Here is a 144,179-nt window from a genome sequence, read left to right on the forward strand (position 1 = left end):
CTACGCATGAGTGGGGGGGGGGGGGAATAGGAGGACCGTGTCCCCTTTCAAGCCGACCAAAAATTAAGAAACTATAAAAAATCAAAATATCGAAAGCAAATACCTTAATGTGATATTTTTACCAATTTCTGTTAATTTAAATGATTTTGAAAGGTGATAATTCAAAATTTCTCGGGAAGACAATTTTGTACCCATCAAGCCTTTTGTGACCCCTTCAAAGGTCGATCCTGCGTACGCCTCTGATTAATAGATGGTGCCTCTTTCATTTTGCCCTGGAGCTATGATGCTCTTGAGAAGGCAGTAATGACAAACCTTTTTTTAAAAAAATATTTAGAATTTTCTTCCGTAGCCTCACTATCAGTAAAGGTTCCGTGAGCAACTCTACGTTGGAAACCCCTGGCCTAGAGAGTGAGACCACTAGGTCAGCGGGTGACCAAAAGAGTGGCCCAGATAGTCAGTGAGCATGGGAGTGGCCTACAGCGTGTGTATTATGTGAATGACCAAGAGAGTGTGAGCATGGGACTGACAAAAAAAGTAACCTGAAGACACGGGCGTATTTATAGGACGGGGCGAATCGGTGGAGAGAGAATGAGTGTTCAAGAAAATTAGATTATAAGTATTATTATTCGGCTAGAAAAGCTACTAAATTCGTGTATCCCACACAAGCGGCAAAACCACTTCTTGGAAAACAAAACTGCACACCTACTCCGTGTGAGAGATTCCCTTCTTGTTTCTGGGCCCAGGCCCTACATGTTTCCAAAGTTTTCAACATTTTCGTTATCAAGGTGTGACTCGTAAGAATGACAGCGCATGGTGTCGTGATTTTTAGTTCGAAAATTTCAAAAATTTATGTTTATAAACAAAAGCTTAAGCTTGCGACCTGCTCCGCGGGTTCACCGCACCCATCGCTCAAGTCGCCCATGGTCAGGGCTTTAGAACATGAGTCCACCTTTTAATTTACAAATTTTCGGGATTTTCTACGCAAAATTTAATAAATGCGCGCCTGTTCATGTGCAGAAAATGACCGCGGTGAGGAAAAATATGGTCAAATGTATGTCGAAGTAAATTAATTGAATTCAATTAAAGAAACAATAACGATCGTTTTTTCATGATTTTCTTTATTAATTTTACAAATAATAATAATAATACTAGTAATAAAATACATTCATCCACAAAAAAATACAAACAATCGCCCTAGAAGATATGGTTTTGCTTGGAAAGACGCAACTTCATAATCCTCCTCTCATAAAAAGAGCACATATACACACACACACACACTTTCTTTTATTTCGCAGCTCCTTTTAAAAACATATATGACAACTGTTTCAATTTTCACTGCATTTCCATACAATAATACTATTATTATTTCAACGCTTTTCTTCATATATTTATTTATTTTTGGTTGTATTCACATTAGATCAATTCCATTTTCAAATGAGTAATTGTCAATAATAACAACATTTACCAATAGGTGAGCAGCTGAGTATTAAAATTTCCCGTATTATAATTGTCTTTGTTAAAATTTAGTCATCAGTTGATTTTATAATTTCGGGTTCTATGACACATTCTCGTGAAAATATATACAGAAAGAAATTCTTGGACACTTTTTTTAACCCATTGAAAGTTGTATAAAGTGAAGGCGTTTAGGTTAAAAAGGTTTATGGCGACTTCTCGTATCGCCAAAGATAGATGACTCCCTCGCGTGAGGAAATTGCCAGCATAGAGAACAAAGGGAAAGTTTAAAAAAAGGTGTTTTGGAGATTTTTCTTTGTCGCCAAAAATCGGATAAAACTTATAATTAATAAGACATATATGCAGTATACATAATATATGTCCTCACAAACGTTCCTCGTCAATTTATTAAAATTTTTCAACCAGTTCTGAGTACTTTAATGAAGATGAAATTATAGAGTGCACAGGGGTTTTAAAATTTTTAGCGGCTTCTCTGAGCTACGCAGTCCATGAGGGCAATGAGCCGAAATTGCCAGATGGTGATGTGGCCTCCTCTTCCTAACACAGAACATGGCCCGCGGTTCTGTCTCAACGAAGAGAGATGTAAGCAGGTATTTCTAGGTAATGTGGCCTGGGTATCTATTGGTTTGACGGCTTGCCTGAACTTCTAAAATCTTCAGTGCTTAGCTTACAAAATCTGCTGTGAATAACCAGTACCTCCTAGAGATAAAAGGCCTCCGCACGGGTTACCAACTTCATCTGTAACGTCATTAAGACTACCTAGCACGTTTGCCACATTTTGCATCACAGTATTCTATTTCGTTTCTTCGTAAAATTTTGGCGTAAAATCCTCCTGGTTGGCTCACAAATACCGCATGGTGATTAGATGTGAGGACATAGAATCAACAATTCTGAGCACGATCACAACAATTCTTTTCCGCACAACGATGATACTGGCACGAGCAGGAAATTTTTTCTCCCGAATATTCTGAGGGAAAATGGACTACTTGCTGACGTCACGAGCAGCGTGTGGAGGCCTTCTATCTCTAGGAGGTGATGGCCTAATACGAGTTTCTAAAACTTGTAATATCCTAATTCTTATCAAGGTAAGTCCTAAATAATCCCATCACAAAATTATGTTAAATGTTAGGTTAGGAAGTTCTCTCTCTCTCACTCCCACCTTGCCAGGGACGTCTCAACACCATCATGGGGGTGGCCTCGGGCAAAATGGCGTCCTCTAGAGTCCCTTACTGGCACTTGAAGTGTCAAGCACCAATTAATGAGCGAAAATCATTATACCCCACTGGCGTGCCTCACACTTTGGAAACCCCTGTGATAGTGAATGAAATGAAAACAACATTATAATTATCCTATCACAAGACATATCTATTGCAATGCAAAACATGCGTCAAAAAAAATCCTGCCCAGCGGGATTCTTTCTTATGAATTTCATCTTTTTTTTGGCATCTCACATGAAAGTAAGTATGTATGGCCACTTATGAAATAAAATTTGAAAAATGTCTAAACGCTCGGCTCCCTGTTTCACACCATGCATATACCAACATGGAAGTTTCACGAGAGTAAAAATATGACAATGTTCTGAGATATTTCGGAATTTTTCATTAAGGGATTGTTCTCGTGGAATTTTAACATGAAAAAGCATGTCACGTGAAGTGTTTTCCAGTGATTTTATGATATTGATACAAGATTGCCGACACCAACAAAACACAAATTATCGTCATCATCATCAATTCAACAAGTTCTACCATTATCTTTCTCAAGCGCTAAGAGAGAATAAGTGAACATTTGTAGGTGCTCTTAAAAGTTAGGTCGACGCTACTCATGCTAAGTCAAGCTTGTACTCGCGTGGCTGGTCTAGCTCTAGAGTATTGTGGACGGGGTGACAAGTCACGAGACAAGCGATGCCCGTGGCTTGTGGAGCTCCTCATCCTGTTGTTAGTGCATTAACGAGATTCATGTCGAGCCGCCTGAATCATGTGGACGGCGAAGCTTCTAGCTCTCTCTTTCTCTATCTCCCTATCTGTGAGGCAACTGATTTCGAAGATTACTTGAGCTTAGAAAATCTGCAGCTTCTTTCCCGAGTTTCCAAAATATGCAGCTGCTTCCTTGAGCTCTGCAGCGACTTGAAAAATCTGCTATGCATAACCTGAGCTTCCGAAACCTACACAACCCTAATTCCTATCAAGGTAGAGCGTAAAATAATCTTAACAATTCTTTTAAAAAGTATGAAAGTTCTCCCGTCTCGCCAAGAACGTCTCAGCAGCATCTTGAATCAACTCGGGAAAAAAGACATTCTCAATATTTCATGGGACCTACCAATATTTTCTGTCTTTCGAAAGGGACCGCCTGCTATCTATAGATGCTTGGTTTTCATCATTCTCTAGAGCCAAAGCCTGAAGAGCAACTGGGTTGGCGAGGATGTAGATCAAACGACCACAAGCCAGGAAAATCTTTTGATGAGCATGAGTAGCGTGGAACTACTTTGACATAGCACATGCTTGAAACACTGGAGATTTGGTAAAATTCACGTTAAAAACCGGGTATGGGTGGTGATGAGCCGATCGAAACGGGGTTTTACAGATCATTCCTTAATTTACATGCGACTGTGACACTTTTTGAATATCTTCACCAGCACATATTGAATTGATCATTTGAATAACTTATTATATCACTGTAATGTACAGGGAACTCATAATAAGACATAACACGTCGAATATAATTCAACACTAATATAATAATATAGGTTTAAGTGTATAGGAAAACGTTCTATATGAAAACACCAATTGCATGTTATAACGCGATTGAACATGAATAAAGTCACACTTTCTCTCATGCGCGAGTGTTTTTTTTTTTTTTTGGATCTTGCATCACTAAATGAGTGACTAGTCCATGTGTATTGAGTCCATTAAAAAGGAATGTAGGAATCGTTAATAGATGAGAGAAAAGTGCTCGTCATCACTAATGTCGACTTGGACAAGTCCTGATAAAAAAAAATTGTGGTCATCCCGTGACCCGTGTGGCATTTAATAAACGCAGACAATAATATAGTGCAAAACGGATTAACATGAGCAGTTCATCACAAGGGCAGTTGGAATTCTCTGACGTAACCACTGTTCAACCTGGACATATACCGGTTCAGAGGGCTGTCAGGGTCCGGGCCCTCGTTCGCCCTATGATTAGGAGGGGACCACTTGTTCCGGGAGTGGTAACCGAATGGTGACGTCCTTCGGGTTTTGCCGGACTCCCATTTCTCGGGATAGGCCCGGCTGTCGTGATAGTTATGCATCCGGGAATTGCCGGATGCCCTGAACCCGTTGTCGTCAACGAACCCGGGATTCACGTGGTCTTCGCGATCCCGCGTTCTCGGGGAGTCGCGCGGGTGACCGACGGATGTCAAACAGCTGTTGCTGCCGTAATTGTGGTTCTCGTTGTTGAGGTTGTCACCGTGCGTGACGGGTTCGTTGCCCCTGTAGCTGCCATCACTGCTTTCGCCACTGGTGCCGATCCCCTGGTCAATGTCGGCGTTGTCCTGCGTCCACGTGGCTGTGGACTTGTATTTGACGGGTTCTTCGGTTATTATCGGGAAGTGGGAATCGGGTAGGGTCCGATAATTCGGCGAGAATGCCTTTCCATCGCGGTCCTTGCGGATATCGTTGTCGGCTGAGGTGATGTAGTAGGGCGGGGACTTGTCCTCTTTCTCGTCCTCCTTCTCGTCGTCATCGTCGTTCTTCTTGCTCGTGCAAAACGAGTCCGTCAGGGACAGGAGGATCGGCAGCAGCAGCAGGCCGTGGATGGCACCGAACAGAATCACGAGGAACACCGTCTTGAAGAACACGCTGAATATATACGAGGGGGCGAAGTTCAGCACCACGATGCCGATCAAGGTCGAGACGCTCCCCTGGAATATCGGCAGTCCCAGGGAATGGAGCGCGTCTCTCATCCTCTCGTTGGGATCCTTGTGGTGAGAGGATATGTACGCGTACGTGATGTGGGCCGAGTAATCTACAGAGAATCCGATGCAGAGGATCAGGTTAATCATGGAGATCGCGTCGAGGTTCACGTTCCACCAGCTCATGTACCCGACGACGCCGATCTCTATGGAGAATATGGAGAAGGCCACCCACAGGGCACAGGCGGGTATCGGGATGAATATGAAGCTTATGAGCATCATGACCGCCGTGGCTACACCCACAGCTTGAATGGACGTCTCCCTGACCAATAGGAACTGATCGAAGAACACGAAAAGCTGGTTGAAGACCACGACTGGCAGGGTCGAGTTCTTGGCGATTGCCCTGAGCTCTATCAGCATGTTCTTCTCGTCGTTGGCGTCCATGATGTCCTCGGTCTGTAGCACGAACCTGGAAGCCGTTATCTCGGTGTAATCCTCGTTGAACTTAATGTCCTGCGTGAAGTAATTCTGCGATAACCTGAAGAAGACCTGCGTGATACCCTTGTAGAAGTCGGCTTTGTTAGACATATTAAATCCGTGCAGGAAGACTTGTGTCCTAGAATCTTTCAAGAATCGATGGTATATCCTGAGCCAAGATTCCGTGAACCTGTTCCCGGCCATCAGCCGGTTGCTCTCCAGGCGAGTCAGTATGTTTTCGATTTCATCCTGTACTTTAGGATCCGAATAATCAAGGGTCTGGTTGATGACGACCTGAATCCTGTAAGGGTATTTCCTGAAGTACTTGTCTTCCAGGTCGTAGTAGTCGAGTGAGTAGGAGTCATACCGCGCCATCTTGAATCTTTCGAGGCCTTCCTTGACGATTGTGCAACCCCAGAGGCCGAAAACAAGATATACTATGAACAGGGCTATCGTGACAGCCTTCACGGACTTGTAACTCAGGAATTTTCCTAGTCTGTCTCTGAAGAAGACCATCAAGGCATTCTCCTCATTGTCCTTTGGATTGTCGGGGTCGAGGGGGTTGATTCCACCTGTGCACAGAGATCTGAATAGCAGTCCACGGTTTGCTGCAAAATAAAACATATAATAATCATTAGCAGTCAGCATTTACAAAATAATTCGGTGTCCATATTCCGTCAACGTCCGAAATCTGGCTATTCGAGAATTGGCCAAACTTTGGATATTGGCCATATTCTTTGGAAATCCAAAAAAAAATGAGTAAATAGTAGAATATAATCTGGTAACAGTTTTCAGTTATATTACTTGTGCTATGCCATCTGTTGTCTTATTCGAGAAGGAAGGCAGTTCCCCTCCTCATCGATAGATGACGACAGTAATTAGGCTAACTACATTTTCTAGAGAAACAAACGGAAATTGGAATACTACGGAATGATTAAAAAAAAAAAAAAATTCAAGTTCCCGTACTCTGAGTAGTTTCCCTCAAAAACTACTTATCCGAATACAGCCAAATATCTGAGCTATCTTAATGAGACCATGGGAAAGAGATTTATGAAATAAAAATAATAGTTCAATTTTCGACCACCAGGTGAAAAAGTGGCACTTTTCATTGCATTTTACATTTTCCCACGGTCCATATAGCGTGTATATACCAAGTTTCAATGGAATACGTATACCAGAACGGGTGCTATATAGATCTGAGTGGTTTCAGTATACTGACACTACTCAAACCAATATAATATGTCACCCGTCAGTATACTGACACTACTCCGACCAGTGCCGTCTTATCGCAAAGCCCCGCCGGGGCCTCAAGAGAAGAGGAGTCTCGTAAAAACGAGATGTAGTTGAATTTTTCGTGAATTTGAGATAGAGTAAGTGATCCAGTGGGAGACTGAGTGATCCAGTGAGTGACAGAATGAGTGACCTAGTATGTAAGTGCGTGTGACAGTGTGAGCGACCTAGTTAGGGAGTGAGCACCCTGGTGAGTTAGTGATAAGAATGAACCACCTAGTCGAGGAGTAACAAAGTGAGCTACCTAGTGAGTTGATGATAGAATGAGTGACCTAGTGACAAAGTGAGTAACCTAGTGAGTAAGTAAGTGACCTAGGGAATAAATGGGGGACCTAGAGATCGATTGAGGGATCTACCTACTGAGAGAGTGATCGAGTGCCATATTGAGCGACATTGTGAGTGAGTGACACAGCGAGCTACCTAATGATAGACCGAGTCATTTGGTGAGTGAGTTAGCAAGCTCTAGTGACTGTGATATGATGGTTTCGCTTATTCATTCACTCACTCACTGGTTCACTTGCTTAATCGAACATTCATTATAGTCGAATCCCGTTTTAACAAATACCGTTGTAGGGAAAATCTCGTTTTAACGAACACTATTCTGATCCCTCAGTTAAGTTTACGTAGGAATAATGGAAAAACCTGGAATTCCTTTATAACTAACTTATTCCTCATTATTTATAATTTCGTTATAACGAAATGATTTCTCCGGTCTCTAGCAGTTCGTTATATTGGGATTCGACTGTATTAACTCGTTCATTCCCTCACGTCTGCGAGTTTTGCATTCGGTGAATTGAACGTCAGTGAATTTTCTGGACACGAGTCCCGTCAACGTAATTCAAAATTGTATCCGTTAAAAAGCAGTACAGCAGAATCCGTTACAGCAAGTAGCAGCAACGAGAAGAACGCCATAGGTCGGCTCGTATTTTGCATGCATATGAGTTGTGTTGGAGAGAAAATGTTACTGACGTCACAAGGCTAGAGAGGCCTTCTATCTCTCTAGGAGGTGCTGGTAAAACCCCATCTCTTTACTCATCACTATTTATATACATAAGAGGCCTGGTGAAACCTTCTGCAATCAACAGATGGCGTAGAAATTTCCAATTTTTCAGATTTAACCAGCTCCAATTTCAATCAAAAGTTCCACTGACTTTCTTTCACACACAATGGAACATTTCAAAAATTTAAATAGTTTCCTTTTGTGTGTCGATCTAGAAACATAATATTCAAATATTCCTTGTATTACCTGTTGGGCTATTAACCCACTTTTGTAAAGCGGTCCATTCCCAGAGAGAAGAGATAAAGGGTTTTTTTTGCCTCTACCGTAAATTTTGCAAAATGTTCCCTTTTTGATAATAAGCTCTTCAAATATAGTAAATTTCCAATTATCCAAAAGATGATGCCAAAGGTTAGTGAAAACTTGTCAATAAGGCCTATAATTCAAATCACTTGAAAATCCCCAATGAGAGAAAAAAAAAATGGCGTGAAATGAAGCAAACTAAGATGTACATATTTAAAAAAAAAAAGTCCAGACATGACAAATATTTGGACATGAGTTATTCATATTGATAGTTATAATTATCATAACAATAGTTTATATATTTTGCGGAAAAAAATTTGATCCCTGCTTATATAGAAACAATTAAAAATTCCAGTACTGTAGGCTTCCTTGCACTATCTTCAATCGGGACACTTGTGCTGCCATCTCTCATTTTATTCAATAACTATGACTGTTATGTTTTTGCCGATAGATGGCGACAGCTGATTTTTAATCTCAACGGGTGCATGGGGCTTGAATGACCATATAACTGAGCTGACCGTTTTTAATCAGGAATTCCCCCCTCCCCTAAGTTTCTTCTGAGGTGACCAAACTAATATCACAGTGAACTTGTAGGTGTTAATCTATATACATCTGCCATTTTCTCACATGGGTAGGGGGACCCTTTTTCTGTCCCAGATTTCTGCATGTGCTGGAAGGACATTTTTCCAGAGCTTCCTAATTTCAGGGCCCCCGAATTTGAGAATATGTGTTTTATAACAAAAAAAGTTTCATTGACTTCAATTGGTAAGGAGCTTTTATCTCTTGCTTTGCCCAGGGCTTCCTTCACGTAAAATCGGGTCCTGGGGAAGATCCCTTTTCCACATCCCCAGAGGTGGATTTATGGTTTTTCCCCGTCAATGGGGCATAAAAATTTTTCCGCTCTTCTCCCATTCCAGTCTAATTTTATTGCATTCCTGCTCCATAACCCTCTTGGCCCAAGCCCTTGCAAATACACTTCTGTTTCTAGGCCACTCACATTATGCTCACACACTGTTTTGGTCAATTACATGCTTGCGCATGTACTAGGTCACTCTTTTGGTCCCTCGCTCTCTAAGTCACTCTCTCTCTGAGAGAGTGACTTAGAGATGACCTCACTTGCTTGCACACTTTCTTGGTCACTCTTCCGCTAAGAAACATGTAAAAAAAAAAGGCACACCGACCTGGTCCCTTGATTTCTAGGTCACTCCTACGTTCAGAAACTCTTACTTTAGCTCAGGGGCTCTCAAACTTTTTCCAACCGTGACACCCCTTTCCCAAATCAACGCTTTTTCGCGGCTCCCCAGAGCAGTGTAAAAATGAATCTCTTCAAAAAAAAACCTCGGCGGCGATCTAGGGCGTGAGGTGCACAGTTTGAGAAGCCCTACTTAGGTAACTTACTGGCCCAGCCAGTCGCTCTCTAGGTCACTCTTTTGGTCGCTAGTGATGCCCCTCGCTTTCTGGGTTACTCTTTTGGTCATTCGAATGTTCACACACTCTAAGGTCACGCATTGACCTGGCCCTCTTGATCTCCAGGTCACACTTTTGGTCACTCACTGAGAGGTTCTTTGCTCTATTGGTCACTCTTTTGATCCTCTACATGCTTGCGAACCCTATTGTTCACTCGTTTGGTCATCCGCTGACATAGAGACCCGTTGACTAGGCAGAGGCATATTTATGATTTTACCGTTTGTGGGTTATAAAAATTTTTACCGCGCGCGCGCGCGCTTGTCCCATATAATAATTTTCTCAAATTTACCGCCGCCTTGGGCTATGGCCCGCTAAGCTACCTTCCCTCCATGTAAATCTTCCCTGCTCTAGCTATGGCCTTGTAACTAAGTAGTATTGCAATTACGAAGTCACGTAAATTAATTTTTTTTTAAATTTCAGTGAAGATGGTGTTAGATCAAGTTAGATTCGTTAAAACAACGGGAAAAACGGGACACTTTTACAGAAGTAATAAGTCAGTGCATAAAAAAAAATGAGACGTGATATAAAGGTCATATGGAACCCGTATGTATTATTCGTATTTTATGGGACTCTCCTGTATTTTTGGTAGTCCTGAAATTTTTAAATGTCCCGTTTTTTGCTTTTTTTAGTGGTAACAGTCAAGCTCACCAACAATTGGCGATTTCGTCAACCTTTAGAAACTTATTTTGGTGATGATTAGTGACGTCCCGTTTCATCTATCTCCGTTTCCCGTATTGACTATCTCAGTGTCCAATAATAACCATCTTAGTGTCGAATAATGACCATCTTAGTGTCCCATATCGACTCATAACTCAGTATTCCGTATTGAATATCTCAGTGTCCCGCATTGACCATCTCAGTTTCCCGTATTGACCATCTAGCTAAGGCTAATCTGTATTATAATAACTAACATAATCACTGTATAACATATGACAATAACACTGTAACTAATAATCACTAACTATCTCAGTGTCCCGTATTGACCATCTCAGTTTCCCGTATTGACCATCTCAGTTTCCCGTATTGACCATCTAGCTAAGGCTAATCTGTATTATAATAACTAACATAATCACTGTATAACATATGACAATAACACTGTAACTAATAATCACTGACTATCTCAGTGTCCCGTATTGACCATCTCAGTTTCCCGTATTGACCATCTCAGTTTCCCGTATTGACCATCTAGCTAAGGCTAATCTGTATTATAATAACTAACATAATCACTGTATAACATATGACAATAACACTGTAACTAATAATCACTGACTATCTCAGTGTCCCGTATTGACTATCTCATGTCCCGTATTGACTATCTCATGTCCCGTATTGACTATCTCATGTCCCGTATTGACTATCTCATGTCCCGTATAGACTATCTTAGTGTCTCATATTTCTGTCGACAAAATATGGTCACGTAAAATATACAGAATTCAAATTTTCATTTCTACGAAGAGAAACGCCATTAATTACTCACTCGCCAGAGACTTTGGCATGGTGGGTACGCACAGGAAACCGTGCAGATTCCTCTCCTCGCCGTACCCGCTGAGAGCCATGCAACCACCGAAGAAAGTGATGTGGTAGATGTACGTGAACAGCACGGACATGGCGGTGTACACGCAGAAGATGCGTACGGACGGGAACGGGGTGATGACGCCGATCCAGAAAGATATGAAATTCGTCAGGGACGTGATCGTGATCGACACCCCGGCGTCCGCGTACGCCGTGGCCATTCGTTCTGGTACACTCTGGCGACGATCCGTTTTCCTCCAGGCTGCCAACAGCACGAAAGTGTCGTCCATGCCGATTCCTGGAAACAGAAAATTACGCTTGTACTTATACAATATTGAGAAAAATAATGAATTATTGAAATACAGTAATTTCACTACTTATTACCTCGACACGATTGTCAACTCATTACTTTATTTTCCCTTTTTTTCTAGGGTAAACGACTCCCACGGGGACCTGAAATTACTACTCGGCATTTTACCGAAATAATGAGTTTTAGGGGTAAAAGAACCTTTAACGCACATAAGTGGGGAAAAAATCAATGTTCTGAGAATGAAAGTCACGCCGGAACCTTTTCCCGTGACCTCAAAAAATCAGAGCTGGTCCCTAGGGGTGACCAAACAGTCCTTGACATCAAAGTCTTGAATGCTTTAGTCGGGGCCACACAGGTTTATATTGCCCTTATTAATCGATTCCAGACTCAAAAAAGTATATAAAATTTACGAAAATAATAGTCTCATTAAATTTTCAGGTGATCACAGCATGTACAAAAGAATTTACCGGGTTTCTGGTAATTTTGATTGTGTCGCCACCTATTGAATATCGATGATATTCGATACTGTGAGATGTTGTCTCAGTTCCCCCAATATTTATATTGTGTTGTTTGTATTCAGGGGTGAGTTAGCCTTTTATACTTCTGTCTCTCTTGAGGTTTTCTTTTCCTCTTTATACATATTCTGATAAGATCGGAACAAAGAAAGAGGGCGCTGCTGTCGAATTTCGTTCCAAAATTGGTAATTTAGATCAAAAACCTTATCTATGGATACATGTTGCTCAAGGGTAAGACTGCTTATCTAGTACAGCTGTTTTAGGGCTGGTGTCAATACTTCAAAGAGGTGTGCGGTCTATAGATTCCCCCTTACTCCACTCCAGAAAAGGGAGGAGGAGAACGGAGCTCTTGTCTCTCTTTCTTGGAGCTTTCAAATTGACCTTAAATACATTTTTAACTTTTATAAACTGTAAATTTATTAAAAAATTCAGTATAAGGAATAAGAACCTCGTTAAAAGTCCTGGCCTAGAGGGTGTGAGTAATGTGCCACACTTTACACCCCACTGTCTTTCTTAACCTTACTACGCCCATGGCCTACTTCCCCCCCCCCACCCAAGGAAACAAAAACTCCTGCTAAGGGGGCCCCATTTGGAAACAAAATATTTCTTGTGCCACTCCCACCTTAACTAGGGTTCCTGTCTTAACTAAGGTCTTAACATCAGGAGTGAGATCCTTTCTACTGATTAGGTTGATTTCTGAGTAAATTCCTGGCGTAAACTTTTTTTTATAAACAATCTATTGGGCAAGAAACCAACCAACCAACTTCTTTCTTTAAGAGGTTCTAATGAATTTTAAAAAGTAGTTATTTTTTCCTCGCCATATTTTCACTTGAATGTTTCACGTCTGTGTTTACCGTTCTAAAGATCTCTCTGCCCTCTTAATAATCAACTGTCATGCAGGGACCGTAACTAGGCTGGGGCAACCGGGACACTGCCCCGGGGGACCCGAGCTGAATTGGGGCCTCACAAATAATGTACAGGTATTATGCACAATTTTTTTTCGTTTTTAAGGGCCCTCTTCAAGAAAATGTCTGTCCCGGGGCCCCCCGCGAAGGCACGCTACGGCCCTGCTGCCATAGTTTCATCCGTGGCCCAAACCGCAAGGGGAAGCCATATTACCTCCGGCCGCAAGGGGAAGCCATATTACCCTCGGATGAGTACCGTTACTCCAGAACATAGTTTTCCAAACTTTTTGTTGCACGCACATATCGCCCTTCTACAGAATTTTTTTTCTCCCATCGTCCCCGACTAATAGGATCCCATGCTATCCTTGTACCTTATATCGCCCCCTCCCCGGACCCTTCCATCGCCCACCAGGGGACGATATTGTTCAGTTTGGTAAACACTGCTTTAGAACAATGTTTCTAAACTTTTTTCAGCCCATGGTTCCCTTTGGACAATATTTTCTTCTCGTGCCCCCCCCCCCCCCCGTGTGATTCTTAGTCCTCTACCCTCATGCAAGACCAAGACCCTTTCTACTTATCGAATTGAATTTAATCAAAACTGAATTTATAATGATATAATTATGAGCAAAAAAATTTTATAAATATAATCGATCTCTGGAATCCTGAGCCAGGCACGGATCCAGAAGGTGGGTGGTCATGTCTCTTAAGAACCAAATAAAATGGGAGAAATTGGTCGGCGTAAAATATTATGGGACGATTCATACAACGAACCTATATAATCAACCTTACCAACACATCAAGCGTCACACCGGGCACCTATCCTTGGCTAGAGTTCAGTGCGTTTCTTTTTTACGGGGGGGGGGGGGGTATGAGCACACCGTCATAGGTCCCGCGGTAAAGTAAAGTTTTGAGCGCTCTCATACTTAGTTTAAAGTAAAAGCTTACATATTTACATACAAAAATCACAGCACCGAATCTCATCATGTAGGCCCAGGCTCCCTATGGATATGTGGCCAAGGGCCATGCCCACATAGTCTCACTCGATAACGTGGCCCTGGTTCTATGGACAGCTCTGCTGGGTTCTGAAAGTAGTAAAATTTTTTCTCTGCAGGAATACTTGAAAGCTCTAATTCTTTACAGCTCTTTGTGGCCTCCCTTCAACACTTCTGGTAGCTCCCTTTTCATCGGATTTTTTACCCGTGACCCCCCCCCCCCCGCTTTAGAATATTTCTGGACTGTAAGGGACGGCCTCTGGATGATGGCTTAACTGATTATACGGCTTAACGATGCTACGTCCGAATAAGTTTTACGCAGGAAAACGTCGAACAAGCGCGCATTTTTCAGAATTTACTGGAAGTTTTTACTAGAAAATTGTTGCATCGTAGGTGGTCAACTTTCACATGTTTTTCACTGTATACAGTGTATAAATTTTATAACTCCTTTTTTTATACAGACGGTGTGTTATGCTAATGAGTAGAGAAGTCGTCCATCAGGTTTGGTAAGATTTCTAACATAATTCCGTAGAAAAATTCCAAAAATAAAACCTGAGGTTTCAAGAGCTCTTGAGAGCATCGATTAATGGGGGAAAATAGGTTACGTAATCGATTTTAATTATTGTTCAGCTAAACTCCTCCTTAATGAAGATGTAAAATAAGTGGGTGGATGTCTCAAAGGATCGATAAATCCGTTCACGACGCGTTCGTTTCATTAAAACGAATTCATCACTGCCATTTGAATTAGGTCAATCGTCATTTTGGGGGTCTTGGGAACAGAAATTTTTGGAAATCATCCAAATCCTTATCTGAATATCACGATGCAAAACTATGCATTTCGTAAACGAGTAATAACATCATTCTTCATCATGTGGATCATTATTTCAGAGTATGATGTAATTCGTGTTAAAGTATTGGAATTTTTTTTTGGCAGGGAGGGTGTATTTTTTGGTAGAATTGAAATTTTTGTTAGATCTGGATTTAAATTTCGAGCCATTTTATATGATTTGGCCTGAAGCAGGCTTTAAAAATCAATTTGGTGGACCTGAATTCTTGGTGTGTGTAGCACCTAGTGTTGATATTTATTATAGCGATATGCTTTTCTACCTTTTGAATTTGGAATTTCAAATCCCGAGAAATCGAAAAATTCTACGGATTCCACAATCTAGGTCATATCTTGTGCTGTATCTAGATCATATATTAAGCGTACCTTGGGTATCGTTTGCGCATGGATAGGTAAGACAATCGTCCCAGAGCACCCATATATTATAGGTCTCTAACGTTAAACAACCTCTTAAACAACTAACATCGTTAAACAACTGACCGAATCTTCTGTTACCAAATTCCCCACAAAACATTAACTTCTGCTTTGCCCTGGGACCCCCCTCCCCCTGAACTTCAAGAATCGAGCCCCGTGCTATATGGATTAGAGATTTGGAAAAAAAGTTAACACAAGTCCAAACGTTCAATTATACGACTTTGATGTTACGTAAGTTAAACATTAATCTATATTTGTGTGTGACCGATAGATCATTTAAAATGTTTTTCATCCCAGTTTCAATGATTTTATTCAATGGAAAGCAGATCCTCAACTAGACACTTGATCCACCAGAGCACCGAAAGGCAAATGATATGCATTTTGGTGCTCCCCGAAACGTTAAATGAGTGGTTAAAGCATCGGTTCTCAAACTTGTCTGCCACGGTTCCCTTGCCCTAGTAAAAATATGTTTCTATCTCATATCGCATTACATTTCTTTCTATTTTGCATCACATTCTCTGCATCATGATACTGTGTACCGCTGTTTCTCGTGTGCCGCCCCTCCTATACGTAAGCATTATTCCCCACTATTTTCCTACATATTCTATCTCATATCATATTGAGGGAGGTTTTGGCTGATGAGGGAACTCGTCCCGCTGGGTCAACGGCTAGAACATTTTAACGCCCCTGGGGATATTGTGCTAAAATCACTTCAGTGACAGAGCTTGGTTCTGTTTGATTTATAAACTTCACAACTGCACTAACATGCCTTCGCATGTGTTGACTGCATATGTCCCCATCACATGAAGTTAACATGTGTCCGCTGCTCTCTCTGTCCTCAGAACAGTTTAACAAAGAACCGCTCGAAGACCAAACATGGACATTTATACCACCAGCTTGCCGCGAAGCTCCTAGGATTCGGGAGCACACTTGGAACCACTGGGTGAAAGGGTGAATTCGCAATTTCCTTCCCTTTGGTCCAGACAAAGGGATCCGCCTGCACCCCTAGTTGCGGTCCTGGTAAATGCAACCATTAATTGGTGATCATCGATGGATATAAATCGACACATTAAGTCACATCTTGCAAGACGTCAATTAACTCCAATGAGAATTCAATGCTTTTGGCTCACCCAACGCTAGTGGTTACTTTCATTTATGTACTAAGATTTCCAGAAAATAGGTATATTGATTATATTTACCACTTCACTGTATAACATAGCATTCCCTTTGTACAGGGGATGGGGAGGAGTAAAACCGCAAACATGTTTTAAGATAAGACAATTTTATTTAGTCGAAAAACAGACACAAAACATTAAGGGGATTAAACAAGCTTATGAATCCAGTTTCATATCTCAAGTTTTTCAACACGCGTTTCATATCACAAGTTGCAACGACCTTTCTCTGGATTTCTACCCATCTGTACATTATGTAGCATGTGTATGTGTCCGATGCCACCATTGGTTGCAATTTTTCACTTGCTCCAACTTGAGAGCGAGAGTATAGCTAATAAATAAATGGTGAGAGCTTGAAGAAAAGAAAGCACGAGGAACGTGCTCTGAAATCTTAAGAAAAGTGAAGCGTTGTTGTTTTGGGGTGGAGGGTAGAATTGGCAATGGATGAAGAAACCTTGAATGGGAGTAATAATAAGAAACATTGCATTGTGTGTCGTGTTTTTATCTCGATAGAACAAACTCCTACAGCGTGCTTTGGTAAAACGTGCTCAAGACTGGTGCGGAGGTTGGTGCGTGTTTACGAGTATGCAATCAAATATGGATCGCGTGACGGAAAGGACCTTTTATAAGAACGAAAGTCTTCACGTGATGTTGGCTAGAAGACAATCGGGATTGTTATTATCCTCTGCTTTAATGCTACGATTCTTCACCCCCACGTCCTTGTATGTACATATTCGTATCACCATGTATTTTAATGAAAGAGTTCAGAAAATTCATTGCCACGCTCGTCATCACCGACCTATGAATTCGATTTTAACTAGCGCTTCCAGTGGTTATTTTATCTGTATGGAGTCAGGGGATCTACGGATCAGAGACGATCCAGGCGTTAATGAAGAGGTCTATCGCAAACCGTGAGAGCGTAGATATGGAAAATAATGATCCTGTCCCGTAAAGTACGGGGGCGCGTACGATCATCTTTAACTCCCCTAGTTCTTTTATGAAACATTGCCCTGGATATCTGAACGGTTTTGAACCTCTTTAGACCAGTGTTTCTTAAGCAGGGGGGGGGGGGGGGACAGGGTTCTCAGCATTAAACCAACTTCTGATTCTTAATAAGGATCTGCTTCTTACTCTGCTCGATTCTTAGCAGACAATTTTTTCTTCCATGCGAGATATGACGCAAAAATTCTTTCTTTAATAGAAGTTTTTTTTTATGATTCATATTTTAAAAAATGAAAGAATATTTAACTAATGCATTTTTATTGTCAAATAAGAGATTCATCCAACTTTTAAGTTACCGAAAAGATATTCGAAGGTTGCGTGGGAAAGTGGAAAACAGTGTTTGACTCTATGTACAGCACATATATGTTGGTAATAGTGATAAAATATCGGATCATCTCGATAAATTTTTATAAATTTTGCTACATTTATCACATTTACCAGTGATTATGCATAATTCTCAAATTTTCAATCCATGAATGTCGTGATCGCGATGGGCCGTAAATACTTTTTCTATTATGGGAACTTGTAGGTTTGACAATTCATCTTATTTTAAAAATTGACAGAAAATTGAACTTTTCCCACAAAATATGTGAGGGAAAACTCTAATCAGCCGAAATATAGTTGTGCGCAAATACAATATAAATACAGTCCAATCCCGTTTCAACGAATACCGTTATAGCGAAATTCTCGTTTTAACAAACATTTTTTTAATCCTCCAGATAAGTTTACTTAGGAACAATGCATTAACATGGAATTCCTTTATAACGATATTTCGTTGTAACGAAATGATTTCTCCGGTCTCTTGGAGTTCGTTATAGCGGGATTCGAATGTATATAAAAATCATTATCAACAAACCCGCTGCTGCGTTTGTTTTTTTCGACACACTTCCAATGTATGTGAAAAAAAGACAACATTATACGGAAGCGATGTCAATTTTTACTATTTTACTTGTGTATATTATCTGAACACATTATTTTTTTATTTGACCACGAAGCAGCTATGCGATGCATGTACAGTACCATGTGCATTTTGCCACGAAAACTTATTTAAGTAAACATGCAGCATATTATAAAAATTATTGTTAGTCTTGTAATGTTAGCTTTACTTTCATAAATAATGGTTACAAACATAATTATTACTTACAACACAACGATGACTCATTTATCGTATCAACCGTGTTTGACGATTATGCATAACCAGCAAATGTGATAGATTCGCGGTATGTGAGCAAAATTTATCAAACTTACCGAAATGACCGATAAATATTCATGATAATACCTCTATACCACTTTCACCGTTACATATATAGCATGGCCCCGCTTTTCCATCCTCGTGAAAAAAAGTGGAAAAATCTTAGATTCGAATCTTATCGGATACTTGTGTATGTACATGTTTTGGTTTTTTATTGCAACATGGCTCAAAAAGCATTATGCATTTATCATTGCTGCGCAACCCTAATCACATTTCATTATAATCTCCTTTCTTAATTCTTCTTAAATTCATTTTCTTCTCCATGTTGTCATCAACACGTTGTTGTTAATTTTTAGCTGGTCAGTACCGAAAGTCTCCAAAGGGGAAATTTTTCGGCCTGTCCAGCGTCACGTGACCTTAAGAATTACCTTCAACAATCGCATTGCGGTTGCATTCGAACTTCGATTCTTAATGCGCTTCTTACGAATCGATTCTTACGTATGGATATATGATTGGTTATTAAGAATCAGAAGGTGGTATACCCCCGTGGGGCCACATGGCTCCCTTGAAGTTATGAGATATTCTGGGGGGGGGGGTCCTATGGGTGAAAATCAAGTTGAAGGGGGGGGGGAGCCATGACAGGCTACTAAGGGGGCCTACAGAGCTGTGCCAAAAAAAATTAGTTGTGAAGCTTTCAAGTGGAATATGGTGGGAGATGGGTGGGAGATCTGATATCAGGTTTTTCAAAAATAAATATGTAAATTGGTAGGCAGGGCCATCTTAAAGCATGGGCCCATTCAAGCATGGCCCATGGTCCGATGTTTGTAGTTCCTACACGATGAGATCTGGTACTATGATTTTTGGAGTAAGTAAATATGTAAGTTGTTACCTCTATGTAGCAAAGTACGAGCCTAAAATACAGTTTTCGCAGAGTCTCCATGGTGTTGAGATGGCCCTCCATAGATCTTCTATTCCCAGAAACATAATAAATAGAAAGGGCCTCGCTCCTGAATTAGGGTGGCTGGCCCTGAATAAGGGGGGGGGGGTTAATTATAAAAAAAGGGTGCCACACGGGTGGAAAAAAAAGTTAAAAACCAGTTTTTTTAGACCAGTTCCCAAAACTTTTTGTTCCATCGCTCCCTTCTTCAGAAATATATTTCCTATAATCGTCCCCCCCCCCACTCAAACAAACCCCATAGGATCCTATGGTACATTCGTGGCTTCTATTGCCTTCAGAGAGTGATATTTGCCACTTTGGGAGTGCTTCACGAAGACCGGAATTTCAACACACGTAAGACAATCAAGACCAAATATGACCAATTAGGAAGGGGGAAGGCTCTTTGTGAATCTATCATTAACTCGTGTCGTACGTGAAGTCTTACTACTGTACTCTACTCTTTTTTGTACTCTGATGTATAAGTGATGTATTTTTTATTATCTTGACGAGAACATACTCCCATAAATCATTTTCAAAGTTGTATGTGAAGAAAAATGCTTCAATTTTTCCAGTCTTCCGATACGAGAAACGTCCAGCCAATTGCTGCTAATATACAAAGTGTGATTAAAAGTTGAACTGCCCCCCCCCCCCCATAGAAAGAAAAAGGGTCGAGTTACGAAGGCATACCGCTTATGCGAAAGTTCCTCTTCGACAGGGGTTTTTAACCTACGGGTCGCGGGGCTTCAAGATATCCACCTGCAGTCAGGGGTTCTTGAGCTACGTTTCACGATCCAAATTTGATTCGTAGGGGGTTCCTGGGGGGGGGGGAGCGTAAACATTCACTGGCAACCAGGGATTCTTGAGCTATGCATCTCGGCCTAAACTTGACTCGCAGGAGCTTCCTAGTTTTCCATCTTCCTAAAGATGAAACTCCATTAACGGTTCTGCTATAAATGCATTTATTGGGTCACCGGTTTCACTAATTTCGAAAAACAAACAGTCCCGTGGGTCACGAAGCTGATTTTGTTGTTGATTTTGGGTCGCGGCTGAAAAAGGTTGAGAACCTCTGCTCTACGGCATAGTGAGTTTTGCCGCATAAATTCACGGGGATGTAAACCGACATCTTTCTTCTTACTTTCTTGATGGATTGTAAATCAGAGAAGCTTGCTTACGCTTCCAAAAGTCTCACGCAAAACCGGAAATATTCTTATTTATGTTGCGAAAAATAAAAATAAATGTCTTATTTGGACATTTTCATTTTGGAGAATCTCTCGCAACTCCCCTGGTTCATTGACGCGACCCGCCCACATGGGGTCGTGACCAACACTTTTGACACCACTGCATTAAGCAACTCTGACAATTGAACTGAATGTGCGTGTCATCTTTGAGATCGAGTAAGACAAAATAAATAAATAATAATAGAAATAAATAAATAAATTGATTCAAAACACGTACAAGCACATTCCAACATATACTAATTAAATTCATTACAATTTCCGCAGAGGAATATGGACGAGGTGCATGTGTGGTTTAGTGGCTCAAAGGTCCATAAATTCAAGGTTTAGAGGGCATTTGTCACCCCACACTAAACCTTCAATCACACAATGGCCGAAATAATAGAATCAATATATTCAGTCCTAAGGAAGGCACCTCGAAGGCCATCTTTCACAGGAAGGTTGAAACTCGTTTAAGACAGTTCGAGTTTCAGTTCGGATATCGCATTTTTCACATGTACAATAACATTTCCTTCATTGTCTTGGCTTCATTCGACAAAGACAGTGTTGACGTAAACAATTCGTCAAATATGGCAATTTTATCTGATCTCATCGCTTTGAAATTCATAAATCCAATTACTTATGATGTGAATGGAACTGTCAAAATCGGGAATAAAATTAATTAGATATTCGTATCGTGTTGTTTATTCATTCGTTCAAACGACGACGTATATCCCGAGTTACATCTTTCAGAAAGAAAAAAAACCAGCCGAAGCGTATTTAGTCAATGACCACGAAACAAACAGCCTTCAGCATAGGCAGCGGGCCGCCTAGCATTTCTTCTTCTTTGTCCGTAGAATGACTCAGTTTGCGTTTCTACAAGCTATTAATTCCTACAGTCTTCAGCTGTCAGATACATTACTGGCCTTGGCAGATACTAGTTCAATGATAAGCAAAGAAAAACACCTCAGTGTTCGTACTCACAATGCCAGGCCAGAACAATGCCCACTTTGATTGTATAATAATAAGGCCGATAAGCCGTAACTCTCGGTAGTTAATGAGCTGACATCATAGGCTTTGGCCTGACTGGCTTTCGGATCGATCTGCTTTCGTCCAGTTATTGAAGGACATCACACCTAAGAGAAAAGCTGTGTGTGTGTGTTTTTTTTAAAATCTTATTCATTCAGTAGGCTCTTTTGTTGTCTTGGTTCATAGCCTTGGTGTGAGTTTGAACTGGAAATACCGTGCTGTGAAACACTTAACATTGTAGCAAGTTATCGGTCGTGTGAAATAACACTGAAAAGGGATGTAATCTCTTTCATGTCTATGTCCGAGGTTTCTTAACACTCTTTCAGTTTTTGTTTTATATTAAAGGTGCGTGGCCGAGATCGATAAGACATCTGCCTGATGTACCCAAGGACGTTTTGAGGTTTCATTTTTGCTTCAAATCCGCTCAGCCCACGGATGGATATTTCCTCTCATAGAGTATTACATCAACTTGTGAAAGAGAGATGGTGCCACAATGACCAACCACAAAAGACTAAAGCTACCATAGAAAGTCTCCACACTAAAAACTAGAACGTTGTTGTTGGTGTGCATAAAAATTGACCCTGGTAAGACAAAAATGATAAAAATGCGTATTTGTAAGATATAGTTAGGAATTCGAAAGGATTTCTAGCAATTTTCAGCACCACCGATCTTTCGGTTATGATTTCGTAGTTACGAAGCAAAGAAATATGAAATTAATACATCAGCCAATTAAACGAGAAATCATTGGAAAAGTTTTCAAGATGCCACCTCCCAATTTGATCATTTTTGTCGCACCACGGCCATTTTCTGCACACGAGGGCTAATTTCAGACCGGGACCTACAATTTATTGCCGATTCCGAATGGCAGGCTTGTTTTTATACTCAGCGAGAGGTTGGTGCGCTAACCACTCGATGGGGGACTCCCTGCGGTAGCAATTTTTTCTGCGGTCACGTCGCCGTTTCTGTTGTACCCTTGCGTCAGGAAAGTTTTCTGACAAGGACGAACCGGGTATCGAACTCGCGATACCTCTAATCATCCTTTGGTACTTTAGGCGAGAATCTTATCGACTTGGGCTACCACGCCCCAATATAAACTAAGTGGAAGCACTGTTTGATATTATTGGAACGATTTCCAATGATACCAAACACCGATCCATCTATCCCAGCGTTTCAATAACATTTCAGGGTCAATAACATGACTACAAAGCTTGGTCTCTTCCTCAACAAACACTTTTTGAGTCTACTAATATCGACAGTATACAAAGTGCCCCATAACTTCGTAGATAATTTCATAAAAGTTGAAGTAATTGGTAAATTTAAATCCGATTTACGTAAAAGCTATTCTCACGAGGGGGATTTTTTTTGGTGCAGAAGAAAATTTTGTTCAAATTTTTGTCGATAGAGGGTGCTGTAAGAAAGTAAATCACAAAATTCTGGAGCTGAACTTTTCTCCAATCTCTTCTGCGTCTGAAACATTCGTAAAGCTTCAGTGCAACGGGCCCGCAGCGATAAAATTATTCAATCATTACTTTTTTTTCACTCACAGTTCGAAAAATTGATGGCAGATGGCGGCACTGAAATAAGCATTAAACAGAAACAAACTACGTTAGGTTCACAACACGGAAACGCACATTCCAACATGTATCAATTCGCTAGAAGTTCCAGAGGAATATGGACGAGGTGCGTTTGTGGTTTTGTAGTAGTAGTCGTCGTCGGCGATTCGGGGTTGAGGTAAAACAGCTTCGCCAACACCATGTGAATTATCCACCCAGGGCCGGATTAACCATTAAGCAAAATAAGCACGAGCTTAGGGCATCAGGAGAAAAGGGGCAGCACAAAAAAATGATAAAACAGTACATTGTTTTTAAATGAACAATTTTTTTCCGCCATCATCAACCATCAAATAGAAAATCCTAAAATTTTAAGCACACTTGACTTCACAATAGAAGGTTTTATCTAAAAGTTGACCAGGGCTAAAACTAAAAGATAACAGGGGGAGGGTCTGTTCCCGCCGGTTCTGGACCAGGAAGGGCGTCAAGTTTACTCTTTCCTTTAAAAATTATGGGAAGGAGGGAGCCAGAATGAATACAGACCCCCCTCCCCCAAGCGATGAAGTAAATTATCGTTTCTACTCACGGCCCTGAGGGTGACACAAAAGCAGAGAAACTAAGTTAATTGCGAACAAGAATTCGCGTTTGCTGCTCAATTTTTGGACTGAGATTTCGCTATATTTCCATAATGTAAGCCCAGAGCCATACAACAGCATGGTAGACCCCCGGGTAAATTAAATTTTTCTCAGCCCCTTTCCCCCCCCCCTATCTATACATACCTGCCTCCCAATTTGCATACTTACTCTCTCCAAAATTTTAACCAGATCAAATTGTTATGAGGCCTTCCCGGCACTGAAGGCTCGTGAGTCGTGGCATCGTAGGCTTCAGACAAAAATTTATAATTCTTCTGAACCCCCCTCCTAAAAATGTCCGTTTGCCAATTTGCATAGCTTACTTATAGAGCCCGACTTTGATTAGATGGTGGACGCACCCTGGGCAAAAGAGACATTGTGGAGGGAGGGAGGTTCTTTCGACTGGGCGAAGAGGTTTGGGTTCGTCAGAAAATGTAACACATGTTGTTTATAAACACATAAAAAAAGGGAGATAATATATGCACTATTTCAAAAATGGGAAATGTAATGTGAAATTCTCCATATGAAATATCTTACAATGAATGTTTTTTTCGCACTCTCATATGAGCAAATCATTGATAATGTCATCAAAATTATCTCAGCTTCATTGCACAATAAAGCAAAAAGAGATGACAGTTTTTCTTGTAAAAGACTTGATCGAACAGATGAATTCATCCTTTTTCAAGGATGAATTTTGAGAAACTGTTCTAGAGAAAAATCCTTTTTAAGAAAAACGATTTTTCTCTAGAACAGTTTGATATATTAGTGATGTTGTCAATAATGATTCAATGCTGCCTCGAAATTTCGAAACATCCCTTCTAAACTTCTATCGTTATTTAACATTTGGGGCATTGTGTAAAAAACCTGAACCAAGGATGAAGATTGTTGCAGTTCGTCTGAATAAAGTTCTTGTAAGATCAGATGCATCAAGTTTCGCATTTCTCAAATATCACAGAATCTCCATGAAGATTTGAGGATTTCACGTTGATCACATATGCAAACTTTCTTTTGTCATCATTTCATTTACGTTCAAAAAGATGCGAAATTGGGGAATCGAACAAAAGACTGTGAGACATTGAAAAGAATTTTTGTCGTGAAGTTAATATTGCAATAGGTGCATTATATACGTGCCGTGTAAAGTCTATTATTGATTGGTAAAAAATTGAAATTCATATTTAATAGGATTTGCTAATAATGGACACTTTGGAAATAGTATGATGTGATTTAGGGGAAAATTCTTTGATTTTCTTTGCCAAATAGAATTCATATAAATTTGAGTAAAATGTATACTATTACAAATTAGGGGACCCCCTACAACATGGGAGCCCCTGGGCAAATGTCCATGTTTCCCATGTGCAAATCCGGCCCTGCCGGAGATTTAATTGTCATGAAAAAAAAAAAGATTTAATTGTCATGAAAAAAAAAAGATTTAATTGTCATGAAAAAAAAAGATTTAATTGTCACGAAGGGCTATAGGTTAAGGTTAGGAGTAAATTGGACGAAAGGGGGCACAAAAATCATTTGAATACTTAGGGCCTTCATATGGGTTAATCCGGCCCTGTATCCACCAATGTCAACATCACGATGAAAACCCTGTTTAAGCAACATTAACAAGAAAAATTCAGAAATGATCTGTTAATCGTACAAGATGGTCTCTCTGGGCGGTCAGCGGTCATGTCTGTCTGTCTGTTAATCGTACAACCTGCGTTTTACAGGATTTTGATTTGCATATTTTCAGTTACATGGAGTTCGTGCAGCGCCATTTATAGACAAAAATTTGAACTAAATTTCTTTCCAATATCAAAAAAAATTTTTTTTCGAGAGAGAACATCTTTTTTTTTTTCGCTAAACGCATTCAAATAGCCACACAGCGGTAAATCTAACGCATTCAAATAACCACACAGCGGTAAATCTAACGCATTCACCCCTTAAAGCGGCATTTAAGAGGTGTCTCGCCTTTTTAAAAGCCTCTTTCTTTAGCACAGACAAGCCTAGATGTCCATTTATTAATGTCTAGTATTTAGTTGTCTATTTCGCAATGGTACACTTTCCCTATACCCCTCTTAGTTCACGAAGCTGAAAATCTTCCGCGACAGTTGAAATCACTAAATTTGATTCAACTTTGTCGTGGAAATTGGTTAATAGACGTTTCGCCCGAGTGGTGCAGTGGTAAGATGCTCGTCTTCCACCATGAAGGTTACCGTCAGGGTCCACGGGTTTGATTCCGAGGAGAAACATAGAAAACTAGTTCTTTTCACCTACCGAGCCTCGGGTGACCCACCCATAGCTGGCGCGTTAATTTCCGACCCAACTCCATCGATTGGAAATTGCCGTACGGCAATATGACCGCAGTTGGTGTGTGTGTGGGGTCAAGCAGGTTCGGAACCAATGACCATTCCGTATTACACTGGACAGAAACCCTTTTTTCACAACCATAATCTTTTTATGTATAGTATATATATACACATTATTATTAATTATTTTCGAGATATATATGCTTTTACATCGGGTTGCTGTATTTTGGTTATAGAAATTGACATCCTTTTGCAGCCTCCTCGTTGGGAAATTTGCCTGTTATGGCCTTTGTGTTTGTACTTGTATTATTTTTTTAAAAGATGTACTTCAGCCCCAAGGCCGATGAGGAAACATAACCAAACCATTGACCTGCCAACTTCTATAAGATGGACGAGTCAAGAGTCTGCGTCGATTCCAAATCCCGTTCGCACATTTGAATCCACTCAGAACTATTAAACAGAAGCAATACATTATAGAATTCAAGGTTCAATCGTGTTCTTGGCTAATTCTCTAGACATAATTTCCGATGCGTAGAAATCATTTTCCCATATTTCTCATTTCTAAAATCCCATGATCATGATTGATTGAGATAGAAATCTGTCTCCAATTCATGCCATTCATATTCATCCTTGGAATTTCATACCGACGGCACTGAGCACCGCATCCACGAGAACTTGAACTCGCGTAAACAAGTAAAGACGTAGAAAATGACTTGTTAATATAAAAGAAATCAATATACAATATATTATTTCTTTACACATTAACGCCATTCTTGAATACAAATCCTTCGCGAGATTCTTTTGACAAAAAGAGCGACTGACCCTTAACACGGCCCTCATATTAGTATAAAAGCTCAGGAAGCGTTAGTGTTTGAGGTCGTTATTACTTTACCCCCAGGGACCTCGAAGCAGGCCAAGGGCGACCACCGGTGTCGGTCTACGTTTCCACCGCCATTGAAGGCGGAAGGGGCCCCTTTTCTTTCTTTTTTTCCTCCCTACCTTTTATGGGCCTCCGGTATAATATTGCGAGGGTCGATTGAAGATGAAGTCGTCAATTTCGAGGGAGGAAAATATCATCCTTCCGGTGAAAATGATGATGATTCTGATGAACTGTCGTCACCTACGTGATGTCTCGCATCTATCCTCAAAAACCAAGGGGAAAAATAATATTATTGAAGGTCGTACAGACATGAAGAGGAAAGCGAAGCTGTTGCAATGTGACTTGTTAAGTCTACGGGGTTTTCCTCACGTAACCAACGCACCTGATTTCGTGGGAAACGTTTTCTGACGATATGAGAGAGGAATTCGTTGATGGACGTTGGATATAATGTTTCATACATTAGAATATACTTTGGATATGGACAAAATTAACATGCACGACCTGTCCCTTTGTGCGAAGGTTACGTTCATAATCGATGGTGTCTCAAAGTTCCTAAGACTCTGGTCTCCTAAATCATGTAAACTTATTACTCCCAATCTTTCATCATTTCACGTTGTTAATGGGGATTCGATTCAGTGTTTTACGGCTGATAACATTTCTTTACAATCAATATATTAAACGCATTTGCAATGCATAAACGAATGTATCGCATTACTTGTGACGTTGGTAACATCCTCCCCCCCCCCCCCCGGGAAGTTCTCTGGGACAAGATTATTGGTATAGGACCCAAACCAGAACTTCTGGTATAGCTCCCCTCCTATATAATATTTAGAGTATATAGAAATTTTTGAAACTCAGGGAAAGAGCATGTAAAAAGTTTAGAAGCTCGAGGAGAGCATGTAGAAATTTTGCAAACTCAGAAAAAATGGCATGTAAACATTTTGGAAGTTCAGGGAGAACATGTAGTAATTTTGGAAGCTTAAGGGATAACACGTAGAAATTTTGGAAGCTCCCGAGAGTAGAGGCGTGCGTACGCAAGGGAAAGGGCATAGTAGGTTCTTCCCCCCATACAAGCCAACCAAAAAAAAAAATGAAATTTAGAGAAAACTTGTAGAAATATGGAAGCTCGTAGCTTGAGAAAAGCATGTAGAAATTTCGGAAGCTTAGAGAGAGCACGTAGAAATTCTGGAAAAGGGAGTTCGGGAACAGCGTGCAGAAATTTTGGAAGTTCAGAGACAGCATGTAGAAATTTCGTAGGCTCAGTCACGTAGAGATTTTTAAAGCTCAGGGAGAACATGTAAAAATTTTGGAAAATTAGCGACAGCCACTATACCGGGAAAGGTTTGACAGCAACTTTAGTTATAGATAGTTTTTTTGTGCATAGTGAAGACAAAGAAATGAGGACAAAAATACAATCTATTACTGTTGAGCGGCCATGACCTCTTAAAAAGGGTTTTTTCCTCTGTCTGGCCAGGACTGAATATTTTAAAATCGATGAAAAATACTATATTATAGCACCACCGTGACGTCATGGAACATCGCAGTACCAGGAGGGCCGTAGAAACAAAAACATATTGATTATTGGTCTCGGGCGACCAACGTCCACGCAAGCTGAGTTTTCCTAGAAATATTCGAGACACGATATCAAAAATGGGCACTGCAAATAATGAAACATTCTCCTCTCGGGAAACGCAAATTCCTTGAAAAATTCAGTTTAGTGATCAATCGATTTTTACGTCATCATAGTAATCGAAATTGTTCGGGGAAAACACAATGTTAAATGAATAGATAACGTAGTTTGAAAAAAATTGATAATTCACTTATCCGGGACAAAACGGTAAATAATTATAATTATTATTATTAATCATCATATGACATGCAATTTCTCTCTATATGAAACGCGCTTTTTCTTTCAGAAGCTTTTCGGTCATCGTGTACTGCATTATATAATAAATAAATAAATGAACATTTATGTAATTAGATACTCTATGGGGTTTTCAGTCTTGACTAGCAATCATAATGATAATATTGCGTAATATTACTTTTTTTTTTTTTTATTGCGAAGGGAAAAAATATGATAATAATTAGCTAATTTACTCAAGGTCGGGCACAATGTGCCTTTGTGTGTGTGTGTGTGTGTTTCTTTCTAGTTTCTTTGACGAGCTGTCATCATTATCAGGAAAACCTGTTCCATCTCTGGGTAAAAAGAAAATCTCATCTAGAATATTTCAGCAGGAAAAAAAAAACAAAGTTATATTTTTTTAGAACTTCAAAAGCATTTAATTGTTCTTTTCCTTCGATTTCAAATAATCAAGAACTAATAGCGGATATTTTTATTTACTTATTTCACATTGTGTTTCCTTTAAGTACTTTGCTCTTAACGATAACAACCTTGACGCAATACAGTTTTGAAAACTGTAGTTGAAAGGTGAAACTCGTATTTTTTGGCCGGGATAACTTACGGCCTGAAATCGGCCTGTTGACACTGGCAAAAAGTTTCTGGAGATCCCTATAACATCTATATCAATCCCCTAAGACAGATATTTTCAAACCCCCTCCCCCTTCCCACGCGGGGACCCTTATCCTAATCAACGCTTATCCGCGTCTTCCCAGCGCAGTTTAACAAATAATCTCTTCAAAAAACCTTTGTCGGGCACTGTTTGAGAACCCCCTGCCCTAAGATATCGATATTCCGATTCCTTTGTTCTTAGGGTTCCGAACCTAGAAGAGAAGACATGGTCCAGGATCTGGCCTGTCCCAGGTAGAGGGCTCACCAGAGCCACCACGCCTAGAAGAGTAGACGTGGTCCGGGAACTTGCACCCAGCCACGGTAAACAACAAAGGGCTCACTAGAGCTACAAAGCCATAGACATAAATTTTGTATACTGGGAAAATTTTTGTAATTGTAACTTTTTAAATCTGCGTCTACTTTTTTCTCCCTAAATGTGCTTTATATTCATGTATTATTTATATGCATAATAAAGCACCCGACACCGTCCAGCCCCCTCATCCGGGGCAATAACTAAAATTAACAATGGTCGATAGAGCCTGGGTGGTACACTGTATTAAACGAAATGAAATGATCGTTAGGGTTGGCACTGCTAGCCATAATTATAAATGACCATAATTATCACAAAAAATACGCCAACTTTGCGATGGCCCTCAATCATGCGTTTTATTTGTTCAGGGATTACCCCTGTCACTTCCGAAATAGCTGGTCAAAGCCCGAAATTCGGACATTCGCCGGGTCAACTGATCAGCCAGTTCGCGAACTGGCCGATTTTGGGCTTCGGCTGTAACATATATACTTTATAATAGTACAAATATGATATATCCGTATTTTTTCCTCCATATCTAGAATGTCTAAAAATATCTAATAAGATGCATAAAAGTTGGTAACTACGAAAAATGTGAAAATAACTGAAGTATCTAAAATTTGAAAATAACTGAAGTATCTAAAATTTGAAAGTATCTAAAGTGTGTAAAATGCGAAAATACCTAAACTATCTAAAAGGTAAAAAAAGATACCCAAATATATTGTATAACTTGAAATGTAAAACATCTAAAATATAAAAATAAAGTACTTAGATATACCATTTTAGGTATTTAGATACTTTTACATTTTAAATAACAAATTATTTAGCGTGTAAAAGTTGCAAACATACGAAAGTACAAAAAATACCATAAATATTTAAAAACGTTAAAGTATCAAAAAAAATCTAAATTTACTAAAAATGATAAGGTATCAAAAACTTTACGCTGTCAAAAATATCTGAAGTATTCAGAAATTTAAGTGGGGAAATACCTAAAATACGTAAAAGTATCTAAAAATACGAATGTAAATATTTGTGAAAATATTTTGAAATTTTGTGTGCATAAAGTATTTAAAAGTATTTAGGTTTTTCCTTGGGGTTCTGAAAATGGGACTCCCGTGAAAAAAAACAAGTTATCTTTAGAGGCCACTGAATAAAATAATTGAATAAATGTATTAATTTGATATTAATTAATGATATAAAAGTTTTAATATTATTCTCTACCAAATTGTTGAAAAAATTTCAAATTTAATTACCGAAATTAAAAACCATATCAAAATTATTAAAATCCTCAAAAATATAACAAATTTACTTTTCTTTCGAATTTTAAATCCACCCCATGTTCAAAAATTTCTTCAAAACAGGGCCGTAACAAGGCTGGAACAACCGGGGCCCCGAGCACAGAAAATATATACTTATTTTGTATAATTATTTTCAGGGGGGCCCCTAGAAAATGTCTGCCTCGGGGCAGCGAGAAAGTATGTACGCTACGGCCCTCCTTCAAAACATTTTTCTTTAATGATATCAGTACGTTTTATAAACGCATCTAATTTTTATAATTCAATTACCAAATGATAGACTTATTAATTTATTTTAAAGGATAACAATTATCAATTGTGTTTAATTCATCATTTTACTTTATCATTATTTCACTTTATTTCTTATCATTTTGAAGACTTTCATTGCATTCGTTTAACACAGTTTCCTAACCTTTTTTGTCCCATCGCCTCTTCCTTCAGAAATTTTTTCTCCCATCGCCCCCAACGCAATCTAACCCATAGGATCCTATTTTATACCCGTAGTCTCTACCGCCCCCCTGGAACATTCCATCGCCCCCAGAAGGCGTTAACGCTCACGTTTGGAATCACTGGTTTAATATGTTAATGTTATTTAATGAGTTCATAAATAATTTTCATGCCTTCTCTGCGGTCCAATTTCACACGTATTTTTCAAAGAGTTACGCGTGAAAAAAAACTAGATGTGTGCCGATAATTAGCCGTAATTACATTTTTTTGTAATTAATCCATGCGCATTTCACAGCATGGAAAAAGAAAATGTTGCATGTCATAATGATGTTGGAGAATGTCGCAACGAATTTGCCGAAACCACAGACTGCATGTCTCGAATATCGTACGATGTGAAACAGATGACGACATGATGGCTATAATTACCCAAGTTGTATAACTAGTGACCTAAACACCTCCTTGTCTTTCTTTCTTTCTACTTTTTGTCTTTTTTCCATTCGGAAAGACGAGAAAAAAAAGAATTATGCAAATTACGTGGTAGCATTGGTCGCTTTCACTGGTGCTCACATTTGAAAGATGACGAAGAGCGTTAACACTACCCAGCGGTCATTTTGAGCGCTCTTGAAAATATTGTTTTTCATCCAAATTTTAAGTACACCATGAATGCATTTTTTAGGAAATAAAATTATTTATTATTTTCTCCTAAAAATAAAGTATAGAATTGCCAGTGCTTCGTTACATTTCAGGAGTAAGCAAACATACAGGGTGTTTCAAAAAAGACGGGCTAATTTCCAAAAAGCGGTAGAATGCATTCAAGTAATCTATGTCTTTGCATGTTTGTGAAGTGGATAGACGAGAATAATGTATTGTCGGATAATCAGCATGGGTTCAGGAAGGGGAAGTCATGTGTAACTAACCTCCTTTGCTTCTATGATTACGTGACTAAGGCTTTGGGTAAGAGCAAAAATGTCGACGTTGTTTACCTTGATTTCCAGAAGGCATTCGATCGGGTCCAACATGGCAAACTCTTGAAGCGTTTACACGAGATTGGAATAGGGGGCAACTTGCTGAATTGGATAGAATCGTGGTTAAGAGATAGGTCGCAACGAGTTATGGTGAACGGGGAATTCTCTGGTTGGACAGACGTCACAAGTGGAGTTCCTCAGGGAAGTGTCCTTGGCCCCATACTTTTTTCACTTTTTATCGATAAACTCGATCAGGGTATCGATGGAATTACTAGCAAATTCGCAGATGATGTGAAGCTAATGGGGGTAATCGGAAATGAAAGTGATAGGGAGTTGCTCCAGACCAACTTAAACAAGATTGCAGCATGGGCAAATGAATGGAGCATGACGTTTAGCGTAGATAAGTGCATGGTCGCTCATTTTGGTTCGAACAACCCACGGTTCTCTTACGAGTTGAATGGTGTCACTATCCCGGATGCAACTAGAGTCACCGATTTGGGAATTCTCATTGACGAGCGACTTAGGTTTTCTGAACATTGTTCAGCGGTTGTAAAAAAAGCGAATAGAATGCTTGGTCTCAATTTCAAAAAGGTCTGTTCGCGTTCTCCTAAAGTCATTCTTCCGCTTTTTCGAGGCTTAGTTCGTCCTGGACTGGAGTATGCTGTAAGGTTTTGGAGACCATACCTACAGAGGGACATAGACTTGGTTGAAGGGGTGCAGAGAAGAGCTACGCGTGTCCTTATTGGCACACAGGGCTTGAGTTATGAAGAGAGACTTCATTTTTTGAATATGTTTACATTGGATGAACGCAGGTGTCGAGGAGATATGATCGAAGTGTTCAAAATTTTCAATGGGATGGATAGGATGGACCATGAACTTTTAGTACACCGCCAATCGACTACTTTTACAAGGGGACACCAGTATCGATTGGTGAGGGACAATACAAGGTTATGGTGTCGCAGGGAATTTTTCTCTAATAGGGTTGTTAATAAGGTTGGAATAGCTTACCTCCGGAGGTAGTAAATTGTAACACAATTGACACGTTCAAAAAGAAATACGATAAACATGTTGGGGTAAATCGAAAAGCTATCCATACTTACAATAAGACAACCATAAGTATTCTTTATGGGCGTTGTATAATATTTTATCATGTGTATATATTGTTTATAATTTTTGTTAATTGCATTTTTAATTGGGTTGCTGTATTTTTTAAACATATGACATCCATAGTTTTATGGACATCTTTTTCTCAGCCACCTCGTTGGGCATTTTGCCTGTTGTGGCGTTGTATTTGTATGTATACAACACAACTATTTTGGTGTAATTATACAATTCTATGGTAAAATTTTTTGCCTGTTGCAACAACTTGAAAACAAAAGCAACAGAATTGTGACGACAACACCTCACGTTCTTTCTGCTAGTACTAAATTCAGTATCTCAGTTTCAATCGTAAAATCCCTCAACTGCTACAGCTGGGATGGGGGCGGGATGAAACCCTAAGGATTCGGGTCACTTGATTCCCCCCCCCCCCCAACAAGAATTTTTCGTGAAACATGTCCTCAATAATTCATGAACATACCAAGCAATGTACGTACCCTTGCCCCAGCCCGCTTGTTTTATCGAAGTCTGGCATCCCTAGTAACCCTTTATTGCTTTGCATTATCGGAACTCTTGAGTTGGAGGAGGTGCCACTTGATTGTCGTGAAAAACTTGAATTCCGAAATTTTTTAATCAATGTAAATTCGAAAATATATGAGCATAATATTTTTCACGGGATCGGGGTACAGGGGCTCCCGTTCCCTAAAAAAACATATACAGCAGTATCACGAATTCTTGCAAACAGCGGTCAGAAAGACCGCTCCGGTAGTTCTATTCACATGGCGGCAGTCTACTTCTCCGTTTAAGCTAGAAACAACGAATAGCGATGTTCACATTTAGACTCCAGTAACGTATTTAAAATTGTGTATCCCATATGATTGTGTCTGTACTGCGTTTGAAATTTTGGATTGTCAAGAATGAGGGATCATGGGATTTTTTTGCTATTGGGGTTGATGAGGGTTTGTTGCTGTCAGAGCTCATGTGGTTCGTAGCTTTTCGCTCGTATGGGACTTGAAACTGCTGGAACTCATGTGAATATTTTTGCTGTCAGAATTTACTGTTTTTGAGCTGGAATTTTTTTTTTTGCTTTCAAGACTCGTGTTTTTTTTTTCTGTTGGAGTTCATGTGGTTTGTAGCTTTCGGCGCTCGTCTGACCTGAAACTAAGGGAACTCATGCGGTTGTATGCTGTCGGGCTCAGGCGTTTCGTTGCTGTCAGAGAGCTCCGGTATTTTACCGGAAGGTCAGGGATCATGTTGTTTGTTGCTGCTTTTGTGGTAATTTACTGTCGGAATTCATGTGATTTGTTGCTTTCAAATCTCATATGATTTATGATCACATTGGTTATTTTATATTGGTCAAATGCCCGTGATGATTTTTTGCCTTTAACTGTCGAAGTTCATGTGGTTTGTTGTTTTCAGAGCTCATATAATTTTATACTGTCAGACTTTGCGTAGTTTGCTGCTATCAGGACTCGTGGTGCTTTGCTGTCAGAACTTATGTGATTTGGAACTTTCGGGCTCACGTAGTTTGGTGCTGTCGGAGCTTATAAGGTCTGATGCTGTCAGATTTCATGTGGTTTCTTGTTGTCAGTTCTCGTGTTGTTTGTTGTCATTAATGCACGTGTGATTTATCGCTGTCGGATCTTATGTGATTTGTTACTTTCGGGATTCATGTGAATTTGTGTTTGTTTTTTTGGCTTTTTGAGACTCATGTTATCTGACGCTGCCAGGGCTCTTGTGATATGTTTGATGCAAAATTCGTATGATTCATTGGGTTTTGTGTAGCATACTAGTTACTAATTTTTGAAGCAGAAAATTCTCTTTAAATACACCTATACGTATTATATTTAATATTAAAGTAGATAGAGGATGAATTCTTTCTGCATCACCTTAAAGACGTAGAAAGAAAGAGAGAAAGAGTGAGAGAGAGAGAGAGAGGAGAGATGTCATCTGACCATTTTCTACATGAATTATCTTTTTAAGACCAAGGTTAATGAAATTCATGAGAAAGAAATGTTTGTGTTTGAAGGAAGTTCTTTTTTTCAAGGGCGAGAATCGCGAGAGTTTGTTTTTATAGGAAAATCTCGTGACAATCTCGTCGTTTTTGAGATATACACAAAACGGATATTCAGATTCAAGCCTGAGGAAAACGGTTCCCTGATATTTTTCTCGAATAATTTCACTTTTATAAGAAGGGTTGCGTGATCATTAAACCCGTGATTTTTCTCTAAAGTAGTGCGTGTTCCGGTCTGAAACCCCAGGTAATTTCGCATTATGATAGTTTTATGTGGAAAATCGTTACCTAAAGAAAAGTCTCAAATTTTTTTTACGATTGCGGTAACCTTGAGAAAGAGATTGGAATTCCAAATATTTTTCGTGGCACACACACACCCCTGATGGATCGCCATCGATCTCTTGAGCCCGGTAGCGGCTCAACCCGGCCTCAATCTGTCGAGAAACATTTTTTTCAATCGTAATTTCTTTCCTAAAATCCCTCGTGGTACACCATTTGTGAATATACTGTATGTGTAACTACCTTAGTGACAAACATTTTTCTGTAAAATGAGAAATTTCGTGTGCGGAGAATTCATCTCCAGTAATTCACCGAAGGGGGAAATCGACCGCTGGGAAAATTTACCGCCACGCAAATTCACCGCCAAGCAATTCATCAACAACGTGACATACTGAGTGCGTGAATAAGCAACTGAGTGAACCAGTGAGCAAGTGAGTTATTGATTAAGTGAGTTAATGAGTGAGCAAGTGAGTGAGCGAGTCACTCACTCAATTTCTTACTGAGTATGTGACCATATGAAGAGATCGAGTGAGTGTATGTGACCATATGAAGAGATCGAGTGAGAGTATGTGACCATATGAAGAGATCGAGTGAGTGTGATAACTCATACGGTCTCTAACTTGACCACGACAACGGTCACTCATTTGGTCACCAACTTGATTTTCAATGCGATCACTCACACAGACAAGCACTTGATCACTAATACAATGACTCACTTGATCATTCATATTGTCATTCATTTAGCCATACAGTGACTCACTTGATCATTCATATTGTCATTCACTTAGCCATACAGTGACTCACTTGATCATTATGTCATTAACTCAGACATATAATCATTAACTCAGACATATAATCATTAACTCAGATATATTTTCATTAACTCAGACATATTTTCATTAGCTCAGACATATAATCATTAACTCAGATATATTGTCATTAGCTCAGCCATAGTCACTCACTCTTACTCATACGGTCAATCACTTAGTCACACACTTATTCATATGATCATTCACACAATAACTTGGTCACTCGCACAGCCAGTCACTTATTTGGTCACTCACATACTCAGTCACTTACTTGGCCACTTACACAGTCAAGGGCAGGCGAAATTTCCGGATCCCCATACCCATACACTTACACGTGAAAGTAGTCAATAAAAATGAAATGAACGCCCCGCCATTACGAGACAGATCTCTGACACGTGACGCCTCGTACATCCGCGTTAATCACGTGATCGAATCGAGCACATGGCGAAGATATTATTATAACTAGCAAAATATACTACTTTCCCCCCCCCCCGCTATAAAGGTATGTGTGTGAAGCGCGACAGTTAATCGGCGACCTAGATGCTCGAAAGAGTGCTTCAAGCCAAATCTCACTTTCTACGATAACTTGAAATGTGCAAAGAAAACACAACTAGTGCCTTAACAATGATATCGGGGCCGGGATAAGGTAAAGAAGTAAGAAACTCAAGATGGCGGACAAATTTAACGGTTGGTTGGCTACATGTCGTTAGGGAGGGGCGAGAAGTGCACGCACTAAATTCATTTTCGTTGGTATGTAATAATGCAGTGTAAATCCGGGGATTTATTCGTCATTATTTGACGTAATATTTTGCGGCTCAAATCAATCGAGGTGAGATTTTTCAAGTACGGACTGACCATAAACCATTTTTTTCTGACTGTCAGTATAGTCATGTATATGTTATGGTAAATGTGATAAATCGATTGTAATGCATAATAACCAGTTATTACTCGCAATCGCCAATCGTCCGACAAGTTTGATAAATTTATCATTTTACCATGATTATAAATAATACCCGCATTATAAATAATGCGTCGTTGGTAAATTTGATAAGTGCTAAAAAAATATACGTAATGGTAATTTGACAGAATGGTACGTAATAATCGGAGCGCAATCATAAAATTTGTTAATTATGAGATCGTTACATCGCGGTCCGACTGTAGAATTGGTCATATAGGGGCCTAATTCTATCGGGGGTCTGCTTGTAGAATTCGTTAAACAGAAGTTTGTGATATAGCGGTCTAACTGTATACGTACAAAAACTTGCAAAAATTCGTTAAATCAAAAAAAATTTGTGAAATGAGAATTCGTAATATCGAGGTTCAATTCCAGAATTCGTATGAATAAAAGTTAATTATAAGAGCTATTTCGGGGTGTTCGGAAAAATTCGTTAAATCAAAGTCCATTATATCCGGTTCAGACTCTGGCTCACAAGCTTCTAATTAGTCATCTAAATCAGTTCCTCCCAAAGTGGGCAATAATCGCCCCGTGATGGTCCGGTAGGCGACAGAAGCTACGGGTATAACATAGGATCTTATAGGTTCGCTTGAGTTGGGGGCGAGGAGAGAGAAAACATTTTCCGAAGAAGAGGACGATGGAACAAAACGTTTTGGAAACTATGATCCAAAAAACGTGAATCTCATCACGGCAATGGTACCGACTCACCATATTTATGAATACGAAATGGTGATTATGCGTAATAACCGGCCAAATGCGATGAATTTAGTATGATTTGTCATGTTTACCAACGGCACTTGGTAAATTTAATAAATACCAAAAAAAAGATCACTTTTACCAGCGATTACACGTAATGGCCAAGTAATCCATGCACGCTGGTAAAAGTGATCTTTTTTTTTTGGTATTTATTAAATTTACCAACTGCACTTGGGTATTATGCATAATCACCAATTAAAGTGATAAATTTAAATAAATTTATTAAACTTACAAAAATGGTCGGTGATTATGCATTATAACCGGATTTATCACATTTACTGCGTAACATTATATCTGCAATCATTCGAGTTTTTTTTTGCTCGCCCCTTCCAAAGATTTCCCCATGATGATGCATCATTAATACACTGCTAGTGATCTCAGCGGTAATGAGATTCATCATCTGCCAATGAAAAGGTTTCATTCGATAGCAAAGCAAACTCTACACAAAGAAGTGCCTGTTGTTGTACGAGGAAAACTTTTGAAACAACGAAGCTCTTTAGAACTGGCTAACCTTGGAATTCCATGGGCTTTCATTTCAATGATAATCAGAATTTATAAGCAAGTTCGACAGCCTTCCTTTCCTGTTTTAATGCTTTCGAGCAGCATCCACTAGCAGGCGTTGTTTTCTCTTGCAATTATCGCAGACAGTAATCGATATGACTCAAAAAAAGAATTTCAACTTATTTACTGCTGATGGTACACACACAAGCAAGATTATCCTTATCCGCTCTAGTAATTATTGTCTAGTCTATGGAATTTGTAATCCTTTAGCCTTGGATAAGATTAGCCGATTATTGTATAATAATGTCCCGTCGGGAAGGTTACCTTATTCGTACAGTAAGTACTTTACGGTAGAAGTCATCATCGACGCATGCAGGGACAAGGCCGGGGACTAGATCATTTAACGGCCTGGTGTGAGAACACTTTTACGGCCCTCTTCAATGTTACGAGAGATGTGATAGGACTACTACTAAATCAGACATTCACCTCGTCCATATTCCTCTGCGGAATTTCTAACGAGTTTGTACGTGTTGGAATGTCCGTGTTGTGCACCTGACGTGAAGTTTGTTTCTGTGTAATGCTTCTTGGGTGTATAAGAGTGCTTCCATCTGCCATCAATTTTTATAACTATGAGTGAAGTGTAATGATTGAATAATGGTATTGTAGTAGGCCTGCTGCTCTCTGTGGCGAGACTTTCTGGACGAAAAACTGTCGGGCAACAATGGTTTTTTGCCTCAACAATCACTTTCGGAACGTTTACTTTGATTACCGTGATTCCCTAGCAATGCGTTTCAGAAGTGTATATGCCTTTACAATGGTTTGTCACTTCTTTAATGCTGCCAGTATTATGCATAAAATAGTTTATTCCTTCATAATGGTTTTTGCCACATTTTCAATACTCCCAATAATGAGGCTTTTTGAATAGACGTCAGAATCATCATCAGCATCACTTTGAGGGCCAGGCAAAGGATGATCCCTTTAGAAATCAGTGTTCAAATTGCCAATTTTACTGTAGAAATGCGGAAATTTAGTGGGGGTTTCGCTTTAGATACATACGAAGCCCAGAAAATTAAATATAAAGCCGGACATACTTTTGAGTTGGATATCCATGCAATAATATTGATTTCAACTTTTTAGTTACATCTTCTCAAGCTCCAAAATGAAAATGTGTCCGTATTGTCTTTTAATATCCAACTGCATAAATTCATATACAGTAGTTTAGGATGTTTTAAAATTAATTATGGGTCCGTAAAGTACATCGAAGAAATTCCACAGCTTTAAGTAAGCAATTTTTGAAAAAGAAATAGGCAGATGGATAACTTGAAGTTCCGGGGGGGGGGGGGGGGGTAATCGAAATACCTTGCGATCCTTTAAAAAAAGGAAAAAATACTCATTTCTACGTTTCTTTGAATCTAGATTTGTTTCTTTCATGAGTCGTGCCGGAATTTCTCATATTGGTTAACTCTGACACGGTTTGTCTGTCCCTCAAAGAAAGAGTGTAAAATTTTAAACGTGTCAAATTTTCTAAATGACTTACCAAGCATGAGGAAAGGTGCCGCAAGATTCAATCCTATGAATTCCAATCCACAGTACACAGTAAGTCCAAAAGCTGCCGCGACAGCCACTGCCGAAGAGAAACATCCGAACACTCCGAGCCAGGGTTTGCTCCTGACCCAATCCATCATCATACAAGTGGACACGGAAAACGCCAACATGATCACGACTGTGATGCTGAAAAGAGGCAGGACGGATATGGTGACCCTTTCCAGCTCGGCACCGAGAGTCAGCGAGGTATAGTAGGCGACATTGATGTACTTGAACTCCACGTCCTCCATCATTTTCAGGAAGGCCTCCTCCCACTTGTTGGCCCTCTCTTTAGTCCTCCTGTTAATATCCAGGAAATACAACAAACTCACAGCCCTCGCTGACTCGATCATACCCAATTCGTTCGTCTTCACACCACCCAGGAAAGCTGCACTGAAGAAGACCTTGAAGGTGACCTCATTGATCATCAATGGGTACTCTATGGAGAATTTACCATTCTCCATGTCGTCGAGCCGGTCCTCGAACTCGAGGATGTCGTTCACGAAGCACTTCCGGTTCTTCTTCGCGCACATGTTCTTGTAAGTCCACGACCTGTGGTCCCACCACACGGATATGTTCTTGACCATCTTGTCGATTAGCCTCAGGTCCGAGAACACATCCTTGTCAAATATACTCCTCCCATCTTTGGCTTCGATCATAAGCCTCGCGAAAGGCGTCAGCCGGGTCATCCTGCCGACATCGAAGTCCGACGACAGGTTCATCGGGAATAAGGTCTCTATGGTCCATCTCTCGTCTTTCGCTGGCCCGTCTATGGGACTGAATAGGTATTCGGGATCGTCGGTATATTTTATCCTCTGCATCCCCGTTGCGAGGAGTCCTGAAATCAGGATCGGGATGATGATGAAGTATCCTGGCTTCCGGCCGACTTTGTACCCCAGACTGCGGAACGTGTAAGAGACTAGACGGTCCACGCAGTCGCATTTCATGTTAGGCTTGTGTGGTTTTTCTGAAAGAAACAAAAAGCAAATGAATTCATGCTCGACATTCCATCAGGAACACTATTTTAATTACCTTAGAAAGACCATTATATATGTCACGGTAAATGTGACAAGTCCATTTACCGTTATCATTTCGGTAAATTTGTTAAATTTCCCTAAATTTATCACATTTATGAAATTATCTTTTATATAGCAGTTGTATATATGTTACGGTAGGCTAAATGTGATAAATCTGATTATTATGATAATATCATCCTAACAGAACGGTAATCCAGTCCATATTCCAAGGAATTTCTAACTGAAAGGTCACCACCGAATTATGAGATCATCTTTCCCCACTGGGCCCCAATATCGGCCACACAGGCAAACAAAGGAATGGACCCCTGCCCGCCAAACACAAACCCCCCAGTGCGACCACGAACACTCCCGAGAGCCCACCAACCAGAGGGTCACATATTCGGCTAGAGCAGCGGTTCTCAACCGGTGCTCCGTGTGCGCCTCCAAGGGGCTCCTCGGCGACTCAAGGAAAATAAAATGAATCAGTAAATTTGAGATATAAGTAAATAAGAGAGCCCTACAAGGTTCTGCCATAAAAATTATGTACAAAAAGGGCTCCTGGAGTCAAACAGGGCTCCGCCATAGAAATTATATAAGGAAAAGGGCTCCGCGAGTTAACAAATAGAGGCAGCACTCGGCTGTGGGAGCCTAATAGCGCCACTTCACAGGTCCCGAAAAGATGGTATTGTAACATGCCAATTAGAGAAAAGATAGCGATTATAGAAAAGATAACAGAGAAACATAACTACACATCAATTCGTTATCTAAGCATAGTTAACATTGGAAAACATTACAATCATGTCAATAAAATGTCGGGGGAAAAAAACATCCAGGTTGTCCTTGCTATGGGTAGTAAGTCGTATTATGATAATAACCAATTATTATGAATAATCGTCAAAAATTTTGGTAAGTTTTCCCTAAATTTAGTTTGATCATTTTCCCTAAATTTACCAATTTAATCGGTGATTATAAATAATACCCAAGCGTCGTTGATGAACATGATAAATCGTATTAAATTCATCGCATGTGCTAGTTATTATGCATAGTCGCCATTTCGTATTGGTGAAATATGTTAGATGGGTCCCATTGCCGTTATAAGATGTATTACTTAGATAACCGTACTTATGAGCCAGTGTCAACCGGATTTAATGAATTTTTTCTGAATATCCCCGAAATAACTCCTATAATTGAGACCTATTTGACGAATTCTGAAATCGGACCTCCATATAACAAACAAACTCTCATTTAACAAATTTCAATATCGCACCCGAAAAACTCCTATTTAACAAACTTTTACGATCTTACCCCAATATAACGAACTTTAATTTAACAAATTCTTCGATTTAACAAATTTTTACAAGTTTTTGTGGGTGTGGAATTCGACCCCGATATAACAAACTAATATTTATTGAATTCTACAACCGCACCCCGATATAATCAACTCCCATTTAACAACCCTAACTATAACCAACAACGTTCGGGGGTATTTATTTTCAATAATAACCCCAGAAAAGGCATGAAATGCACTTACACTGGAGAAGTAATAATAAATAATAAAATAATTATGCATAATCGCCGGTAAAAGTGATAAGTTTTTTTTATTATTTACTAGCGACGCTTGAGTATTATGCATAATTATCGCCAAAAAAATTATCAAACTTTCCTAGATGATTGTGCGCTTGGGGATTATGCTTAATAACAGTTTTATCACATGTACCGTAGCATAATATAACAGCAAAATATGAACGACTTATGAAAATACTTGGATTTTTTTCTTATATTCACGGTTACATGATTTCACGTGATTATTTACGTCACCGCCCGTGATTTGTATTCATAAACGGTACACGGAGTCGTCGACACGAGAGTCGCTTGTCAAATATCTTATTATTGTTATCTTGTAACAGGTTTCAGTTCTAAATTCACGTCATTTCTAAAATTTCTCGCTCTCGCCTTTCATTCGTCATGGTCTCTTGGTCGTGATTATCCCCAGTGGAGACGGAACGACATCATTCTTGAGAAGAAAACACAAAACGGGACTCACGCGAGCACCAAAAACCGTTCAAGGAATGGCTGCTTTCCTGTCGGACTTGTGCAGTTTCCACTTTCACTTCAACGATTCATCCATCACCTTATATGGATTCTCTTCCTTTGTCATAATTGAAATCTGACTAGACCCGTGATTCCCAACGTGGGGTAACTATGATTTTTAAAGAAGGTTGAACACGTCATTTCGGAAGAAAGTATGGATTTATGTTTATCCATTTTTTCACGAAAGACCTGTTTGAAGTGATTCCAAAACAAGCCTTGTTTTGTTTATATAGGACACTAAAGGCCGAAACATACAGCGCTGACGTGACGTGATTTCACGTCATGTCAGAGTATTACGTAAGCAAAGTTTTAGCCATTTTTGACCCCCCCCCATTAGCAAAAGTCAGCAAAAATCTGACCCCCTCCCCCCTTGTCAGCAAAATTTCGTCATCAGCCCTGCCCCTCTGAATCCTAAGGGGCCATTCAAGTATTACGTCAGCAGATTTTTGGCCATTTTTGACCCCCCCCCCTTTAGCAAAATTTCGTCAGCAGCTTAGAATATTTCATATCTTCAAAAGGGGGTGGTTGATGACGTAAGCATTATCCAAACCCCCCCCCCTCCCCCCTTGTCATCAAAAGTCAGCAAATCGGAACCCCCCCCCCCCATCGATGCTGACGTAATACTTGAATGGCCCCAGAGACGCAAATTCGGGGAATTCTGTGACGTGGGGATTCCACGTTAAATAATTTCTATTTCACAGTATTTCCACGATTTTTTTCGTACAAAAATCTAAGGTCTATCACATACACAGGGTGAACTGTGAATAATCTGCCAAACGAAAATAGGTGATAGACGAATCCAAGTGGAACATAAAACACAGTAGCAACCCTGTCCTATCTCTAACCATTTCCGAGATATGGTGGATAATTGATTATTGAAGAAGAAACCTATCAAGCAAACTAAGCACATATTTGGAAAGAGCAGAAAAACCTTATAAGAGAGAGGTGTTAACATTTTCATCAGAGTATCTAGATTCAGTGGCGATCTACAAGCATTGAAAGATTGGTTATGAACCAAAATCTGAGGTCCATCTTATATATGTGTCTAATTACAGTGTTTTATAGACGATATCTAAAATTACATTAACAGATTTGAGTGTAACTTATAAGCATACCATACAATCGTTTAACTTTTTTGTTCATAACCTGCACCACCACCCACCATGTACTGTGAAAATAATGAAACCTTCCATTCATATAATTTTTCACAATCGCGTTTCGAATACCGCATGAATTTTACATAAAAATGACTTTTTCACAGAAAATGACATTTGATTGTCCAAAATTTATTATTGTTTTCATTATTTTGGGACACTTTCTATCAAAAATATTATAAAACTTCACTCCAGTTCCATCTTAAAGAATAGTGCCTTCGAACGTAGTTGGATGCTCCTTAAGGAGGCGCAATTTGATTTTTTAAAGGATCCGTCCCCATTTATGAAAATATTTATGTTTGTTGAAAAAGTAATTTAGTAATTTCTCAGAATTAATGAAAAATCCGTATTCAGTGGGAAAATAATTTGAGAATTAATAAAAAAATTGAGATTTGATGAGGAATTAATTTCAGAAGCAATGAAAATCCATATCCAATGAAAAAAAAAAAGATCTCAGACTAAGTAAAATTCTCCAAAAATGTAGGGCTCTTTATTTGCCTCTTTGGGTAAAAATTCAAGTGGAATTTGTTGAAAATAACGGGATATTTTTTTACGAAAAGAAATACAGGTCATATGGTCATCCTATATATCAAACACATACGATTTTTTTTTTGGGGGGGGGGAATTAAATTTTAATTCATTGCGATTTATTTTAGCCCTCCATTAGCAGCTATTGGCAATTTTTCAGTAATTTCAGAGATAATTTGGTTTACTTTATATAACGTTGACAAATTTTTTGGATTACACTGGCAACTTTTTACCTCTGACAGTTTTTTTTTTTTGGCAATAATTTATGGGTGTATGGATCCCGATTTTCCAGAATTTTTATGAAGGAAATGTGGTCAGCTTTACTTTTTCCATCGGAACATTTTGCGCGGACCGCAGGTTGTGACCCCAACTCACAACATTTCGAGGATTACATACGGTGCTTTGAAAAATTGTCTCTTATAATGTCCTCTGCCATCGAACACTATTGAATGCTTCAGGGAGCAATGAGCTTACCCTTTAAGCGGCAAGGACTAAATAAAAGTCTCTTATTTTAGCATTGACAAGCCATGTGATATATTTTGTAAAGTTCATTTCTCAATAGAAAACTTTCCCCTATACCCTTAGTTTGCACCTGCTGAAAATCGGAAGAAAGCATACTTAATTTAAAAAGATGGCATTTTTAGGGGGGGTTTAGTCATTTCTAATTGCCGCTCAAAGGGTTAAGAAACATTCGCGTAACTCTCACAACTCACGGAGCTCTTCTACACGTTGCGGCATTCTGTGAGCGAGTTCGTCGTGACGTGAAGTTTTTTACTGCAATTTACTAAACCTAATTTTCAAAATGAACTTATGAAAAGTACCCCGGATAACTGAGACTTGGATAATCAAGGTCCCAATGAATCAGTTATTAAGAGTGTATAATTTTGTGTTCAGTCTTTACAAAAACACCAGCATTACATCCCCTAAAATGCATATATTTTACATTCATAATGCTCTCGCTATTAGACGCACTAGCTAGAGGAAATTCCACAAAAAACGTGGTGTGGCACGCACACCGGTTTCAAATAACTGCAGTAAAGTATTATAGCAAATGCTATTATAGTTATTTGCTCTCCTCCTCTATGAAACTGTAGCAGCGTTTCTCAAACCGTGGTCCGCGGAGACGGGAGGATAGGCTAACACAGACGTACTTTCAGATTTGATTATAATTAAAATGAAATATATAAGATGAAAATTGTTCAATTGGAATTGAAACAAATTAGTAATTTTCGCATAGGTTCATATAAAATGGACCTAATACTGGACCTACTACTTGGACCTACTTACTTTAAATGTATAATTTATGCGTTTCTAGCTAGTGTTACGTGGAACCCGAGCGTTCCGCATTATCAAAAGCTATAAATTTGTTAAACGGTGCTGCAATAAAGATGTCTACTTTTTTTATTGCAGAAATATTCCCGTTTGTTTGGGTTGAGTGGAAATTCTCATAGTCAACCAAGGGTTCCGCAAGAAATAAAATTTTCAAAACTTCTACTGTGATTTAATGGTCCTTTACATCAACTGACCAAGACTAACGTCTATGTATATGCTGGGTAATCAGCTAAAGCTTATGTAACTTTTCGTAGGTAAGTGACCCCCACAACACGCCTATAATCAAATTTATTCAGTGCCGCGCGACACCCTCACAAACTAGGTCATTCAGGCCCACACGAGATTTCATACCATTAGACACATAATTTCCTTCGATTAATTATCATGGCCATATTTAGTTTAGTGCTAATTAACCTTGTAAATGTTCAACTTAATTGGCCAATCCAAGTTAGAAAAGAGTATGATAATTTTTTTTCGTAAAATGATCACAAATTTAGATTAGGTATCGCATAAGTAGTTTTATTTAAAGCAAACCCACACACACCTAAGTTCACATATTGAGGCAATATCCTGTGAGGGAATGTTTCATCGAAGGAAACCGCAGATTTGTGAGTGTTATTTCAACATTAAACTCATAATAAACTTCATTTCTGTTGGTTGAAGAAATATTCTATAAATTTTGCGGCCAGAGATTTTCACGTTTGAGAAATGAATTTGGCGATGTAATTCCCCCGTTTCGGTTGCGGTAATGCTTTCATTCAACCACAAATACCACTAAGCAATGATCGAATTCAAACATCACACACACAAATCCCAGGATTTCGCAAAGATTTTACAAAAAACTATGCCATCGACTGGACGTCGTTGTGACATCATAAGCGCATCTGTCAAAACAAAATTTCAGTCTTAAACCTAGCCTTTCACGTTTTTTGGTCATTGTCATTTCCTGAAGCTCAACCAAAGCGTCCCACCAGTCAAGCGTGATTTTTGAAACTATATAAACCTAATATTATCAGACTTTCAGCACTATCTTGACAGATTTTGAAAGATCAGAGAAGAAACGTGTAGAGATTTAGTAGAGACTCATCCTGATCTCGGGTAGGCTTTAAGAACACGGGGGATACTCAGGAAGAGTAATGAAAAGTATGTAAGTAAATAATATAATGTGTGTGTGTGTGTGTGTGTGTGTGTGTGTGTGTGTGTGTGTGTGAGAGAGAGAGACATTCATTGAAAATTTGCGAACAAATTAGTCTCAAAACTGTTCATGCTATAACCATCTTTTTTTCGTTTTATGCAGGATCCATGGTTGCCAAACCTTCAGCAAAAACAACAGAAAACCAAAAACAGAACTATAACTAGACAATGGGGAAAGAGAATGTCCAAGAAACACACATTTCACATTGCCGTTAACGAATTCGCGTATGCAACGTTTAAATTTATTATAAGACGTTATTCAAGGTCTCTCGGATTCTCAAAAATTATTTTCTTTTCTCAATTTCCTCTCTTAACACTTGTGTGCTAAAAAAAACGATTGGTCGGCTGACTAATACGCTTGTGATATCTCCCATAAGGAAAAATAAAGAAAAGAAATAACGTAGATATAACGGAAATTGTGTTGGACATGAAATGAATTTCCTTGAGACAATGTTTAATAAGCGCCTGGTGTGTATACATAACCCTTACGACAGAGAGAGCTCTACCTGACTAATATTTACTTAACGATGTTAGTCTTAACGCGTATACGCCACTGGGATTTCTGGCAAAGCCTTGAAAAAGAGGGGAAATTATTGGAAGTAAAAAAGAGGAAAACATGTTTTTATCGCTTCTGAAGTTCGAGAAGCAACCGAGGAAACCGATTGCTTTCATGTCATTTGATATAAAAACACGTCTTTTTTTCGTTTTAATTTAACTTTTCGATTATTTCGTTACAGCGTTTCGGTTTAGCCTAATTATGGTCTTTGAATATCTTCCTTCCTTTCAATACAATACAGTGGTTGCAAAGCTCCAAGGATCATTAGAAATGCAGTCCACGCCACTTAAGGTGATCACATCGGACCTTGTGATTTCTGATAACAATAACTAAATGATAACTATATCCGAAAAGTCCCATTTGCGAGTACGGTGACTATATATTTCTATATGACTCAACATCTAGTATTCAGCTGTTTGATCTTCCATCATTGTCTCTGCTAGAGTAGTGGATAGGAGCAGTCATCTCGTGTTTGAAGAGCTTATAGCCATAGTGTGTCCGAGCACACACCCATTTCTAAGGAGTCAGCTTTCGAAGTCAGCTTCGAGTATATGGTGATAAAGGAAGGTTTCAAAGATATGGACATAAAAAATTGGAGAATTAATTAATCACAATTCAGAAATCGACAGAAAGGGAATTAATCGAGTGGACTGCTCCTGAAACCGAAGATAATAAAGATTAAGAAATGGAAGACAAGTTCGTTATGAGCAACATAGCACAAGAGTTTCGTAAATACACGTCCTTTTCAAAAAAATTAGAGCACCCTAGAAATTCACGAGAGCAGTTCATGAAATGCTCTAGCTGGAAAGCTCAAATTAAGGGTACGGTTATAATTTGCACTTGGATCAAGAATTCGGCAATGCCCATCCAACATCATCAAGCCTTCTGTGGTTTCGCGGTATCTGATGACTGTACCTGATGATCATCCCACCAAGATATTGTGGAGTCGTGCTCTAAAAAAAAAGAAGCTAATCAATTGCAAACCAGCTGCTATCGTCTCTAAAATAGCGCCGATGATTGAGGTCCGATCCTGATCTGTGCTGGAGACATAAATTCAATGTCATGATGCATAAAATCCATTGTCGAGGCCAGAAAAACCATATTGCGATGTATTCGTACGATATCTCTCAGCACGCGTTTTCTCATACTGTCCTACCAAATACAGATGTAATTTTGCGTTTGCAGAAATGTCCCGTTTTTCTACCCGTATTGCGAAGACTAAACGATTCGGAATTTACATACATAACCGGCGAAAACATAAAACACGAATTTCACTAAGTTGATGTAAATTTGCATGAAAATATTCATGTAATAATTCGTTTTAAAGTCAGATGTTCTAATTTTTGAAACAACTTTCGGCTGTTCTAATTTTTTGAAACCAAGAGAAAAAAAAGTAATTTGACACTTTAATAATTTTTATTATTTTATATTTTTTGCCGCCGAATATGCTCAAGAAGAACCTTTAACTTAGAAGTTGAAAATACTAATAATATCAACCGTACCCTCAGTGTGGGCTTTCCAGCTTGAGAATTTCATGAACTGTTTTCATAAATTTCGAGGGTGCTCTAATTTTTGGCAAGAACGTGTATAAATCGGTAATGGGAATTGTTCACATGAGATAGACCTATCAATGGCACATTTTTCGCGTGTAGAAAAATTGGTAGATGAAGCCTTGTGACCATACCACTGTTACTAACTACAACTTGTAACTGAAATGAAGAAGAAACGGTTTAAAGACCTTATAAAAAAATACTTTATCAGAAAGCGACGCCGAGAATCATGGGATGCCCTCTTCCACTTTTGCCGCACGGATCAGCGTAAACGAAATGCCTAAAAAAACAAAAGTATATGGTTTGTGTTGTTCCGTCCGTGCATTTTCCATATTCGCGGACACCTACGGAATGTAATGCCCCCATCGTGAATAACGAGGGTGGGGGCGACTGCATAGACCATATATGCCCAATCCATGACCCGCGGGCCCAATGTGACCCTCGGGGTCATCTCATGTGGCCCACGCCCTCAAACCTACTTAGGTAAAAATGAACCAAGTGGCACTCATTTACAATTGAAAATTAACAATATTATCCAAAGGGGTGCGGGAAGGTAAGTCTTATTGCAATGTGGGTGCGGAATGAGAAAAGATTAAGAATCAATGGTTCAGAGTTTAAACTGTTGCTTGATACTATGTCCTGCGAGGTGTCACTGAATTTGTTGTAGTGCGCCCTACAAGTGCATGACTAAGAAATAAGCAAATGTACAGTAAAAGTCCTTATAACAGCAGTTCACAATCACGAAGAAAATTGTTTAAAAGTGGTCGGCTGAAGTTGGTTTTCTGTGGTTCCCAACTTCAAGGCGGAAATGCGAGCCGATCTCCCCGTTAAAAAGTCTCGCCACAGAGAGCAACAGTCCTACAACGGTAAATCATTCAACCATAACACTTCACTCATAGTTAGAAAAACTGGTGGCAGATGGCAGCACTACACATAACAAGCATTACACATAAACAAACTTTACGTCAGGTTGCACTACACGTACACGCACATTCCCGCATGTACCGATTCGTTGGGGGGTTCCGCGGGGGGATGGGGGTGCATGTGTGGTGTAGCAGTAGTAAGTAGGGCCTCCAAAAAATGGCTCGGGGATCCATGATGTTCTTAAGTCAGCCACCTCGTTGGGCAATTTGCCTGTTGTGGTGTCGTATTTGTATAAATTGTATAAATTACTGGTAACTTGAGTGACTCGCGACATAGTTCCAGAGCTCTTAAGCGTTTTGCGGTTCAGTCGCACATCCTCAAGTGGCCTGCGACACATTTCCAGATCACTCAAGTGACTCGCGGCCAATTTACAGATCGCTCAAATGACCCGCGGCATACTTAGAGATCATTAAATTTCCCGCGACATAGCTCCAGAGTGTTTAAGCACTTTGTGGTACAATCCCACATCCCTCACGTTACCCGCACCACATTTTCAGATCACTTAAGTGAGTCGCGGCACATTTACAGAATCATTCAGCGACCCACGACACATTTTCACACAACTTTAGGGTGCCCATGGGACAGTTTCTCATCACTCAAGTGGTCCGGGGTACATTTAGAAATCACTCCTGTTTTCCCCTACACGTTTTCAAACCAACGAAATTTCCCAGACTCTTCCAAAGGTAGATCCTCCTCGGTATAAACTTTGTTTCTGCACAACAATACTCGTGTAGGCCTATATGCTTAATAAAATGAGTAAAAATAATTGGTTTTTTTTTTTTTGGTAAGAAACAATGGTTTTTTGGAAGGTGAATGATTGACTCAGTAGTTTTAGAAAATTTCTATGGTTTTCGAAAATTAAATTATAAAAATAAATTTTTTTTTATTTATCGTAAACATAAATAATTAAGAAAAAAATAGGTTTTTCCTCAATTTTTTTTTTTTGTTATATGCTACATGAGGTTTTCCTAACATATAACTATCAACTACAGTATTCAATATATTTACCAGTTAAACAGTTGATCAATTACAAGAAAAACCATACTAAAATAACGTCTAATTTTTATAATACTCAGAAATCGCGTATAAACTAATTGGTATAGGCTGTGAGGCATATTGGAATAGAACACTGAAATTTAAAAAAAAAACAGGCACGAGACTCGAATTTTTTTCTTAAAATACTCAGTAATAAGCTTTTCCCCCAAGTAATTTTTTAAATAGGAATAGAACGGGGAAAGCTTTTACAAATCTATGAAGATCGGGAGAAGCTCACCATGTAGTATAAAATGATTGAAAAAAATCTATGCATATAAAATTTATTTTCTGTCTGTCTGTGTGTGCACATGTTCCCTACACAAATCTGTAATTTCAGATCGATGGTCGCAAAATTTTACATATACCAAACACAACCCGACTTGAACGATAGGCTACTTTAAAAATTCGTCAGAGCTGGGCAAATGCCCGAAATGGGAAAAAATCTATCGTTCAACAATGGTTTCTCAATATGGTTCCCTAGCAATGCGTTTAAGACATGCATATGTCTTTATAACGGTTTGTCACTTCTTTAATGCTGCCAGTATATATATATAATATGTATATAATAGTACATTCCTTTATAATGGTTTGTCACTTTTTTCAATCCTCCCAGTAATCCGGGCAGCACCGGGTACTATAGGTACTGTAGTTTACTATAAAAGTACCTACAGGATGTAAAAACACTGAATTGTTTTCTTCGTGATTCTTTCTTGTGTAATCAATCAAATGCCCATTATTTCATAACAGAGATCACATTTCCAACACCAAATTCAGGTCAATAAACAGACAGATTCTTGGCAATTTTTCGATCAGCATATAATATTTAAGGTACCCGTTATAGTCCCGGTTCCTGACTGACATGATGAAACTTTGGAAAACATAATAATAATCTCATATGAATAATAATATATAATTATCAATGAAGACAATCATGTGATGGAACCGAATATTCTTGATGCGGTATATTTTTTACCATGACCTTGGCGACGATCCTTTTCTTTCCCAAGCAGCCAATCGTAAGAACATTGAACACCTTTAATAGCTTTGTTTGTGACGTTCTAGAACATTTTATATTTTCATTCATTAATTTTTTTCTTTTTTTAACCGCCAAGTATAAATAATAATTATGAATTCATATAAATTTGTGGTGACGTAAAAGGGGAATAGAAAGAAAACCGCAATTTTGGCAACGATACAACTATCGAGTTGTTGAGAATAACAACAATATCGACTCTTCCCCCATATTATTGATATTTCACAAACACAGTACGTAATTGGGGGGGAGGGCTTTCTCTACTGAAATTCCTCTCTAAAATATCGGTACAATACGGTCATTTTCGACTTGTTTTTCCATGTTATCGGAAGGAATCTGTCTCATATGATGAGTCTATTTCCTCCATAATTTTACCGCCACCTTTCATTTTTCTTTCTTTATACATACAACGGACCTTGACTCTAACTAGCCAATCTAGCTGGTTTTCATGTTCTAGAAACTTCCACTGGTCCATCGGTCCGTCCAGTCCTATCTATGACAATTATCAAGGATAAACTGAAGGTGAACGGGTTGCGGTTGGACTGGAAACCAAAAAACAAAAAAACCAGCAAAGAACATGCATTCCTTCCTCTTAATACATCCTTCTAAAAAAGACCGAAAATTTTTTGTTTTTCTCTTCCTAAGCTATTTATAATACTTATATTTACCAGATTTATCATTATGATTAGTGATATCCGAATTTTTTCAGGGTATAAATTACATTATGCGCTATTCGATCCTGAAACAAGTTAAATGACCTCGGCGGTTTCAGTTTTGTGATATTTGTTTTATGGTCTTTAATATAGCTTTCAAAGACAAAGAAAAACATGTCTAAAAACGTATAGATCCAAAATTTCACTTATTCGGTTGATTCCGATGGGGACTAATGTTAATGAAACAGTCGCTTATAACGTCGATGAAAACGCAACGACCTCGGATATAACGACACATTTTTTTATCTTTTTTCTTCCGTTTCGCAAGAAATTCTAAACAAATATCCGGGTTTTTTTTTCCAACAAAGCTTGTTTTGATTCAAATACTAAAACCAGGGGAAGAAGATAATTTGCAAAATTCATAAATTGTGTATGATTATGAGTACAAATATTCATCTCACATATTTGTTACGTTTTTTGCTCGCGCAAAATGCTTCTCGTAAAACTTGCTGTAGAGGTTTCCTACAGCCAAGGGTAATTTATTGTCAGTAATTGCGATTTCGCATGGGATTGACAACATTTTTTGCAATGACCGGCACTTTCGACGATAATTGACAATATTGTTGGAGATATCGCTGACAATTGGTAATATTATTGAAGATATCACTGACAATTGGCTAGAATTGGCAGTGTTTATATGATACCAATTTCTTGCGTTTTTTCTCGATACAATATGCAATCAAATAAATATGTTTGATACAATGTGCTCAAATAAATATGCTCGATACAATGTGCTCAAATAAATATGCTTGATACAATGTGCTCAAATAATAAGCAATCAGCACGAAAATCATCATTTGTACGTAAATGATCAACATATGTATGCAAATTTCTCTCACAATTAAGCATAAAAAAGCAATGCATTGAAGAAGAAGGAAAAAAACACATTCATTTATTAATTTAATTTCAGTTCATTCAATAATACATATATTATCATCATATACCTCGGATTTCTTAATCTAACACTAGTCAGATGTGGCAATCTAATGGATGCTGGGGGGGGGGGGGGGGCTTTTGTTTCGGAGTCCACGACCATAATCTACAATCACGTGATTATCCTCGTACGACGAATATTAGCACAAGGAAAATTTGAGAATATGTGAAATAATACTAAAATCCCCTCGGAAAAATAATTAATTTTTTTACATTCGAAATTCGAATTTTTCCTCGTAACGCACGAAGAAAATTAGCCAGCTGGTAATGATGAAGTCGTAATTACCAGAACGTGCGTGTGTCGACAAGCAAATGTTACGACACAAATGTTTTGACACACACGTGTTTCAATGAAATATGGAATAAATCGCATATTTCTTTACAGGAAGTGACCGCAGACTCAAAAGGAAGTGGTTTTTTCTTAAGACCTTGAACCATTTTTCCTATGAACTTCTTTTTTAGGATAATTCTTTCTGGTAGATAGAGATTCGATACACCCCTTTTTTTTTTTCGTGCAAACGGGGGAAAGAAATGTTCATTAAGAACGACATAAACAATGCAAGTAATATTGCATTTGCATGGCGTGGAACTGGACACGGGCATCCTTCAGGACACGAAAAATGAGGTTTCAAGTCCACGAGGAAGAGGGAAAACCATTTACAAAAGAAAGAGTGAAACTCGCGTTTTTTTGTTTTTTTTTTCCTATGGGAGAAACGAGGTGGCAATTGATCGATCAAGTCTAATTGATGTGGAAATGTTTTCTCCTTTCAAGTTCCATCCCACACCAATTAGGGGAATTCAAGACTAAATTTTTTCAAGGTATGGTCTTCTTTTGGATGAATAAAGATCAAGGAAATTCATTTGAATTGTATGTTATAACAAATTTTGTACAGGGTGGTTCGAAACTTTGCTTAAGAAAAAATTTAAACGAGCTATGCCCACATAGGAAAGCATGACCAGAAAGAGAATGATAGGAGGTGCTACTTGATAGCGCTCTAGATCAGCGTTTCTCAACTTATAGTCCGCAACGGTGGCATAGGCGGTTCACATGCAGACTTGATAAAATTATTCACCAGTAGTAATTGATGTTCAGTGGCGTCGGAGCCGGGGGTGCTGTGGGTGCTCAAGCATCCACAGTAATTTATGGCATGGATCCGAGCACCCCCAGAATTGATTCAGAAATTATAATTTCCGATATAAAAGTAAAGACGAGCACCCACAGTTTAGAAACACTTCCGACGCCCCTGTTGATGTTAGTAATATCCATTCAAAAATACAAGTCTTCATACTTAGGTTCACCTTATATCATCGAAGAGAATGCAGGGAATAGCTATCCTAAACACTGGATATGATTAAATTTTGCCAAAAATTGCAATTTATTGCCTTGAATGCAATTTGCCAATTACTGCTACAATTGTGTGAAGGGCCGCTACAAATCGCCATAAACAAAGATATATTTCACGATAAAAATATTTAAATGATCTGATGACCATATTTCATTTAGAAAAATAAAATTTGGTGAATATATACGGAATCTTATTGCCAATAATATATTACGGAATCTTAAATAATAGTTCGTAAAATATACGGCACATCGCCAAATGTCATCAAAAACAATGTCAAAAGTACGCACAATCACCAATCATTATAAAATATAAAAAAAATTGACGGACAGAACTTTAAATTTAACAAACATTGTGAGATAAATATTTATCATTTTTGCCGTATAATTATCGCATAAAAACATTTATATTATGTAAACGCTGTGTGTGTGTGTGTGTGTGCGTGTGTGTTGTGTGTTTGTGTGTGTATTCACGAATTTGGTAAATATTACAAATCTAATTAACTATCGTTGAAAAACTGGACACAAATGCATAAAAAATAAATCGGAAGAACGAAAATTACAGGAATGTCTCGTAATACGGGGCACAAGTGGTCCGTCAAATTGTTTCAGACATTTCACTGGCTCTTGTTTTCAGAAAGGTTGGGATCAAGAAAGGCTCTAGATCAAGGATTCTCAGTGTGGGGCCATATGGTTTCCTTGCCATTCTGGGATATTCTCTAAGCAGGGGGGGGGGGGATGAAAATCAAGTGAAAGTGGAGAAATGACAGGTGGTTAATGTGTGGGACCACAGACACCTGTGGAAAAACATTCGGCTGAGAAGAAATGAATATTTTCAAATAAATCTGGTGGGTGTTGAGTTTGACCGCCTTCAGAATCCAGCAGAATTTTATCATTTTCGTCGCACTTCGGTTATTTTTTTAACATGATCCCCACGTATTCCCAAGAGATCCTATATGATCTGTCCAGGGAGTTTGTTAATGCTAGTAAACATCCATACTCGAACCGGGATTTGAACCCACACCTGCACAGTAAGGGGGTACGAACATAGTGCACGCTGGTTTCCGATTCTACGAGTCGACGCCATTACGAATTGGTTAAAAAACTTGATTCAGGTTTTTAATCAATCAGCAACGACGCTGACTTGCAGAATCGGAATCCAGCGTGCACTATGTTCGTACCCAAAGACGCTAGCCCACCTAACCAATCGACTGCCAGGCGGCATTTCTGCACACGAGGGTTAATCAGACCGGGACCTCAGTCTATCACCGATTCCGAACGGCAGCGTTCGACATTTAACCCTTTTCGCATTATTCGCCGATAGGTTGATGCGCTAACCCCTCAGAGTGGATACCCCCTCCCCTGCGGTAGAATGCATTTTCTGTGGTCAGGTTGTCACCTTTCTAATGTACCTCCGCGTCAGAAAAGTTTCTGACAAGGACGAATCGGAACTCGCGACACGTCCAAAACACTCTTCGGTACTTTAGGTGAATGAATACCTTATCGATCTGAGGCTGCCACGCTCCGAAACCAGCAAAACTGCCCACAGAATCAGGTCCATCTGAAAACATGGTTTGGAGGACAGCGATCCTATATCATGAGATCTGGTTCTGTGATTCTTGCGAATAAGTACGCAAATATGTAAGCTGTTACTTCCAAATTAAATATGGGGGGGGGGGCATGAGAACATCATTTCTCTCGGGGCCCATGATGTTTAGACGGTTCTGCATGGAACCACCACAAAAAAAGAGCTAACTGATCTCTAGCCCAGGGGGGCCCAGAAATCAGCTTTCTTGTAAAAAAATAAGAATTTACACCAGAAATGAATTAAGTAATTACAGAGTAAAAAAGGTACTTCTTGGATGACTGTATGAGGAGGTCCCGAATGGGTAAAGAAACACTGCTCTACCTCAGTAAAAGATGGTCCGAGAACCACACTGTCGTCTAATAAAGGTTGCTGAGGGAAGCGGGGGGGGGGGTGTTGGAGGCCTTGAGACGTGCCACAGAATAAGACAGAAATTAAATAGAAAATATAGTGAATTTTTGAACCAGCCTGTATATTTTGTATGCTCACTTAATGACTTAATTATTGCGCAATAGTTATATTTTTGTGACTACAGCACAACCGAACTCCATGCTCTAGAGATCAGGGGTTCTTAACCTTTAAAGTTCCACGGACTTTGAAATTAAAAATATTTAGAAATTGTTTAAAACAAAAAAGTTATCATTTATATGCATCTTAATTCATATGAAATGATAGAAACCGTATTAAAAAATATTTCAACTGTGTAATTTCAATTTATGGAATCATAGTCCAGAGGCTCATTTTTTCGGCTCAATTGGCACACAGTTCGTACATTATAGCGGCTCCCCTCACAATGAGAAACACCTCAGGACGTTTGTCCCTTTGCAGTTTGTATAGCTTATGAGTTCTGCTGAGACATAGAATTCACGTGGGGGGGGGGGGGCGTTTCTCGTTGTCGTGAGAGGCCGTTTTAAGAATGAAGTACCTTGTTTCTTGATGCAGAAATATGTCGACACCACATGCAGCGGAAAGTAAAATATATTTTTAGTGGTAGAAAAAGTTATTATTGTGTTTGCTATATAACTTTTTATGTGCGTTGGGGAGTTCCAAAGATTTGTGACTTTTTTAGTATCCGACTTCCTTTCTTTAAAATGGTACTGGAATGAACTTTAATAGTATTTTTTGATACAGTGTCCCAAATAATGTAAACAATAATAAATTTTGGACTATCAAATGTCATTTTCTGTGAAAAAGTCATCTTCGTCAATTTTAAGCAAAATTCATGCGATATTCCAAATACGATTACGAAAAATTCTATCAGTGGAATGTTTCGTTATTTTCAGAGTACATTCAGCTAGTAATGGTGCAGGTTATTAACTAAACTTTAAGTGATTATATGATTTGCTCATATAAGAGAGTTACACTCAAGTCTGTTAATGTAGGCTACGTGTGAATTTTTGGAAATTTCATTCGGCATTTCGCCTATAAAACATTGTAATTAGACAAATATATGTGATAGACCTTAGATTTTAGTTTATAACCTCGGCAATACATAGCAGAGTATCATATTATAATTTCTTAATGATACAATGAATGGATGTTTAGAAATCGTGTTTCAAACTCCAATAAAATGTCTAAAATAGCATTTTTCATTAAACGCGTTTAGTTTTTATTCACGAATTACTTGTATGTAAAAACGCAACACTAAAGTGAACGTAACACGTAACTTTGGTTCTGAGCGTCGTATAAACAAAACGAGGCCTATTTTAGAAGAACAGGCTTTTATAAAAAAAAATAAAAATCGATATTTTTTTTTCCAAAATGACGTTTTCATTCGGATCCCTAAAAACAAATAGTTCCATAAAAATATTTCCAAACGTCTGTTAAAAACGGGAAATTTCATCATCATTTGAAAAAGATGTTAAAACTTGATGAGGTGGGAGGAGAAAAATCTCAATTAACCCTTTCAGCGGCATTCAAAGCCTCTTATTTTAGCACTGACAAGCACAGAAATTTTGTAAAGTTGATGTCTCAATGGAAACTTGCCGTTATCTTTGCACCTGCTGAAAATGGGAAGAAAGCCTACTCCATTAAAAGAGATGTGACGTTTTTCAGGGTGTTTAATGACAAAGGGTTAAGCAATAATTACTTCCACCAGATGCGCGTGAGGGTGAATCAGAGCAGTGAAATCACACGTGCATTTGATTCTCGTGGACTCGCCCTCACACTGACTAACGCTAATTTGAAATGCACGTTTAATCGTCGTTATGTAAAGACTGGAATGCATAGTGCAACCATGTATCCCGTATTTTTCACCATTTTTCAGTGACACCGACTCCCCCCCCCCCCTCGTATTTTCTACGGATTCAACTCAAATTGTGGATGTGGATGAAAATTTAATAACTTCAAATATATCATCATTTTCATGAAACACATTCTAATTTACTGCATATTCATGGCAACAGAAAATTCGAATTTACGTGGGAATTTTAAAAGGATTTTTTTTTGGCATTTTCATCCGTGACTGACGGTTAAAAAAATCGTCAGTCACGGATGAAAATGCTAAAAAAAATTCTTTTTGGGTGAAAAAAAAAGCCGTTCAACGTGACAAATATATAGTACGTGAGATAAATATTTATATAGTGTTTATTTATTAATTTGTATACACACACAACCCTAGAAAGCATGAATGCACTCACACTGGGAATGAAAGAATACATACAAAGCATACAAAAGTTCATGCGAAGAAAAGTAGCCAAGTAATTATGGAGATTACGGAGTCATAGAGTTATCATGAATTTATTTGTATAAATAAAGTTACCGTATCATTATCTACGATTTCAGTTCAGATTGCAGGTTCAAGTGAGCTTCGTTGAAAAAACGGGACATCCTCTTACAAAATAGTCGGGACCGGGATTACAACTATATGAGGGATGGCCGGGGGGAGGCTGGTGCCCTAGGCGCTGGACCAGGAAAAGCACAAACTTTACTTTTTGCCCATTCAAAATGAGGGAGTTAAAATGGATACTTGCTCCATTTTTCCCATCAAAAGTCCGTTTTTCTTTCCAGTTGCGGCCCTGGTCGGAACAGTTAATATTCACGTAAAAACGGAAATCCCGTTAAATGGGGGGGGGGGGTCGTATGGCCAACCGATCCATGCTAAAAAAAATTTCTCATTCATGGTCATTTCCGAATCCGTTCTGAAATTTCATTGCGTACAGTTGCGATAACCTGTATTGAACAAACGTCTTCAACAGGAATTTTAGGATATCAGCAGGAAATTGTTCAAAATTTGACAGTATTTATTATGGCATTACTACTACTTCCCACGTTCTCGGTCTTGCCATCATAGATCTGAACGTCAAGTTCTACGAGCAGTACACATTGGGCGTTAAGAAGATTTTATCGCAGATCGTCAGATTTCAGGAACCAAAAAGAAAAAAAAAATACTCTGAAGAAAATTCGAAGCCTCGAGGCGTTCAAGGACGTTCCTTTACACACATCTTCCTCACGAGAGAAAAAAAATTAGTTTCGAAATCACTTCTTTTTTTTGCTCTGGGACATACTTTCTTCCCTTCGTAAACACTTGTAGCGACTCGGAGAAAATTACCAGCACCACCTCCGACCGAACGAACTGCTGCTATACGAGTATAGGCATTATGTACATGACGTAACCGACGACTAAACCCCGAGAGCGTTATTGCGTTATATTCTTCAATCTACCTACCACCGGCATTGCTGATAGCATGTGGCAGGCATTAAAAAAAAAAAAGAAGAACAAGTAAAATGAGTCGGCCACAAAAATCTCTTCCGGTTGGAAGCATTTCGTCTTGGAACTGGGACGACCGACGTCAAATGCAAGAATATAATATTCGCCGTCCATATGGATGGGAAAAAAAACCAACAAACAGCTTTCTTCCAGTATTTTCAAACGGGTCGTTTATGTGGTTCGCGTCCGCTCGCTCGTGCCGTGGACGCCGAGCATTTATTTCCCAGTTGTGGAGATGCCTACGAAAACAATGACCACCATAACAAACGCTCTACATGTTTTTGTTTTTCTCTTTTTTTCTCGTCTTTATCCGGCGGATTATCGCCATTGTCAAGGTGAAATGCCTTTTTTTTTTAATGTAATATTTATTTTTGGGATCTTGGGCATTTTTAGTTGCGCGCGATGATCCGAGATTATTTCCGAGGATCACGTTCATTTTTCTGCCTTGAATTTTCACAGAGACGAAAATTCTGGTTGGCGATTTCTGGCACGAGTGTAACTTTCCAACGTCACTTGATGAGTACTGACCGTGATGAGGTTTTAGAATAGGGGTCCTAAACCTTTTTCAGCTGCGACACAAAATCAACGACAAGATCTGCTTCGCGATCGGAAAAATCAACAACAAGATTAGCTTCGCGACCCATGGGAGTGTTAATTTTTCGAGATCGCTGAAGCCATTGACGCAATAAGTGCATTTATAACAGGACTATACTTGGATTTGCACGACTTATCTAGGAAGCTCCTGCGAATCAAGTTTTTTTGGGTCGTGACCTATAGGTTAAGAATCCATGGCTGTAAGTGGGTTTGTGTGACCCTTCTCGTGTAAGTCTGGGTTCTGATCTATAGCTATAGAATCCCGGGCTGTAAGTAGATTCGTAAGACCGATTTCAAAAGACCCTGCGGATTAAGTTCGGGTCGTGATTCCATAGCTCAGGAGCCTCTGGCTATTAGTGGATTCGAACGACTCCTCTCGGAATCCTCCTCCTCGAAACGACTCCTTTCAGATAATAATAATCTCATCTCAAGTGGGGGGGGGGGGGCTTAACAGAGCAGGAACTGGTGGGGGTTAAGAAGAACGGTGGCCTCTGGTGGAAATCTTGAGATGGTCGCATATTTTTGTTGGAGGGGGGGACAGAAAGAACGTGTGGAGTAAAACTTCCACAGTGAACGTATGTGAAATCATTGACTTTCACAGTGGGGGACGGGGAGGGGGATGTTCAGGCATTAGCCATTTTCACTTGAAAATATGAAAGAGAGGTGGCAGTGCTAGAACACAGAACACGCATAATTCTGACAACATAAATGGTTAGGGCAGTGGTTCTCAAACGTTTTCCACTCGCGGTTCCCCAACAATAGTATAAAAAATAAGCACTTCATAGCACGCATCAATATCGACAGATCATTGCGTGGCCCCCCCCCCCCATCAATAGATTGATGACGCTCTCAAGGCCGTCTTAACAGCATCATGGGCTCCCGGGGGAAGTAATTTTTCTAACCCCCCCCCCCCCCAACCGCTACTTGGCTAGAAATTCCTTCCTATCAATTTGCATGCTCATTCTCAAAATTTTTAATCAGATCTCATTTCCATGAGGCCCCCCCTGTGGTGTGACCGGGTACGCCCATGCGTTAAGACGGCACTGGACGCTCCAAGGACCCTCGACACACACTTTGAGGTATACTGCGTTATAAATTCCCCAGAAGAATATTTATACGATGCATATTTACGGTTAAATAGTAGTCAAATAGTGGCATTTGACTTTTTGTCTCTTCAGAACTGGTTAAGACTATACTTTGAGATATCCACACAAAATTTGTGGTGATTCACGTGTATTTGCTCACAATATGTTCACAAGGAGTTAAAACCGACCTGGCTTAAATCACGTGATCAAATTATCCGGTATCAGAAGTTGTCATTTCGTGTTGAATACTCACTTTCCATGGTGTTTGCAATAAAATTCCGAAAATTCGTCATTCCCACGGATATAACCGAAACAATTTAAGGTAAGACAATTATTCTATGCAGATATTATAGGTTTAATGCAGTTTTTAAATTTTTGTGAACCTCTTTGTGGCTAAAAAAGTTAGGACCCTCTTTGCCAACAAGATGTAGGCCACGGACCCCTTAATGAATTGTGTTCCGCACATAATAACGTAAAAAGAGTAAGTTTGTGCATTGTTTTCTCATCCAAGCCCAAGGACTCCTTAAAACCTCTCCGAGGGCGCCCAAGTAGTCCGTGGACCTGGTTAAAAACCACTAGTTTAATTCTTCAAGAGAGAAGAAACGTGTCAGAGAAATGAAGCAGTAATACTTCCCGCAAGTGCTACTAAATTTCACATGAATTGGTTTTCTTGCAATTAATCCCAATGTATATTTAGGCAAAAATATATTAATAAAGTGGTATTTTAAAACTGATTATTACTAATCAAATCAAAGCTGCAAACATATTTTATACTGCAGAAGCTTTTGCGTATGAGTCTCGTCGAATATGATTTTCCTCTTCCAAACATTTACAATATCGAGTTACTTACATGAATTCAAAGCTTGCGCGCTTCGCTGACCTCGCATGAGAAAATGTAAAATTTGCCTAACGGTTCCAACCTATTATTAAGGAATGTGCTCACCCATGTAAGGGAAGGGTCATGATCATTTTCAAATTTGAAGGAACTCGAAGCATTTCCACGCCTAAGGAATGGCGAATTCTTTGTCCGCTATCAACAGACAGATCGGACAACATGAAGGAAAAAAGAGTTCTTCTAAATGGAAATTTATGAGGTTAGAACAAATAAGAGAGAAGGAGAAATGGACGGAGAGAACAATGGCAGAGAAAACAAAAGCAAGCTCTTTGAGCTTCTGTTTGGGTCATGGAGAGATGATAACTCATGGGGTTAAGCACTGACACGCGCCCATGAAGCATGATGACACATGACTCACGTGTGTCTCAGAAAAAAAGACAATATTTTTGTCTTTTCTTTCTTCTATTTGAAAAAAAAAATACGTTATTTCATCATTTGCTTTTCATGAGATATTACGAACAATTATTTTTGGAGAAATTTGTGAATTTTTCCCATTTCATATCGGGAATAGATTAGCATTTCTATGGATTTTTCAAATTTTTAGCGACTTCCCTGAACTTTCAAAATCTCAACGGGATTCGTAATGAGAACACGTTTTTCCTTAAGCTCTATTTCTATGTTTGGGAAGAAAAAGGAACCTCGTGTGTATAAACCGGTGGAAAAAATAAATCTCCCCAATGAGGTTGCCTCACAGTTCTCCAACCACCTGGAGCAGGGCTGTCTTAACAGCATTCAGGCAAAGTTGTGTTCTGTGGCCTCTACCAGGCTGGAAGTGCGCCAATTTATGTGCTGACGCTCGAAAATAATAGTGACGGGTGGGGCTCATGTGTTTAGGCGAAATTGCCCTGATGTAGTATACACTATCTGCTTATGAGCATTAGGACATCCTTGGACTCTCACGGCTCTGATTAATGGCTATGCAATTGTTTCTTCTGGTACGACCATTGGTTCCTGTGCATGGTATTAAATCATAGAATCATACTTCTGCTCTGCACACAGTGAGATAACAGTTCGACGAAAACATGTTTCTATTTCGACATTATCAGGCATCAGCCCAAACTGCCTGTGCCGTACGCAGTTTGTTTTTTGAAATGGATGTTCAGTAATCGGACAAGTCTGCTCAGAACCTTGATCAGAGTTCCATTGAGCACCTTTGCGATATACTGGAACGGCCGAAACCTGAGCCAACTACGTATATCCAGAACTAGTATCAGCTCTTTTGGAAGAATGTCGTGGTATTTCGACCCCAAGAATTCCGGAAATTTGCGAATATCTCTCTCTCTTGAGAGAGTTGCAACTTTGATCGCAGTAGAAAGTGCATCCATACGTTAATAGTATCTGTTGTATGAACCAGTGACGTGAAACATTGGGGTGTCCGCACATTTATAATCGTATAATTTATTAAGTCGCAGGAAAACTACATTCCAATATTTTTTCCATTTGCCTGTACAAGAATCCTCTCCAGCTACTACGACAAACGGCACCTTCATAATGTGCCACTGCCAAATTACCTCCGTCCACAAGAAAAGGGGATCGAAGTACAATACATGTGAACTCGTGTCACCTCACCCGGAAGGAATTGAAAGGAATAATAACACTCGGTAATAGAGTTCTATGCTGTAGAACTTCGTTTAAACATAAGGAATTATAATTCAATTCCATCGGTAGTAAATTGCCCAATAGTCATATGACCGGACACATTGTTTTCCCGATTTGCAGAGAAGCAAGGGTGCTCAACCTTCAGGAGAGTGCGGGCCACTTCATTGGTCTGCAAACGTTTCGCAGGCCACTCGAGTGATCTGCAAATGTACCGTGGGCCGCTCGAGTGATGCGTAGCTGAAGTGATGTGGAACTGCACCACGGGTCACTCCGCTTAAGTATGATTTAGTGCTCTGGAATTGTGTCGCAGGGTCACTCAAGTGATGTGGAACTACACCACGGGTCACTCCGCTTAAGTATGATTTAGTGCTCTGGAATTGTGTCGCAGGGTCACTCAAGTGATGTGGAAATGTGCCGTGGGTCCCTTAAATGATATAAAAACGTGCCGCGCCCAATTCATTTTTTAAAAATTGTTTGAGGTCGAGAGCCACATTTGCCTCGAGTCATGTGTTGATCATGTATGCAGTAAAGTGAGAGAAAGTGCGAGAAACCACATTTATAGTGTCATCCTGTTAGCCCCACGAAGGATGGAAACTACGTATTACACGGTATTCATATAATTCTTATGCAAATGCAAATAAATACAAATACAGTGAAACCTCTCTATTTTGCGGACACCGGTGAGACAAAAAAAATTCCACCGTAAAAAGGGCGGGTGACCGTTAACAAGGAGTCTGAAATGCATACTTTTATTATACAACGGGAAATTATTATTTGACCGTAAAAGAGGTGTGACCGCATCTGAAGGGTAAACCTTTTGGTGGGTTTTTACTGTACAAAGGCCACAATATAGGCAAATTGCCCATCGAGGTGGTTGAAATTAGGTAATATCGTGGTGGGCTTAGTCCAACCTAACTCGGGAATAGCATAGCATCGTGGAATAAGCATTCGTCGAATAATTTTGTTGAAATAAAAGCGTGGGCCCCCGAACCGCATCGGTTATCATCGGTCACGTTCGAGAATTTCCAACTCTTCCCACATCAACTCTTATTTCCAAACACGAACGACATACACCACAAACATCCATCAAGACCAGTTTAAGGAGAAACTTTCTAGAACATAAAAACGTTTCCACAAGAAAAAAAAGTAAATTTTCTACGCCGAGATTACGATCTTTACCGGAAAAAAAACAAAATACAAAAAACGTAAAAACGTCATCGATTGCGTCACACCACACCTTGGAAAGTTCAAGAGCAAGAGAGTCTCAACTTTTCTCTGACCTGTTCCCATCAAACAACACCACCAGACCAAAAAAAAAAGCATTTCATTCAATTATTTTTTTTCTATTCTCTCTATCATGTGCGTGAACTTCGGTAAGTTTCTAATTTCACCTCTTTCCGGGCCGCTAGACCGTTGTGACATTGTTGTCAAATTGGCCATAAAAACTGGAATTCGAGAGAATTGAACTCGGTACATTTCCACTGGTTCAACTTGACCTATAACTACACACTCTTTCCCTTTCTTAAATTTCCAATAAACCGCTTGTAACAACGAAAATTTAGTACGTAAATGTGCAAACCTTTCGTCAGGTTTTCTTAAATGGTACATTTTAGATATTAATGATAGACGAAAAACATACATCCATTTGTAATTGAAAGTCCTAAAGTCGGTAATGCTCATGAGCAGCGTGACCACGTGAAAGCAAGCTCTAGTTATACAGGGTGGGCAAAAAGTCCGTAGAAAATTTTAAAATTCTCAAAAACCGGAAAAATAACAGCAATAAAAAACGATTTACAGGGTAAGCATCGCTAGGTCGAGGGAACTTTTTTAAGACAGGAAAAAAAAACCCTCAAAAAACAGCCGATAGGTGGCACTGACGTACACAAGTCAAAGAAAAGATATGCAAATAAGGAACAGAATGCCTCCAAATCGTTTATTACAGCAGTATGTGTTCCACATGACCACCACCCCACCGCAGGAGATAACACATTGCAGGCGAGTCACAAATCCAGCAACGGCAGAGTGCAGCAGGCCCACATACACGGTTTACAACGGTGAACTGGTTGAGTATTAGGAGCGCCAGTTCTTATAACCGTCTCATTTGCATATTTGCACCGATGTTGCTCGTACCAGCGTCACCTATCGGCTGTTTTTTGAGTTTTTGTTCCTGTCTTAAAAAAAATTCCCGTGACCTTAGCGATGCTAATCCTGCAAACCGTTTTTTATTTCGGTTATTTTTCCGGTTTTTATTCATTTTTAAAGTTTCTACGGACTTTTTGCCCACCTTGTATTTCAACCGCTGGTCCGTGGATCGGTGCTTTTACGGGAAGGAATATTTCCCTTCTTTTAAATTTTTTCAGCCAAGATGATGCAGAGTTTCATCTTCACATACAGTATTTCCCAGAATTTTATTGCTAAATTTTACGTAATAAACCACACTTTTCCCGGAGGCTCTTCTTCCTGGAAGTCATCTCGAAAACCCCGGAATGTTAAACTTTAAGTGCTGCCCTCTGATGGAGCTTTTCTAACTGATTTTTCTTCTGATGGATTTCTAACTCAAAACTTACACAGTCCTTTAAATCAGGGTCAGGTCAAAAGAAAAAATTCTGCAAATGCGAGCCTATCGCGCCGTTTTAAAAAGTCTCGCCGCAGAGAGCAATGGGCCTACAACGATACACTTATTAAATCATTGCACTTCATTCATAGTTAGAAAAAAATAAGAGCAAATGGCACTAGACATAGTGATCGGCGGAAGTTGGTTTTCTGTGTTTCTCAACATCGAGGCGCGAATGCGAGGGGATCTCCCCGTTGAAAAGTCTCGCCATAGAGAGCAACAGGCTTACAATGGCGCAAATATTCAATCATTATGCTCCACTCACTTCACTTCTGAAATATAGACAACAACACTGAAAATCAGACGCAACACTATATAAGCAATCAGACTGTTAAGTGCACACAACACTCACACTTCCGGCAGAACTCACTCGGTAGTAAATTGTAAATGGCGATATAAACCGGATAGACCGGTTTGAAAGGAAAGAAAAGCGCTTATACAACCATTACACAGAGGCAAACTTTACGTCAGGTTCCCAACACCTACAAGCGCATTCCAACATGTTCTACTTCGTTAGAAGTGCCGGAGAGGAATGTTTTGAGAAACTAATCTAAATCTCTGTATGTTGAAAATGAATAAATTTGATTTGATTTGAATATGGACTAGATGTGCGTATGTGTGGTTTAGTAGTAGTAGTAGGAAGAAAAATCAACCACCACACACACAAATGTGTGGCAGCAGGGTCTGAAAGGGAATACGTTTTGAATGGCATTTTATGGATATTCTCTCTCAGACCAGCGATGACAACTTTTATTAGATTGAAAGCCATAAAAACAACCTTAATCCAATCGAATTTTTCTACACATACATTATAGAGATCTTGCAAGGATGATCCTTATTATAAATGACCGAAAGGGGATGACGAATGGGAAGCTATAAACCCGCTTTGAAATTATTGATATTCAAGTCTCGTCCCACACATACAGGATAATCATAACTCACGATATCATGAGAGAATTACTTTTTCTTCGGAAAGGGGGGAAAAATTATATAATTTTGTTGTGATGTTTTAATTGAATTTTTTCGATTGCGTTCGAATTCGGAAAAAAAATTAATCAAAATTTTTCGTATCTTTTCTATTTGATTTAAAAATTTCAATTATATTTTTTTATGTGGAAAACTAATCAACAATATAATATCGCAGTACAATGACCGGGGGAGGGGTGTCATTTTGAAAACGAATGAAAATCAATTTATTTAAGAGAAATATTTATAAATTATTATTATTTTTTTTTTAATACAGTGGAACCTCCCATACCCGACATTCTCCGTTAGCGGACATCTCCCATTAATGAGCCCTTTTTTGAATTACGTCAACGGGAGATTCAGTGTTTTTTATTATTTATTAACAGACAATCCTCGTTAGCGGGCAAAATTTTCGGTCCTGTGGGTGTCCGTAATCGAGAGATTCTACTGGATTATAATGTAAGGGGGCAACTTGTTGAATTGGATAGAATCGTAGTTGCGAGATAGGTCACAGTGGGTTATGGTGAATGGGAAATTTTCTGATTGGACAAATGTCAAAAATGCATCCCCCTCCTCAAGGAAGTGTCCTTCGGCCCATACTTTTTTCACTTTTTTATCGATAAACTCGATCAGGGTATTGATAGGATTGTTAGTGAATTCGCAGAGGACGTGAAGCTAATGAGAGAGATAGTGAGCTAATCCAAGAGATAGTGAGATGCTCCAAATGAACTCGAATATGATTGCAGCATGGGCATGCAGATTGGAACATGACCTTTGGTGTGGATAAGTGCATGGTCTGGTCGCTCATTTTTGTTCGAACAACCCACATTGCACTTACGAGTTGAATGGTGGTGTCATCCCATATGCAACTAGGATCATCGATTTGGGAATCTTCATAGACGAGCGGCTTAGGTTTTCAGAATATTGTTCAGCAGTCGTTAAAAAAACGAATAAAATGCTCGGTTTCATTCTCAAAAAGGACTCTTCGCGTTCTCCTAAAGTGATCCCCCCCCCCCCGCATATGAAGCGGTGGCCACAAAAAAAATAAATACCGCATTACAGCAGTATTTCTCACCCGGATGGCTACACTGGCCCCCTTTGCGGTCCTGGGATATTCAACCATGCTGCCACGGATGAAAATCAAGTAAAAGGCAGCCATTGCACGTGATTAATAATAATAATAGTAATGAACAACGCCCTAATGAACGCCAGGTTTACATTGACACCCGAGAATGAATATCGAACTACTATTTCATGGTCATGAGAAAAAAAAAGCATTTGACAATAAATTTGGATGATAGTGCCCCTCAGACGCTCTCAGGGTCACAACTAGACATTCTTTCAGCCGGTCAAGCATGCGTTATGCCTCCTTCGTGTAATATTGAATAACTTTAAAAGAAGAATTTAGCGTCCCTATTTATCCAACGCCCGGGCACTAGGGTTTCTTTTCTACCTGCATTCTTCTCGTGGCTTGTGGGGGGGGGGGGGGGGGGTATGTGAAAACCCTAGACCGGGGGGGGGGGTTGATGTCTGGATTTTAGAGGTTTTTGGCGGAATTTTAAGCTATTTGCTTTGTTAACGTTAAGTCAAACGATAAAGTCAAAATGTAATTAATAATGTTTTACGGTCCCTAAAATTCAGCGGCCCGGTGCGGCTGCACCCTTCGCACCGTCCGGTCGCACCTGCTCAAGTCCGGCCCTGGCGATATTTCACACCTTTCTTTGAAGATGATTATAGAAAATGTTTTGTAATGTCGGAATTGTGACTTGTCGAGATTCCGTCTACCGAAGTTTTGACCGAAACCGATCTAGATTGGCAGGTCCAGAGATCCTTCTTATCCATAAAAGCTTTGGACGCTATAATTTTACTAAGAAATCAATTTAATTAATAACTTGAAAGGGTCTCTCTCGTAAATGTGAGGGGAGGTGGGGGGGGGCATTGTAATCACGGGGCTAGAGCCACAAAAAAGAAAAAGGAAAAGGTCCAAAGAGGGTACAAAAAAAAATTACACTTCAACAACCTGGAGGAAATAGCAGCAACCTGAGAAAATTCGAGTCCGAATCACGTTTCTTATCGGACTCTAGTCATAAAAATGTCGAAGCATCGTATAAGCTATCGTGATGTATATAGATATATAATTGAAAGAAATATATATATAAGATCTCATTAACGATAAACATAAGGAAAGGTTTTCAATAACAATAGTGAAATTGCGGATTCAATTTCAGAAAAAAAATGAGAAATACGTAGAATAATAAGACAAAGTCATTATTTTTGCTAGACATCCTCGTCTGTATATTTGATGGGGTTTTTTGTCTGCATTTCTTGGAAATGTATTTTCAATGAGTTTCCCGGATACTTTGGACGAATAAATACAAAAAAAAAAACCATTGAAATAAATCAATTTTCGTGGTATTTTCATTTTTCCCTCTTAATTTCGTAATTTTTGTTTCCTTGTTTCTCGTGCTTGCACTATAATTTTTTGAAAGAATGACCAGTTTCGAATCAATTTTCTACCATATTTTTCTGTTATTTGGAAACACTTAAATACATATTACACATTCGGAAAACTCTATAATTGTTTCTCTGGGCAATCTGTATTTGGTTTCCCTTTATTTTTTGCAGATAGGAAAAAATATGGATTTCTTTTTCTTTCTTTCTCTCTCTCTCTCTCTCTTTTCTTTTCTGAATTTATAATATGAATATCACATTTTTGAATTTATAATATGGATATTTTCCAGAGGAGGTTGCAGGCTTCTCTGAGCTTCCAAAATTTGCATTCGACTTCCCTGGGGTTCTTAAAAGTTTATAATATGGATGTCATTTTTTTGAATTCATAATATGGATGTTCCAGAGGCGGCACGATGACAGGCTTCTCTATAAAACCAAACCAAAAAATCATAACTATCGTATTTCTTGGCTTATCTGTCGCATGTGCGTAAGCATCGTAGTCTAGAAAATGCATGGATATATTACAAAAAATTAACATATGCGCTTATCCAAGAAAAAAATTTTAACCTTCATCTAATTCGTCATTTCTTGCGTATTCTATAAACAATATTTGTAAAAAAACCGTCGCTAAATTCTTAGTTAGAATCGTTTCTTAATAGTAGTTGACATAAATGCAATTTATTCCCCAGAAATGTAATTTATTTACCAGAGAAATGCGATTTAATTAGTTGATAGGAGTGCAATTTGTTTAGGTAATTGATATTTGAATGTTATTACGATAATATTCATGGTATTCATGGTCGACTCTCTTGAAGACTTTTTGAAACAAAAACTGACGTAGGCGTTGGAAGACTCCAAAATTGCTTCTAAAAACACCTTCGTGACGTCCGATAAGGTAGGAAATGCTGTATTTCAGAACAAAAATTCATGAAGTTTATTGATAATATACTTGAAAATATTTCCTACATTTTTCAGCTTCACAATTATATATTACTATCTTCCATTATAAAAATTCATAATGAAATGACATTTAAGTATATAAATTGTTCAAGTCATACATTCTTTTAATATTAAAATATTATGTAGTTAGTTATTGTAGAAATTTTTTCTCATTTTTCACAAGCTTTTCCTAAATATGTTTCTGTACTTTTTTCTATTACGATCGACAAAAATCTTTGATTTATTTCTGATTACTTTAGTTTTTCTTTCGTCTCGGTACTTTGAATATTACGAAATACATGACTCTATTACCACAAATATTAGTTTTACACAATTTTTTACATTTAAACATTGGATCACTATAGAATTTGAAACAAGTAGAAAACGAATTGGATCACGGCAAATCTTCATTTGGATTACCTGAGTTACATTACGAGGTGTATAAAACGAAAAAAAAAAAAGCGTTGTGTTCAATTTCTACTTACGCGCAAGTCGAGTGAAACCGAACATGACCATTTGTCTACAAAAATCCACGAGAACACACAGAGTCCAACTTCGAACTTTGTCCACATATCATACGCATATCAGTAATCAATATAAAATGATAATCAAGTCATCTTATCCACCAAGTAACGATACATGTTACAAAAAACTCTACTGCTTAAATGACGCTCGTCATATGCGCAACAAGTAGCAAAACAACGCATTTCTAAAAATGTCACAAAAGCTCAACACTTCGAAACATCACCGCACGGAACTATGGACCGAGTCAATCATCACCGAACCAGCACAAACTAAAGCCCAACTGCGTCGACACGTATTTAAAATGAAATAAATAATGAAACGCAGAAAAAAATTACCATTCTCGTCGCTGTGGAATCGTGCAAGAAGTATGGAAAAAAAAGTGCTCGTGCACGCGATTCCCACCAGAGAGAGAGAGCTCAAACATCAATAATTTTGCGTTTCGTAGTATCCGAAGAGCCACGCATAATAAGAGAAAACGAATCAGTTCGTCGAGGACGAATTGATTCCACGCTGACAAAGCACCAATAAACACTACTCTCGTATAAAAAGGTTAGAAACAATTTCCAAGAACAAAGAACAGCAAAACTAGGCTATTCCCCAATTATCAACACTTTTAAAATGACGTGAGAACAAAGAAAAATCTAAAATAATTATTTCTCTCGAGAAAACAAGAGAAAAATTATGTCAATGTTACGTTTTCAATGGCTTCATCTGAAATTATTTGTTTTAATTTAAAGTGTTTTCGGCTCTTTGATCATAAATTAATTTAATTTCCTTCTGAAAAAGTTAATTTATCTTCGCAAAAATATTTATCATTTTAATTTAGGCTTTTAATTGATTTTTTGCTCAAATTTTTCCCGAATCGCGTCAATGTTACGTTTCCAATGGCTTTATCTGAAGTAATTAATATATTTCTTTTAATTTGAACTTTATTCAATTCGTTAATTACAAGTTAATTTTTTTTTTCTAAAACTATTAAAGGTAATTGATCTTAGCAAAAACGCTGATCGTTTCAGTAACGTTGTTGATGGATTTTTTCTCAAATTTCTGGTTTTTCTTCTTTTAAATGGAATTTTTTAAATTTTGTGAATTGCAATTGAGAAATGTAATTTAATTAGAACGTTAATGAGATCACTATCAAATTCAATGATGAATCGATCGCTAGAAGTGTAATCAGAATACATTAGAATACATATGCATAGAAAAATTTAAAAAATTTACTTTCATTTTATTCCAAACTATTTATTTTAATATTTTTTGAAAATAATAATTGTATAAGAAACTAGAAATTAGCTTCTCGATAATTTTTTGATTTTAAAGAGTTTTGATTCTTCGAGTTTTTGATTCTAGCTTTTGATAATTTTGTGATTTGGCTGTAAATTATGTATATATATAAATGGAATTTAGTTTTGTGTGTGTGCTTCAAACTACACATTCAAAGATTTTTTTTTGAATAGATCGGTTCTAATAAGAAGTTAGAAATTTTATTGTTTGAAAATTTTTCCGCTAAATTCTTTCCTAATTATTTTCTCCTAAAATTCTGTCCAGTTTTTAAAATTTTCTCCTAAAAATTGATAATTTTGTTCTACATATTTCTATTTCATGGGGGTTTCCAAATGTGTATATATACAGTATATGCTTCATCCCCCCCCCCCATCGTATTTTTCAGAACGTGTTATAATTTATACAACTAAAAAATGTAAAAAAACAGTCAAATATATTTTTTTTGTGATTAGAATATTCCGCACTGTTTCATATATAATATAATTCAATTTCCTTCAAAAATATTCATTGACGATGGCATTTAATTTTCATTGCATTCAATTATTTCTCATCACATTCTTTTGTTATACAGTCGAATCCCGTTTTAACGAATACCGTTATAACGGGATTCGACTGTACATATGTATATTCAATCGGGGGTGTTTTCAAATATATATACAAGCATTCAGAAATTATCACAACCCATTTGATTTAAAAAATCGACAAAATCAAATTAAATTTTTTATGAAATCAAATAAATTGCCGAACTCTAATATAAATATATTTAAAAAAATCAATTGCCTTCAAGAAATATTTATTGAAGATGGCATTCAGTTTTTATTGTATTAAATTTTGTCTCGAATTAAAAATAAATAAATAAACACTCTGTAAGATAGATTTTGAAAATATTATTTTTCTTGCAAAGATCCCATTGAAAACAAATTCAAATTCAAACATATTTTATAAGAATAATAGTCATCCGTATTGTTCAAAATTCAAGAAATTGCATTGAAGATGACATTTAATTTTCATTGTATTCAATTATTCTTCAAAGGCAAGAAAGAAAAGTTTTTAATAAAATAAATTATATAAATATTTCTTTTTAGGAAAAAATTCCATTAAAAATAAATCCGATTTCATACACTTATGAGATCAATAACGTGCCATATTGCTTCGAAATTCAATTTCATTCAAGAAATATTCATTGAAGCTGCAATTTAATTTTTATTGTATTAAATTATGATTCAAATTTTCAAATTTAAAAAATAAGGCTTCATTACAAATTGAAATTTTTAAAAATATATATTGAGACTAATAACGCACCATATTCCTTTAAAATCCAATCAATTCAAGAAATATTCATTGAAGATGACATTTAATCTCATTAAATTATTTTTCAAAATAAAAAGTAGTTAAATGTTTGGTAAAATATATTTTATAAATATTTTGCTCCATGGGGATTTTCTATTAAAACGAAATTCAATTTTTAATTTCTTTTTTGGGACTAATAAGTGCTGAATCGCTTTATAAAATTGAATTCCATTCAAAAAAATCACATTTAATTTTCATTGAATTCAATTATTTCTCTAATTTAAAAGAAATAATCCAATATTAAATAATTTTTACAAACATATTTCTAACCATAATTACACCAGAGAAATATTCAATTAAAATAAATTACTCACCTTTTTCGTTCTTCATGTTGAATCTCAAAAATCTTCAATTATTTCACACAATTTCTTCACAGATTAAAAACAGTCACAGATATTTTCCACACTATTCAAAATCACTATGATTCCACTGAGGTGACGATCACTTAATAGTCATCATTTTCTCGGGTATGAATGCTTTGTTTATGTTTTTTGTGATGGGAGATCCCGCGCGGGAAACCCGATCGTGCGGGCTGACAGGCGAGTCAGTCACACGCGCAATGTGTCCTCTCACTTCACTAAACCGTGTTGGAAACGTGACTACTGAAAGGCCTCAAAGAAACCACTTTCACCGTCGACGTCCACTCTTTGGCCTATTTCCTAGCCCGAGGTTCGCTTGGCTGGCTTGCGATAGCTCTCCACTCACGTGCGAGCGTTATAAAGTTTTGACCCCAAGAAGCTGTTGTAAGTGAAGTGAGTGTTGTACTAACCTGCGCCCTGACGTTAATAACGTACTATCCGGATTGCTGACTTTTTCTTTTTTCTTAACCAACAACTTCTCTTTCTTAGGTTTTTCCTCTTCTACCTCTTTCTTATTCTTTATTAATTAATTATTTTTCTTTTAAAGAGAAACCGGCTTTTTTGTGATGTCACTTGAAGGATTTCAACTCTTACAAGTGAGATGTGATATTTTATTTTCCTTCTCTGATTCCATAGAAGAAATAAATAGTAATAAAAAAAATTCAAGGTTGTTTTTATGGCTATTTTTTTTTTTTAAGATAATGCCGCACATTTTTTTCCGTATCTTTCACTTTTTTATTATTATCCGTCTATGGTATTTATTAGGAAAAATAATAATTATTTATTCATGCCACTGAAATTTCAATAATTAATATTTTTTTATGTTAAATAAGACGAGCTTTTTTTTTACTGTATTATTACCATTGGGATCGATTAAAAAGCTGTATTATGTCGATGTGGTTTCCTCGTGGTGAAAGAACATTTCTAAAAATTAATTAATAAGCTTGCAAAGGTTGCGTCAGTGGTTTTTTTCCGAAATTTTTATGTTCTCTCGTTTTTTTTCCCCTATAATATAAAAAGTCTCTGAATTCGTAATTATGATTTACCACGAAGATTATTGATTTAGTTATTGTACGTAAGCTTGTTAATGTCAAGAGATTCGTTCTGCTAAATCTGAATTTAGGCTTAGATTTCGCGGTGGAGGTTGACAATTTGCACATTTTTAAAATTACTTAGTTATAAAGTTTTTTGAGCACTAATTTGATAGGAATAAGACATGTGCAGTTTTAGAAATTGTCTCTGTTCAAATGGTGAAACATATATACGGATATAGTGAGGTTCGAAACTTTTTTTTCATTTCGACAAAAACATGACAAACTCTGGAACGAAAAGACAAAAACAGTAACACAAAAACAGAAAATACGTAAAAAAATATACATAAATTAGAAATATTCTCTCTGTGACTCCAAGGGACTAGGGTGTCCTTTCAGCAGGTCTATAAGAATAGTCTATCATCTGTCAGTCAAATGGGAAACGTCATTAAATTTTTCAAAAATTAGTTAATTAATGGTTAGGGTATGTAAAATTGATTTTACCAACTTTTTCCATATAAAATAACACAATGAATTGTTAATAGCAAGTTATATTTACATTTACATTTTATCTTATTAGTACGATCAATTTTTTTTGTAAATCAATAAATATGAAATTTCAAATGTGTTCATGCAAGAACATACAAAACAAAAACATCTACGTAAGTACTGCGCATGGATTGTAAGGATTGACTTCAGATGCATACGTAGAACAGTTAAAACTTCAAAATGTTAATTTCTTGTAGTATAATAATGTTCATTATTATATTCGCTGCGGTATATTACATCAGTTTATTAAGCATCTGTATTTATTGCGCGACTGTTTCATAATTTGTCTCTTGCAAATGAATAAATATTAAAAATGGAATTCATATTATTTTTCGTATGGTTCATCGTGTGAAAAAGATTTAGTATTTCATTTGTTCCTTATCCAGGATGCAGAGCATATTGAGCAGTGCGTGTGTTTATGAATCATGAGATCATACTACAGGGTTTATGTAACGAATGCGATTATGACTTCATTCATCACGTAAGAATCGAGCGTAAATAAAGCCTATAGAAACCTATGAAAAATCCGCCTATTATTCCGACACGTAAGTTCTATTGTGCTCATCCAGATTTATATAATAGCTGCGTTTGTTTTGTTTTGTTTTTTGTCCGTAGGTTGTATTCGAAGCATCGGATAAAAAAATTAAATGCTGCTATTATCAAGAAAATGCTTAAATCGTGTTCGTGTGTAAGAGAAAAATCAACATTTTTAAAAACTGATTATTTTATTCCGTATATCCCCCCATTAACCAATTTTTGACTGATCTTGCATTTGCACAAAACTTCGTTTGAATATTTTTTAAAATACTTTTCATTCAAATTTTTGTATGAAATGGGAACTAAAAAGTCTAATGAGTATTTTTTTGAATTTGTTTACAATAGAATTTAATTTTTTATGATTTTTCAAAAATGAAAATTTTAGAAATTTTATTTAGATTTACTCTCTGAATTTTTTTTTTCCTGACCATGAACAGAAATACAGTAAATTTGTTATATAAAAATAGAAAAAAAAAATTTCCAAAATTATAATCAATCATTTTGACTAAACTAAGATAATTAATTTACATTAATTAGGAAGTTAATTAATTGGAAATTTTTATTAATTACAAAAAAAATGCTAAATTGATGTCCAAATTTTTTGAAACTTCGAAGATATGTTATTCAAGTGCCAGTCATCATATGTAAAAATATTGAGCAGTTTGGTCATGAATTTTTAGTAAGAACGGGGTCAAAAATGGGCTAATGTCCATGCTCTCGCTCAGATTTGTAATGTTATCCTTGTGGATACACATCAGCATTCACATTACAAATTTTCAAACTTGCAATGACTTCAAGAATTGATGAAAAAATAATTCCAGAATTACACAAACAAATAATTTCAGAATCATTTGAAGTAATGTCAGAATTAACAAAAGGAGTAATGAATCAAAAACAATTTCCGAAGGGTTTTCGGAATAAATAAAATTCGGAATAAAACTTGAATTATATTTAAGGTGTCGCATGCCCCTTATAACGTGGGAAAAAGTTAAAATATCATTAAAAATACTATGTAACCAGTAAATTATTAGAAAAATTTTCACATATTTTTGATTAACTACGCTATCCTACGCTGATATATAAAATTTTACATACTTGTAATTCTAAATTTTTTTTAAATCTTCAAAAAAACCCATTAAAAACAACTTGCGCGCATGATAAAATGACATAACATCAATATAACCATACAATATTAAAAATTAAAATGAAAAAAAACCATTTCATTTCATATAATGAACTAAAAGATTCCAGATCCATTCATAAATATTTAATTTATAAAAAAAAATTATTTTTTGAATTTTTAAAAATTTAAAATTTAAATAAGAATGAGTCAATGTGTGTGAAATTGCAATCTTTTAATTCATTTTATGAAATGAACCTTTTTTTTCATTTCTATTTTAGTATTGTATTGTTATATTGATGCCATGTCATTTTATCATGCACGCAAGCTGTTTTTAATGGGGTTTCTTGTAATTTTTAAAAAATTAAGTATTAGAGGTATGTAAAATTTTATACCAGAGTAGGTTACCATAGATAATCAAAAATATGTGAAAAATTTTCTAATAATTCACTGGTTACATAGTATTTTTAATGATATTTTAACTTTTTCCCATGTTAAGAGGTATGTGACTCCTTAAAGGCTTCTGTTCAACTTGCCCAACCCCCCTCCGGCTCATGTGTTAAGATGTACATTATAATAAGCCCTCGTGATTCTTCAGCCCTCGGCTCCACCTCAATATTCCAAATAGCTCAAGATGAGTTGGCAGCCTTCGGGCTTCATGGAAAGTCTCAGTTTGGCCCGTAATGTCAGAAAGGTAAATGGAGATCCTTTGACTTGAAAGGAGCCTTGTAATAGTTTTTGAGAATTTTTTGATCATGTTAAAATATACAGGGTGATTCAGAAAACATGGGAAAACTTTAAGAGGTGATAGTACACACCAATACAGACAATTGTCATCAAAGAATGCATGGTCTAACATGAAGCGTAAACACGCTATCGCGTTTCGAAACGGCCGCTCCGCAAACGTTAAAACGGCAAATACAAATACAACGTTGTATTTGTATTTGTATTTGTACTGTTAAAACGGTGTTTTGCACGCGGAAATGACTTCACAGGGCTGGCGTCCACGCCTTTTCTTCACTGTGAAACACATTTGCATGCGGGGTTTCTTCTTCTTCCCCAGGTTACATTTGCATGCATGGTGTTCTTTTCCTCCCGATAAATTTCAACATGAATGCCGTTTTAACGTTTGCGGAGCGGCCGTTTCGAAACGCGCTGGCGCGTTTGTTTTCATGTTAGACCATGCATTCCTTGATGACAATTGTTTGTGTTGGTGTGTACTATCACCCCTTAAAGTTTTTCCCATCTTTTCTGAATCACCCTGTATATGATACAGAGTTAGGGATTCTTAGTTATTATTATTATTTATTTATTTTATGAAATAGCGAAATCTGCCAATTTTTATGAATAAATGAGAATATTTGATTCTTACCACTTTTCCGCGAATATACGCTTTTCGAAGCGGAAATAGGTAGTAGTTTTACTGAGTACTTTGAATTCTAGAAGTTTCAACTAAGTACAGAACTTTAAGACCCAATCTCGTATTTAAACTATTAAAAAAATTGCGTCGTTAGTAAGTTGGTTTAGTTCGTTTTTGTGGATGGATGCGAAATTTTTCATTTGAAAAATATTTTCGATTCCAAAAATATTTTTGCGGGTGAATGGAAAAATTTCGATTTGAAAAATATTTTCATTATTGATTGCGAAATTTGTTATTTGAATTTTTTTCACGTGATAAATGCAAAATGTTTCATTCTATAAATATTTACGCGGACAAATGCAAACTTTTGATTTGAAAAATATTTTCGTGGGTAAATGCAAATTTTTTTATTTGAATTTTTTTCACGTGATAAATGCGAAATTTTTTCTTTTCTTTTTTGCGCATGAATGCAAAATTTTTTATTTTAAAATTTCTTTGCAAATGAATACAAAATTCTCTTAACTTCAAAATTTTTGAAGTGAAAAGAATTTTGCTGGAATAAATGCGAAATTTCCGATTTGGAATTTTTTTTATGCGGAATTTGGATTTTTTTTTTCTTTATTTGCGAAATTTACATATCTCCATACAAAACTCACAAGAACCTAAGAATTCAAAGATTACGTCTGTTTGACGAAAGAAAATTAAACAACTAGAAACACTTTCTTTATAATATTGTAATAAGAGTGTAACGATGGGAAAGAACAACATTTCATCAATTTCAATCAGAAAAGAAGACGTTGTTTATCCGCTTCAATGATGTCCCGTCTGTTTTGACCACACCATGTATATCAACGTTGTTATTGTTGTTATTGTAAGAAAAGAGCCAAGGTTGCCAAAAAAACCGCGGTTTATTCCTTTCTTTTATCCTAAAGACAGCAATTAAATACAAACTTTTTTATTCTTTTCCCTTGTAGATTCCACAAGGTCGGAAAATATCATATCCATATTATAACTCGTTTTTTCTCGCCGGTCTCGATTGAAATGGCAATATTTAACATAACAGCCAGGTCAACTAATCACTCTTTTTCTTCACCTATTGCCGTTTGTATGATATTACCGGAAATTTTTGAAATTTGTTTGTCTTTGCTTCTTCCATTACGGCGACGACGACCATCGAGAACTGGATGCGACCCACGAGTTCTGCAAGGTTCGGAGTAAAGAAGTTCCTGTTACTTTTATTGCCTTGAGAAGGTTGAAATCCTTGGAAATATACTGAGCATGTTCCACCTATACGGTCAATTTGTTTTTCGGAATGGTTTCGATTATCAACGGCAATTCTTGTATGATTCATCAACATAAACTTATTATATGCATTTTTATCATTACTTTTCCCGTCATTAATTCAAAAATTACAATAGATACTTACACGAATGACGTGATTTAACCATGTTCTTTTTAAAACTGAATCGCAATCTTTTTTTTTGTTCAATTTTTTTCAGTTAACAATCCTAAAATTTATTTTCACAACCAGTCACAAATCTTGAATTTTTCTGTCCCCAAACTTTCTTGACAACAAGTCAAAATCATTCAATGTCTTTTCAAATGTAATTTTAAATTTAAGAATTGTTTTGCCTCGATGTTTTATTCATTCTTCAGATTCGAGTTGCAATCCTTCACTCTTTTTTTGAAGCGAGTTCTAATCCTTCAATTCATTCTTGAACCAAGTCACAATCCTCAAGTTTTCTCTAAACCGAGTCACAATCCTTGAATATATTTTAGAACTGAGTCATTAATTTATTTTCGATCCGAGTCAAAACCTTCATATTTTTTCTGAGCCGAGTATTTAAATGTATTTTTGAACTGACTCACAATCCTTAATTTCCCTTTTGAAACGGATCGAACCTCTATATTTTCTTTAAACCAAAGCACAATAATTCTATATTTGAACCGAGTTCACAATTCATAAATATTATTATGCATGGAGTCACAATCTTTTTATTATTATACATTCACACACACGCAAATGCAAAGACACGGTGAACGACGAAATACAAAACGCTACAACACTAAAAAGAAATAAAGAGAAATAAACATACATTCTGCAACTTGTAGGGATTATTACAATCCTTATAATCCTTTAAATTTATTTTTGAACTGAGCCACATTCCTCCAATTTCCTTTTGAACCGAGTCATAATCTTAACTTAATATCCTTAATCGAGAAAGTTTAAAGATTATGATGGTTTAAAAATAAATTCAAAGATTATGACTCGGTTCAAAAGGAAATTGGAGGAATATGACTTAGTTCGAAAGGAAAATTGAAGATTGTGACTCAGTTCAAAATAAATTTAAAGGATTATAAAGCTTGTAATAATCCCTAAAAGTTACAGAATGTATGTTTATTTTTCCTCATTTCCTTTTATTGTTGTAGCGTTTTGTATTTTGTCGTTCACCGTGTCTTTGTGTTTTTGTCTGATTGTGTGTGAATTTGTATAATTATAACAAAAAGATTGTAACTCTATACAAAATTAAATTTTAGAATTGTGAACTTCGGTTCAAAAATAGAATTATTGTGCTTCGGTTTAGAGAAAATATAAAGGTTCGATCCGTTTCAAAGGGAAAATTAAGGATTGTGACTCAGTTCAGAAGCAAATTCAAAAAATGTGACTAGGGATTTGTTTTTAAACCATCCAATCCTTAAACTTCCTTTTGAACTGAGTCACAAACCCTTCAATTTCTTTTTATAATCTTTCACTGGCCTTAATTTACCTTAAATTAAGGTTTACTTCACAATTCTTGTTCGCCTGATTTTTGTTTTTATCCGTCATAGTCACAATCTCTAAATTCGTCTTGAAACCGAGAAAAAGTCATTAAACTTCGTTTAGATTTATTTTAAAATTTAAAAATTGCTTTTATCTCGTGATTTTATATTTATTGTGCTTATCTCTAACCACAATCTCTACGATTATTTTGAAACCTCGTCACTATAATGCATAAGGAAGAGAAATAATTGAAAGTTTTCCTTCAAAGAAAAAGCTATAAAAAAATTGATTTTCAAGTCAAGTGCAAGTTCGTCGACCACAGAATAGTTTCACGCTTTGTTTCGAAGGACATTTTCAGAGAAATAATCACCAGGTCAGTTCAATTATGTTGGCTCAGCCTTCCTTAGAAGATTTATTGCCATTTTCTCTGACGAAGATCGAAGATCAGAGAGAGAGATATCATCTGAATAGCCGAAAAAAAATCATCCTAAATCAAAGTATTCAATTTCGATAGACACAAACAACGTGACGCGTAACTTTTGATCCCTCCGGACGTCATCAGCCGACGTCATTCGTTACGTCATGGAAAACGTCTCGTGACAGGAAACTTGGAAAATAAAGAAGAGATCAATCGATCGGTCATCTATCGTTCTTCCTCGTATTGGTCATTTTTTTGACGTGCATGATGACTCCGCTAACATCAAGGAATCCGCAGTTAATGGAAGATTTTCATTCCACGAGGAAAGTTTTCGGAACTTTGGAATGGAAATACGATTTCTATATTCCGTGTAATAAGAAATTTCCTTGCGCAGGATGGTGGTCGATTCCCTCTCGTTTCCAATTGAAGAAGGTTCATGTGTAAATCAGAAATATGGAACAATAATAAAGAAGCTTCAGCTACAATCGTGGTTTTCACGTGGGGTCCACGCCCAACATGCAAATACAAATACAACGCCACAACAGGCAAAATGCCCAACGAGGTGGCTGATAAAAAGATGCCCATAAAAATATGGTTGTCATATGTTTCAAAAATACAGCAACCCAATTAAAAATGCAATTAACACAAATTACAAACAATATATACACATGATAAAATATTATACAATGCCCATAAAGAATACTTATGGTTGTCTTATTCTAAGAATGGATAGCTTCTCGATTTACCCCAACATGTTTATCGTATTTCTTTTTAAACATGTCAATTGTGTTACAATTTACTACCTCCGGGGGTAAGCTATTCCATTTATTAACAACCCTATTGGAGAAAAATTCCCTGCGACACCATAACCTTGCATTGTCCCTCACCAATCGATACTGGTGTCCCCTTGTAAAAGCAGTCGATTGGCGGTGTACTAAAAGTTCATGGTCCATCCTATCCATCCCATTGAAAATTTTGAACACTTCGATCATATCTCCTCGACACCTGCGTTCATCCAATGTAAACATATTCAAAAAATGAAGTCTCTCTTCATAACTCAAGCCCTGTGTGCCAATAAGGACACGCGTAGCTCTTCTCTGCACCCCTTCAACCAAGTCTATGTCCCTCTGTAGGTATGGTCTCCAAAACCTTACAGCATACTCCAGTCCAGGACGAACTAAGCCTCGAAAAAACGGAAGAATGACTTTAGGAGAACGCGAAGAGACCTTTTTGAAAATGAGACCAAGCATTCTATTCGCTTTTTTGACAACCGCTGAACAATGTTCAGAAAACTTAAGTCGCTCGTCAATGAGAATTCCCAAATCGGTGACTCTAGTTGCATCCGGGATAGTGACACCATTCAACTCGTAAGAGAACCGTGGGTTGTTCGAACCAAAATGAGCGACCATGCACTTATCTACGCTAAACGTCATGCTCCATTCATTTGCCCATGCTGCAATCTTGTTTAAGTTGGTCTGGAGCAACTCCCTATCGCTTTCATTTCCGATTACCCCCATTAGCTTCACATCATCTGCGAATTTGCTAGTAATTCCATCGATACCCTGATCGAGTTTGTCGATAAAAAGTGAAAAAAGTATGGGGCCAAGGACACTTCCCTGAGGAACTCCACTTGTGACGTCTGTCCAACCAGAGAATTCCCCGTTCACCATAACTCGTTGCGACCTATCTCTTAACCACGATTCTATCCAATTCAGCAAGTTGCCCCCTATTCCAATCTCGTGTAAACGCTTCAAGAGTTTGCCATGTTGGACCCGATCGAATGCCTTCTGGAAATCAAGGTAAACAACGTCGTCATTTTTGCTCTTACCCAAAGCCTTAGTCACGTAATCATAGAAGCAAAGGAGGTTAGTTACACATGACTTCCCCTTCCTGAACCCATGCTGATTATCCGACAATACATTATTCTCGTCTATCCACTTCACAAACTGCCTTTTGATGATAATTTCCAAAATTTTCGAGAGGGAGCTCGTCAAACTCACTGGACGATAATTAGACATCACTCCTCTACTACCCTTCTTAAATATCGGAACAACGTTAGCCAGTTTCCAATCTCTCGGGACGATACCCTCAGCAACACTACTCCTGTATATCTGTGCGACTGGCCCCAACAATTCATTAGCACCTTCCCTGAGAACCCTGGGATAGATATCATCTGGTCCTGGTGCTTTGCTTGCACATACATTTCTTAGAAGATTTAGGACCTCCACGTCTTCCACTTGAATATCGTTGAGCGTTTTATTACCCCATGCAACACCCGTATATCGAATATCATTATCTCCATTAAAAACCGACGCGAAAAAGTCATTGAAAGCACTACACATGCCTACATTGCTCTCTACTTTTGAGCCTCCTATCGAGAGGGGGCCAACTGTCCCCTTACATCCATTATTGACGTATCGAAAAAATGATTTTGGGTCAGAGCCAATGGTATCTGCCAACCTAGATTCAACTTGCTTTTTACTATCCCTTATCGCTTTCTTCAACAGTCTTCTTTTATCAGTAAACAATGATAGGTCACCTCGTCCACTTTTATACTCTCTGAATGCTCTTTTCTTTTCAAGATAAAGGTTCCGCACGCTATCCGTGAACCATAGAGGGTGTGATGTACAAACACGCTTTTTTCGAACAAAGGGTATGACGTCGTGCAAAACAGAGGACAGCTTCGTACTAAATTCTTCCCATTGACTTACCACCCCTACTGATTCCAACCGGTCTTTGAAAACTTCCGCTAACCTTCTTCGCAAAACATCAAAGTTAGTTCTCCGAAAACAAGGAACCAGTCTTTTGTTATCAACCTTACCCGAGGAAAAGTTACAGTGAAATCTGACGATACGATGATCACTGGAAGAAAACTCTTCCCCCACCGAAACATGTTCAACTAGATCCTCAGAACTAGTAAGAACTAAATCCAAAATAGCAGTACCCCTAGTGGCTTCTGATACATGCTGATACAAAAAATTTTCGAGCACCAACTTAAGAAAGTCTCTTTCATACTGATTTCCAGATGAAAGGTTCTCCCAATCAATACCCGGGTAATTGAAATCCCCTAGTATGAGAACCCTCTTTCGCTTACACATGTAGGAAATTTCATCATGCATTTTGGCGATGTAGTTTTGATCCCTATTCGGTGGATTGTAACAAACCCCAACAATAAGCTTATGACGTCTTTTGTTCTCAAGTTCAACCCATATGGTTTCAATATCACTTCTCTGCACGTTACACTCTCTAGCCCTCAAACAGGATTTCACGTATATCAACACTCCACCCCCTTTCCTATCAGATCTATTTCTCAAAAAAGTATCGTATCCGGAGATGTGTAAGAAAGATTCATCCCCATCGTTTGCCCAAGATTCTGTAATGGCTATAAGATCCAAGTCCTCCACACCTATCATAGTTTCTAAAAAATCTTTCTTGTTACCCAAGCTCCTGGCATTTATTAACAAACATTTTAATTTGCCCGGTGGTTTGTTGTCAATCGAGAAGCCATCCAAGTCAGAGGTGGGTAATTCCCCGTCAGTACTGTTGTGATTATCATTCACAACAACAATTGCGGGCAATTGATTTTTTTTTTTAAAGGAACAGTCACGATTTATGAAAATTCACATCTGATAAAACAATAATTTTCCAAAATCAGCGAAAAAATTCATATTTAATGAAAAAATAATTGCAAAATTAATGAAAATTAATGTTTGATGAGAAAATAATTTCAGAAGTAATGAAAATTCATATCCAATGAAAAAATAACTTCCAAATTAAAGAAATTCATATCCAATGAGAAAAAGATAATTCACAAATTAATGAAATGTCATCTTTAATGAGGAAATAGTTTAAGTATCAGTGAAAATTCACATTTAATGAAGAAGTGATCTCGGAATAACAAAATTCTCCAATAATGTAGGAGGTCCGTATTTGAATCGAAGCCCCGGGACCCTGTTAGGTTTACTCGTTAACACGCTATTGCAAGAATCAAGATACTACAGTATGACTTATTGGCCGTTGGGGTTGGTAGAAAAAAAAAATTTTTTTTTTTTGGCCCGCACTGTCTTAAAAGTTGAAAACTCGTGGTTTTTTTTTTTGTTTTGTTTTGTTTTTTTGACCATGTTATAGGGCTTTCCTAGAGTTGAGCTTCCTCCGCGTGAATTCTGAGGTGGAGGAAGGAGTAAAACATGTCAATTTGAGGTTTCAGAAGTGCACACAGAGAGAATATTTCCAAAGAAATTTCGAGTTTTTAACCTTAAAAAAAATTTCCAAATTCACAGATATAGGTTAAAACAGAATTTAAGTTTTTTTTTTTTCTCAATATTTCAACATTTTTGTTCAATTTTTGATCATTTTGGAAAGCATATTCACCCCTCCCTTCCCGTGTGTGTCTTTTATAGGGGTGGGTCACACACACACACACATTAAGATTTTACAAGATGCTTAGGTGGTTCATGGCGGAAAAAAGGGTTGGGAAACACTGCTCTATATATATATATACAAGGCAGTGTTTCTCAACCTATGGTCCGCCGACCAGACGTGGTTCGCAATCAGACATGGTAAAATTATTCACCCGTTTTAATTGATATTAATAATATACATATGGGTTCAAATAAAATTATACATTCATACTTGGATTCATCATACATCATCGAGGAGGATCCAGCAAATTGTGGCCCTAAGTGCGGGATATCACTAAATATTGCTAAATATTGCAATTCATTGCTTTAAATGTAACTTGCTAGTTACAACTAAAATTGTTGAAGGGTTTGGAAATAAAGGGATGCTACAAATCGCGGTAAAGAAAAATGTATTTAACGAAAAAAAATATTCCAATGATCTCTCTCTGATGACCATATTTCTTCGAGAAAAATAAAATTCGTTGAATTGGGATCACAAATAATGATCCGTAAAATACGGGACATCATTAATCATGAACGATCAGAACATCGCGTCATAAAAAGCATTTGTCAGAAGTAGGCACAATCACCAATCGTAATTAACATTTCCAAAAAAATTGAGGATAAAAACTCTAAACCTGTCAAACATGTGAAATGAATATTTATAATTTTTTCCATATGATAATATAATTTTTGTGAAAAAGCTGCGTATTCACGGGCTTTAGCAAATACTACAAATTCAAATAAATATCGTTGAAAAACGGGCAAATGTATAAAAAAACGAAACAATGAAAATTATAGAAACGTCCCGTAATATGGGACACAAGTGGTCCATCAAATTGTTTCGGACATTTTACAGGTCCTTTGGTTTCAGATAGGTTAAGAAACACTGCTCTAAGGTATGAGAACTACAGCAGAGTACACAAACATTGAATCGGGATGCATATCCTGGGGAACGATGGATATGACTAATCAACATATGACATATCAACATATGACTTATCAACATATGACTTATCAACATTAAAATATAGCATGAAATTCGACACTTATCACGGAATGTCATGAAACAACAACAATAAACCCCGTGATATGAAATCACGTGACCAAATCAAGCAGCCGTAACGAATTTCACAACTAAATGTGTACATCAGAGAAGGCGAGCATTTGCACTCGTGTTCGACTAGTCTAGCTCGATTAACTCCGAAAGCGAAAAAAATGTAATAAACGTAATTATTATAGCAAGAGCTTAAGCATCGAGTCGGTTGCTCAAGACCTTGGCACGAATAGCAATAACCATTCAGATGGATTTCACAATAAGTAATAACATGGCATATTATGAGATGGAAACTCGTGTGTGCGCACAAAAAGTCGCTCATTAACCCCCTTGAAATTAATTTACGTAATGAGCACCGCATACTGAACACCGGAATTTAGGAATGTTCAGAGGTAAGAGGTGCATGAACCAAACGATTATGTTTCGGTTAGCATAATGAGCAGCTTATTAATGTACCAATAGATAGATTATAAAATAATTATGCAAGAGTTGTTTCAAGGAGTTTTTTGCTGCAGTAGCTTCTTCGAGCTCCCAAAATCTGCACAAAATTCTCTCCGAATTTTAAAAATGTATGCACAAATATCCTTGTGAGCTTCAAAAATCTGTACTCAAATTTTCATGTGCTCCATTATCTGAGCTCTAAATTCTATTTTGAACGGGTTCAAAATCCTCGAACTTCCTGTAGTGCTGCCCGCACGATGGCGCTGGCGTATCTTACCAGCTTGTATAATTATTAGTCTATTTTCTGCTGGTGGCATCACAATGGAAATCGGGAGTCAAAGGTGTCTGGCTCGGTTTGTTTATGGTTGATGTTGTCCTACTCACCGATGCGCGTGTCTGTGTCTCACCATGCACGGGCCACATTTTTCTCTACCAGCATTTACGTTTGTATTGTGTAAATATTATCCGTTGTAAATAAAGTGTAAATATATAAACGAAATCATTTCATAGATCAACTAAAGATTGGCGACATCGAACGTGAAACAAAAGAAACCACCATGGCAGAGGTGAGTGCCGTAGTTATACCGCCTTTCAACGTGCGTGATGTATCGTTATGGCTCGTGATGTGTGAAAGCACTTTTGAGTTAGCCGCTCCGAAACCGATAACAGAGTCAAAAACAAAATACAAATACATCGTTGCAAACCTGCCTCGAGATAACGCATCTCTAGTACGAGACATTCTGATGAACCCGCCAACTTCGGAGCCATACGAAAAACTAAAGCACGAACTAGTCACACGTTGTAGTGAATCCTCGTCTCATATCATCGAGACAACAGGTAGGCCAATATTTGCTACAGCTCGCCGTCTCACTCCAGAAAAGTTATCTTGCGCCAAAAAGCAATTTCTGGACATGCAAAAACAAGGATTATGTCGGCCATCAAACAGTGCATGGGCCAGTCCAATTCATATGGTCAAGAAACCTAACGGTGCGTGGCGTATCTGCGGTGATTTACCGTCAGCTAAATAAGATCACCACACCAGACAGATATCCCATTCCTCATATCCATGACCTAACCCACATACTTCACGGGACTGCAATCTACTCGACCATCGACCTCGTCTCGGCGTATCAACAAATTCCAGTGGCAGAAGCTGACGTGCCCAAGACTGCCGTCATCACGCCTTTCGGGCTTTATGAATTTCCTTTCATGCCCTACGGACTTTGCAATGCCGCCCAGACATTCCAGAGGTACATCGACCAAGTGTTGGCCGGTCTCAATTTTTCAGCGGGATACATAGATGACATCCTCATCGCATCAGCGAACTCTGAACAGCATAAACAGCACCTGGACATAGTTTTCAAACGACTGGCCGAACATGGTCTAAAGATCAACTCTCTGAAGTGCAAATTCTTCCAAGATGAAGTCACATTTCTCGGACACAGGATATCATCAAAAGGAATTTCTCCTCTTCATGATAAAGTGAAGGCAATAAAAGATTTCCCAAGACCGGTAAACATCCAAGAACTTCGACGTTTTCAAGGAATGTTGAATTTTTATCGGAGATTCCTTCCTGGGTTAGCAGAAACACAAGCTCCACACTATGTTTATATCTTCAAAAAAAAAATCCAATAGCAACGCGAAGATCGAGTGGATGGAAACATCAAATCAAGCTTTCGTAGATTGCAAGAAAAAACTCATTTCTGCAACCCTTCTTGCTTTTCCACATCCATCAGCCGAACTCTCTATCATGGTAGACGCATCCAACACAGCAATCGGAGCTTGCCTACAACAGCTTGTCACTCGCACTGGCAACCTCTCGCTTTCTACTCCAGGAAGCTTATCAAAGCTGAGATGAATTATAGCGCTCACGGCAGAGAGCTATTAGCAGCGTATGCGGCAGTGAAGCAATTTCAACACATGGTCGAAGGAAAACATTTCATCCTCTACACAGACCATAAACACTTGACGTTTGCGTTTTGTCAAAAGCCTCACAAGACATCTCCCAGACAAACACGACATCTTGACTTCATCGGACAACATACCACCGACATACGACACGTATCAGGCGTACAGAACCAAGTCTCTGATGCTCTTTCTAGAATACAAGCCATTGCATGCCCTCCATCAATAGACTATTCCAAGATCGCAGAAGCTCAAGCGACCGACACCGAACTTGACTCTCTCAAGCATTCCTTCTCATTAAAACTCAACATCTGCAATTTAGTTGGTATAGACAAACCGCTCTGGTGTGACACATCCTGTAATCGAGTACGTCCATATATACCGAATACTCTTCGAAGACACGTTTTCGATGTTCTTCACAATCTATGTCACCCAGGCATCAAAGCCACAACACGTCTTGTCTGCGATCGCTTTGTATGGCCTTCAATTCGGAAAGACTGCACCACCTGGAATCGATGTTGTGTGCCTTGCCAAAAGTCAAAGGTGCACAAACATACTGTTTCCACTCCAGGAAAAATAGAAATGCCAGACGCCCGTTTCAAGCGCGTTCACATCGATATCATTGGTCCACTTCCGTCATCCCAAGATTACACGTATTGCCTCACCTGCATCGATCGATTCAGCCGTTGGGTCGAAGTCTTACCGATGGAGGACATGACAGCAGCCACTGTTGCTTCACCATTCTATTCTGGTTGGATCAGTCGTTTCGGAACCCCAGAGAAAATAACAACAGACCAAGGTCGACAGTTCGAAAGCTTCATCTTTCACGAACTCACCAAACTCCTTGGCATTCAGCACATCAGGACGACACCTTACCATCCTCAAGCTAACGGGATGATAGAAAGAGTTCATCGACAACTGAAAGCAGCTCTGATAGCTAGGTCAAACATGAACTGGGTGAACACACTTCCAACAATCCTGTTAGGGCTACGATCCTGCTACAAAGAAGACCTCAAAGCCACAACAGCACAACTCGTATACGGCACAGAGCTCAGATTGCCTGGCGATCTGATCATCAACAGTAGTAACAACATACCGTGTCCCACAGAATTCGTCTCCATTCTAAGGGACCAGATGCAGCAGCTACAACCAACTCCTGCAACGGCGCATGGTGAAAAGAGACTGTACATACATTCAGAACTGAAGAACACCACCCACGTCTTCCTGCGGTCAGACACAGTGAAACGAGCGCTCGCCCCCACTTACAACGGACCGTACGAAGTACTGAAACGTGGTGAGAAGACATTTTGCTTTCTCATAAAAGGAAAACCTTCCACGGTATCGGTCGACAGGTTAAAACCTGCCTTTCTGCTCACCAGTAGTGTGCCTCAGCCAACCAACAAAATCACAGATGTATCCATGCCAAAAACTTCCTCCATCGTTCCGAAAAGCATCCTAAAAAAAAAGACAACGACCAGCAAAAATGATTGGAAAGACCGTCTACGTTAATCGAAGCACGTGACTTTTAAAATTTAATTTTTTTTTCTGTCCTCGTCCTTCGGACTGCGAGGGGGTACTGTAGTGCTGCCCGCACGATGGTACTGGCGTATCTTCCCAGCTTGTATAATTATTAGTCTATTTTCTGCTGGTGGCATCACAATGGAAATCGGGAGTCAAAGGCGTCTGGCTCGGTTTGTTTATGGTTGATGTTGTCCTACTCACCGACGCGCGTGTCTGTGTCTCACCATGCACGGGCCACATTTTTCTCTACCAGCATTTACGTTTGTATTGTGTAAATATATAAACGAAATCATTTCATAGATCAACTAAATTCCTTTTGAACCAAGTCACGATCCTTGAATTAATTTTTTGTTCAACCAAGTCACAACCCTTGAATTTGTTTTTGAACCGAGTCTCAATCCTTAAATTTCCTTATACGCCTCCAATCAAGTGCCAAAAATCCGTACTGAAATTTCAATGAGCTCCTAAAATCTCCATTTTCCCTGAGCGCTTCAGAACTTACACAAACTTCGCTGAGTTCTCATAATCCATACACAAATTTCCATGAACTCCCAGTGAATCTACAGGGTGTTGCTTTGCAGTCGCGACAAACTCAGAGGGATCTCGGAGATAGACTTGGAAATCTGCGGGGGACTCGGTCATTATTGCTGGGGGGGGGGGGTACGATTATGATGTCAATTCATATGTGCATAAAGTATATACATTACATCAGTCGACTCCACTTTTGACGCTGGAGCCCCCAGTATCTCCGCCCATCCCATAAGAGGGATGCTATTAGGCATCAAAAGGAACAAAAATTGCCGTAGAAAATGGTATAGCAATCCACGTTAAATTGGTGAAAATCGCAGAAATACTTATGAAGGGTGTGACGTCGAGTGAGAGGCCAATAATAAGTACAAAAACCATTTACTTGACAGCATGATTATACAATGCAGACTGTGCAGCACAGTTCAATGTCAGAAAGTAGACGAAGTGAAATACAAATACAACGCCACAACAGGCAAAATGCCCAACGAGGTGGCTGATAAAAAGATGCCCATAAAAATATGGATGTCATATGTTTCAAAAATACAGCAACCCAATTAAAAATGCAATTAACACAAATTACAAACAATATATACACATGATAAAATATTATACAATGCCCATAAAGAATACTTATGGTTGTCTTATTCTAAGAATGGATAGCTTCTCGATTTACCCCAACATGTTTATCGTATTTCATTTTAAACGTGTCAATTGTGTTACAATTTACTACCTCCGGGGATAAGCTATTCCATTTATTAACAACCCTATTATAGAAAAATTCCCGGCGACACCATAACCTTGCATTGTCCCTCACCAATCGATACTGGTGTCCCCTTGTAAAAGCAGTCGATTGGCGGTGTACTAAAAGTTCATGGTCCATCCTATCCACCCCATTGAAAATTTTGAACACTTCGATCATATCTCCTCGACACCTGCGTTCATCCAATGTAAACATATTCAAAAAATGAAGTCTCTCTTCATAACTCAAGCCCTGTGTGCCAATAAGGACACGCGTAGCTCTTCTCCGCACCCCTTCAACCAAGTCTATGTCCCTCTGTAGGTATGGTCTCCCAAACCTTACAGCATACTCCAGTCCAGGACGAACTAAGCCTCGAAAAAGCGGAAGAATGACTTTAGGAGAACGCGAAGAGACCTTTTTGAAAATGAGACCAAGCATTCTATTCGATTTTTTGACAACCGCTGAACAATGTTCAGAAAACTTAAGTCGCTCGTCAATGAGAATTCCCAAATCGGTGACTCTAGTTGCATCCGGGATAGTGACACCATTCAACTCGTAAGAGAACCGTGGGTTGTTCGAACCAAAATGAGCGACCATGCACTTATCTACGCTAAACGTCATGCTCCATTCATTTGCCCATGCTGCAATCTTGTTTAAGTTGGTCTGGAGCAACTCCCTATCACTTTCATTTCCGATTACCCCCATTAGCTTCACATCATCTGCGAATTTGCTAGTAATTCCATCGTTACCCTGATCGAGTTTGTCGATAAAAAGTGAAAAAAGTATGGGGCCAAGGACACTTCCCTGAGGAACTCCACTTGTGACGTCTGTCCAACCAGAGAATTCCCCGTTCACCATAACTCGTTGCGACCTATCTCTTAACCACGATTTTATCCAATTCAGCAAGTTGCCCCCTATTCCAATCTCGTGTAAATGCTTCAAGAGTTTGCCATGTTGGACCCAATCGAATGCCTTCTGGAAATCAAGGTAAAAAACGTCGACATTTTTGCTCTTACCCAAAGCCTTAGTCACGTAATCATAGAAGCAAAGGAGGTTAGTTACACATGACTTCCCCTTCCTGAACCCATGCTGATTATCCGACAATACATTATTCTCGTCTATCCACTTCACAAATTGCCTTTTGATGATAATTTCCAAAATTTTCGAGAGGGAGCTCGTCAAACTCACTGGACGATAATTAGACACCACTTCTCTACTACCCTTCTTAAATATCGGAACAACGTTAGCCAGTTTCCAATCTCTCGGGACGATACCCTCAGCAACACTACTCCTGTATATCTGTGCGACTGGCCCCAACAATTCATTAGCACCTTCCCTGAGAATCCTGGGATAGATATCATCTGGTCCTGGTGCTTTGCTTGCACATACATTTCTTAGAAGATTTAGGACCTCCACGTCTTCCAGTTGAATATCGTTGAGGGTTTTATTACCCCATGCAACACCCGTATATCGAATATCATTATCTCCATTAAAAACCGACGCGAAAAAGTCATTGAAAGCACTACACATGCCTACATTGCTCTCTACCTTTGAGCCTCCTATCGAGAGGGGGCCAACTGTCCCCTTACATCCATTATTGACGTATCGAAAAAATGATTTTGGGTGAGAGCCGATGTTATCTGCCAACCTAGATTCAACTTCCTTTTTGCTATCCCTTATCGCTTTCTTCAACAGTCTTCTTTTATCAGTAAACAATGATAGGTGACCTCGTCCACTTTTATACTCTCTGAATGCTCTTTTCTTTTCAAGATAAAGGTTCCGCACGCTATCCGTGAACCATAGAGGGTGTGATGTACAAACCCGCTTTTTTCGAACAAAGGGTATGACGTCGTGCAAAACAGAGGACAGCTTCAAATTCTTCCCATTGACTTACCACCCCTACTGATTCCAACCGGTCTTTGAAAACTTCCGCTAACCTTCTTCGCAAAACATCAAAGTTAGTTCTCCGAAAACAAGGAACCAGTCTTTTGTTATCAACCTTACCCGAGGAAAAGTTACAGTGAAATCTGACGATACGATGATCACTGGAAGAAAACTCTTCCCCCACCGATACTTGTTCATCTAGATCCTCAGAACTAGTAAGAACTAAATCCAAAATAGCAGTACCCCTAGTGACTTCTGATACATGCTGATACAAAAAATTTTCGAGCACCAACTTAAGAAAGTCTCTCTCATACTGATTTCTAGATGAAAAGTTCTCCCAATCAATACCCGGGTAATTGAAATCCCCTAGTATGAGAACCCTCTTTCGCTTACACATGTAGGAAATTTCATCATGCATTTTGGCGATGTAATTTTGAACCCTATTCGGTGGATTGTAACAAACCCCAACAATAAGCTTATGACGTCTTTTGTTCTCAAGTTCAACCCATATGGTTTCAATATCACTTCTCTGCACGTTACACTCTCTAGCCCTCAAACAGGATTTCACGTATATCAACACTCCACCCCCTTTCCTATCAGATCTATTTCTCAAAAAAGTATCGTATCCGGAGATGTGTAAGAAAGATTCATCCCCATCGTTTGCCCAAGATTCTGTAATGGCTATAAGATCCAAGTCCTCCACACCTATCATAGTTTCTAAAAAATCTTTCTTGTTACCCAAGCTCCTGGCATTTATTAACAAACATTTTAATTTGCCCGGTGGTTTGTTGTCAATCGAGAAGCCATCCAAGTCAGAGGTGGGTAATTCCCCGTCAGTACTGTTGTGATTATCATTCACAACAACAATTGCGGGCAATTGATTTTTTTTTTTAAAGGAACAGTCACGATTTATGAAAATTCACATCTGATAAAACAATAATTTTCCAAAATCAGCGAAAAAATTCATATTTAATGAAAAAATAATTGCAAAATTAATGAAAATTAATGTTTGATGAGAAAATAATTTCAGAAGTAATGAAAATTCATATCCAATGAAAAAATAACTTCCAAATTAAAGAAATTCATATCCAATGAGAAAAAGATAATTCACAAATTAATGAAATGTCATCTTTAATGATCTATTTCTCAAAAAAGTATCGTATCCGGAGATGTGTAAGAAAGATTCATCCCCATCGTTTGCCCAAGATTCTGTAATGGCTATAAAATCCAAGTCCTCCACACCTATCATAGTTTCTAAAAAATCTTTCTTATTACCCAAGCTCCTGGCATTTATTAACACACATTTTAATTTGCCCGGTGGTTTGTTGTCAATCGAGAAGCCATCCAAGTCAGAGGTCGGTAATTCCCTGTCAGTACTGTTGTGACTATCATTAACTAACCTGCATTCCCGACTACGTGGTCTGAGAGTAAAAAACCTGACCTAAGACTATCGTAAACCTCACAGACCCCTCTCTTATTTAGATGGATCCCATCCGAACGAAGCCACCTATCGGTAAATGCGGGAAGCTCCAAGAACGTGACCCCAAGTGAAGAGCAAATGTCCTTCAGGCCTATATTGAATTGGTGGATCCTACTCCTACTACCCCTTGGCAACACTGGAATCACTGCCACATCTGAACCCCCCTCCCTAGCGGATAATAGTAAATCCCGGTATTCTGACAGAGACTCACTAATATTCGCTCCTAAATGATTTGTTCCCACCCACAGAATCACCCGCAAGGGCAACTTTCAGCGATGAAAAACGTCTCGAACGTTGCCAATCTTCCCCCCAGGAAGACAACAGCGCTCGAAACCCCGAAAATCCCTACACACTCGGTTCCCAAGTTCCCTAACCATAGAATCGCCGATGATTAAACCCCTATCACTATCCCCCTCTACCTCATCCACGACCACCCATTCGCCCTCTAAAATGTCGTTGTTCGTGGAGATTGCTTCTTCATCAACAGGTGGCTCGACGACCAGAGGGTCCGTTATAACCGGGCCCTCTAGCACCCTAACTTTTTCCCGTAAAATGATTACATGAGTTTTGTTGACGCCACAGGCTGTGTTGCAATCATGCTGTGAAATAGATGCTTTTTCCCTATTTATTACTGGCTTTTTGTCCCACTCGACGTCAAACCCTTCATAAGTATTTTTGCGATATTCACCCAGTAAACGTGGTTTGCGATACCATGTTCTATGGCAATATTTGTTCCTCTCGATGCTTATGAGCCCTTTCACACGCAGCGATTGCGGACGCGGGTCCCGATCCACATGTCCTTTCACATGAGCACTAAAGATGCGGGCGAGCACTGCCTAGAGCCATTCTTTGGTGGTTTAATCTAGAGCCCCCATAGAATATGAGTATAAAGATGCCTTCAGTTCGATCTTTACAAGTAGTCGATGGGAGAAAATATCTTAAAATATTTTCGAAAGATTTAAAAAAAAAAATCTAAGATCAGTCTTTTCGGAAAAATATGAAAGAAAAATTCCAAAAAACCATCCAATGATGTTCCAAAAAAAACAAAAAAGATTCAGGAGATATCAAAAAAAACTTTGCAAGTAGTAAAAAGGGGAGGGGTGGAGACTTTCAAAATGTCTGTGCTTAGAAATATTCTCATCGCAATTCTGTCTTAAGCCTGGATTACACAATAAAAATTTTTTATAATAATTATTTTACAAATGCAACCAATAAGCTGATCGGTTGCATTTGCTCGAATGTTTTATAAAATAAAATAACTTTCATAAACCTTTTAGAGTGGAATCCCATCCTTAGAGAAAGATTAGTCATTTCTGAAATATAAAATTTCACTCTTTGTTTTCAGTTTATAGACTCAATATCGAGTAAAATATATTTGTAGGTATCGGGGGGGTGGGGGCCCCACAAAACTATTCAAGTGCTTAGGGCCTTCAAACGTCTTAATCCGGCCCTAATTGAACGCCGCCCTTAGATAACGTTGTTTAATAAAAGTATTGAAGATTAAAAATTTAAAAAATAAAACAATAAATATTTAAAATAATTTTAAATATTTAAAAAGAAAAAAATTAATTATATTTATGTTAATAATTATTAAATTATTTAGTCAATTAATATAATCATCGTAATGAATTATAGAACTGCTTATCATTTTACGTGTTATATAGATCGCAAATTTTATAGTGGTTTTTTTTCCCCCTCACAGAAATAAAATGCCATTCTCAGTAGCGCCTATATTTTCATGAACCCGTCAGTGGCCGTTGTTGGCAGGTTTTATTTTATAAAATTGTAAAGTATGAACAAAAGGCAATTAAAGTTGCCAAATCTCTTTTATCTCTTTTATCTTGAGGGATAGATGTATGTGGTGCATCCTATTGATGAACCGGAACCTTCATATGGTGTATTTAAGGGTATTCACGACAAATAATTGAAAAAATTCCATGCAAAATCATCTTTAAAAGTAGCCAAAGATACCGGCGAGTTCGACCCGGACCCGCGTCGTGTGACTAGCTCCATATAATCTAACGTACAAAACCTGTATGGGCGGATGCGGAGCCCGCACTTAGGTTTTGACACATGCGGACGCCAACCAGACCCGCATGAACACTTCGAAGTTGCGGGCGCATTCCGCATCGTCTTGTGAAAGGCTCCTTATATGCCTAATGTTAAAACTTTTTCCGGACCCGCGTCCGCATCTGCTCTGTGTGAAAGGGCCCTTAAATTAACTATTGGTACAAATGGATCCTTTCAGACGATGCGGAATGCGCCCGCAACTTGGAAGTGTTCATAGACGTAACTGTGCAGGTATAACTCAGCGTGTGTAGGGGCCTTTAAAGAAAGAGAAGATATTTATTCCCAAGACCTCAACCTCTGAAACACCTTTGTTACATTTACCACTAGATTCGGACGTTGGTTGGGGTGGTGTCACTGTGTGCGAGTGAATGTCCAAGCACAAAACGCTTCCTATTGCTTTGGAAATTGAAGCTATACGGTTGGTTTAAATCATAGTTTCCCGAACTTCTTGTTCCATCGCCACCTTCATTAGAATTTTTTTTTCTCTCATCGCCCCCCCCCCAAACACAAGTGAACCCATAGGATCCTATGTTAAATCCGTAGCTTCTATCGTCCCCCTGGACTTTTCATCGCCCACCAGGGCGCCACTTTGGAAAACACTGGTTTCAAGCATGCCCCCCCCCCCCACAAGGGTGAGGTTCACAGAGCTTCAACCCTGGGGCCCGGGACGATTCTCATCCTTTTTCTGTTTTTTCACGATATAAATTCATCATAAAGGGGCATGTGAAAGTCTGGTCTGGGAGACCCGCAAAAGATCCCAAACCAGGGGGCCCTGCTCCAGGATGTGGGGTGATGGTATAAAGCCAAAACGGTCAAGAAGTGAGGTGCAAAGAAATTGGGATTACAAGTTCGTAATTCATGATTTTGAAGGGCGAAGAGGAATATCATTTTGCTTAAATGCCCCATTTTCTAAGTCGATACGGATACAACGAAGTTCGCGTATAACGAACAAATTCGCTGTTTTTTTTACTTCGTTGTAATTGGAGTTCGATTGTACTTTAATTGGAGTCTTCCTCCTCCTCCGCCACCCATTTCGAAATGTCTGAATGTTCCCCGTTGTTGCCTCCCTCATTATTGCGTTTGTATTGAAAGCTACATATGATTGCTTCCCTGAGGCTCCGCCAGGCGCGCCAATCCGGTCGTGTATCTGCCCCCTATCCTATCCCTAGAACAATTGTTCTCAACCGGTGCTCCGCGGAGCCCTTGGGGCTCCTTGTGCACTCTCCACGGGCTACGCGGACGCTCGAGGAAAATAAAAAAAGAACCAGTAAAATTTAAAAAAATAATTACAAATATTTTAAATAGTAAAAATAAATCGGTAACTTTGATCAATAATTAAAGAATTGGCCAAGGGGCCTCCGCCATAGAATTTTTTTTACTTAAAGGGGCTCCGCGAGTCGAAAAAGGTTGAGAACCGCTGCCCTAGAATATCCCATTTCCCCCAAGGGAGACATATGGCGGCCACCGGTTGTGAACCACTGGAATGGAGTACAATAATCACAAAAGTTGAGAAATAACTGAAGTACTCTTAGAACATAGTTGTTTCGTGTTCTGAAAATGTTTATTTATTTCTTGTATTACAATCGCAACACAGTAACATTTATAAATTCCAACAAATTTTGATTTAATTCTGTTTGAATTAAACACAAGCAGACTCGAACAGTTGAGGATTTAGCCTTGGATGTGCTAGACGAGATTAATCAGAACACGTGATCCATCGCTCAAAAATTTGAATTCGACGTCATTACGGGTTAAGCTGGTGGATTACCAGCAGCCCGCTTGTCTTTATGATGTTCTCCCTGTCTGTTTTCTATCTTTAGTAAATTCAGATCGCCCCGTAATTGACCTCTGAGGCCGGCTGGTGGTCGTGGTGGCTGAGGTCCACATTCTGCAAATAAAAAAACTCACTCATTTAATTTCGAAACACTAAGGCCGGTATTACACTATAAAAGTTTCCTAAAAGTCCTTTTATAAAACCTGAAAAATTCAACCAATAAGGTTGTCGGTTGCATTTTCTCGAATGTAACCTATGAGCTTTATTGAGTGAATTATTTGAGTTTTATAAAAGGGATTTAACAAAGTTTTATAGTGTAATACCGGCCTTACTAGGATACGAGACCAAATCAATATTTTCGATTATTGCGTTATTTTTTCTGATCATGATGATTTTTGATGATTATCAGTTTCTTTTTTCGCCCTCAAAAACAATTGTAAGTTACGACATTCTACTGACGACAGAAAACTGTATGTACTGCGATAACGATTTTTCTCATCGTTTTTGTAAATTAGAAGGGTTTTTTTTTCTATTTTCATTGAGGAAATCAAGAAAATGATTGGACCGTAGTTAGTACTTTCCTCAGTTCAAAAATTTCCCTGCGATTCAGAAACTTATTGTGTTTAAAAGAAAACGAACTAAAATTATTTATCCGAAGATGTTATGTCACTCCCCGCTATTCATACGACAGTTTGAATACGGTTTACTGATTGATCACTTGTCACCCACGTATCACTAATTTGCACTCTAATCACATTGCATGGCTGGCTGATGCGAAGATCAATTGGCCTGAGTTAGGTTTGCCGGTCCCGTTCAGCGCACATGAGCTCTAAGGAAAGAGGTTCGTCGCATTTGTAGGGCAGTTGTCTTGTGTGCTCTCCCGGAAAGTGAGAGGACGTGGGTTTGAATTCCCCGCAGAAGCCATTGGATTTTCTTTCCCGAATTCATCTTCGCATCATCCAGCTGCAGAAAAACCTGAGTAAAATTATTAATTTCAATAGCGAAAAAAAGCTCCAATAACTCAATTCAGATGGTAATAATTAAGAAAAGATATCGTAGGGTGTGAACATATTGCGTCCGTATTTCAGATTCTGGAAACCCGCGTCGTGGTTAAAAACCCGAATTTCGATCTTTTTAAACTTGAAATTCGGACTTTTAACCAATCGGAGACGACGCTGGTTTCCTGAATCTGAAATACGGACACACTATCTTGACGCCGTTACCAATGAACTCCGAAAGGACCAGCACGACTGCAACTGCAACAATGAACTTCATGGAAGTTGACGCCATCTTCAAAATCGAGAAACAGAAACTTGAACCGGAGAAAACAAACTTGATGCTTAGCAATGTAATGGCATGTCCTTTTATATGATGTTCGAGCCATTGTGTTTGTCGCACCTGTTGTCAATCTATAACTTTCATCGTAATGGTAATTACGTCTGTATGTAAACGAGAAACAATTCTTCTATTTATTTCTTTGAACACGATTTCTCGTAATTTCGAAAATTATTAACAAATAGTCATTATGTTATTCTAATTAAACGCGTGCGAGACACGTAATCATAAGGTTTTGGTTTTAACACCTACCATATGGAGATATTTATTTTTTTATTAATTAGTGTTGTGGATACACTTTTTAAAAAATACGCATTTTACTAAAAAGTACTCAATTTTAGATTGAACGAAATTAACTAACTATTTGTCTTTTTTTATTAATGATGGATGTTGAAGGTAAAAAATTTTATACGAACCTGGAAATTAGAAAATGGACCTAACCTGTGCAGGGAGACGCCTCAGCTAAGGCGGCAAGTTATTAGAAATATGAGGTGGAGGGTGGAATGTTGAAGTTCAGTATTTCTATAGGTACAGTATTGTAGAGAACACAAGATTTTTTTTTGTTAATTTAATTTAGGGAAATTAGTATCCAAATTGGTCCGTATAATTTTACGAAAATTCAGAAATAATGAGAAAAAATTCAGAAATAATGAGAAAAAATTCAGAAATAATGAGAAAAAATTCAGAAATAATGAGAAAAAATTCGGAAAGTAATGAGAAAAATAGTTCAGAAATAATGAACATTCAAAATTGATGAGAAAAATAATTCAGAAATGATCAAAATATCGAAATGAGAAATATTTCACAATTAATGAGAAAAATTTCACAATTAATGAGAAAAATTTCACAATTAATGAGAAAAATTAATGAGAAAAATTTTACAATTAATGAGAAAAATTAATGAGAAAAATTTTACAATTAATGAGAAAAATTATACAATTAATGAGAAAAATTATACAATTAATGAGAAAAATTAATGAGAAAAAATTCAAAAATAATGAAAAAATATTCAAAAATAATGAAAAAATATTCAAAAATAATGAAAAAAAAATTGTAGAAATAATGCAAATTCAAAATTGATGAAAAAAAATTCAGAAACACTGAAAATTCGAAATTTATGAGAAAATGTTCATAATCAATGACAAAAAAATTATAAACGGTGTAAAAAAAATTTCAGAATTGACGATAATTCAGAATTTCTAGATATTTTGAATTAATGAAAAGAATAATTTTTTAGAACCATAACCAGTTCAAATGCCAATTTCATGAGAAAAATATTTTCAGAATTAATGGAAATTCAGATTTAATGAGAGAAATAACTACAGGAAAAATGACCAATTTAATTGTTTCAATTAAATGTGTCAATAATTTGCGGCTCCTATTTTTGACTCGGCCAAAATCCCATTTGCCCACCTTTTGAGACGCCACTGAAGTCCCGCTCTTACAGAGTGGCTTATAACGAGTGAAATTTTTGGTCTTTTGACCCATTTCACCGGATATGGTAAACAAGAAATAATGAGAAAATTTTCAGAAAAAATGAGAAAAAATTTCAGAAATAAGGAGAAAAAATTTCAGAAATAATGAAAAATATTTTTCTGAAGAAAGGAGAAAAATAATTCAATAAAAAATGAGAAAAAAGGAGAAAAACTATTAAAGAAAAAATTCAGAAAAGGTGAGAAAAATTTTGAGAAAAATGAGAGAAATATTCAGAAATATAATTAAAATTTCGAATCATTTGAGAATGCAATTCAGAATTAATATTCAAAATTATTGAGAAAAATAATTCAGAAATATTGAATATTCAAAATTGATGAAATATAATTTGGAAATGATGAAAAATCAAAGTTAATTAGAAAACATTCACAATTAATGAGAAAAACTTTAAAATTAATGAGAAAAAAATTTCAGAATTAATAAAAAACGATTCGAAAATAATGAGAATTTTTTTTTTAGTGACGACAAAAATATTTTCAGAGAAATAATGAAAGTTAGAAATTTATGAGATGAAGTTTTATAATTGATCAGAAAAAAATTAGAACTGATGTGAAAAATTTCCGAATTTACGATGTTTCATAATTTCTAATTATTTTTAATTTATGAGAAAAATCATTTTAGAACCAACGAGAGAAAATTCATAACCCGTTAAAATTCCAATTTCATGAGAAAAATATTTAATTCAGATTTAACGGGAGAAATAACTACAGGATATATGACTAATTTATTTTCCAAATTAGCGGTTGAAAAAAAATTATTAAAATATTGTTATTAAAATGAATAATAATGAATTAATTAAATTATAATTATTATTCAAATTAAAAAATAATTAATTGTCAATAATTTGCGTGTGTCCGTTATCGAGGGGTTCTACTGTAGCGCTGCAAGTGTGATTGTACTAAATACTTTTTTTTTATCCGAAACCAATAGATAATCAAAACAACGCAAATTTCGGATTTTCATCAAAAAAATGTCTTAACTCCGTCTCTTCTTTCCAGTTATTCTCTACACGTTAATTTTTTTATTGGAAACTTGATTAAAACAGTGTTAAGATCTCTTATAATTAGAGCCCGGATAATATGCAAATTCATACGCGCATATGCATTTGCATATTTTAGCTCTTTTTTTTAGCCTTTTTTTTGGCATATAAAATCAGAGAATTTTCGGAATAATTTTTGAAGTTTTAATTTCTTTTTTTTTGTAATTGTTCAAATAACACTTTCATAACATCGGTTTTTCCCCCGCGGGTGGGATTTAGTGAATTAATGCAGAAAAGATGTTTGTGATATTTTCCAAATATCAACCGTTTTATCACAACGCTATTTCCAGAGATAGCGTCAAAAGCGTTCAATTTTTTTTGGAATTAGCTAAGGCTATTTCTAGAAATAGCGTCGAACTTCTTTTCTTACTGGTGTTTATAAATGAGCTGCTAAGACTCGTTAGAAATCAAAAATGCCTAAGTAAAAAAATATGTACACCATTTTGCATATGCAGTATATAGCCTACATATGAGGAAATATATATAATTTTTCTTTGTAAATGAATATGCACTAATAGAAAATACGCATTTTAAAAACATATCTGCTTTTTTTGCCCAGATTTTGCCTTTTTGGTACAGATTTTAGAAATTTTAATTTTTCAGGAGTTTTTAGTGCATATTTTGGAATTTTACGTGGATATTTTGGCCATTTTACGTGCATATTTTGCCATTTTTAAATGCATATTTTGGAATTTTCGAGAGCATATTTAGAGCACGTTACCCCACTTTTTAGTGCACATAATCTGCTCTCAACTTATAATAAATTTAGGAGATGAAAACATGTATTTTATACATTTTTATACATAAATAAGTTTATTATATGTTTATGAGTAAATAAATTATTTAGTCAACTATACAGAAACCAAAGTTTTAATTTTTGTTGACGGTGAACACATCTCGTGGCACCATCACTTGAAGCATTTCCAACACTTTACCAGTTTTTGAAATCCGTATGTGCCCCCACCCCGTACTTTTGTCGGGGGAACCCCCCCCCCCCCCCCCCGGGTGATGAGAAGCGTCCTAAATTCATAATTTTTTTGAATTACATGTCCATTAAAAAGTGGAAAATGCTCACTATTATTAGAGTTGCCGAAAAAAAAAATGCTTCAACATGAGATTATTGTCGTCGAGGACACGAAACTGGTGCATGCTGTAGCATACAAATAGCATTAAATTACAAATAGAGAAAGTTTTAGCAGCTGAGAATCGAAACGGTGAAACCGCAAGAATTTTTACCTCTATCAGGTTTCACTCTATAAAAATTCTTTTCTGAGTGTTATCATCACGGCAACTGCACGTCATTTCTCGTTTATTTTTTGCCTTAATAATAGAAGAAGAAAAATTATAATAGGTTATCACATTCCCATGTAATCAGTGTTTGAAGAGTTTCTTTTTTTAAAAAAACGAATCCCTTGGATCTGGTTGATCAAAAATATCATAAAAAAAACACCATTAACGTCTTTTTTTTGGTATGAATGCAAAAAGTATCGTAAATTGGTCCAAAGTCATGGATTTCCATTGAGAACATATACACGCGCAGAAAAGTAATTTTATGTATAGATTTTTGTTGTGTAAAAACGTTGATTATTGTTTATTATGGTTTTTTATACATTTTCATTCATACAGCAGTCCACATATGCCGCGAGCCGATCACTCTTTTGAAAAGTCTTGCGCAGAGAGCAACAGGTCTACAATGATAAATTATTCAATCCAAGGTCTCCAATCAAGTCCTCAAAATCCGTACTGAAATTTCAATGAGCTCCTAAAATCTCCATTTTCCCTGAGCGCTTCAGAACTTACACAAACTACGCTGAGTTCTCATAAGCCATACACACATTTCCATGAACTCCCAGTGAATCTACAGCGTGTTGCTTTGTAGTCGCGACAAACTCAGAGGGATCATCGGCGGATATTCAAGTCTGCGGGGACACGGTCATTATTGCTCGGGGGGGGGGGGGGGAGGGTACGATTATGATGTCAATTCATATGTACATAAAGTATATGCATTACATCAGTCGACTCCACTTTTGACGCTGGAGCCCCCAGTATCTCCGCCCATCCCGCCAAGAGGGATGCTATTAGGCATCAAAAGGAACGAAAATTGCCGTAGAAAATGGTATAGCAATCCACGTTAAATTATTGAAAATCGCGAAAATACTTATGAAGGGTGTGACGTCGAGTGAGAGGCCAATAATAAGTACAAAAACCATTTACTTGACAGCATGATTATACAATGCAGACTGTGCAGCACAGTTCAATGTCAGAAAGTAGACGAAATGAAATGATTACACGAGTTTTGTTGACGCCACAGGCTGTGTTGCAATCATGCTGTGAAATAGATGTTTTTTCCCTATTTATTACTGGCTTTTTGTCCCACTCGACGTCAAACCCTTCATAAGTATTTTTGCGATATTCACCGAGTAAACGTGGTTTGCGATACCATGTTCTATGGCAATATTTGTTCCTCTCGATGCTTATGAGCCCTTTCACACGCAGCGAATGCGGACGCGGGTCCCGATCCACATGTCCTTTCCCATGAGCACTAAAGATGCGGGCGAGCACTGCCTAGAGCCATTCTTTGGTGGTTTAATCTAGAGCCCCCATAGAATATGAGTATAAAGATGCCTTCAGTTCGATCTTTACAAGTAGTCGATGGGAGAAAATATCTTAAAATATTTTCGAAAGATTTAAAAAAAAAAATCTAAGATCAGTCTTTTCGGAAAAATATGAAAGAAAAATTCCAAAAAACCATCCAATGATGTTCCAAAAAAACAAAAAAGATTCAGGAGATGGGAGACTTTGCAAGTAGTAAAAAGGGGAGGGGTGGAGACTTTCAAAATGTCTGTGCTTAGAAATATTCTCATCGCAATTCTGTCTTAAGCCTGGATTACACAATAAAAATAGTTTATAATAATTATTTTACAAATGCAACCAATAAGCTGATCGGTTGCATTTGCTCGAATGTTTTATAAAATAAAATAACTTTCATAAACCTTTTAGAGTGGAATCCCATCCTTAGAGAAAGATTAGTCATTTCTGAAATATAAAATTTCACTCTTTGTTTTCAGTTTATAGACTCAATATCGAGTAAAATATATTTGTAGGTATCGGGGGGGGGTGGGGGCTCCACAAAACTATTCAAGTGCTTAGGGCCTTCAAACGTCTTAATCCGGCCCTAATTAAACGCCGTCTTTAGATAACATTGTCTAATAAAATTATTAAAGATTAAAAATTAAAAAAAAATAATTTTAAAAATAAATTTTAAATATTTATATTTTTAAATTATTTTAAATATTTCAAAAGAAAAAAATTAATTATATTTATGTTAATAATTATTAAATTATTTAGTCAATTAATATAATCATCGTAATGAATTATAGAACTGCTTATCATTTTACGTGTTGTATAGATCGCAAATTTTATAGTGGTTTTTTTTTTTTCTCACAGAAATAAAATGCCATTCTCAGTAGCGCCTATATTTTCATGAACCCGTCAGTGGCCGTTGTTGGCAGGTTTTATTTTATAAATTGTAAAGTATGAATAAAAGGCAATTAAAGTTTCTAAATCTCTTTTATCTCAGAAAGAGACGGACGGATAGATGTATGTGGGTGCATCCTATTGATGAACAGGAAACTTCATATGGTGTATTTAAGGGTATTTACGACAAATAATTGAAAAAATTCCATGCAAAATCATCTTTAAAAGTAGCCAAAGATACCGGCGAGTTCGACCCGGACCCGCGTCGTGTGAATAGCTCCATATAATCTAATGTACAAAACCTGTATGTGCGGATGCGGAGCCCGCACTTAGGTTCTGACACATGCGGAAGCCAACCAGACCCGCATGAACACTTCGAAGTTGCGGGCACATTCCGCATCGTCTTGTGAAAGTCTCCGTATATACCAAATGTTAAAACTTTTTCCGGACCTGCGTCCCGCATCTGCATCTGCTCTGTGCGAAAGGGCCCTTAAATTAACTATTGGTACAAATGGACCCTTTCAAACGATGCGGAATGCGCCCGCAACTTGGAAGTGTTCATAGATGTAACTGTGAAGGTATAACTCAGCGTGTGTAGGGGCCTTTAAAGAAAGAGAAGATATTTATTCCCAAGACCTCAACCTCTGAAACACCTTTGTTACATTTACCACTAGATTCGGACGTTGGTTGGGGTGGTGTCACTGTGTGCGAGTGAATGTCCACGCACAAAACGCCTCGATTGCTTTCGAAATTGAAGCTATACGGTTGGTTTAACCGTAGGCCAGGGGGCCACTTTGGAAAACACTGGTTTCAAGCGCGGCCCCCACAAGGGTGAGGTTCACAGAGCTTCAACCCTGGGGCCCGGGACGATTCTCATCCTTTTTCTGTTTTTTCACGCTATAAATTCATCATAAAGGGGCATGTGGAAGTCTGGTCTGGGAGACCCGCAAAAGATCCCAAACCAGGGGCCCTGCTCCAGGACGTGGGGCGATGGTATAAAGCCAAAACGTTCAAGAAGTGAGGTGCAAAGAAATTCGGGATTACAAGTTCGTAATTCATGATTTTGAAGGGCGAAGAGGAATTTCATTTTGCTTAAATGCCCCATTTTCTAAGTCGGTACGGATACAACGAAGCTCGCGTATAACGAACAAATTTGCTGTTCTTTTTACTACGTGGTAATTGGGGGTTCGACTGTATTTTAATTGGAGTCTTCCTCCTCCTCCTCCGCTACCCATTTCGAAATGTCTGAATGTTCTCCTGTTGTTGCGTCTCATTATTTCGTTTGTATTAAAAGTTTTGCTTTCCCGAGGCCCCGCCATGCGCGTTTGTCAATCCGGTCGTATATCTACCCTCTTTTATATCCCTAGAATATCCCATTCCACCCAAGGGAAACATATAGTGGCCACCGGTTAAGAATCACTGGAATGGAGTACAATAATCACAAAAAAAGTTGGAAAATAACTGAAGTACTCACAGAACATAGTTGTTTCGTGTTCTGAAAATGTTTATTCAATTCTCGTATTACAATCACAACAAAGTAACATTTATAAATTCCAACATATTTTGATTTAATTCTGTTTGAATTAAACACAAGCAGGCTCAAACAGTTGAGGATTTAGCCTTGGATGTGCTAGACGAGATTAATCAGAACACGTGATCCATCGCTCAAAAATTTGAGTTCGACATCATTCCGGGTTCAGCTGGTGGATTACCAGCAGCCCGCTTGTCTTTATGATGTTCTCCCTGTCGATTTTGTATCTGTACTTTATTGCTATTGTCTCGTAATCGAACTGCGTGGTCGTGCGGTGGTCGTGACTGGGGTCCGCATTCTGCAAATAAAAAAACTCACTCATTTAATTTTGAAACACTTACTAGGATACGAGACCAAATCAATATTTCCGATAATTGCGTTATTTTTTCTGATCATGATGATTTTTGATAATTATCAGGTTTTTTTTTTGCCCTCAAAAATAATTGTAAGTTACGACATTCTACTGACGACAGAAAACTGTATGTACTGCGATAACGATTTTTCTCATCGTTTTTGTAAATTAGAAGGGTTTTTTTTTCTATTTTCATTGAGGGAATGAAGAAAATGATTGGACCGTAGTTAGTACTTTCCTCAGTTCAAAAATTTCGCTGCGATTCAGAAATTTATTGAGTTTAAAAGAAAACGAACTAAAATTATTTATCCGAAGATGTTATGTCACTCCCCGCTATTCATACGACGGTTTGAATACGGTTTACTGATTGATCACTTGTCACCCACGTCACATTTACAGATCGCAAATGTGACCTGTGGCATTTTTAGGGATCACTTAAGCGACCCTCGACACATTTACAGATCACTAATTTGCGCAGCTATCTAATTTGCACTCTAATCACATTGCATGGCTGGCTGATGCGAAGATCAATTCGTCAAAGAAAATTCAACTGCCTCTGTGAGGAGAGTGACATCTTCTGCAGCTAAGTCGCCATCTTGTGGCAGTGTCAGCAAATGTGACCTTTGGACTGAGTTAGGTTTGCCGGTCCTGTTCATCGCACATGATCTCCAAGGAAAGAGGTTCGTTCGTGTTGTAGCGTAGTGGTCTAGCGTGCTCTCCTGGCAAGTGAGAGGACGTGAGTTTGAATTCCTCGCAGAAACCATTGAATTACCTTTCCCGAATTCATCTTCGCATCATCCAGCTGCAGAAAATCCTGAGTAAAATTATTAATTTCAATAGCGAAAAAAAGCTCCAATAACTCAATTCAGATGGTAATAATTAAGAAAAGATATCGTAGGGTGTGAACATAGCGCGTCCGTATTTCAGATTCTGGAAACCCGCGTCGTGGTTAAAAACCCGAATTTCGATCTTTTTAAACTTGAAATTCGGACTTTTAACCAATCGGAAACGACGCTGGTTTCCTGAATCTGAAATACGGACACACTATCTTGACGCCGTTACCAATGAACTCCGAAAGGACCAGCAGGACTGCAACTGCAACAATGAACTTCATGGAAGTTGACGCCATCTTCAAAATCGAGAAACAGAAACTTGAACCGGAGAAAACAAACTTGATGCTTAGCCATGTAATGGCATGTCCTTTTATATGATTTTCGAGCCATTGTGTTTGTCGCACCTGTTGGCAATCTATAACTTTCATCATAATGGTAATTACCTCTGTACGTAAACGCGAAACGATTCTTCTATTCATTTTTTGATGACGATTTCTCGGAATTTCGAAAATTATTGACAAATAGTTATTCTGTTGTTCGCAATCTGAAACGTGTGTGAGACTCGTCATCATAAGGTTTTTCTTTTTTATACAAAAATTGCCACGTTTTTAAGACAAATAAATTCAATTGGTCGAATGGTCGACGCGTTTCGGCTCTTCAATGGAGAGCCGTCATCAGGACCTCGTGGTCAGAACTCACACGAATGAAGAGTGATGTTTACGTCTGGTCGTCCGAAGAGTTCGCCTTTGTATTTGCTGCGTCCGACAGGTCTTTGGATGCGAGTTGGGGAGCCATCTGTTGTAAAGTGTTGAAAGTTTTTTCACGACTGAGGTTAATAAAGCCTGTCCAAGCTGACGAAATAGGTGGTGTGTTTCTTCCATCATTAACGAGGAAATTCTGGCATGTTCGGATGAAGTATCCCTCGAGAAAATTCAATTCCGAATTGTGTGTTGCTTTTTTAAAAACAAATGCTTTGTCAAAATCGAAATGATGTGAATGTCGCTCACCCTCCAAAGAATCTGGTATCTACTTCATCCCATGCAAGAATTGTGAAAATGGATATATTGGCCAAACTAGAAGAAATCTAAATATTCGAGTTCTCGAACACCGAAAGCATGTTGAGAAGGGACGGATGGATAATTCGGCTATTGCCCAACACTGTTGGCGACATTCACATCATTTTGATTTTGACAAAGCATTTGTTTTTAAAAAAGCAACACACAATTCGGAATTGAATTTTCTCGAGGGATACTTCATCAGAACATGCCAGAATTTCCTCGTTAATGTTGGAAGAAACACACCACCTATTTCGTCAGCTTGGACAGGCTTTATTAACCTCAGTCGTGAAAAAACTTTCAACACTTTACAACAGATGGCTCCCCAATTCGCATCCAAAGACCACTCGGACGCAGCAAATACAAAGGCGAACTCTTCGGACGACCAGACGTAAACATCACTCTTCATTCGTGTGAGTTCTGACCACGAGGTCCTGATGACGGCTCTCCATTGAAGAGCCGAAACGCGTCGACCATTCGACCAATTGAATTTATTTGTCTCAAAAACGTGGCAATTTTTGTATAAATTAAAACCAGGCAAAGTTACTCATTTTTTGTGATAATAAGGTTTTTCGTTTTAACACCTACCATATGGAGATATTTATTTTTTTTTAATCATGTTGTGGATACACTTTTTAAAAAATACGCATTTTACTAAAAAGTACTCAATTTTAGATTGAACGAAATTAACTAACTATTTTTCTTTTTTTTATTAATGATGGATTTTGAATGTAAAAGATTTTATACGAACCTGGAAATTAGAAAATGGACCTAACCTGTGCAGGGAGACGCCTCAGCCAAGGCGGCAAGTTATTAGAAATATGAGGTGGAGGGTGGAATGTTCAAGTTCAGTATTTATATAGGTACAGTATTGTAGAGAACAGTATTGAGAATACATTACAGCAGACGATTTTTTTTAAATTTAATTTAGGGAAATTAGCATCCAAATTGATCCGTATAATTTTACGAAAATTCAGAATTAATGAGAAGAAAATTTTCAGGAAAAATAAAAAGAATCAGAAATAATGAGAGAAAATTTCAGAGAGAGAACTAATGCGAAAAATAATTCAGAAATGATCAAAATATCGAAATGAGGAAAACTTCAGAATTAATGAGAAAAAATTCAAAAATAATGAAAATTCAAAATTGATGAAAAAAAAAATTCAGAAACACTGAAAATTCGAAATTTATGAGAAAATGTTCATAATCAATGACAAAAAAATTATAAACGGTGTAAATAAAATTTCAGAATTGACGATAATTCAGAATTTCTAGATATTTTGAATTAATGAAAAGAATAATTTTTTAGAACCATAACCAGTTCAAATGCCAATTTCATGAGAAAAATATTTTCAGAATTAACAGAAATTCAGATTTAATGAGAGAAATAACTACAGGAAAAATGACCAATTTAATTGTTTCAATTAAACGTGTTAATAATTTGCGGCTCCTATTTTTAACTCGGCCAAAAACCCATTTGCCCACCTTTTGAGAAGCCACTGAAATCCCGCTCTTACAGAGTGGCTTATAACGAGTAAAATTTTTGGTCTTTTGACCCATTTCACCGGATATGGTAAACAAGAAAAAAGGAGAAAATTTTCAGAAATAATGAGAAAATTTTCAGAAATAATGAGAAAATTTTCAGAAATAATGAGAAAATTTTCAGAAAAAATGAGAAAAAATTTCAGAAATAAGGAGAAAAAATTTCAGAAATAATGACAAATATTTTTCTGAAAAAAGGAGAAAAATTAATTCAATAAAAAATGAGAAAAAAGGAGAAAAATTAATTCAATAAAAAATGAGAAAAAAGGAGAAAACTATTTCAGAAAAAATGAGAAAAATTCAGAAAAGGTGAGTAAAAATTTCAGAAAAAATGAGAAAAATTCAGAAAAGGTGAGTAAAAATTTCAGAAAAAATGAGAAATATTCAGAAATAATTAAAATTCCGAATCATTTGAGAATGCAATTCAGAATTAATATTCAAAATTATTGAGAAAAATAATTCAGAAATATTGAATATTCAAAATTGATGAAATATAATTTGGAAATGATGAAAAATCAAAATTAATTGGAAAAATTTTACAATTAATGAGAAAAATTTTACAATTAATGAGAAAAATTTTATAATTAATAAAAAACGATTTAAAAATAATGAGAAATTTTTTTTAGTGACAATGACAAAAATATTTTCAGAAATAATGAAAATTCGAAATTAATGAGATGAAGTTTTATAATTAATGAGAAAAAAAATTAGAACTGATGTGAAAAATTTCCGTATTTACAATAATTCATCATTTCTAATTATTTTTAATTTATGAGAAAAATAATTTTAGAACCAACGAGTGAAAATTCATAACCCGTTCAAATTCCAGTTTCATGAGAAAAATATTTAATTCAGATTTAACGAGAGAAATAACTTTGACCTTTGAAGACCGGACACACCCCGCTTCCCATCTCATACAGATATCGAAGCGTTCCCGAAGGGTGGGTGTATCCGGAAAGTTTTATTGATTAAAACATTGTTAAGATCTCTTATAATTAGAGGCCGGATAATATGCAAATTCATACGCGCATATGCATTTGCATATTTTGGCTCTTTTTTTTAGCCTTTTTTTTGGCATATAAAATCAGAGAATTTTCGGAATAATTTTTGAAGGTTTAATTTCTTTTTTTTGTAATTGTTCAAATAACACTTTCATAACATCGGTTTTTCCCCCGCGGGTGGGATTTAGTGAATTAATGCAGAAAAGATGTTTGTGATATTTTCCAAATATCAACCGTTTTATCACAACGCTATTTCCAGAGATAGCGTCAAAAGCGTTCAATTTTTTTTGGAATTAGCTAAGGCTATTTCTAGAAATAGCGTCGAACTTCTTTTCTTACTGGTGTTTATGAATGAGCTGCTAAGACTCGTTAGAAATCGAAAATGCCTCAGTAAAAAAATATGTACACCATTTTGCATATGCAGTATATAGCCTACATATGAGGAAATATTTTTCTTTTTTTTTGTAAATGAATATGCACTAATAGAAAATACGCATTTTAAAAACATATCTGCTTTTCTTGCGCAGATTTTGCCATTTTTGGTACAGATTTTAGAAATTTTAATTTTTCAGGAGTTTTTAGTGCATATTTTGGAATTTTACGTGGATATTTTGGCCATTTTACATACATATTTTGCCATTTTTAAATGCATATTTTGGAATTTTCGAGAGCATATTTAGAGCACGATACCCCACTTTTTAGTGCACATAATCTGCTCTCAACTTATATTAAATTTAGGAGATGAAAACATGTATTTTATACATTTTTATACATAAATAAGTTTATTATATGTTTATGAGTAAATAAATGATTTAGTCAACTATACAGAAACCAAAGTTTGAATTTTTGTTGACGGTGAACACATCTCGTGGCACCATCACTTGAAGCATTTCCAATTTCCAACACTTTACCAGTTTTTGAAATCCGTATGTGCCCCCACCCCGTACTTTTGTCGTTGGAACCCCCCCCCCCCCCCCGGGTGATGAGAAGCGTCCTAAATTCATAATTTTTTTGAATTACATGTCCATTAAAAAGTGGAAAATGCTCAGTTATTAGAGTTGCCGAAAAAAAAATGCTTCAACATGAGATTATTGTCGTCGAGGAGACGAAAGTGGTGCATGCTGTAGCATACAAATAGCACTAAATTACAAATAGAGAAAGTTTTAGCAGCTGAGAGTGGAAATGGTGAAACCGCAAGAATTTTTGACTCTCTATTCAGGTTTTTACTCTATAAAATTCTTTTCTAAGAGTTATCATCACGTCAACTGCATTTCTCGTTTATTTTTTTGCCTTAATTATAGGAGAAGAAAAATTATAATAGGTTATCACATTCCCATGTAATCAGTGTTTGAAGAGTTTCTTTTTTTAAAAAAACGAATCCCTTGGATCTGGTTGATCAAAAATATCATAAAAAAACACCATTAACGTCATTATTGCCAACAGGTTTTGGCAACTGGTTAATTCACTTAATTTTTCTTTTCTCCAAGAAACTTTCACTTATATGCGGATGTTTTTTGAATATTGGTGTTTCATAGACGTATAATGTTATTCAAAAAAAATAGAAAATTTTGTGGAATATCCTCGATAAAATTACCACTTCTAAATATATTAATTATGGTTTACCTTGACTAGAAAAGTTTCTGTTTTCACTATCGATGTATGATGAAATCAAGGATACTTATGATTAAAATAAATTGCGATTATTTTTTTATATTTTTAAGTGACCATTTTTATGTAATTTCTTCGGGATTTCTCAAGCAACTGGAACATTTATGCATGTCCAGCTTATGTTGATATTTCTAATAGTAATAAATTTATAATATGACTAGCAATAATACACGAGGAGCTTTCGGGTTTTCTCTATACTCGTAGCATCACAGAAGTGACAAACTAATGTAAACATTCCCAAAATCTTTTTTGAAGCAGAGAAATCATTTTGACCAGACAATTTTCTTTGATTATTTAGGCTGATTCTGACAAACGTTACAAGTATCCTATCGCTCATGACGAGTCTTTTTTTTTGGTATGAATGCAAAAAGTATCGTAAATTGGTCCAAAGTCATGGATTTCCATTGAGAACATATACACGCGCAGAAAAGTAATTTTATGTATAGATTTTTGTTGTGTAAAAACGTTGATTATTGTTTATTATGGTTTTTTATACATTTTCATTCATACAGCAGTCCACATATGCCGCGAGCCGATCACTCTTTTGAAAAGTCTTGCGCAGAGAGCAACAGGTCCACAATGATAAATTATTCAATCCAAGGTCTCCAATCAAGTCCTCAAAATCCGTACTGAAATTTCAATGAGCTCCAAAAATCTCCATTTTCCCTGAGCGCTTCAGAACTTACACAAACTACGCTGAGTTCTCATAATCCATACACACATTTCCATGAACTCCCAGTGAATCTACAGCGTGTTGCTTTGTAGTCGCGACAAACTCAGAGGGATCATCGGCGGAGATTCAAGTCTGCGGGGACACGGTCATTATTGCTCGGGGGGGGGAGGGCACGATTATGATGTCAATTCATATGTACATAAAGTATATGCATTACATCAGTCGACTCCACTTTTGACGCTGGAGCCCCCAGTATCTCCGCCCATCCCGCCAAGAGGGATGCTATTAGGCATCAAAAGGAACGAAAATTGCCGTAGAAAATGGTATAGCAATCCACGTTAAATTATTGAAAATCGCGAAAATACTTATGAAGGGTGTGACGTCGAGTGAGAGGCCAATAATAAGTACAAAAACCATTTACTTGACAGCATGATTATACAATGCAGACTGTGCAGCACAGTTCAATGTCAGAAAGTAGACGAAATGAAATGATTACACGAGTTTTGTTGACGCCACAGGCTGTGTTGCAATCATGCTGTGAAATAGATGTTTTTTCCCTATTTATTACTGGCTTTTTGTCCCACTCGACGTCAAACCCTTCATAAGTATTTTTGCGATATTCACCGAGTAAACGTGGTTTGCGATACCATGTTCTATGGCAATATTTGTTCCTCTCGATGCTTATGAGCCCTTTCACACGCAGCGAATGCGGACGCGGGTCCCGATCCACATGTCCTTTCACATGAGCACTAAAGATGCGGGCGAGCACTGCCTAGAGCCATTCTTTGGTGGTTTAATCTAGAGCCCCCATAGAATATGAGTATAAAGATGCCTTCAGTTCGATCTTTACAAGTAGTCGATGGGAGAAAATATCTTAAAATATTTTCGAAAGATTTAAAAAAAAAAATCTAAGATCAGTCTTTTCGGAAAAATATGAAAGAAAAATTCCAAAAAACCATCCAATGATGTTCCAAAAAAACAAAAAAGATTCAGGAGATGGGAGACTTTGCAAGTAGTAAAAAGGGGAGGGGTGGAGACTTTCAAAATGTCTGTGCTTAGAAATATTCTCATCGCAATTCTGTCTTAAGCCTGGATTACACAATAAAAATAGTTTATAATAATTATTTTACAAATGCAACCAATAAGCTGATCGGTTGCATTTGCTCGAATGTTTTATAAAATAAAATAACTTTCATAAACCTTTTAGAGTGGAATCCCATCCTTAGAGAAAGATTAGTCATTTCTGAAATATAAAATTTCACTCTTTGTTTTCAGTTTATAGACTCAATATCGAGTAAAATATATTTGTAGGTATCGGGGGGGTGGGGGCCCCACAAAACTATTCAAGTGCTTATGGCCTTCAAACGTCTTAATCCGGCCCTAATTAAACGCCGTCTTTAGATAACATTGTCTAATAAAATTATTAAAGACTAGCTACAATACCCGGGGCTGCCCGGGTTTTCTTCAATGAGGCTTTTTGGATCATGCGATATCTCCCTCTTTCTTTGAGGGACATGCAAACCGTGTCTAAGTTAACCAATATGGCGACGTCCTGCGCGACTCATGAAAGAAACAAATCTAAATTTAAAGAAACGTAGAAATGAATAGTCCCCCCCCCTTTTTTTTATGGGTGTTAGGTATTTCGATTCCCTCCCCCTGAACTTCAAGTTATCTATTTCTGCCTGTTTGAGCTTCCAAAAATGCTTAATTAAAGCTGTGGAATTTTTTCGATGCACTTTACGGGGCCCAAAACTAATTTTAAAAACATCCTAAACTATATGAATTTATGCAAATAAATATCAAAAGACAATACGGAGAACTTAATTTTCATGCTTGAGAAGATATAAATAAAAAGTTGAAATCAATGTTATTACATGGATATCAAACTCAAAAGTAGATCCGGCAAATTATTCATATTTTTAATTTTCTGGGCTTCGTATCTCGAAGTGAATTCCATATTTCAAAAATCGAGAATTCAATTTAATTTTTAAAATTATTGATGTGGCAGGAAACCCCCCCCCCACTAAATTTCCGTATTTATGCAGTTAAATCGGCAATTTTAATCTGATTTCTATGAGGATCACCCTTTTCCTGACCCTCAAAGCGATGATGGTGATGATTATGACGTCTATTCAAAAAGCCTCATTACTGAGAGTATTGAAAATGTGGCAAACCATTATAAAGGCATAAAATATTATACATTACTGACAGCATTAAAGAAGTGACAAACCATTGTAAAGACATAAACACGTCTGAAACTCATCGCTAGGGAACCACGGTAACCAAAGTAAACGTTCGGAAAGTGATTGTTGAGGCCCAAAAACCATTGTTGCCGGACAGCAGTTTTTTGCCCATTTGGGGCATTTGCCCTGGTCTGACGAAATTTTAAAGTAGCCTATCGTTCAAGTCGGGTCCCATTTGGTATATATGCAAAATTTGGCGACGATCGATCTAAAATTGTAGATTTGTATAGAGAACATACACACACACAGACACACAGAAAATCAATTTTATATATATATAGAAGATAGATAGATTAAAAATTTAAAAAAAATAATTTTAAAAATAAATTTTAAATATTTATATTTTTAAATTATTTTAAACATTTCAAAAGAAAAAAATTAATTATATTTATTTTATAATTATTATATTTATTTTATAATTATTATATTTATTTTATAATTATTATATTTATTTTATAATTATTAAATTATTTAGTCAATTAATATAATCATCGTAATGAATTATAGAACTGCTTATCATTTTGCGTGTTGTATAGATCGCAAATTTTATAGTGGTTTTTTTCTCTCACAGAGATAAAATGCCATTCTCAGTAGCGCCTACATTTTCATGAACCCGTCATTGGCCATTGTTGGCAGGTTTTATTTTATAAATTGTAAAGTATGAATAAAAGGCAATTAAAGTTTCTAAATCTCTTTTATCTCAGAAAGAGACGGACGGATAGATGTATGTGGGTGCATCCTATTGATGAACAGGAAACTTCATATGGTGTATTTAAGGGTATTTACGACAAATAATTGAAAAAATTCCATGCAAAATCATCTTTAAAAGTAGCCAAAGATACCGGCGAGTTCGACCCGGACCCGCGTCGTGTGAATAGCTCCATATAATCTAATGTACAAAACCTGTATGTGCGGATGCGGAGCCCGCACTTAGGTTTTGACACATGCGGAAGCCAACCAGACCCGCATGAACACTTCGAAGTTGCGGGCACATTCCGCATCGTCTTGTGAAAGGCTCCGTATATACCAAATGTTAAAACTTTTTCCGGACCTGCGTCCCGCATCTGCATCTGCTCTGTGCGAAAGGGCCCTTAAATTAACTATTGGTACAAATGGACCCTTTCAAACGATGCGGAATGCGCCCTCAACTTGGAAGTGTTCATAGATGTAACTGTGAAGGTATAACTCAGCGTGTGTAGGGGCCTTTAAAGAAAGAGAAGATATTTATTCCCAAGACCTCAACCTCTGAAACACCTTTGTTACATTTACCACTAGATTCGGACGTTGGTTGGGGTGGTGTCACTGTGTGCGAGTGAATGTCCACGCACAAAACGCCTCGATTGCTTTCGAAATTGAAGCTATACGGTTGGTTTAACCGTAGGCCAGGGGGCCACTTTGGAAAACACTGGTTTCAAGCGCGGCCCCCACAAGGGTGAGGTTCACAGAGCTTCAACCCTGGGGCCCGGGACGATTCTCATCCTTTTTCTGTTTTTTCACGCTATAAATTCATCATAAAGGGGCATGTGGAAGTCTGGTCTGGGAGACCCGCAAAAGATCCCAAACCAGGGGCCCTGCTCCAGGACGTGGGGCGATGGTATAAAGCCAAAACGTTCAAGAAGTGAGGTGCAAAGAAATTCGGGATTACAAGTTCGTAATTCATGATTTTGAAGGGCGAAGAGGAATTTCATTTTGCTTAAATGCCCCATTTTCTAACTCGGTACGGATACAACGAAGCTCGCGTATAACGAACAAATTCGCTGTTCTTTTTACTACGTGGTAATTGGGGGTTCGACTGTATTTTAATTGGAGTCTTCCTCCTCCTCCTCCGCTACCCATTTCGAAATGTCTGAATGTTCTCCTGTTGTTGCGTCTCATTATTTCGTTTGTATTAAAAGTTTTGCTTTCCCGAGGCCCCGCCATGCGCGTTTGTCAATCCGGTCGTATATCTACCCTCTTTTATATCCCTAGAATATCCCATTCCACCCAAGGGAAACATATAGTGGCCACCGGTTAAGAATCACTGGAATGGAGTACAATAATCACAAAAAAAGTTGGAAAATAACTGAAGTACTCACAGAACATAGTTGTTTCGTGTTCTGAAAATGTTTATTCAATTCTCGTATTACAATCACAACAAAGTAACATTTATAAATTCCAACAAATTTTGATTTAATTCTGTTTGAATTAAACACAAGCAGGCTCAAACAGTTGAGGATTTAGCCTTGGATGTGCTAGACGAGATTAATCAGAACACGTGATCCATCGCTCAAAAATTTGAGTTCGACATCATTCCGGGTTCAGCTGGTGGATTACCAGCAGCCCGCTTGTCTTTATGATGTTCTCCCTGTCGATTTTGTATCTGTACTTTATTGCTATTGTCTCGTAATCGAACTGCGTGGTCGTGCGGTGGTCGTGACTGGGGTCCGCATTCTGCAAATAAAAAAACTCACTCATTTAATTTTGAAACACTTACTAGGATACGAGACCAAATCAATATTTCCGATAATTGCGTTATTTTTTCTGATCATGATGATTTTTGATAATTATCAGGTTTTTTTTTTGCCCTCAAAAATAATTGTAAGTTACGACATTCTACTGACGGCAGAAAACTGTATGTACTGCGATAACGATTTTTCTCATCGTTTTTGTAAATTAGAAGGGTTTTTTTTTCTATTTTCATTGAGGAAATCAAGAAAATGATTGGACCGTAGTTAGTACTTTCCTCAGTTCAAAAATTTCCCTGCGATTCAGAAACTTATTGTGTTTAAAAGAAAACGAACTAACATTATTTATCCGAAGATGTTATGTCACTCCCCGCTATTCATACGACGGTTTGAATACGGTTTACTGATTGATCACTTGTCACCCACGTCACATTTACAGATCGCAAATGTGACCTGTGGCATTTTTATGGATTAGTTAAGCGACCCTCGACACATTTACAGATCACTAATTTGGATAGCTAACTAATTGGCATACTAATCACATTGCACGGCTGGCTGATGCGAAGATCAATTCGACAAAGAAAATTCAACTGCCTCTGTGAGGAGAGTGACATCTTCTGCAGCTAAGTCGCCATCTTGTGGCAGTGTCAGCAAATGTGACCTTTGGACTGAGTTAGGTTTGCCGGTCCTGTTCATCGCACATGATCTCCAAGGAAAGAGGTTCGTTCGTGTTGTAGCGTAGTGGTCTAGCGTGCTCTCCTGGCAAGTGAGAGGACGTGAGTTTGAATTCCTCGCAGAAACCATTGAATTTCCTTTCCCGAATTCATCTTCGCATCATCCAGCTGCAGAAAATCCTGAGTAAAATTATTAATTTCAATAGCGAAAAAAAGCTCCAATAACTCAATTCAGATGGTAATAATTAAGAAAAGATATCGTAGGGTGTGAACATAGCGCGTCCATATTTCAGATTCTGGAAACCCGCGTCGTGGTTAAAAACCCGAATTTCGATCTTTTTAAACTTGAAATTCGGACTTTTAACCAATCGGAGACGACGCTGGTTTCCTGAATCTGAAATACGGACACACTATCTTCACGCCGTTACCAATGAACTCCGAAAGGACCAGCACGACTGCAACTGCAACAATGAACTTCATGGAAGTTGACGCCATCTTCAAAATCGAGAAACAGAAACTTGAACCGGAGAAAACAAACTTGATGCTTAGCCATGTAATGGCATGTCCTTTTATATGATTTTCGAGCCATTGTGTTTGTCGCACCTGTTGGCAATCTATAACTTTCATCATAATGGTAATTACCTCTGTACGTAAACGCGAAACGATTCTTCTATTCATTTTTTGATGACGATTTCTCGGAATTTCGAAAATTATTGACAAATAGTTATTCTGTTGTTCGCAATCTGAAACGTGTGTGAGACTCGTCATCATAAGGTTTTTTTTTTTAACACCTACCATATGGAGATATTTATTTTTTTATTAATCATGTTGTGGATACACTTTTTAAAAAATACGCATTTTACTAAAAAGTACTCAATTTTAGATTGAACGAAATTAACTAACTATTTTTCTTTTTTTTATTAATGATGGATTTTGAAGGTAAAAGATTTTATACGAACCTGGAAATTAGAAAATGGACCTAACCTGTGCAGGGAGACGCCTCAGCCAAGGCGGCAAGTTATTAGAAATATGGGGTGGAGGGTGGAATGTTCAAGTTCAGTATTTATATAGGTACAGTATTGTAGAGAACAGTATTGAGAATACATTACAGTAGACGATTTTTTTTAAATTTAATTTAGGGAAATTAGCATCCAAATTGATCCGTATAATTTTACGAAAATTCAGAATTAATGAGAAGAAAATTTTCAGGAAAAATAAAAAGAATCAGAAATAATGAGAGAAAATTTCAGAGAGAGAACTAATGCGAAAAATAATTCAGAAATGATCAAAATATCGAAATGAGGAAAACTTCAGAATTAATGAGAAATAAATTTCAGAATTAATGAGAAAAAATTCAAAAATAATGAAAATTCAAAATTGATGAAAAAAAAATTCAGAAACACTGAAAATTCGAAATTTATGAGAAAATGTTCATAATCAATGACAAAAAAATTATAAACGGTGTAAATAAAATTTCAGAATTGACGATAATTCAGAATTTCTAGATATTTTGAATTAATGAAAAGAATAATTTTTTAGAACCATAACCAGTTCAAATGCCAATTTCATGAGAAAAATATTTTCAGAATTAACAGAAATTCAGATTTAATGAGAGAAATAACTACAGGAAATATGACCAATTTAATTGTTTCAATTAAACGTGTTAATAATTTGCGGCTCCTATTTTTAACTCGGCCAAAAACCCATTTGCCCACCTTTTGAGAAGCCACTGAAATCCCGCTCTTACAGAGTGGCTTATAACGAGTAAAATTTTTGGTCTTTTGACCCATTTCACCGGATATGGCAAACAAGAAAAAAGGAGAAAATTTTCAGAAATAATGAGAAAATTTTCAGAAAAAATGAGAAAAAATTTCAGAAATAAGGAGAAAAAATTTCAGAAATAATGAAAAATATTTTTCTGAAAAAAGGAGAAAAATTAATTCAATAAAAAATGAGAAAAAAGGAGAAAACTATTTCAGAAAAAATGAGAAAAATTCAGAAAAGGTGAGTAAAAATTTCAGAAAAAATGAGAAATATTCAGAAATAATTAAAATTCCGAATCATTTGAGAATGCAATTCAGAATTAATATTCAAAATTATTGAGAAAAATAATTCAGAAATATTGAATATTCAAAATTGATGAAATATAATTTGGAAATGATGAAAAATCAAAATTAATTGGAAAACTTTCACAATTAATGAGAAAAATTTTACAATTAATGAGAAAAATTTTACAACTAATGAGATAAATTTTACAATTAATGAGATAAATTTTATAATTAATAAAAAACGATTTAAAAATAATGAGAAATTTTTTTTAGTGACAATGACAAAAATATTTTCGGAAATAATGAAAATTCGAAATTAATGAGATGAAGTTTTATAATTAATGAGAAAAAAAATTAGAACTGATGTGAAAAATTTCCGTATTTACAATAATTCATCATTTCTAATTATTTTTAATTTATGAGAAAAATAATTTTAGAACCAACGAGAGAAAATTCATAACCCGTTCAAATTCCAGTTTCATGAGAAAAATATTTAATTCAGATTTAACGAGAGAAATAACTTTGACCTTTGAAGACCGGACACACCCCGCTTCCCATCTCATACAGATATCGAAGCGTTCCCGAAGGGTGGGTGTATCCGGAAAGTTTTATTGATTAAAACATTGTTAAGATCTGTTATAATTAGAGCCCGGATAATATGCAAATTCATACGCGCATATGCATTTGCATATTTTGGCTCTTTTTTTTAGCCTTTTTTTTGGCATATAAAATCAGAGAATTTTCGGAATAATTTTTGAAGGTTTAATTTCTTTTTTTTGTAATTGTTCAAATAACACTTTCATAACATCGGTTTTTCCCCCGCGGGTGGGATTTAGTGAATTAATGCAGAAAAGATGTTTGTGATATTTTCCAAATATCAACCGTTTTATCACAACGCTATTTCCAGAGATAGCGTCAAAAGCGTTCAATTTTTTTTGGAATTAGCTAAGGCTATTTCTAGAAATAGCGTCGAACTTCTTTTCTTACTGGTGTTTATGAATGAGCTGCTAAGACTCGTTAGAAATCGAAAATGCCTCAGTAAAAAAATATGTACACCATTTTGCATATGCAGTATATAGCCTACATATGAGGAAATATTTTTCTTTTTTTTTGTAAATGAATATGCACTAATAGAAAATACGCATTTTAAAAACATATCTGCTTTTCTTGCGCAGATTTTGCCATTTTTGGTACAGATTTTAGAAATTTTAATTTTTCAGGAGTTTTTAGTGCATATTTTGGAATTTTACGTGGATATTTTGGCCATTTTACATACATATTTTGCCATTTTTAAATGCATATTTTGGAATTTTCGAGAGCATATTTAGAGCACGTTACACCACTTTTTAGTGCACATAATCTGCTCTCAACTTATAATAAATTTAGGAGATGAAAAAATGTATTTTATACATTTTTATACATAAATAAGTTTATTATATGTTTATGAGTAAATAAATTATTTAGTCAACTATACAGAAACCAAAGTTTTAATTTTTGTTGACGGTGAACACATCTCGTGGCACCACCACTTGAAGCATTTCCAACACTTTACCAGTTTTTGAAATCCGTATGTGCCCCCACCCCGTACTTTTGTCGGGGGAACCCCCCCCCCCCCCGGGTGATGAGAAGCGTACTAAATTCATAATTTTTTTGAATTACATGTCCATTAAAAAGTGGAAAATGCTCACTATTATTAGAGTTGCCGAAAAAAAAATGCTTCAACATGAGATTATTGTCGTCGAGGACACGAAACTGGTGCATGCTGTAGCATACAAATAGCATTAAATTACAAATAGAGAAAGTTTTAGCAGCTGAGAATCGAAACGGTGAAACCGCAAGAATTTTTGGCTCTATCAGGTTTCACTCTATAAAAATTCTTTTCTGAGTGTTATCATCACGGCAACTGCACGTCATTTCTCGTTTATTTTTTGCCTTAATAATAGAAGAAGAAAAATTATAATAGGTTATCACATTCCCATGTAATCAGTGTTTGAAGAGTTTCTTTTTTTAAAAAAACGAATCCCTTGGATCTGGTTGATCAAAAATATCATAAAAAAACACCATTAACGTCATTATTGCCAACAGGTTTTGGCAACTGGTTAATTCACTTAATTTTTCTTTTCTCCAAGAAACTTTCACTTATATGCGGATGTTTTTTGAATATTGGTGTTTCATAGACGTATAATGTTATTCAAAAAAAATAGAAAATTTTGTGGAATATCCTCGATAAAATTACCACTTCTAAATATATTAATTATGGTTTACCTTGACTAGAAAAGTTTCTGTTTTCACTATCGATGTATGATGAAATCAAGGATACTTATGATTAAAATAAATTGCGATTATTTTTTTATATTTTTAAGTGACCATTTTTATGTAATTTCTTCGGGATTTCTCAAGCAACTGGAACATTTATGCATGTCCAGCTTATGTTGATATTTCTAATAGTAATAAATTTATAATATGACTAGCAATAATACACGAGGAGCTTTCGGGTTCTCTCTATACTCGTAGCATCACAGAAGTGACAAACTAATGTAAACATTCCCAAAATCTTTTTTGAAGCAGAGAAATCATTTTGACCAGACAATTTTCTTTGATTATTTAGGCTGATTCTGACAAACGTTACAAGTATCCTATCGCTCATGACGAGTCTTTTTTTTTGGTATGAATGCAAAAAGTATCGTAAATTGGTCCAAAGTCATGGATTTCCATTGAGAACATATACACGCGCAGAAAAGTAATTTTATGTATAGATTTTTGTTGTGTAAAAACGTTGATTATTGTTTATTATGGTTTTTTATACATTTTCATTCATACAGCAGTCCACATATGCCGCGAGCCGATCACTCTTTTGAAAAGTCTTGCGCAGAGAGCAACAGGTCTACAATGATAAATTATTCAATCCAAGGTCTCCAATCAAGTCCTCAAAATCCGTTCTGAAATTTCAATGAGCTCCTAAAATCTCCATTTTCCCTGAGTGCTTCACAACTTACACAAACTACGCTGAGTTCTCATAATCCATACACACATTTCCATGAACTCCCAGTGAATCTACAGCGTGTTGCTTTGTAGTCGCGACAAACTCAGAGGGATCATCGGCGGAGATTCAAGTCTGCAGGGACACGGTCATTATTGCTCGGGGGGGGGGGGCACGATTATGATGTCAATTCATATGTACATAAAGTATATGCATTACATCAGTCGACTCCACTTTTGACGCTGGAGCCCCCAGTATCTCCGCCCATCCCGCCAAGAGGGATGCTATTAGGCATCAAAAGGAGCGAAAATTGCCGTAGAAAATGGTATAGCAATCCACGTTAAATTGGTGAAAAACGCGGAAATACTTATGAAGGGTGTGACGTCGAGTGAGAGGCCAATAATAAGTACAAAAACCATTTACTTGACAGCATGATTACAATGCAGACTGTGCAGCACAGTTCAATGTCAGAAAGTAGACGAAATGAAATGATTACACGAGTTGTGTTGACGCCACAGGCTGTGTTGCAATCATGCTGTGAAATAGATGTTTTTTCCCTATTTATTACTGGCTTTTTGTCCCACTCGACGTCAAACCCTTCATAAGTATTTTTGCGATATTCACCGAGTAAACGTGGTTTGCGATACCATGTTCTATGGCAATATTTGTTCCTCTCGATGCTTATGAGCCCTTTCAATCGGAGCGATTGCGGACGCGGGTCCCAATCCGCATGTCCTTTCACACGAGCACTAAACATGCGGGCGAGCACTGCCTAGAGCCATTCTTTAGTGGTTTAATCTAGAGCCCCCATAGAATATGAGTATAAAGATGCCTTCAGTTCGATCTTTACAAGTAGTCGATGGGAGAAAATATCTTAAAATATTTTCGAAAGATTTAAAAAAAAAATCTAAGATCAGTCTTTTCGGAAAAATATGAAAGAAAAATTCCAAAAAACCATCCAATGATGTTCCAAAAAAAAAAAAAAAAAGATTCAGGAGATGGGAGACTTTGCAAGTAGAAAAAAGGGGAGGGGTGGAGACTTTCAAAATGTCTGTGCTTAGAAATATTCTCATCGCAATTCTGTCTTAAGCCTGGATTACACAATAAAAATTTTTTATAATAATTATTTTACAAATGCAACCAATAAGCTGATCGGTTGCATTTGCTCGAATGTTTTATAAAATAAAATAACTTTCATAAACCTTTTAGAGTGGAATCCCATCCTTAGAGAAAGATTAGTCATTTCTGAAATATAAAATTTCACTCTTTGTTTTCAGTTTATAGACTCAATATCGAGTAAAATATATTTGTAGGTATCGGGGGGGTGGGGGCTCCACAAAACTATTCAAGTGCTTAGGGCCTTCAAACGTCTTAATCCGGCCCTAATTAAACGCCGTCTTTAGATAACATTGTCTAATAAAATTATTAAAGATTAAAAATTAAAAAAAAATAATTTTAAAAATAAATTTTAAATATTTATATTTTTAAATTATTTTAAACATTTCAAAAGAAAAAAATTAATTATATTTATGTTAATAATTATTAAATTATTTAGTCAATTAATATAATCATCGTAATGAATTATAGAACTGCTTATCATTTTACGTGTTGCATAGATCGCAAATTTTATAGTGGTTTTTTTTTTTTTCTCACAGAAATCAAATGCCATTCTCAGTAGCGCCTACATTTTCATGAACCCGTCAGTTACCGTTGTTAGCAGGTTTTATTTTATAAATTGTAAAGTATGAACAAAAGGCAATTAAAGTTTCTAAATCTCTTTTATCTCAGAAAGAGACGGACGGATAGATGTATGTGGGTGCATCCTATTGATGAACAGGAAACTTCATATGGTGTATTTAAGGGTATTTACGACAAATAATTGAAAAAATTCCATGCAAAATCATCTTTAAAAGTAGCCAAAGATACCGGCGAGTTCGACCCGGACCCGCGTCGTGTGAATAGCTCCATATAGTCTAATGTACAAAACCTGTATGTGCGGATGCGGAGCCCGCACTTAGGTTCTGACACATGCGGACGCCAACCAGACCCGCATGAACACTTCGAAGTTGCGGGCACATTCCGCATCGTCTTGTGAAAGGCTCCTTATATGCCTAATGTTAAAACTTTTTCCGGACCCGCGTCCGCATCTGCTCTGTGTGAAAGGGCCCTTAAATTAACTATTGGTACAAATGGATCCTTTCAGACGATGCGGAATGCGCCCGCAACTTGGAAGTGTTCATAGACGTAACTGTGCAGGTATAACTCAGCGTGTGTAGGGGCCTTTAAAGAAAGAAAAGATATTTATTCCCAAGGCCTCAACCTCCGAAACACCTTTGTTACATTTACCACTAGATTCGGACGTTGGTTGGGGTGGTGTCACTGTGTGCGAGTGAATGTCCACGCACAAAACGCCTCGATTGCTTTCGAAATTGAAGCTATACGGTTGGTTTAACCGTAGGCCAGGGGGCCACTTTGGAAAACACTGGTTTCAAGCGCGGCCCCCACAAGGGTGAGGTTCACAGAGCTTCAACCCTGGGGCCCGGGACGATTCTCATCCTTTTTCTGTTTTTTCACGCTATAAATTCATCATAAAGGGGCATGTGAAAGTCTGGTCTGGGAGACCCGCAAAAGATCCCAAACCAGGGGCCCTGCTCCAGGACGTGGGGCGATGGTATAAAGCCAAAACGTTCAAGAAGTGAGGTGCAAAGAAATTCGGGATTACAAGTTCGTAATTCACGATTTTGAAGGGAAAAGAGGAATTTCATTTTGCTTAAATGCCCCATTTTCTAAGTCGGTACGGATACAACGAAGCTCGCGTATAACGAACAAATTCGCTGTTCTTTTTACTACGTGGTAATTGGGGGTTCGACTGTATTTTAATTGGAGTCTTCCTCCTCCTCCTCCGCTACCCATTTCGAAATGTCTGAATGTTCTCCTGTTGTTGCGTCTCATTATTTCGTTTGTATTAAAAGTTTTGCTTTCCCGAGGCCCCGCCATGCGCGTTTGTCAATCCGGTCGTATATCTACCCTCTTTTCTATCCCTAGAATATCCCATTCCACCCAAGGGAAACATATAGTGGCCACCGGTTAAGAATCACTGGAATGGAGTACAATAATCACAAAAAAAGTTGGAAAATAACTGAAGTACTCACAGAACATAGTTGTTTCGTGTTCTGAAAACGTTTATTCAATTCTCGTATTACAATCACAACAAAGTAACATTTATAAATTCCAACAAATTTTGATTTAATTCTGTTTGAATTAAACACAAGCAGGCTCAAACAGTTGAGGATTTAGCCTTGGATGTGCTAGACGAGATTAATCAGAACACGTGATCCATCGCTCAAAAATTTGAATTCGACATCATTCCGGGTTCAGCTGGTGCATTACCAGCAGCCCGCTTGCCTTTATGATGTTCTCCCTGTCGGTGTTGTATCTGTAGTACATTGTCTCGTAATCCAACTGGGAGGCCGGCCGGTGGTCGTGGTGCCTGAGGTCCGCATTCTGCAAATAAAAAAACTCACTCATTTAATTTTGATCACTGGGATACGAGACAAAAACCATATTTTCGATAATTGCGTTATTTTTTCTGATCATGATGATTATGAGTTTCTTTTTTTGCCCTGAAAAACAATTTTAAGTTACGACATTCTACTGACGACAGAAAACTGTATGTACTGCGATAACGATTTTTCTCTTCGTTTTTGTAAATTAGAAGGTTTTTTTTTTCTATTTTCATTGAGGAAATGAAGAAAATGATTTGACCGTAGTTAGTACTTTCCTCAATTCGAAAATTTCGCTGCGATTCAGAAACTTATTAAGTTTAAAAGAAAACGAACTAAAATTATTTATCCGAAGATGTCATGTCACTCCCCGCTATTCATACGACGGTTTGAATACGGTTTACTTATTGATCACTTGTCACCCACGTATCACTAATTTGCACTCTAATCACATTGCATGGCTGGCTGATGCGAAGATCAATTCGTCAAAGAAAATTCAACTGCCTCTGTGAGGAGAGTGACATCTTTTGCAGATAAGTCGCCATCTTGTGGCAGTGTCAGCAAATGTGACCTTTGGACTGAGTTGGGTTTGCCGGTCCTGTTCATCGCACATGATCTCCAAGGAAAGAGGTTCGTTCGTTTTGTAGCGTAGTGGTCTTGCGCGCTCTCCTGGCAAGTGAGAGGACGTGGGATTGAATTCCTCGCAGAAACCATTGAATTACCTTTCCCGAATTCATCTTCGCATCATCCCAGCTGCCGAAAAACCTGAGTAAAATTATTAATTTCAATAGCGAAAAAAAGCTCCAATAACTCAATTCAGATGGTAATAATTAAGAAAAGATATCGTAGGGTGTGAACATAGCGCGTCCGTATTTCAGATTCTGGAAACCCGCGTCGTGGTTAAAAACCCGAATTTCGATCTTTTTAAACTTGAAATTCGGACTGTTAACCAATCGGAGACGACGCTGGTTTCCTGAATCTGAAATACGGACACACTATCTTGACGCCGTTACCAATGAACTCCGAAAGGACCAGCACGACTGCAACTGCAACAATGAACTTCATGGAAGTTGACGCCATCTTCAAAATCGAGAAACAGAAACTTGAACCGCGGAGAAAACAAACTTGATGCTTAACCATGTAATGGCATGTCCTTTTATATGATTTTCGAGCCATTGTGTTTGTCGCACCTGTTGTCAATCTATAACTTTCATCATAATGGTAATTACCTCTGTACGTAAACGCGAAACGATTCTTCTATTCATTTTTTGATGACGATTTCTCGGAATTTCGAAAATTATTGACAAATAGTTATTCTGTTGTTCGCAATCTGAAACGTGTGTGAGACTCGTCATCATAAGGTTTTTGGTTTCAACACCTACCATATGGAGATATTTATTGTTTTATTAATCATGTGGATACACTTTTTAAAAAATACGCATTTTACTAAAATGTACTCAATTTTAGATTGAACGAAATTAACTAACTATTTGTCTTTTTTTTATTAATGATGGATTTTGAATGTAAAAGATTTTATACCAACCTGGAAATTAGAAAATGGACTTAACCTGTGCAGGGAGACGCCTCAGCCAAGGTGGCAAGTTATTAGAAATATGGGGTGCAGGGTGGGATGTTCAAGTTCAGTATTTATATAGGTACAGTATTGTAGAGAACAGTATTGAGAATACATTACAGCAGACGAATTTTTTTAAATTGAATTTAGGGAAATTAGCATCCAAATTGATCCGTATAATTTTACGAAATTTCAGAATTAATGAGAAGAAAATTTTCAGGAAAAATAAAAAAAATCAGAAATAATGAGAGAAAATTTCAGAGAGAGAACTAATGCAAAAAATAATTCAGAAATGATCAAAATATCGAAATGAGGAAAACTTCAGCATTAATGAGAAATAAATTTCAGAATTAATGAGAAATAAATTTCAGAATTAATGAGAAATAAATTTCAGAATTAATGAGAAATAAATTTCAGAATTAATGAGAAATAAATTTCAGAATTAAGGAGAAATAAATTTCAGAATTAATGAGAAATAAATTTGAGAATTAATGAGAAATAAATTTGAGAATTAATGAGAAAAAATTCAAAAATAATGAAAATTCAAAATTGATGAAAAAAAAATTCAGAAACACTGAAAATTCGAAATTTATGAGAAAATGTTCATAATCAATGACAAAAAAATTATAAACGGTGTAAATAAAATTTCAGAATTGACGATAATTCAGAATTTCTAGATATTTTGAATTAATGAAAAGAATAATTTTTTAGAACCATAACCAGTTCAAATGCCAATTTCATGAGAAAAATATTTTCAGAATTAACAGAAATTCAGATTTAATGAGAGAAATAACTACAGGAAAAATGACCAATTTAATTGTTTCAATTAAACGTGTTAATAATTTGCGGCTCCTATTTTTAACTCGGCCAAAAACCCATTTGCCCACCTTTTGAGAAGCCACTGAAATCCCGCTCTTACAGAGTGGCTTATAACGAGTAAAATTTTTGGTCTTTTGACCCATTTCACCGGATATGGTAAACAAGAAAAAAGGAGAAAATTTCCAGAAATAATGAGAAAATTTTCAGAAAAAATGAGAAAAAATTTCAGAAATAATGAAAAATATTTTTCTGAAAAAAGGAGAAAAATTAATTCAATAAAAAATGAGAAAAAAGGAGAAAACTATTTCAGAAAAAATGAGAAAAATTCAGAAATAATTAAAATTCCGAATCATTTGAGAATGCAATTCAGAATTAATATTCAAAATTATTGAGAAAAATAATTCAGAAATATTGAATATTCAAAATTATTGAGAAAAATAATTCAGAAATATTGAATATTCAAAATTGATGAAATATAATTTGGAAATGATGAAAAATCAAAATTAATTGGAAAACTTTCACAATTAATGAGAAAAATTTTACAATTAATGAGATAAATTTTATAATTAATAAAAAACGATTTAAAAATAATGAGAAATTTTTTTTAGTGACATTGACAAAAATATTTTCAGAAATAATGAAAATTCGAAATTAACGAGATGAAGTTTTATAATTAATGAGAAAACAAATTAGAACTGATGTGAAAAATTTCCGTATTTACAATAATTCATCATTTCTAATTATTTTTAATTTATGAGAAAAATAATTTTAGAACCAACGAGAGAAAATTCATAACCCGTTCAAATTCCAGTTTCATGAGAAAAATATTTAATTCAGATTTAACGAGAGAAATAACTTTGACCTTTGAAGACCGGACACACCCCGCTTCCCATCTCATACAGATATCGAAGCGTTCCCGAAGGGTGGGTGTATCCGGAAAGTTTTATTGATTAAAACATTGTTAAGATCTCTTATAATTAGAGCCCGGATAATATGCAAATTCATACGCGCATATGCATTTGCATATTTTGGCTCTTTTTTTAGCCGTTTTTTTAGCATATAAAATCAGAGAATTTTCGGAATAATTTTTGAAGGTTTAATTTCTTTTTTTTGTAATTGTTCAAATAACACTTTCATAACATCGGTTTTTTTCCCCCGCGGGTGGGATTTAGTGAATTAATGCAGAAAAGATGTTTGTGATATTTTCCAAATATCAACCGTTTTATCACAACGCTATTTCCAGAGATAGCGTCAAAAGCGTTCAATTTTTTTTGGATGTAGCTAAGGCTATTTCTAGAAATAGCGTCGAACTTCTTTTCTTACTGATGTTTATGAATGAGCTGCTAAGACTCGTTAGAAATCGAAAATGCCTCAGTAAAAAAATATGTACACCATTTTGCATATGCAGTATATAGCCTACATATGAGGAAATATTTTTCTTTTTTTTTTGTAAATGAATATGCACTAATAGAAAATACGCATTTTAAAAACATATCTGCTTTTCTTGCGCAGATTTTGCCATTTTTGGTACAGATTTTAGAAATTTTAATTTTTCAGGAGTTTTTAGTGCATATTTTGGAATTTTACGTGGATATTTTGGCCATTTTACGTGCATATTTTGTCATTTTTAAATGCATATTTTGGAATTTTCGAGAGCATATTTAGAGCACGTTACCCCACTTTTTAGTGCACATAATCTGCTCTCAACTTATAATAAATTTAGGAGATGAAAACATGTATTTTATACATTTTTATACATAAATAAGTTTATTATATGTTTATGAGTAAATAAATTATTTAGTCAACTATACAGAAACCAAAGTTTTAATTTTTGTTGACGGTGAACACATCTCGTGGCACCACCACTTGAAGCATTTCCAACACTTTACCAGTTTTTGAAATCCGTATGTGCCCCCACCCCGTACTTTTGTCGTTGGAACCCCCCCCCCCCCCGGGTGATGAGAAGCGTCCTAAATTAATAGTTTTTTTTAACGTAAGAACCATTGTTTTTTGCTTTACCTCCTTAAATTTCAAAACGCGTGGTCATTATTGCCACACCCGCCCTACCATTTCTGCCTGATGATGCTACCAATTCTGTTAATGATATATTCAGGCTTATATATTTATTTTCAATGATAAGACTTTTCTTGGCTTTGATAAGAATTGTTTCTCCTTACGTTCCTCCGCCCTTTCTTTCTTTTCCATAGAGGATTTTAGAGTTGTTTTATAGGGATTTTCTCCTGTCGCCAAGGATAAAGTTAATGTAAGATGACTGGAACTTTCTTGGTGTCTCTTGGATCATACATCAATCGAAATGAGTCTAAGCAGTCAGGAAAAAATAGGCCTATATCGCAAAAAAAAAATCCCATTATGGGTGTCCAAAATGCGTTCCCGGGATGGATTTAAGAATTCAGCTATATCAAAAATTGGGACTGTAATGCAATATTAGTATCATGTAACGATCTATGATAAAAAAAAAATTCCGTAAGTCGTAAATATAACTGCCAAAGTTGATTTCGCACTACAGCAAGTTATAACAAAAACTATTTTTGAAAAACTAAAGCGTAAATGAAGAGAGCAAAGCAACTTCGTCACTGCAAATAGTCAGCTGAATGGTTCTGAACTGCACTCTCGCCGGATAACTGCTCCGTGCATACAAATTAGAGCGAGGGACGAATTTAGGGCACTTTCCCTTAACCCTGCGTTTAAGGAGTAAAGACGTCTAGTTCAAGAGAACAGCTCAACGACCACGAACGAACCCAAGTCGTTTCGATTATTATCACAAGTCATTTTGTTCGCGTGAAGACAATGGAAATCCGTGTTATGCATTCTTAAAAACATCAGGTTTAACAGCGAAAAACACTGTTATCAAACATATCTAATAAACTCTTGCGTTACGGTGCATTGCATATGAATATCATCAAAAAAATACGTCCTTAGGGAAGCGAAAACACTAACAACTTAATTAAGAATTCACGAGAAAATACTTTAGCAATAATAATGTAAGTGCCAATTTCTGAGAAGTTTGGTCAAGCGCAAATCCAAGGAGTGGGGCGAAGGCCCCCCCATCACCCCCCGAATAACGAGGGAAAATTTTGTCTGTCCCGCAAAATACAGGGTGATCCGTTGCACCTATACAATACTTCGCTTCTCTGACACATCCACCTGTATCAGCCTGCCTCCGCTTTATTCGCAGCTGAAGATGTCTACATTCACTCCATTTGAAGCTGAAGATGTCTACATTCACTCCATTTGAATCTGAAGATGTCTACATTCACTCCATTTGAAGCTGAAGATGTCTACATTCACTCCATTTAAGCTGAAGATGTCTATATTCACTCCATTTGAAGCTAAAGATGTTGCCTCCACTTCGTTCACAGCTGAAGGTATCTGCCTTCACTCCATTCGAAGCTAAAGATGTTGCCTCCACTTAGTTCACAGCTGAAGGTATTTGCCTTCACTCCATTCGAAGCTGAAAATGTCTACCTCAGCTTCATTCATAGAAGATGCCTTGCGGAGCGGCCAAAAATAAATGCATAGGAGAAGTGATTTGGGAACCGTCTAAAAATAAAGATATGAAATAAACAACTTTCGAACCAGAATAAATTACATTTGAGAAATAATTAGCGGACCATCACAAAAATTTAAAATGTATGGGAGAAATCTAAATTTTGCAGCGGCTATATGAATTGTATCTACTTATAACCAACTAAAGAACAAAGCCCAAGACAGAGATGAGTGGCGGCTGCCCAACATGGGGGCGAACCAGTATTAGAAATATTGTACTATTGACGATGATGATGATATGAATTGTGTGAAATGTTTCACGGACCGGCATAAGTCCACTGACCAGGGGTTGAAGAACACTGATTTCGGCCACTCCAGCAATTGAAAATTTGCCGCCAGTTCAGTGAAAATGCGGCGTGAAACACATAAGTTACTGCCAATGCCCGAAGTACGGCCCTTTCACAAAATAGCCGAGAGTTTGGGTCGAAGTCCGTTTTCACAAATGATTCGGGCTTTGGCCGGCTAATTAACGAGATTGTCGGATATCCCTGGCCAAAGTTCTATGTTCTGGTGTAAGACGGTAGGCACCAAATCCATTTTTTTCATCGCCAACGTTTGGTACATGGCCATGGCCATACATAGCAGCTGCATTGGATTAGCTCCATGTGACGAGAGAAACAAAAAGTTATATAAAAAAATATAGGCGTATATTTTTTTCTTCCAGATTTGGAGAAAAAAAAATTGATTACCGCATCGTGACTGCTGTGTGATGGTTTGCAATAGCTTACGTGGACATAATTATCACGTAAAAATACGCAAACATGACAATGACCCCAAGTCATGTCTTTTTCTATCGGACTTTGGCCAGGGATCTCCGGCCACTTCTCAAAATGGCTTTTCAAAGCACGAAATTCGGACATTGGCCGGGTCAATTTCGGGTTGTTGCAGTGACATACGTAGCAACCATAAATGTAACTTCTCCGTTAGGCGTTTGTGTACAAAAACAAAGACAACTTTCAGGAGTAAAAGATTATTATTTTATTTGCAGTGAAAAAGTTGTTCTAAAAACGTCAGAAATATTTATTCTTTTAATTTGGCTGCAACTGATGTAATAAAAAAGACTGCACATTGTTTTGCACTTGTGCATGTACGTATCCGTCTAAGGTCAAATCTGGAATATTTTCGACGTCTTGAGACTCATTTAATTCTTCTGAATCACGGAAGATCATTTAAGGGCTGCGTGACACACGATATATTACACATACTATGTATGAAGTTGTCGTGACTGTAATAGCCTTAAAGCTCATGCACATCTGGAGAGATTTAAGAAATATTAAAAGATCTAGCTCACGATATTAATTCTAGTACATGGTCGAGTTCGATTCTATATCACATTGAAAAGATCACTGATTTTTTCGAGTAATTTATTATGGTAGTTCTTTTCCCCCTTTGGAAATGGAGCGTTTACGAGGAGCACCTCCCTGAGGAAGGCTTGTGAGAGCTTCGGAATTTTGGTATCTTCTTATTAACAAGTTAATTGGTAAGCATTGAAATATACAGAGAGAAAAATTTGAGGGTTTATATTAAGCAAAATAAGGTACCTGAATGTGTTTAGTGTTCCACAATCGCGACTGAGAGGTCTCAAAATGGGATAGAGCAAAGAAAACGGTGACGTGTCAGTCATTCTTGCGAAACATAAATGTGTGGAGTCAGGAATTTTTCAAATACGCCGTTCATGTTGCAAGGGGTTGTATAGTTATTAAAATAAAAAAATGAACTTTTTATACGGACACCATTACGTCAGCAGCGGTAGAGGAGGGCGGGGGGTTTGCTGGCTTTTGATGCCAAGAGGGAAGGGAGGAGGTTCGGATGATGCTTACGTCATCAACCACCCTTTATAAAAATATTAAATATTCCTAGTGACATCTTTATTGGAAATACGAAAAACAAAAAAAACCTTTCGCTAATTTGTGGGCACCTAAACTAGCATTCTCCCTAGTTCTCGTGGAGAACTTATATTCTCTCTATATTGAGAAATCATAAGTCATCTAAATGTGCCACGGAGCACTTGAGTGTTCTGGGAATGTGACGCGGGTAACTTGAGTGATGTATAACTCCACTGAGGGACGCTTAAGTGCTATAAAACTGTGCCACATGCCATTCAAGGGATCTCTAAATGAGCCACGGAGCACTTAAGTGTGCTGGAATTGTGACTCGGGTCACTTAAGCGATCTGAAAATGTGCCGCTTAGTTCATTTTTACAAAATCACGTTTGAGGTGGTGGGCCACATCAAATAACCCCACATTTGGTCCACGGGTAATGGGTTTAGCACATATGGCTTAGAGGGTGGGGTCGCAAAAAATTTCTTGAAAAGAAGTTTTGAGTTCTTAGCCTTCAAATAGCATTAAAATTAACAGAAATTGATCATAATAACATGTAAAGGTATTTTCTTCCGAAATTTTAATTTCTTTTAAAATACTTTTTGCATCAAAAAAAAAAAATTTTTGATTGTCTTGGGGGAAAAGGCCCCCCTGCCTCCTTCCCGCCTACGTCTCTGATCTCAATATACTGTACGAGGTAAGGGGCAAAACCAATGAAATTTTGCTGATGGGAGGGGGGGGGGGTAGACTCAGAATTTAGGAGGAGGGGTCAAAAATGGCTAAACATTTGCGGACGTAATACTTGAACGGCCCCTAAGCTACGATAGGGATACGGAAGGTCGATCGAATATTTTTGATCTATTTCATGAACGTACAATAAAAATTAATTTTACACTGATTTTTGCTGACCCTACACTATTTCAGTGGTCCACAGCCTCCATCCCGCAGGCTAAATGTGGCCCACTAAGGGGCTCCATCCGGCACTCGAAAATGTTCCGATAGAAAAGTACCAATAGACACCACGCAACGCAATAAATACCTAATCTGGCCATACTTTCTCAATAAAAAAACGAGAAAGCAGGATATTGCCAATTATCTCTAAGAAATTGTTAAAGGCAAGTAAAGTTGTGCTAATTATTGCCAATAACATTTTCGAAAGCTTTTGAAGTTCCCAACTATCGCTAAAAATTCTTAAAAATCTCCAACGGCGGCTAATAGGGGGATACTGCAAATCGACTTACATAAACATGTAATTCACCAATAAAATGTACTGCTGTATGTGTCTGATAAATATGCGATACGAATTGACCGTAACTATGAAAATAATAATAATTCTTAATTTCTCAGTAAAGAATAAAAATTCAAGTAAGCCTTGCTGAAAATATGGGAAAACAAACGGGACATTTCCTAAGAGAATTGGGACGACCAAAATATTACGAGAGTGTCCCGTAAATGCGGGTCATATGGTCACTCTATGTATAGAAGTTTCTGTCCCTCCCGCGGATTGAAAAGCGTGTGCAAGCCCTGGTGTATTTGCTTAGTTAGGTCGATTTATACAAGACGAACAACATCTAACAATCAACACACAATTTTCGTCGTACTAGCAAGTTCTTTGCAGGAAAAAATAAATAGAATTTACTAGAAACTGAAGAGGATGAGGAACGTTTTATAGCTTTCTCTGTGATGTGAGGTTTTTCCTGGACCACAAGAAAACCCTGACCTCAAATCATAGTAATATAACTCTAGTTCATTGAAAACAAGGTTTTTGAATCGTAAAGTTCTGGTCAAGATAAACGAGAAGGAAAATAATATGGTATATGTTCTCTGTTACTTTTACTTCCATGGTGGACCATTGTTGTTCCTAATTTCAATCATAGCTATAAGAAGTAGTTTTTTCGTTTGCTCATTAACCCTTTGAGCGGCAATTAGAAACCACTAAACCCTCCCTCCTTCAAAATGTCATTTTTAATGAAGTAGGTTTTCTTCGATTTTCAGCGGGTACAAACTAATGGGTATAAAGAAAAGTTTTCCATTGAGAGAAATCAACTTTGCAAAACATCTGGGATTATCAGTGCAAAGCTCGGGATTACACTGTAAAAGTTTGATAAAAGTTATTTTATAAAACTTGAAAAATGTAACCAATACGTTCGTCAGTTGCATTTTCCTCGAATGTAAACGATATCCTTATTGGTTGGATTTCTCAAGTTTTATAAAAGAGCTTTTATCAAACTTTTATAGAGTAATCCCGGCCTAAAATAAGGAGCTTTTATGGAGACGATATATCTCATCATTGGCACTTAAACAGTCAAAAAATTCTGAACATAGAAGTTTCCTTTCCCCTGAATGAAAATCACTAGCAAATAGGCTAATTATTAGAGCCCGAATTATAAGCAATAAAAAAAGTGTCGAAATATGCTCAAAAAATATGCAAAAAAAACGCCAAAGTATGCATTTACAAATGCCAAAATGTGCTCTTAAAAACCCCAAAATATACACTAAAAAATCCTGAAAAAAGGTAAAAATTTCGAAATATGTATGAAAAATGAGAAAATATGCATTAAAAAATTATATATATATGCATGCAAAAAAGCAGATATGTTTTTAAAATACATATAAATACAAATACAACGCCACAACAGGCAAAATGTCCAACGTGGTGGCTGAGAAAAAGATGCCCATAACTTTATTTTTATATGCCCTTATTTTCTATTTCTTAGTGAATAATAAAAAGATATCTCCAATATATAACTGCATATGCAAATAACTTCTACGATTTAGGCTTTTTTTTTTAAATTTCTAGTTTGTTGCAGCTGCTCAGTAACGAAATACCAGTAACAAAATTTCGACACTGTAAAAAAATTTGAACACTTTTTACATATTTTTAAAAATACCCTTACAAATGGTCAATATTAGGAAAATACGGTGTATTACAAACGTCTATTAATTCCCTAAATTCCACCTGATGAAGAAAAGAACCGATGTTATGAAAATATTAAGAGAAATATTAATTTGAGAAATTATAAAAAAAAGTGATTGAACTTAAATAAGCCTTGAAAAACATGCTCTTATTCTGAAAAATCATTTATTTTGTGCATTAATATTAAAAGAGGCCAAAATATTGGAATGCATATGTTCATATGCATTTATATAATATGTCCATATAATCCATGTCCATATGTCCATATAATCCATGTCCATATGTCCATATAATCCATGTCCATATGTCCATATAATCTGTATGATATCTATATCTCCGATACGACTTTTCCTAATTCTTCTAATGTTACCATTGATAATGTTTCTGTGGATGATATTGTTCATAGTATAAAGAAACTTAAAGGCTCTTCTCTAGGTATGGATGGTGTTCCTTCTTATATAGTTAGAGCTTGTGCTATACATTTTGTTTTTCCGTTGCTAATTATTTTCAATTTATCAATTAGTACCAAAATTTTTCCTGCCGAGTGGAAGAGAGCAAAATTTGTTCCCATCTTCAAAAAACGTGAGAAATCTTGTATCGAGAACTATAGACCTGGTGTTATTTTATCTCCGTTCGCTAAAATCTTCGAATCGATACTACACAAAAAAATTTTCAATCAGATCAAGTCCTGTATTTCTGTGAATCGACATGGTTTTGTCAATGGTACTGTCACTAATCTCCTGAGTCTTAATGCCTGTATTATCGACGCCATACATAACAAACGACAACTTGATGTTATATATACAGATTTTTCAAAAGCTTTTGATCATATCGATCATGAAATTCTTATTCCATATGTCCATCTGTCCATATAATCCGGTCTCTATTAATTATATTCCAAGTATAAGCATTTATGCATTTCTTTTCTTCTCTCGTTACTCTTTTGAAATAAATGTTCGTGAAATTTTTACAAAAATTTTTGAAAAGAACTGAAATCGAAATCAAGTGTTTATTGCAAAGTAATTTTGAAAATTCAGAAATTTTTGCCTCGCCTCCCAAAAGAAACTTCTCGCCTCTTCAGAAAGATGAGCCTCACACCATTCGTTTTGTTTTTTTCCTACCAGGAATAGATTTTTTGGCTTTCAAAATACAAAAATCAAAATAATCAATGTTGAGTCACATGCTTATTTCCACAGATAAAAATTAAAGTAATATTAATTTGAATTGAAATTCCTTAAATAATATAAGTCAAAATATAAAAGGAAAATTATTGATTTCATTTATTAGTGTAGTAGAATCTCGACTATCCGGTCTTCGTATTATCCGGCCTATTCTCTTGACGCCATGACGTTGCCAAATCATTGGAGCTGTTGCCAAACTTCGCTAAATTTGTTGCCAATGTGGCGATATTTACAGAGCAACGCGTTAATTTTCATTTTTACGTAAGATAATGACTATTTACAGGCCAAAAATGACGTAATAAATGATAAATAAGAACGATTTACAAAATTTTCATAACAATATCTATATTCCTGGACTTCAATTTCTATAATAAATTTTGGAAAAATACAGCACAGTACATAACAAACATTTACATTATGTATAAATTTATGTATAAAGCACATTACATTTATATATAAAGTACTGACCCATATTTTGTGACAAAGAGGTCACAAACTTTAATGATAATCACAAACTTTAATGATAATCACAAACTTTAATGATAATCACAAACTTTAATGATAATCACAAACTTTAATGATAATCACAAACTTTAATGATAATCACAAACTTTAATGATAATCACAAACTTTATGAATAGAAGTGGTTTATGGTGTTGAAATGGTATT

General features: G+C 37.2%; 1 protein-coding gene and 4 long non-coding RNA genes across 5 annotated transcripts; all 5 read right to left on the reverse strand.

The window, feature by feature from the left end:
* Nucleotides 1-1,107: 1,107 nt before the first annotated feature.
* On the reverse strand, nt 1,108-76,610 carry LOC149071103 (patched domain-containing protein 3-like). Its single transcript, XM_089248165.1, has 4 exons — nt 76,121-76,610; nt 40,763-41,776; nt 11,374-11,706; nt 1,108-6,447 (listed from the first exon to the last, which is right to left on the reverse strand). The coding sequence occupies exons 1-4, from the start codon at nt 76,134-76,136 to the stop codon at nt 4,550-4,552; spliced, it is 3,261 nt and encodes a 1,086-aa protein (XP_089104291.1). The 5' UTR covers nt 76,137-76,610; the 3' UTR covers nt 1,108-4,549.
* Nucleotides 76,611-101,511: 24,901 nt separating this feature from the next.
* On the reverse strand, nt 101,512-103,072 carry LOC149071104 (uncharacterized). The gene is made up of 2 exons (XR_016194704.1): nt 102,964-103,072; nt 101,512-101,854 (listed from the first exon to the last, which is right to left on the reverse strand). It is a non-coding gene; the product is annotated as an uncharacterized LOC149071104 (long non-coding RNA).
* Nucleotides 103,073-110,565: 7,493 nt separating this feature from the next.
* Nucleotides 110,566-112,139, reverse strand: LOC149071105 (uncharacterized). Its single transcript, XR_016194697.1, has 2 exons — nt 112,031-112,139; nt 110,566-110,914 (listed from the first exon to the last, which is right to left on the reverse strand). It is a non-coding gene; the product is annotated as an uncharacterized LOC149071105 (long non-coding RNA).
* Nucleotides 112,140-122,064: 9,925 nt separating this feature from the next.
* LOC149071106 (uncharacterized) lies at nt 122,065-123,640 on the reverse strand. The gene is made up of 2 exons (XR_016194694.1): nt 123,530-123,640; nt 122,065-122,413 (listed from the first exon to the last, which is right to left on the reverse strand). It is a non-coding gene; the product is annotated as an uncharacterized LOC149071106 (long non-coding RNA).
* A 7,647-nt stretch (nt 123,641-131,287) lies between these two features.
* Nucleotides 131,288-132,754, reverse strand: LOC149071107 (uncharacterized). The gene is made up of 2 exons (XR_016194695.1): nt 132,646-132,754; nt 131,288-131,633 (listed from the first exon to the last, which is right to left on the reverse strand). It is a non-coding gene; the product is annotated as an uncharacterized LOC149071107 (long non-coding RNA).
* Nucleotides 132,755-144,179: the final 11,425 nt, after the last annotated feature.

This window comes from Pholcus phalangioides, unplaced genomic scaffold, assembly GCF_987345545.1.
Source record: "Pholcus phalangioides strain wild (caught in Gottingen) unplaced genomic scaffold, Ppha-v1.0 ptg000019l_1, whole genome shotgun sequence".
NCBI lineage: Eukaryota > Metazoa > Arthropoda > Arachnida > Araneae > Pholcidae > Pholcus > Pholcus phalangioides.

Coding starts and splice junctions, on each gene's coding strand:
- LOC149071103 (XM_089248165.1), bottom strand. Junction 11,707..40,762: donor GGCACCTTTCCTCATGCTTG/GTAAGTCATTTA, acceptor TTCTGTTTCCAG/GAATCGGCATGGACGACACT. Junction 6,448..11,373: donor CATGCCAAAGTCTCTGGCGA/GTGAGTAATTAA, acceptor TTTATTTTGCAG/CAAACCGTGGACTGCTATTC.